The following is a 144179-nucleotide window of genomic DNA, read 5'->3' as shown; positions in this document are numbered from 1 at the left end:
AGGGATGTCATCCAGCAGAGAGTAGGGACAGAGATGCTCAGGATTAATGATTCCTAATATCGACATTGGCTTGGTAGTTATCTACCTCATGCTTTTAGAATTTGTACTCTTGATTATCTTTAGTCGAATGCGGATTCTTCGTAGAGTAGCATTTGTGTTAGTGCCTATTTACCTGTTGTGCTTGGTACTGAGGTGCCTATATCTGCAGATGTTTATGTTGATAATAAAATCCCAAGAGCAATAGAAACTGAGTTTGAGTCCTTAATTATGTCAAATTGTGGAAGATACTCTCTGATAATTGTGTTTGCTCCATCCACGCTATTGGGCAAGTAAAAAGGTTCAGTCGACCTGAGTGGGTTCTTGTAGATTAATGGAAAACAAGAAATTGGGCCGGAGCACCTGAAACTATCAGAATGCGAGACCTATTGCATTGCAAATGCTTGTTTTTAGTAGCATGTGGGCCTAGGGCCCACAACACTTCAGCAACCAACACACAGACACACACTAGCACCATATAGACAGATATTATATCAGCGTACAATGACACACATACACGCCAGGGCAGCTGCCCGGTGGTCTGCAGAGGGAGGCTGAGACAGGGATATACACGGGAAGCAGACACCACACTCGAACACCACACACACACAGGCACCGCACGTAGAGACACACACACACAGGCACCGCACAGAGACACACACACACACACACACAGGCACTGCACAGAGACACACACACACAGGCACTGCACAGAGACACACACATACACACACAGGCACTGCACAGAGACACACACACACACACACACACAGGCACTGCACAGAGACACACACATTGATAACATCAACATGAGGCAGTGGAATACATGCATGGCAGCAGTGTTTAATTTATAAACAAATAAGCGCCGGGGCTGTCGCCAGGAGGCCCCTGCAGCTTGCACCGCACCTTGCCCCGCCATCCTGCCTGTGATGAGTGCCTAGAGACCAGACAATTGCCCGAGCGCGCTATTATACGCTTAGCTCAATAACTGGATTTTGCACAACATCACGTCTCCTTAATATAAATTACGTATATGCCTAGCTTAAACCTGAATAAACAGCCTGCATGTGCACTAGCAGTACACCTATGATGTAACTGTGTGTGTGTGTGTGTGGGGGGGGGATCCAAAGAGCGCCCAGAAGGCTGCCTGGAACCCCTGAACCGCAGGCCCGCCGCCTCATTTTCCGACACACCGCGCCGCCTGTCTCCAGAGTTATTTCTGGGGCTGTCTCCCCCCAGCATCAGGTTTTGATTTCCCGCCTCCGCTTGTGACCCGTCGGCTCTGGCAGGTGTTAGTGGCTTGCGGTGGATTTAGGGTCAGTTTGTGTTATTTCAGGGAGCCAGCGGCTTCCGTGCGCTACACTAACAGGGGCAAGCGACCCTCGCAAACTTTAGAAGGCCAACTCTTTCCAGCCAGAGAGAAATAAAAGGGGGTCTTGCAGGAGAACGCGAACCCCCCGGGTCTCCCATTAGGGGCATATTTCTTTTATGGCCGGAGAGGGGGCCGCATTCCTTTTATCCCTCACAGACCGGGGCCGCCTGGTTACGACCTGCGAAGCGCTGCGTTGTGGGTGTCGTGAGCTCCACGGTGGGGCCTCGTCCGCAGTCTAGACACGCAGCGGGGCTTCGAGGCCCCGGCACGTCCCTCCCTAGGAAAAGGACTCATTTCCGCATCATCTGTATTCTGCGAGTGCCCCTCGGATACGGGGCAGGAAAGGCAGGAGCCGATGACTTCAGAGGCAGTAGCGCTTTGGGGGCAGAAACCCAGACATGCAGGCTGGGGTCAGGTGTGGGTGAGTGCCACTCATTCCTACATTGCCTCAGCGCTGGGGCGGTCCTGTCGGCTACAGGGAGGTTCTCCCCGATTCTGGGTACACGGGTGGAGGAGGCCTGTGGTCTTGTCTTTATTACACTTCTTAGCAGGGCACAAGCCCTAAAACACAGAAGTGAGGGGGGGGGGGGGGGGTCTAACAAAGTTAAGCAGCATAGCGCGTGACATCACATTGAGTAACATCATGACGTGTGAAATCGCACATGGCATCACAGGAAGTGGCATCACGACCCATGACCTCACAGGAAGTAACATCACAAAATGTGACACTACATTTTAAGACCTCACACATATGTTTAGCAGGTCTATCCTGAGTACATTTGAGCACATTACAATATTTAACAAATACGATTTTGCGTCAGGATTCCTCCCAAAAAGTGACGTAACTACAATGCAAAATTTGGGCCTTAACTCATACATTTATTTTTTTAGGTCTCGCCTGACCCAGCGCATGCGCTGGTCTGGCGAGACGTTTTGTGAGGGCTCCAAAAATGCTACCATGGCCAGCCTAGAGCTACGGTGCATGTGCGCGGGCGCGTTTAGGAGCAGAGGCTGGCAAACCTCGTCATGCTCATTAAGCGCCCGCGATCACTTTCACTTTCGCCCGCGATCACTTTCGCGGCGCCCCTTTGATGTTCTCGTTCAAAGAACATCAAACATCAAAGAACATGTTGTGTTAATGCTTTGCTGCGCCCATTTGACTTACAACGTGCTTTCTCTTTGCACTCTTTGCACAAACTCGATGTTTGTGTTCCTTTATTTTGAGATGCTTTTAGTATTACTGTTTTGTGACTTAAAGAACATTAAGGAAATGTTACTGTAAAACTGGACAACGTTCACAGTGTTTATTTTTGATCGCAGCGGCTGCTTCATGTCCGTTGCACCATTCAGGGAGTCCTTTCGTTGGCGCTTTCATGAGGACATGATGAGGAAGCTGGAAACTTTTGGCACATTCTCTTTAAAAGCACAGCATGTTGGCGACTGGTTAATCGATTAGACCTATGTAGCGCTTTAGATCTTAAAGCGCTATGGTGGGTGCAGCAGTTACAACTCATGAAATATGGGGTGCAACTCACAAGGAGGGGGCAGGTTTGAGTGTGCATTGGCTGCAATCGAACTCAAGATGATGGTCTGTGTGTATCCATTATGAGCACTCAGTCTTCGTTAAGTGATCTTGTTTGTTTTGTTGTTGTGTTAATGCTTTGCTGCGCCCGTTTGACTTACAACGTGCTTTCTCTTTCTCCAAACTCGATGTTTGTGTTCCTTTATTTTGAGATGCTTCAAGTATTACTGTCACACACAACTGCACACACAACCACACACACAACCACAACCACACACACAACCACACACACAACCACGCACAGACAACCACACACACACAACCACACAACCACACACAACCACACAACCCCACACATAACCGCAACAAAAACCACACACAACCACACCCAACCACACACACAACCACACACACACACCACCACAACCACACACACAGCCACAACTACACACACAACCACACACACAACCACAACCATACACACAACCACACACACAACCACACACACAACCGCAACCACACACACACACAACCACACACAACCACACACACACACACAGAACCACACAACCACACATACAACCACACACAACCACACACACAAAACCACAACCACACACACAACCACACCCACAACCACACCCACAACCACACACCCACAACCACACCCACAGCCAGACCCACAACCACACGACACACACAACTACACACACACAATCACACCCAACCGCACACACACAACCATGCACACAACCAAACACACAACACACACACAACCACAACCACACACAACCACACACACAACCACACACACAACCCCACACACAACCACACACACAACCACCCCCCCTCCACACACACACACACACAAACACAACCACACACAACCACAACCACACACACAACCACCCACACACACAACCACAACCACAACCACACACAACCATAACCACACACACACAACCACACACACACACACAACCACACACAATCACACACACAACCACACACACAACCATACATACACCACACACACAACCACACACACACAACCACAAACACCCACACACATCACACACACAACCACACACACCACACACACAACCACACACACAACCACACACACACACACAACCACACACACAACCACAACCACACATACAACCACACACACACAACCACACACACACAACCACACACACACAACCACTCACACCCACACAACCACACATACACACACAACCACACACACACACACACACAACCACACACACACACAACCACACACAACCACACACCCAACCACACCCAACCACACATCCACACACACACCCACAACCACACACACAACACACACAACCACAACCACACACAACCACACACACACAACCACACACACAACCACACACACAACCACACCAAGCATTGGCATAGCCAATAGGTCTCGCCTTTGGGACCTTATAAGTCTTTAGCCATGCAACAGTTGATTTTGTTGCACCAAGGATATTGTGCTGCATAACTAAATACTTAGAAGGTCCCAAAAGTGAGACCTATTGGCTATGCCAATGCTTGTTTAAACCTGCACAAAGAAATTGACAACAAGGAGAAATGTGGAAGTAAATCTGCTCTGCTCAATTGGTTGCAAAGTCTGAATTTTGAAATATCTTATGGAGTTAAGGCACCTGCTGCAGAGATATTTGTGTGTCCAGTAAATCTCAAGGAATACTAATAATTGTAAGCTATCTCTGGAGGTGAATGCACTTGCTGGAGAGATCTGTGTTTTGTCTAGTCTCAGTCTTGAATCGGAGGGTTAAATATGTCTCCTGCAAAGCACATTATGGAACGCAAGAAGAGAGATTTTTATTTTATGTAGATGGATAAGTGGGTTACTGCTTTTAGCACAGAGATTCTTTTATTACTTGCAGTTAATAAATCGTAATCCTTCTAATATAGCTCAGTGAGCTATGAAGGACATGTGGCTCCAACAAGGTGTAGCCCTCACTGACTAATGAAACACATCCTATATATTGATGTGCACCCACATGATTTATTGTCAATGTATAATGTGTAGGTGTGATGTAAAGTGCTTTGACGCCTTGCATTGGGATGAGTATTGCTATAGCGCTATAAAATAAATAAGAATAAATAGTGGTGTTTAAATTGATATTTGTGAAAATACTGGGACAGACCAACACACCTGACATTCTTACAGTGCGTGCACTTACATACAGGGGCTGAACATAGTCACAAGCACGCCCCTCTTAACTACCCGTGAAGTGACGCGCTGTGAGCCTTTGGTTCCCCTCCATTGAATCTAGGTGTGAGACTCCCAATAGCTCCCAGCAACAAAAGGAGGGCTGATGGCCGTTTAACTTTAGCCTTTGCTTTGGGCCCAGCTGGAATCTGAGCCCCCTCCAACCTGTACGTTGCTGTTCAGAACGGGGCAGACAATGTGCAGGCGTTGCTGAGTGTGTCCCGGTGTCAGAAAATTACACGAGGACAAGTTTAGCATATTTCTTTGGGGCCCATCTTCTTGGCAGGGTAGACGACGTCCACCCTGTGAAAAGAGTGGGTAGACGTTGTCTACCCGCGTGTACCATCGGCTTGTGCCTTGCTTCTTAGTCTGAAGTCTGATGGTGTCCTGGCTGCGGATGTGCCGAGCGCCATCAGAGATGGTGAGCTCGTTTGCAATATAGGCGGGAGTGCTGGTCCTGATAGCTTTGCAAATCATGCATCCGATTTTAAACAGGGTGCGGGCCGGCGGAGGGAGCCAGTAGAGGTCTAGCAGGCTCGGGCAATGTGATCATAGTTCTTCAAGCCTTGGGAGCCTTTAAGGGGTGCAGTGAGGAGTCTGGGGGGTCATGGAGCAGGGCGTTACCACCACCCAGATGCCAAAGTACAAGGAATTGAACAGCAGTTCTGAAGTCACTTTCTAGTAGAAACTGTTTGACTTTCTACTGAAGAGAGAGCTGGTACCAGAACGGCTTTGTTTTTGGCGATGTGTCAGTTGATGGTGAGATTGGTGTTTATGGTGAATACAGGTGACTTGGCATTCGGGGATGGTTTGGGGTTTGTGCCATTGAGCCAGGTCTGCATAGCTTCTTGCTTGATTACTAGGTGCTGTGGCATGACATTGTGTGGTGTGCTGCTTTCTGCTGATGTGGACTTTTATATGGCATTGTTTGGTGTGACAGGGGAAGATGTAGAGAGGTGTGGTGTGCTATGGTGTGAGTCAGTGAGTGGGGGTGTAAGTGGTATGGTGAGATGTGGTGCAATCTGTTGTGTAGGATGTTGCATGCTATGGTGTGTTGTATTGTGTAGTGCTCTATGCAGGTGTATTGTGTTTTAAGGCTTGGTGTTTTCTGGTGAGGCACGGAATGGTGTATTTTGTGGCGTGGCACAGTGTTTCATTGCATGATGTGTGGCATGGTGTGGGATTGTGTAAATTTGGTGTTACTAATGTGTGTTGTGGTTTGCTGATACGTTGCGCAGTGTGGCTTGATGTGGTATGGGGGCTGCCCTGTGAAGTATAGCTGTGTTGCTATATGATGTAGCAAAGTTTGCTGTGTTATAGCGAGGTGCGTGACAGTGTGCTGTCAAATTGCTTGAAGTGGTGTTGTGTGGAGAAGCCTTGTATGGTGAGGAAAAAGGGTTGCGAGGCGTGGAGAGGCAAGGTGTGGTGTAGTAGGACGGTGGGTATGTGCTGCAGTGTGTCTATGTTAATGTTTGAATATTACTTTGTGACTCCCTTAGGTCAAAGCCCTGAGAGGGCACATGGGGCTCTGTTTTCATATAATTCATGATATTCCAAGTCCAGGCCCTCCCCATCACAGTACTTAAATTCACCCAGATCCCTGGTGAGCACCCCAAATTCTGTCAGGCGCGGCTTGTTTCTCTAAGTAGGCGCTGGAGTGAATCCTAGGAGTTCTTGTTGCAAACAGAAAAGCGAGGACTATATTTAAACTTCAATAAACTAATCATGAAGAAAGATAAACTCGGAAAATTAGGGAATACATTGATTTATTAATTTGTAAGTGGATGCGGAGAACTTGTCACCCAAAAGGGGACTCACATTTAGAGCAACAGGTGTTATGAGGAAGACAAGGGCTCGGAGTAATGAAGATTACCTGTCGGAGATTGAATCAGAATGAAAGGAACGCAGGGATCGGGTCAGTCAATCACAAGGCTTGGAATGCAGGCACGGATCACCTGTTGTTAATGCTCTAAGCATTGGCGAGATGGCTGAAGAATTTACTATTACACAAGCAGCAAAAACGGGGCTAAGTGGATGTAGCATATATTATCCCAGCACAAAATATGATCACTCCTGGGTTCCCGAGGCGCTCGCCAATTCTGAGGTTTTTCGACTCACTATTTTTCTTAATTTTCACTTCCTTCAATGCATTACGTCACCCCGAGAAACCAGGCCATTCTGTTTCTGTAATGCTGGAAACCACAGACGGAACCTGAGCTCCTGTGGTGCGCCAGAGCCAGGGGTGCAGACTCCCCGCGGTCTCGCTGTAGGGGTCACACATTTATTTTAATGTTGGTGTAATGAAAATTCATCTCACTGCCAGATTTAACCCCTTGTGCTCAGACTCAGGTGGGTCCTGTAGGGCACCTAGGGGGCTTCACCTTAAGAAGTTCCTCTCCTTCTTCCCTTCATGGCGCGTGCCCTCCTGAACCCTCTGCTGTGGTTGGTAAGGCCATGCCATAGGGTGAGGCCAATGGTAACAGACGTCAGCGTTCAGAGTCAGCACCGCTGCTGCCCATCGCCGTCCGCAAGCTGCCTCGGATTACTGCAAAACCTCTCCTGATGAGCTGATGGAAGGAAAGGTCTCACCACCGAGAGTGCCTGGTCCAGGGCTGGCACGCACCGCCGGGCGGAGGGGCGCCAGGCATACTTCTGGGTTGTATTATGTCATTTTCTATTAACAGCAGAACTTGATAGGGGGGTTACACTGCAGTGAGGCAGAGGTGATGTTGTTACATGGTTAGTAGGAATTAAGCCGAGGGCTTGAGTGGGCTCAGTGGCCTGGCACAGCTGGTTACTTTTAGCACAATATGGGATCAGGGAGTTTACAGGAAGACGGAGCTGGTTATTTCTGGGGTTCCTGGGCTCAGGCAAACAGAACAGAGATACAGAGCTTGTCACCATTGGGACGGGCACCAGGGTCTGGCCCAGAGATACAGAGCCAGTCACCACTGGGGCTGGACGGGCGCAGGGGAATGGCACAGAGACTCAGAGCCTGTCACCACTGGGGGCGAGACGGACACAGGGGTCTGGCACAGATATACAGAGCCTGTCACCACTGGGGCTGGACGGGCACAGGGGTCTGGCACTGGGACACAGAGCCTGTCACTTCTGGGGCGGAACAGGCGCAGGGGTCTGGCACAGAGGTACAGAGCCTGTCACTTCTGGGACGGGTGCAGGGGTCTGGCACTGAAACACAGAGCCTGTCACCGCTGGGGCTGGACGGGTGCAGGGGTCTGACACTGGGACACAGAGCCGGTCACTTCTGGGGCTGGACGGGTGCAGGGGTATGACACAGAGATACAGAGCCTGTCACCTCTGGGGCCGGACGGGCGCAGGGGTCTGGAAAGAGATACAGAGCCGGTCACCTCTGGGGCTGGACTGGTGCAGGAGTCTGGCACTGAGACACAGGGCCTGTCACCTCTGGGGCAGAACGGGCGCAGGGGTCTGGCACAGAGACACAGAGCCTGTCAGCTCTGGGGCAGGACGGGTGCAGGGGTCTGGAAAGAGATGCAGAGCCTGTCACCACTGGGGCAGGACAAGTGCAGGGGTCTGGCCTAGAGATACAGAGCCCGTCACCTCTGGGGCTGGACAAGTGCAGGGGTCTGACACAGAGACTGTCACCTCTGGGGTAGGAGGGGTGCAGGGGTCTGGAAAGAGATACAGAGTGGTCACCTCTGGGGCTGGACGGGCACAGGGGTCTGGCACTGGGACACAGAGCCTGTCACCTCTGGGGCGGAACGGGCGCAGGGGTCTGGCACAGAGGCACAGAGCCTGTCACTTCTGGGGCGGGACTGGTGCAGGGGTCTGGCACTGAAACACAAAGCCTGTCACCTCTGGGGCTGGACGGGCGCAGGGGTCTGTCACTGGGTAACAGAGCCTGTCACACTTCTGGGGCTGGATGGGTGCAGGGGTATGACACAGAGATACAGAGCCTGTCACCTCTGGGGCGGGACGGGCGCAGGGGTCTAGAAAGAGATACAGAGCCGGTCACCTCTGGGGCTGGACGGGTGCAGGAGCCTGGCACTGAGACACAGAGCCTGTCACTTCTGGGTCTGAATGGGCACAGGGGTCTGGCACAGAGACACAGAGCCTGTCAGCTCTGGGGCGGGATGGGTGCAGGGGTCTGGAAAGAGATGCAGAGCCAGTCACCACTGGGGCAGAACAAGTGCAGGGGTCTGGCCTAGAGATACAGAGCCTGTCACCTCTGGGGCTGGACAAGTCCAGGGTCTGGCCTAGACATACAGAGCCTGTCACCTCTGGGGCTGGACAAGTGCAGGGTCTGACACTGAGACACAGAGCCTGTCACCACTGGGGCAGGACGGGCGCAAGAGTCTGGCACTGAGACACAGAGCCTGTCACCACTGTGGAAGGACAAGTTCAGGTGTCTGGCTTAGAGATACAGAGTCTATCACCTCTGGGGCTGGACAAGTGCAGGGGTCTGACACAGAGTGTGTCACCTCTGGGGTAGGAGGGGTGCAGGGGTCTGGAAAGGGATACAGAGCCGGTCACCTCTGGGGCTAGACGGGTGCAGGAGTCTGGCACTGAGACACAGAGCCTGTCATCACTGTGGAAGGACAAGTTCAGGTGTCTGGCTTAGAGATACAGAGCCCATCACCTCTGGGGCTGGACAGTGCAGGGGTCTGACACAGAGTGTGTCACCTCTGGGGTAGGAGGGGTGCAGGGGTCTGGAAAGGGATATAGAGCCGGTCACCTCTGGGGCTAGACAGGTGCAGGAGTCTGGCACTGAGACACACAGCCTGTCACCTCTTGGCCGGACGGGTGCAGGAGTCTGGCACTGAGACACAGAGCCTGTCACCTCTGGGGCCGGACGGGCGCAGGGGTCTTGCACTGGGATACAGAGCCTGTCACCTCTGCGGCGGGACGGGCGCAGGGGTCTGGCACAGAAGTACAGAGCCTGTCACTTCTGGGGCAGGACGGGTGCAGGGGTTTGGCACTGAAACACAGAGCCTGTCACCTCTGGGGCTGGACGGGCGCAGGGGTCTGGAACTGGGACACAGAGCCTGTCACTTCTTGGGCTGGATGGGTGAAGGGGTATGACACAGAGATACAGAGCCTGTCACCTCTGGGGTGGGCGCAGGGGTCTGGAAAGAGATACAGAGCCGGTCACCTCTGGGGCTGGACGGGTGCAGGAGACTGGCACTGAGACACAGAGCCTGTCACTTCTGTGGCTGGATGGGTGCAGGGGTCTGGCACAGAGACACAGAGCCTCTCACCTCTGGGGTGGGCCGGGCGCAGGGGTCTGGAACTGGGACACAGAGCCTGTCACGTCTGGGCCGGGACGGGCGCAGGGGTCTGGCACTGGGACACAGAGCCTGTCACCTCTGGGGTAGGAGGGGCGCAGGGGTCTGGAAAGAGATACAGAGCCGGTCACCTCTGGGGCTGGACGGTGCAGGAGTTTGGCACCGAGACACAGAGCCTGTCACTTCTGGGGCTGGATGGGTGCAGGGGTCTGGCACAGAGACACAGAGACTGTCACCTCTGGGGCAGGACGGGCGCAGGAGTCTGGCACTGAGAGACAGGGCCTGTCACCTCTGGGGTGGGACGGGTGCAGGAGTCTGTCACTGAGATACAGAGCCCGTCACCTCTGGGACGGGACGGGCGCAGGGGTCTGGAAAGAGATACAGAGCCGGTCACCTCTGGGGCTGGACGGGTTTAGGAGCCTGGCACTGAGACACAGGGCCTGTCACCTCTGGGGCGGGACGGGTGCAGGGGTCTGGCACAGACATACATAGCCTCTCACCTCTGGAGTGGGGCGGGTGCAGGAGTCTGGCACTGAGACACAGGGCCTGTCACCTCTGGGGCAGGACGGGTGCAGGAGCCTGGCACTGAGACACAGGGCCTGTCACCTCTGGGGCTGGACGGGTGCAGGAGTCTGGCACTGAGACACAGGGCCTGTCACCTCTGGGGCGGGACGGGTGCAGGGGTCTGGCACAAACATACATAGCCTCTCACCTCTGGAGTGGGGCGGGTGCAGGAGTCTGGCACTGAGACACAGGGCCTGTCACCTCTGGGGCAGGACGGGTGCAGGAGCCTGGCACTGAGACACAGGGCCTGTCACCTCTGGGGCTGGACGGGTGCAGGAGCCTGGCACTGAGACACAGGGCCTGTCACCTCTGGGGCTGGACGGGTGTAGGAGCCTGGCACTGAGACACAGGGCCTGTCACCTCTGGGGCGGGATGGGCGCAGGGGTCTGGCACAGACATGCATAGCCTCTCACCTCTGGAGTGGGCCGGGCACAGGGTTCTGGCACTGGGACACAGAGCATGTCCCCACTGGGGCGGGATGTGCTCCCAGGTCTGGCACAGAGGTACAGAGCCTGTCAACTGTGGGGCTGGATGTCCTCAGGGTGTTAGCAAAGAGACCTCTTGTATCCTCCAGACTCAAACAACTTAAGTTTTTATGGGACTTCTGCCTGCACCCGCCCTCTGACCTCATGCACAAATAAATAAAGAAAAGCTTTATCATTGTGACATAAAACAGGAGACAGAAAGTGATCCCTAGTGGCTGACCTGCACAATGTGAAACCAGAAAACCTGGGAGCTCATCTTCCCAGCTTCTAGCAATCCCTGAATCTTGGCTTGACCAAATTGAGTGATCTTGGGATTTTTTTATTTATTTCACAATGCTTCCTTTTATTTTATTTTCACATTTGTGGGCACCATGAAAAATCGGCTCCAGAATGTGCCCTGTACAAAAACCTCTCTTGTCTCGATTTAATAGACTAAAATGATGTTCCAAGTTTTTTTTTTTTTTTTAAAAACCTTTATTCTGTAAGGTCAGTGACACAGCTATTCAGCCGACAACCCGGAGGTACGGCAGCTTTAAAAACACAACACATGCTAGCGTCAACATTCCACTGACAGGAGAATCGAAAGGTTCTGTTTTAAATAAACACAAATCCAAACCTAAACACAAGCAAGGCGATAAGTACTGTAAGCACCAGAAGGGGTTCCCATCAGGGGAAGCGAGCCCCATTTCGTCTAACAGACACAGGTCTATAGTAAGGGAAGGGAGGGGAAGTCAGAGACTCAAGAAGACATACACATATAAGCAAGAAGTTCAAAGCCGGAAAGAAGGCAAAGGGGAGAGCTGCTCCTCGGGCGGGTCCGGGTCTGGGGGCAGGCATATGCCCCCTCTGTACTGGTTCCAGCGCCCCCATACAGAGTGCCATTTCCGAGGGCGCCCTCGGGCACAATACACTGTCTTCTCCCTAAACATGCTCCAATCCATGTTTTCCATCCACGCTGTCAGTGTGGGAGGCCCATTAGAGCCCCACAGACGAGCAATGTCGCGCTTGGCAACCATGTTCCCCAGGGTCCCCCACTGAGTCTGTGCCGCGTCGTGGTCAGTAGGACCCCAAACATTCAGGAGACAACACCGCGCCTCAGGCTGCATGACGATGCCCGTCACCTCCCCCATCACCTCATGGATTTGCCTCCAAAACTCCATAATCGCACCACATTCCCAAATAATATGTAGGAAGGTGCCCACCATCCCACAGCCTCTCTTACATAAGCCCTCCTCGGAGAAACCCATATGGACCAGCCTGGGCCCCGTCACGTAGACCCTATGGAGTATTTTAAGCTGCACCAACCGCAGGCGCGCGGGGATCGCGACCTCTTTGGGAGCAGAAACTGCGTACTGCCAATCCTCATCATCTAATTCAAGGCCATCCCTGGTCCATTGAGCACGCAACCCTAGAAGAAGATCCGCCCGAACATTAATAAGTTTCTTGTAAATGAGCGAGATCGTACTCTCTGGCATATGGCCATCCAGGATCCGGTCCTCTAACGGAGAGGACTCAGGCACCTTCTCCCCTTCTACAAGAACTGACCGCAAGGCGTGGCACACCTGAGCGTATCGGAAGAACTCCGAGCTCCCCAGCTCATATTCCTTCTGCAGCTCCTCGAATGGTTTTACCCTACCCTTAACCAAAAGGTCTCCAACCCTGGATATGCCGATCAGGTCCCATTTCTCAAACCCTTTTGTATGCCAAAGCTTTCCCAGAATATCGGAGTCAAACAGAGGGGTGGCGAGGGTAAGCTTACCCTTCCAGCCCAGTGAATCCGTCGCAACCTTCCATACATGCACGGCCACCCTGGTGGGCCCCGTAAGGGTTAAATCTAACGACTTCGAATACAACGCTCTGGAGTAGTTACCCCCACGTAGCAACCATCGGTCCATGGCGAAGCCAGGGCTCAGCGCCGGACCATATACACCATGGTTAATCGCACTCAACTGGGTGGCCCAATAATAACGTCGGATGTCCGGAAGCGCAATACCCCCGTCGTACCACGGAAGCGTCAACTTAGCAATCGCTATACGCGGACGCCCTTCCCACAATAGCGCGCGCTGGTGGCTTTCAACCTCACGGAAGTAACTGGCCGGGACCCAGTCAAGAGTATTCTGCAGGGCATAGAGGAAACGGGGAAGAGACATCATTTTGAACAGAGCGGCACGGCCAAGGAGGGAAAGCGGCAACCGCCGCCAGCCCGCCACGTCCCGCCGCAAACGCGCCAAGGGAGGGAGCAAGTTCTTCTCGTATCGCAAAATGGGATCGATGGAAATATAGATCCCCAAATACAAAAAGCCCTGCTGGGCTATCCGGAGCGGGCAGTTGCGCGGGACGGGCGGGACATCTCCACACAGGACATACAAGTATGACTTCCCCCAATTAATGACAAGACCAGAGTTCCTACCAAAAGAAGTCAAGACGTCACAAACCACTATCAGAGATTTCTTAGGCGAGGTGAGGTATAGCAGAATATCGTCGGCGTAAAGTGAAATACGGTCTTCATGGTCAGGCGACCAGCGAATCCCACGTATGTCCGGGTGCCATCGTATCCACGCCGCCAGCGGCTCAAGAGCAAGAGCGAACAACAACGGCGACAGGGGACAACCCTGCCGGGTGCCTCTGCCGAGCTCAAACGGTGCCGACGCCCGCCCGTTCACCACGACGCTAGCGAGAGGTCCCTCATAGAGCAACCTCACCCAGCCCACAAATCCAGGCCCAAAGCCGAACTTGGCTAGCACAGCCCACAGGTATGCCCACTCCACCGTATCGAAGGCCATCGTGGCATCGAGGGACGCCACAATAGCCGGCTCTCGCATCGTGCCCGTCCTAGCAATCACGCCATGAAGGCGTCTAAGATTCAGTGCAGTGTTACGGTGCGGGATAAAGCCCGACTGATCCGGGTGGATCAAGTCGCCAAGCACCCGGACCAGGCGGTTAGCAAGGATCTTAGCAAGGATTTTCGGCTCGGCATTGAGAAGTGATATCGGCCGATAGGAGCCACACTTGTCACGGGGCCTACCGTCTTTATGTATTACCACAATCGTCGCCAGCCGTTGATCGAGCGGAAGAAACCCATTCACCCGCGCCTCCACGAACATGGCGCGCAGGTGAGGAGCCAACTTATCCGGATGAAGCTTATACAGCTCAATCGGCAAACCATTTGGGCCCGAAGCCTTACCGGAGCGCAATGCGCGGATAGCACATGCCACTTCGTCGACAGTTATATCTCCATCGAGGTCATCCCTATCAATGGCAGAAAGGCAGGGCAAAGCGATATCCCACAACAGGTCACACGAATCCTCAGTCGGCCTATCCGAGACCGAAGTGTATACCGTACGAAAATGGTCCGAGAAACACTGAACTATACCGTCAGGGTCAGTAACAACCTCTCCCCCATCCGTAGACAACTCCGGCACCACTCGATTGACACGCTCTTTTTTGTCCAGCCACGCCAGCAATTTCCCGGCCTTATCGCCGACATCATACAGTCGACCCTGCTGCTCCCTATGAAGGGTCTTAGCAGCGTTCGTCACCAGATCCCCATACTCCAGTTGCTTCAGGCTCAAATTATGCAGTGTGGCCGGTGCAACATCCTCCTCCAAGGCCACTTCTAAAGCCGCTATCTCGTCTTCCACTTGCGCCACCTCGACGTCTCTCCGCCGCTTGGCGGCCACTACCAAGGAAAGGGCCTCCCCTCTCAATACCGTCTTAAAAGCTTCCCACAAGGACACCTCAGATTCAACTGAACCCTGATTCTCTTGAAAATAGCAGTCAACTGTCTTCAACAACGCACTGCGCAGCTTGGGGTCACGAAAATACCAGGGGTTAATGGGAGCCACCCTGCCCCCGCCACCCGGCCAATATCCAAGCGGGCCCACACCGGTGAATGATCAGAAATGCCCCGAGCCAGGTGCCTAGCCTCAGATACCAAAGAGGCGTGCGCAGCCAGAGTGAGCAAGTAATCAATCCGAGAGAGGCTCCCGTGGGCCCCGGAATGAAAGGTATATTGTCTCTGAGTGGGGTGCCGTAGCCTCCAACAGTCCACCAGACCAAAAGTGTCTATAAAATCGGGAAGCCACTTCTGAGCACCCCCGGTGTCCCTGGGCGGATACCTATCAAGCATTCCAGAACCAACCGCATTGAAGTCTCCTCCCACCACCAGCATCCCTTCGGGGAGTTCCAACAAGGCCTTGCCCAGATCAGCAAACGTGGAGGCCTGCAGGGCAGGAGGGACATAAACAGAAACCAATACCAACGATCTGCCCTCCCACCTCCCCGCCACCGCCACAAAGCGCCCCCTGTCATCAGCAATGGTGGAATCAACCTCGAATGGTAGGGAAGCTCTAACAAGTATGCCCGCACCCCTGGAGCCCGAGGAGAACCCCGAGTGAGCAATGAATTTATAACCCTTTCTGTTAAGTGCATAACACGTATTCCCTATAAGATGGGTCTCCTGCAGGAGGACCACATCTGGCGAGGTCCGTTTCAAGTATTGCAGGACTATCCCCCGTTTAATACGATCCCCTAAGCCATTAACATTCCAGCTGATTATGCTTAAGCCCCTATCCCCCATCCCCGAACACAAAGAGACCTCCACCCCCCCCCGGAGAACCACGATCGGACCATTGCTACGCCTTGCAAGAAAAAAAACCACCCCCAACAACAACCCCAACATCCCAAATCCCCCCCCCCTCCCTGCACCCCTGTGTCAGCTTACAAAGCCCCCCCATCTTGCAGTGTGCCTGTCGCCCTATCTAAAACAAATCTACAAAAAGTACCCCAAGGGAGGAAAGAGCTCCTATCTTCCCCCCGCCGCCCTCCCATTACTGCAGGAAGGTGCGAGTCACTGTCCGGGGCTGAGTCAATACGTGCCAACACCGGAGGTATCACTTCTGTCCATCACGGTCGCCTTCCGCTCCATCCACACTGTCCCGGCCGGGCTGTCGCCGAGGGAGCGCATCCAACCAGTCCCCTGCCATGTCCAGTGATTCGAAGAAGAAAGTCCAGTCCTCATACACCACACGTAACCTGGCGGGGAAAAGCATGGCATACTTCAGGTCCATATCCCTGAGCCGCCGCTTCACCCCCAGGAAACTCTGCCTCTGTTTCTGCACCATCTGGGTGAAGTGAGGATAAAAACTCACAGAGGCGTTCTGAAAAGGGACCAGGCCTGTCACCCTCGATGCTTGCAGGATAGCGTCTCGATACCGAAAATTAAAGATCCGGGCCACAATCGGTCTCGGGGGGGCTCCCACCTTGGGCCGTCCTCCAGGCACTCGGTGAGCCCGCTCCACCGCAAAGAACTTGCTGAGGCCCTTAGGCGCAAGATGATTCACCACCAAATCCTCGACGAGTAAATCCACGGAGAGATCCTCTGAAGTTTCCGGGACCCCAATAAGGCGCACATTGTTGCGCCGGGCCCGACCTTCGAAGTCCTCGAGCCGGCGGGCGGAGAGGTCATTCGCGGTTCGTAACTTACGAACCTCAGCCTGAAAGTTCCGAGACATCGTCCGCGAGACCAGTAGTCTTGAGGTCCAGGGACTTGACCCGCTCATTGGTTTTGCCCAGGTCCGCGCGAATCAAGTTGACATCAATCAAAATCATGTCCACCTTGTGCGCCAGGGTCTTGAACTGTCGCCCAATCGAAGTTTGCATCCCATCTATCGCCCCTTTGATATCCTGCAGAGATAACTCCGAGGCTGGGGATGAGTCGGCCTTCTGCGCTTCCAGCGACTGTCCCGATCCACCAGGCGACCCCTTCTGCTGGGCATAACGATCCATATTGTTAGATTGGGTATAGCCTCCCCGCCGGGTAGTCTTAGACTTCGATCTGTCTGCCTCCGATTTGGTCGACATCCCGAACAGCAGGACGGTCAGTTGCCAAAGGACGTCCCTCACTCAGCTAGAGGAAACAGGGTCAAATAGGACTACAACAGTCAGTCAGGACCGGGTGGAGGACCTTCAGACAAAGGAGGATCTGCGTGAAGCACTCCCAATCCAGAACAAACAAAGGGCGAGAAAGCGAAAGTGAAAGTGCAGCGGCATCCGTCCGTCAGTTCACACCTCCCAGGGCCGCTGTTGTTCAATTAGTGGCCGGGCATCCTGCCAACGCAAGCCCCTGGCATCCTTCGGAGGTAGGCCGCAATCTTCCGCCATGCACAACTTCGGTCCCCGGTGGGCGATCTTCGCCCGGACAACGTCAATCGCCCCAGCTGTGACTCATCTGCAGGATTCCGTGCATGAAAATCAGGATTTAGGACAGGATAAGTGCAGGAGTGCGCGAGGGTAGCGGGAGCTCAGGGCTCACGCGGCCATCTTGGTCAAGCGCTAGGCTCCTCCCTCGATGTTCCAAGTTTGATCAAATCTCGCCCACATGCAGTGTTCGCATGACAAGTGCTTTGTCTCTTAATGCACTAACGGGATTCTTCAGAGGGTGGTGTGGGGCATGGATGTTTCTAAGTTCAGGTCTAAAAACTATCACTCTTAATAAATGCATTCGATGCAGTGATATAAGCTGATTTACGAAGGTGGAACATATTAAAGAAATTCACCTTCTTTTTCATTTTGAGGAGACTTTACCATATTTCCATGGCTCGGCTTGTGCACGGTCTCTTAGAGCCATAACAAACGCTCAGGCCCGGCTCTGCTTCCTGTTCGCTCGCCCACTTCTAACAGACACTACATCATTTCCCCAGTCAGGCGAAGTTCATTTTTAGCTGAATTTGCATCGAATGAAAAGTGCCCAATTAAATGTATGCAATTTAATCACATCAAACTAATGGGTAATTATTGCCTCCTAAATAGGCAAATTGCAGGGCTATATATTTAATTAATACGTCAATACTTCACTCTGTAGCGGGGTCAAGTCTTGCATACAATAAAACTGGCGAGTGACTATGCCTTCTGTGCGGTCATAGTTTCATGGTTCCATACACCCGTTCACAAATGTGTAACGAAGCATTGCTATCCTGCAGTGCCATCAGGTGGCCATACACAGAACTACAACTATTGATGTACAGCCTCTTGTCCCTTTCTTTTCATGGTCTGGATTGATAGCACAGCTGTGACCAGACAAATATATGAGCATCACTAGAGAGGGGCTTTGGATCCGCCCACATGTTGGGAGCCCGACGCAAAGGTTTTGATTGGGAAGAAGTTGTGTCCTTCCACAAAAACGGCTTGCCCTCCACCGCAGCTGCGGTCGTTTTGTTTATACATCCGCCCGCCTAAACTGGAACTTTCAGGGGCACACACATGACACTGGACTCTACTATTAAAGTGTCTTAGATACCTAAATAATTTATGTTGCTTTCCTCTAGCAGCAGCACAGATGGGAAGGGGGGGGGGGGGGCAAACATTAACTTACATTAATTTTTAGGTCTGGCTTACAGTGCGACTGTTACCTGACTTTTTTGACCTACAGCAATATTATTCTGCAGTTCTTTACTTCCACACTAATCTATATATATTCCTTTGCTATTTACTTGTAATGCTTCACATGACCAGACAACTGTCCTTTAAACCAGAACTGTTGCCATTGCCAATGCTTGTTAAGGTTTGGCCTATAGACAGTTTTAGATGTTTTGCCAGTCTCATGTTTTCCCAAAAACGTATCTAAAAAAGCTGTTGGGTCTGGCCTTGCCAAGCCTGCATGATTTTTATTTTTAATTTTTTACTACAAAGAAGAAAATATAGTGATTCTGCTTAAACGTGGCGATCATATGTTTGTAACCACATTTTTAAATATAAAATACTTAACTACAGAGCACCACCACGGCTGACCACCGGTTCTGCACCTCAGTCTACTGTATACAAAAATATATGAGTCCTGTGCACAATTCTTCCAAAAGTCCGCCGCAGAAGGACTTTACTGATTTACAGATATAAAGACTTTTTTAACGAAAGAGGAAGGTGCACCAGTAAGAAGTCCAAAGCAATATGGAAAGTCCTTATTGTGTTTCTTTAATTCTTGTATATTTTCTTAAAAACAGACATCAGCCAACGCGTTTCGTTCTATAAGACAAGAACTTCTTCAGGGCTAAATGACGTATGAAAATCGGGTTTGGCGTAGTGGGCAAAAGAACGATGGATTTAACCCAGATCTCTTGACTGGGGGAGAATGTCTGCATTGCCAGCATTCCGTCCATCATTTGTTTGTTGTAACGCTTTTCGCCCTAAGTGGGATGGGTATTCCCAGACGTGGGACCCGTGCTCACTACGCCACTGGAGTCAAGCTATCCTGGCTGATGACGGCTGATAGCCAGAAACCGGTCTTAGGATGCTTGATTCCGGTCCAGGGAAGACATGGCTTGGCAGTTCGGGCTGGACTGTTCCCATGAGGCACAGGGTCAAGACTGATTTGCATATGGCCATGTCTAAACTGGGGTGGCGTAGTGGGCAAAAGAACGATGGATTTAACCCAGATCTCTTGACTGGGGGAGAATGTCTGCATTGCCAGCATTCCGTCCATCATTTGTTTGTTGTAACGCTTTTCGCCCTAAGTGGGATGGGTATTCCCAGACGTGGGACCCGTGCTCACTACGCCACTGGAGTCAAGCTATCCTGGCTGATGACGGCTGATAGCCAGAAACCGGTCTTAGGATGCTTGATTCCGGTCCAGGGAAGACATGGCTTGGCAGTTCGGGCTGGACTGTTCCCATGAGGCACAGGGTCAAGACTGATTTGCATATGGCCATGTCTAAACTGGGGTGGCGTAGTGGGCAAAAGAACGATGGATTTAACCCAGATCTCTTGACTGGGGGAGAATGTCTGCATTGCCAGCATTCCGTCCATCATTTGTTTGTTGTAACGCTTTTCGCCCTAAGTGGGATGGGTATTCCCAGACGTGGGACCCGTGCTCACTACGCCACTGGAGTCAAGCTATCCTGGCTGATGACGGCTGATAGCCAGAAACCGGTCTTAGGATGCTTGATTCCGGTCCAGGGAAGACATGGCTTGGCAGTTCGGGCTGGACTGTTCCCATGAGGCACAGGGTCAAGACTGATTTGCATATGGCCATGTCTAAACTGGGGTGGCGTAGTGGGCAAAAGAACGATGGATTTAACCCAGATCTCTTGACTGGGGGGGAATGTCTGCATTGCCAGCATTCCGTCCATCATTTGTTTGTTGTAACGCTTTTCGCCCTAAGTGGGATGGGTATTCCCAGACGTGGGACCCGTGCTCACTACGCCACTGGAGTCAAGCTATCCTGGCTGATGACGGCTGATAGCCAGAAACTGGTCTTAGGATGCTTGATTCCGGTCCAGGGAAGACATGGCTTGGCAGTTTGGGCTGGACTGTTCCCATGAGGCACAGGGTCAAGACTGATTTGCATATGGCCATGTCTAAACTGGGGTGGCGTAGTGGGCAAAAGAACGATGGATTTAACCCAGATCTCTTGACTGGGGGAGAATGTCTGCATTGCCAGCATTCCGTCCATCATTTGTTTGTTGTAACGCTCTTTGTTTTCAAGGCATCTGCTTGGTTCTCTCCGTAGGTTACGGAGGATCCCAAAAGCACTTCTCTCACTGCTTGCATTTTTCACTTTTGTGAAATAACCATATGCGTTTAACCATGTAAAGACAGAGATACTTGTTATTTTACCAAAAGTATATGAGGTTTCTGTTTTATTAATAGGGAGTCGGACGGAACGGGAAGTTGTGGAGGTTTTTGTTCAACTACTTGGAATTTTGCGTAGTAGTACTCTGCCAATTACGCCCACCCTTACACCTTACCAATCCAACACTGGCTGTGACCAGTCACCTGGCTTGCCACGGTGTGCACGTGGTGTCGTGTAGTTTCCACCAATCAGTAGGAACTGTGCTTTTGTAACAACATAAGCTTAGGAGGGTGTCAGTCTGATTCCATGCACCCCGAAGAATACGTTACCCCTTGTACCGGCTAGCTCGCAGTGCCACTGCCAGCCCCCCTAAACTCCAACAGGGAGCGGACAGTTCTGGCAACCACTGAAAATGACAACTCTGGTCCCTCAGGAGCCGTGGTGACAGATGTCAAATTTTTGCACAGTCACTTGTGCTTTCTTTTGGTCAGAAAAATATACAAAGACTACATAGAGGGGGCGTTTTCAATATTCATTGAACCAGAGTGATTCTTGTTTTGGTCATGAACTGGACACCCCTCACGGAGATGTCAGTCAAAGTTCAGGCGAAAGCTTCAGCATGCTAGGACCCCTTGGATCAGCAGAAGTGTTTCCTCTGATTATGTTAGGAAACCAAAGGCTATATATAGAAGATGGCATCCTAGCCTCGAGTTGAGATTGTAATCGGGCAACTATTGTTTGTGTCCTACAGATAGCTGTGTCGCCATATGGATGTAATAATATAACACATTTGTATTATGCATGGGAAAGGCCTTATCTCAAATGCCAAGGCAGTGTGATAGGCTTCTCACGAAGTGTTCCGAGTCAGCAAGGTCAGTGTTTCTGCAAAACCAATCCAAGCATTACGAAAGCACAATGTGTGTCAAACGTTAATGTGGTAAAGAAAAGGCAACATTGGGAAAAAGATTTGTGTGCATGCAAGAATGGTACTCTTTCCTACTGGGCCTAACTCGGGTACATGACAATGGTGCTGCCCGAGCTCAGCTAGGGTTGCGACATGGTCAGCGTTTTACTGGCACTACCGGTAATATCATGCTCAATGGATAGGCTCACTTTGGGCCTACCCCGCTTCTACTGTGCCCCAATGGCACATCCTCTGCGTCCTGGTAGTGTGGGAACCAGCCTGTGGGAGGTACAGCAGCCTCTGTGCCACCTACCTCCTGGCTTCTTTTACACTGCCAGTGTTTAATGTTTTTTTGTACTGCCGCTGCTGCCAGGTGCAGTTGGCAGTCGTAGATGATAATTTTGTTTTAGTCCCCACAACACCCTGCTTTAAGTTGGATGCAAAAGTGAGAGAGGTTTGGGAGACCTAAAACGGGCGTGGTGAAGAAGTGTCTTTAGGAAGAGGTGTGGCCTTTGTGACTGAGGGCGCAGCCTCATACACGCCAAATAAAGTCCTGCGCTTCACAAGTTTATAAATAGAGTCATAATGGACAAAGCATAATCAAAATGTAGTATTTTATTTAACAGTTTACATTATCCTGGAGTAAAATACTTAAAAACAAGATCAATCTAAAAGTGATGATGTCTGTTTGAATGGCGTAATACGTTAGGCTCTGGGAAACCAATGGTGAACAGCAGTATCGACTTTGACTTTATCCATGTGTCACAATGAGGACTTCTGGTGACACTGCTTTGCAGTGCTGGTGTGTGATGGGCCGACGGGAACTATCACTGCTCAGCCCTGGCAGGTTCTGGCCCACACAGATTACTGCGACTGCCTCTCCACATCTTTTCTTTGTCGCGCTGCTCCCTCCGCTTACACCCCCATCCCATCCATCACACAACTGCTCCTGTTTGCTGTGGAGGTGACAAGTGGGGTTCAATTTGCTTCCGTCTTGCCTGTGCCTCTTCTCTTCTGCACATCTCCGCAGCCTGTGCATAGGTTCCCTCACGCCTCCTTAGATAGTGCGACCATCATGGTGTGTCAGCAGCCACTGAGTGTGTGTTTTTCAGGCCATCCTTGCCTGCTGGCCCTGTGTTCTGCTGCCATCTCTTTCCATTCATCCCTCCTCTGACTCTCTAAAGAGGAGTTCTTACCCTTGAACATAAGTAGTTTGTTCAGCAGAAAGTCCTACTTTTTGTAGTGACCTCCCCAATCAGGCGAGACTTTTGACACCCTGCCCCCGGCCTTTCAGTTGCTTGGATCCTGCCAGAGGCAAGACCCCAGTATAGATGCTGAAAGGCCATAGACGTGAGATTTAATGGGTTTCGGGCTAAAAGCCCTGGTGCACAACTCTCTCTAAACACCAATAAGACGGTTGGACGTGTCCACGAATGAGATTGTTTCACGAAGTGAGGCTCAAGCCCACTGCGCGGGACTGTTCTCTAATACATCAGGCTTGTCGTCGATCAAGAGTCTCTGCTGCAGGTGAGAGACTCACACCCAAGGATGCAGACTCAACTTCTAGAAATGATCTTGTAGTGAGTGATGTGTGCTCAATGAAAGTGAGACTGACATGTTACATGTGTCATTTTCTTCGGATTGCTTCTTGGACCTCTCTGCTGCTTTTGACACTGTAGATCACTCCATTCTCATTCTTTCTTTACCTGACTTAGTGTTTTCATGTTTTGTACTAAATTTGTTTTGATTTCATCTTTACAGTCATTGTTTCTTAGTCTCTTGGTTAGGCACTGTATGGTATTACTTTTCTGCTCATTACCGGATACCCGTACCTGTCTGTTCTGTGTCCTTTACTTGTATCTCTCTATGCATTACTTTTCTCTTCTTTCAATATCAAGTTGTATTTCTGTCTTAAGGATTTGCAGGTCTATTTTCATTCTCTGCCTTTTCTTCTCCATCTTAAGGATTTGCAGGTCTATTTTCATTCTCTGCCTTTTCTTCTCCATCTTAAGGATTTGCAGGTCTATTTTCATTCTCTGCATTTTCTTCTCATATGTAAGACGCTATATCTGCTTGTTTACATGCTGTAGAGAACTTCAATTCGGTGTATTTTTCTAAACTTGACCCCGAAAAAGCAGAGATTCTCTTTTCCCCCTACTTCCTGATACTTTTCAGTTCCTCCTCCCATCTATTCGCCTTGGGTGATTAGTTTCACGCTAGCATGACCTGCAGGTATTGGATAGTCTCACAAGATACTAACAGGAGACTGGTTTCATTAAAAAATGTCTCTCAGGGAGATTGTTTCCACACATACAAGTCTCTCGCATGCAGAATTGTGCAAAACTGCCTAATGTGAAATGTCAAGCAATTTTAAGGAATTTTGAGTATTGCAAAATGTGTGACTTTTTGTGAATTTTTCCACGAAGTTAAACTTTCTCCTGGCCTAGTCGTTGCCGTCTGTGTGAAGGACGCATCATTAGATCATTTCTTGTCTTATCTTCCATTAAAATACTGCTTCCTCAAACCTTCCCAGATATTTGCTTGACCCTTTTTCGACGAAGAAAACTCATATCTGTTCTCATTTAAACTCTTGTCTCTCCTAACTTTGCCCATCTTTCCTGACCGTCCCATTCTACTCCATCCATTCAGATTAGTTATTTTGTATTCTGTTGAAATGCTTTCACTCTCTTGCTCCTCCTAATCTGTTTTTTTCTAGTTTCACTGCTCGTTCCCTTTGTTCTGCTTCTTTTTCTTTTATCAGTTCCGCGACACCCTTGTTCTCCTTCTTCCTTGGGGTGTTTTGATCCCCTGGTTCGCAGGGCAGCAGACATAGCCTCTGTGTTCAGCAGAATATCTGAATTTTGCAAACAATGCAGATACTTCCTCAAAACCCAAGTTTGATCAGGGCTGGTGCCACATGACGGTTTCACCATTGGCAAGGGTAGAGTGATTCTTATTTATGTATTTATTATACGAACAAATGCAACAGGCAAAATAAATGACAAAGAGAAAACATTATGGAAATAAAGGCATGGCCCAGCAGCCCTGGCACTGAAGTGCACTCTTTTTTAGGTGGATAAGCACATGTGAATGGGGAAAAAGGAATGCACTCGCAGTGCAAGACTGGAAAAGGATGAAGTGGGCTGACACATTCCCCTACGTCGTATGCGGTGGTTGGTGGAATTAATATGTGAATGACACTTGAGCAGATCAATGGATGAAGAGAGCTGGCCGAAAGCCCCTGTAAGAATATGGTGTATATGTCTGTATTTAGGTCTGGATTAGAGACAGTTTTAGCATTCTTAACGAGCTTCATATAGCAAAACACATAAATAACAAAATACATTTATACATACATACATTAGATGTACTTTCAGTCATCCTCAGTCTTCATCCATTGGTCTGTTTAACTGTCATTCACATTTGCTTCCATGGAATACAGCATACAGAATGTGGCAATGGGCCAGCCCACTTTTGCTCTGTGTGTGAAGACATTCGCCTAATCACATGTGCACATCCACCTAACAACTAGAACACGTCACTGCCAGGGCAAGTGAGACAGTACTTTAAGATACGATAATTTATTTTCATTATTTATACTTTAAAGTCATCTTTGCATATTTACATTTTTTTATTATGGTAATTCAAAGCCTAGCAAAAGTTTATTGCACCAATAAACATTTTCCTGCAATGTGCATTGAAACAAAAATGTGTTTCAATAACAGCTGTAAGAACAGCTGCCTTCTAGAAAGACCTGTACTGTTCTATCAAAATTGTTTGCAGTGGTTGTTTTTTATATTTAAAAATGTTTTTTTAACGAAAGAGGAAGGTGCACCAGTAAGAAGTCCAAAGCAATATGGAAAGTCCTTATTGTGTTTCTTTAATTCTTGTATATTTTCTTAAAAACAGACATCAGCCAACGCGTTTCGTTCTATAAGACAAGAACTTCTTCAGGGCTAAATGACGTATGAAAATCACTTGAGAGGTATAGTAAAGGATACCAATATGTCCTTTAAGTCGTGACGCCAAGTGGCAGGAGTCTGAATGTTAAATAGACATTTCAGAGCGCTTTTCCGTATATGAAAAGCAGCCAAAAGCGTAACGCGATAGACCAGCACACCTGTAAGTTAGCTAACTTACAGGTGTGCTGGTCTATCGCTGCTCACTACGCCACTGGAGTCAAGCTATCCTGGCTGATGACGGCTGATAGCCAGAAACCGGTCCTAGGATGCTTGATTCCGGTCCAGGGAAGACATGGCTTGGCAGTTCGGGCTGGACTGTTCCCATGAGGCACAGGGTCAAGACTGATTTGCATATGGCCATGTCCAAACTGGGGTGGTGTAGTGGGCAAAAGAACGATGGATTTAACCCAGATCTCTTGACTGGGGGAGAATGTCTGCATTGTCAGCATTCCGTCCATCAATTGTTTGTTGTAACGCTTTTCGCCCTAAGTGGGATGGGTATTCCCAGACGTGGGACCCGTGCTCACTACGCCACTGGAGTCAAGCTATCCTGGCTGATGACGGCTGATAGCCAGAAACCGGTCCTAGGATGCTTGATTCCGGTCCAGGGAAGACATGGCTTGGCAGTTCGGGCTGGACTGTTCCCATGAGGCACAGGGTCAAGACTGATTTGCATATGGCCATGTCCAAACTGGGGTGGTGTAGTGGGCAAAAGAACGATGGATTTAACCCAGATCTCTTGACTGGGGGAGAATGTCTGCATTGTCAGCATTCCGTCCATCAATTGTTTGTTGTAACGCTTTTCGCCCTAAGTGGGATGGGTATTCCCAGACGTGGGACCCGTGCTCACTACGCCACTGGAGTCAAGCTATCCTGGCTGATGACGGCTGATAGCCAGAAACCGGTCCTAGGATGCTTGATTCCGGTCCAGGGAAGACATGGCTTGGCAGTTCGGGCTGGACTGTTCCCATGAGGCACAGGGTCAAGACTGATTTGCATATGGCCATGTCCAAACTGGGGTGGTGTAGTGGGCAAAAGAACGATGGATTTAACCCAGATCTCTTGACTGGGGGAGAATGTCTGCATTGTCAGCATTCCGTCCATCAATTGTTTGTTGAAAACAAAGAGCACATCTTGCTGAACGATTCGGTGGTGGTCCCATCCCCTTAGGGCCATCCCATGCACAGTTATGGGCAAAAATACAATCCCAACCAAAGGCCCTGCAAAGCATTATGGGACAAGATTAGCAGTGGGCAGTGAATATTATAGTATCCAATATCAAAATAATTCTACAAAGAGCTGCATTTCAACTAGTCGTTACTAGGTGTCCCTCACGAGTCAAATGCAAAAGCATTGAAATTATTACATCAAGCTGCAGTTCCACTAGTCGTTACTAGGTGTCTCTCATGAGTCAAATGCAATGAGGGACACCTAGCAATGACTAGTTGAACTGCAGATTGATGTATTAATTTCAATGCTTTTGAATTTGACTCGTGAGGAACACCTAGTAACGACTAATTGAACTGCAGCTCTTTGTAGAATTATTTTGATATTGGATACTATAATATTCACTGCCCACTGCTAATCTCGTCCCATAATGCTTTGCAGGGCCTTTGGTTGGGATTGTATTTTTGCCCATAACTGTGCTTGGGGTGATCCTAAGAGGATGGGACCACCACTGAATCATTCAGCATGATATGCTCTTTGTGTTCAATGCATCTGCTTGGTCCTCCCCCAAGGTTAGGGGGGACCCTAAAATCAACACCTCTCTCATTGCCTATTATTATTCATTTTCAAAGTTCACTTTTGTTAATTGGTTATATGCTTTTTAGCATGTAACATTGTTTTATCAAAGCATTTGTGGGTACAGTTTAGTAGCTGACTCTGCTACTTGGAGTAACAGAGTTTTAATTCCAATGCATAGTTAACAAATCCCGCAAAGGAGAGAAGTTCATTGCCCACCCCTAGTAAGGTGGGCAATGGGCCGGTATCGGAGCTGCAGCTGTGGGCCACATTTTAGCCAACATGGTGGCTGATTTGGGCTGTGGGGGCCCTAGCATCCTTTACGAAGGCAGATGGGCCTCTATTACTTCCCTTTTAAAAACGGGCAGAGGTGTCATTCCCAGTCTTTCACTGGGCCGACCATTAATGTATGCAGATAGGGCAGGGGCCCTTAGCGGAAGAGACCTCACTTATATTCAAGTGTGGCTCACCGTTGGGAACTAATCCGCGCACATAAAGTCCTCCCAATATTTGCATGTTTTTTTTTATCTCCATGAAGTTAAGAAAAAATGCCTTTTACAGACCTCCCTTCCCCCTTCTCTTCATAATACTTAAAACACTGAAGCAGTGTTATATGAAAAGGTGCAATCCGCAAATGTGGGCCACTTTTATTTTAGGGTGCCTGGACCTATTTTTCATCAAACTCCAACCCTGGTCACTGAGTAGGCCCGCCTGTGCCCCAGCGCCCAGGGCCAGGCACACCGGTAATCTTCGAAAACTTGAGTTTCACTTTAGTTTAAATTCATTGTTTAGGAGACTGGCTTAGTATATAGTGCACACTTATGTAAGTGTAGCACCCTGCACAAATCCAGACAACCCTCATGGTGATTTTAGTGGTCTTAGACAACCTTAGAAAGCTCTCTAAGTGGTAGCTTGGAAGAGCAGCCTACAGGCTTAATCCAGAAGGAGTGTAAAGCAGCTTGTTTTACCAGCACTTAATCTTATAGTATAGGTTAAGTGAAAAAGAACCACACAGTGTAGTTATAAAATATGTATTTATTATAAACACTCACTAACACATTGCAATATCTTCTACCTGGAGATATAAAGAAAATACTCACAATACTTTGATAATAGAACACGTAAGTAGCACAAATACACAATGATCTCCAGAGGTAGACCAAACATACTGAAATATTGGAATGCAAATCATGACCCAAGTCGAGACTGGACCCAGAAGACATAGAAGAGTCGGGTACCTAAGGAACCACCCATAGTAAGTGCCCAGGAACCCCACGGAGGCCGTGTGCAGAGTGGGAACACAACTGCGGGCTCACTACAAGTCAAAGGGTAAGTCGCTGTTACAGTTTTAAAGAAAGAGGACCCTTTCCAGCAGACCCTGAAGACACCCAGTGGAAGTAGGAAGGTTGGAGAGTCACCCTGCCGTGAACACCTAAGGAACTAGGATTCCTACACCACGGAAGCCGGGTGCATAGGTGCGAAGTGACGTCAGAAACTGCCTTAGACCACAATGGATGACTTCAATGAAGAGCCGCTGGTGAAGAAGGTGAGTCCGGTGGAACTCAAAGGTGGATTTAAGATTAGAGGTACCTGCAAGGAGAGGGGACAGAGTCTATGCCACTCAGAAGCGACTAGGAGGCACGGAAGACGAACGCCCATCGATGTCAGAGATGCAGGAGAGTTGACGGTGCCCTTGAAGTTGCAGCTGTGCAGACCAGGCGATGCTGTGGAAGACCAGGAGCCATTTATGAGCTGTTCCATGTTGGATGTCAAGAGACAGGGGGTCAGTGTCTGTTAGGAACACCAACAAGCCTTGGCAACGGCAACCAATGTAGCATGCGAAAAAGCTGCAGTGTCAGGACCAGCAAGGTCCAAGTGACTCACCACGAGTAGGTAAGTCAGTACAGGCCCGAGAAAGCATGGGAGCCCAATGGAGCCAAAGAAGACCCTCAAAAGGACCCACAGGCCAAAGGCAAAGGACTCACAAGAGGACCTCGAGCAGCTCACAAAAGGATAAAGGCCCACGGTGCAAAGGATGTGGTGCAGGTGAAGATCTTGGCTGCAGGAAATGCTTGAGACTGGAGCTTCTTGGAGCCCGAAGATCTCTGGTGAAGACAATCAACAAGCCTTGGCAACTGCAAGTCGATGTAGCGCACATGAGTACTGCTCCAGCAGTTTCAACGAGGGATACTGGCATCACACTTGCTGTAAAGATAGTGCAGGCCTGGAGGGAGTTACAGAACCACCACCTGTGTTTCTGAACCTTTCTGAGTCCGTACGAGCTCAGGAACAGCAGGACAGTCAGCTATGTTACGGTGCCTGCAGATGCAGGGAAGTGATTCCTTCACTTCAAGGGAGATTGCTTCGGGTGGCTTGGGTAGCCACAGGCCTATAGAAGAATCTGTATGGAGCACAGGCACAGACGATGTAGAAGACTGGCAGTACGACAAACCCAGGAGTAGCAGGAGTATTCACAGTTGCAATCTCGGTTTCCAAAGTGAAGTCCAAAGTGCCCAGACGGTTGAAGTTGAAGTGGTTTCCGATCTGAATCTTGTCCCATGACAAATCTGAGAACCAAGCACAGGTAAGCCATTAAGTAACCTAAGGAAAGTGTTGGAACGATTCAGGTGTCCTTCCCACTGGAGGGGCTGGACAGTGGAGAGGAAACTTCCATGTCTTTTGTCCAGTTTGGTGCCAAGCGGGAGCCAATGGCTCCCTGAACTGGTTTCAATTGGAATATGGAAGGAGGGCACCACATGTGCCCTTCAAAGCACTTTAGTGGTGCTGGCAAGTGCCCCTACCCTGTCCCAATACACTAAGTTTTGTCTGGGAGGTAGTCACACCTCCCTGTGACAGGAAACCTATTGTCCTGCCTTCCTCTGCTCGAGCTCGGCTCAGCAGCAGGAGGGCAGAATCGTGTCTCTGGTCGACAGTAGCCAAAGTTTGCTGTCCGGGTCTAAAAGACTGGTACCAGGACAAAGAGGGCCTCCCGGAGGAGCTTTACAGTGCATGGAATCATACCCCCAGGACTGTTTACAGTGTTGAGGTATGATTCCAACATATCTTATACCAAACATGAAGGGGTTTGTTACAGCCAGTTTAGAGTAAGCCATTGCGTAATGACGCATGACCACTCTATGCATCGTCATGGCTGATGCACTTACTGTAGGAGGCTGGCTCTGTATATACTAAACCAAAGTAAGGTATAGTGTGCACAGAGTCCAGTGGAACCCCAAAGGTAGGCAGAGGTAAAAGTAGATAGCACCTTACTCTCTATTTGTGGTAGTGTGGGCGAGCAGAAAGGCTTTATCAGAGGGCAGTGTTAAGACATTATTGTACACACTCAGGCGAGACATGATGTCACACACTTGAAGACTGAACTCAGACCAATTTGTTTGTATAAAAATATGATTAAGTTATATTTATTTTCTAAAACCAAGCAAGCCTGGCACAGGTAAGTATAAATGGTACTTTTCAAGGCAGGTTGAACAATACAAGAAAGCTGAATGAAAATGACTTTGTTGCAGGTTTGTAAATACTTTAAATACAGTTGAAATTACTGTTGGATAACTTTTGATTACTTTGCAGATTACTTTTAGATTACTCAGTGTGATATGACTGGATACCACACAGGGACACTTCCTAGAGAAAAGGTAAGTAAATCAGTTTTTGTATAGTTGCATTTTTTTTTTTAGAGTTTCTTACAAACCAACTCCTTACTTAAAAATTTTCAAAGAAGAGTAGTCAATGCTATCCTATGGGAGGAAATGAAGTTATCGGTTTATAGGTAAGTACTTGGTTGTGGGAGTTGGGTTTCTGGGGTTAGAACCAGGGTTTCCCCAGGGTTGAGGATGCACTCTTGTTACACCCTCAGGTGCGCTAGGCCAGCCGGGTGCAGAGTGCTGAGGCCCATTATTATCCAATGGGGGATAGGAGCCTCCGGTTGGTGGCTGCTCACGGGAAGGCCCCATGGTTGTGGGAGCAAAGCTCCTGGTGTTAGGCTCAGGGCAAAGGGGAATCTGATTTTGCACACGAGGTACGCCCTCAGCAGCACAGGGGCGGCCTAGTGCAGGGTGTCGATTTGGCATCGGGTGCCCTGTTGATTTTAATGGGGAGTCTCCGGTTTCAACAAACACTGCACGCTCGGGGACAAAGATCTTCTGGAGGTGACCACCGGTTTAAGAAGTAAGTTGGGATGCCTGGTGATGCTGGGACATTGTCGGTTGGGCCACCTAAGGCCGTGGTACGTTGGGTGCAGGGGTGTCTTTAGGCATCGGGTTTTTCTTACCGGCTCTGGTCGCGGTCAGGGGATCCTCCAGAAAGGGCTGCAGGCGTCGTTTGGAGATTCGAGGCAGGTCAGAGATCACCAGTTCTCAGGTCAGGTTCACCGGGGAGACCTTCACGTGGTGTTGGGCCACTCAAACTCGGCCCGTGGGCATTGGATGCAGAGTGGTGCAGACTCGCGGATTTGGACATAGCCAGAGTCTGTGGGTGAGCAAATCCAGTGCTCACAGGAGACAAAGTCTTGGTTTGGGAAGGCAGGGCAAGTCCTCTGGAGTCTTGGGGGCTGCTGGCTTCAGAACACGCCGGGATTTTGCTGGAGCAGGTTCGAGGTGGGGACATGGCGGTAGGCTCTGAGGGTAAGTCAGTGGGCGTCCTCCTTTTCTCAGTTCAGCAAGGCTTCTTCGGTCCTCCTTCTTCTTGTCTGAGGAGGCAAGGTTCAGGGTTGCCCCTAAATACTAGATTTAGGGACGTTACAGGTAGGTACAGATCGGGACCAATGGGTCCCTTTCTTGGGGTGGGTACACCCCTATTATGCCACTCTCCACTGGGAGGGGGTCCTAAACCTCACTCTGGTTGGCTGGGTCCCCATCTGCAAGATGGCGGAGACTGAGAGCTTCCCTCACCTGAGGGGTGGGGTTGGCAAAGGTGGGCACACCTCTCCTCCTAACTTTGCTTTACCGCCAATTCTCCCACCCAAAGTGGGGGTCAAAACCGGTGGGGGCCAGTTGCCTTTGAAGCTTCCCCTTCGTGGACCCTGCCAATCCTGGGGGAGGAGGCTTGGCACCTCGTCCCAGGATGTGCATTGTTTCATGACCCCGAGAGTGGCAGCCTCTCGACCCAGGAATTCAGAAACATGTCTGGTGGTGGCAGCTGACGAGCAGCCACTCAGCCAGGACACTAGACTTAGGTTGTTTTTCAGGGGGTATCTCTAAGATGCTCTCTGAGTGCATTTTTCATTAAATCCCACACTGGAATCAAGGTGCTGAGAAGTTTGATACTAAACTTACCAGTTTTCAGTAAAGCCATTATGGTGCTGTGGAGTTCGTAATGACAAACTCCCAGCACCATATACTCTTTGTGGCATTATTGCACTTACACTGTCTAAGAATTGACTTGGACACTGCAGGGGTACCCAGCTAGATGGGTGGCTTCTTATAGTTACCCCCACTTTTTGCTGATGTTTCACTGTTTTCAACTTAGATTGACTGGGACTCCAGTCTAGCTGCTTTCTCATCTAAATTGATTGCATGTACTTTAGGTACACTCCAGATTGGATTCTGGGGTACCGTTATCAGTCCCTAGTATATGGTACACTATGTACCCAGGACATAGGTACCCCAGAGGCCTCCCAGGGGATGCAGCATCTATTATGCCACCCCTGGGAGACCATTCAAAATGACACCACAGGTCTGCTACATATATGCTTAAGTGCATTATAACCTCGCGGTAAATGCTAACTTTAAAACAGCTGCATGGAAACATGTCGTATTTGGTGTCAAACACCTAGGAATCATACCTCCCCGCTAGTAACTGGCGGGGGAGGTATGATTCACCCCTTCTAGAGAGGCAAATGTGACATACCGGGCTGCCTGGTACCAGCTTTCGCTACCTGGGCATCACAAAATGGATGCTGCCAGCCACAGACACGAGTCTGCCCTCCTGCTGCTGAGCCAAGCTCGAGCAGGGGGAAGGCTTGACAATAGGTTTCCTGTCACAGGAAGGTGTGACCACCTCCCAAACAGGATTCAGTGTATTGGGGCTGGGTGGGTGCAATCTGAGAGTGCTTTGATGTCTGCACTGGGGGCACATTTGGTGTCCTGTGCATAGTCCAGCTCAAACCGTTTGCAGGAGCCATTTGCTCCTTCTCTGGCATGAAACTGGACAAAGGACATGGGTGTAGCCACCCCTCTGTCCTGACCCTCCCATAGGTGGGTCCCCAGAGTTTGTCCCATCCCTTCCTTGGGTATAAAGTAGGAACCCCTGACTACAGGACTTTAGATTTTACCTGGACTAACCTCTGCTACAGAAACCAAGTACTTAGACGATCTGCACGACGCTGGATCACTTAAGAATGTCCCTTTGAGTAAAGGAGTTACTCCCCAGCAAGGCAGGCACCTAAAATGCAGCTGACCGGTTTGCATCTCCCGAGCACCTGAGGACTCTGAAGATTTCTGCAACACAGGAGATGGGTTCCCGAGGTCTCTGAGGTTGGTCTGTGCTCTCAGCAATTTTGAGGCCCGTATCCCTTGTGGGGACCGTGCAACCCGAATCCCTGTGCACCGTGTTCTTTTGCAGCAGCATATGCTTTTTCGCAATCCCTGAGGCTTTGCTTCGGGCTACTTGTAGTCCTGACCCCGAGCAGTAATTCTACTGAGGATTTCCGGCCTACACTCCACTAGTGTTCCGTGGGCAGGTATTTTGTGATTCAGCTCAAGGTCCCTTCGTGATCCCTGGTCTGTTGGCCTGTGGATCCCTGTGAAGGTAATTTTGACTTTCCGTGGGCTTTCCTGGTTGCTCCAGATGTGTCCTGACTCTCCATAGCTTGTAGAGTCCCCAGGACCTTGCTGGTCTTCACCGAAGCCTTTCCTCTGCCCGCGTGGGTTGCAGTTGCCAAGGCTTGTTGGTGTTCAATCCGGACACTGACCACATAGCACTCGTCATCCCTCGTGGGACAGCTCACCTCTGGACTTTGGTCGTCGTCGACATCGCCTGGTCCCCGTGGCTGCAGAATCAAGCTTCACCTCTTTTCACCTGAAACATCCAACATCGGTGGGCATTCGTCTATCGTGCCCCTGGTCACTGTGAAGTGACCCAGACTGTGTTCCCTCTGCTTTCAGGTTCTTCTCATCTCCGATCCAGGCTTGGATCACACCGGACACTTTTCATCTTCACGGCAGCAGCACTTTTCCGCATCCAGCCACCAAAAACTACGAAGGTTTCCGACATCACTTGACCCCCTATGCACCCGGCTTCTCTGGGATAGGTAACACAGGTATCCCGGTACTCTCAAGGGTGCTGGCCTTAGAACCTTCTATGTTTAACTGTGTTTGCTTAAAGTCCTCTCCGAAGTGTCCCTAATCTTTAAAATTCCAACCGTGACTTTTCCCATAGAGTTGTACAGGGCTTGCGCCTGTGTTCCCACACTGCACCAGTCCTCCGTGGGTCCCCTGTGTCACTACCTTGGGTGGTTCCTTGGGGTCCCAGCGATTCTACATGCTCTAGGCACTGTGTCTAGCCAAGTCGTGGTTGTTATACCACTTTCTTAGTATATGGTTTGGTCTCTCCCTGCAGCCCACTGTGTATTGTGCTATTTACTGTCGTTCTAGTGATTTAATATTGTGTGCTTTGTTCTCTAATCTCATAAAGAGGATAGTATAGTGTGTTGAGTATTAAATACATATTGTTAGAGTCGGGGATCTCTGGTTGGCGCAAGGTTGCCCTTGTGTCAAGCAGGAACCCTCTCCTCCACGTCAGGGCGCAGGATAACCCCTCGCGAATGACCCTTGCTCACCCTCTAGGTGCGTGGCGTGAGCAGCCAAGGCGATTCCTCAGGCGTTGTTGGTTAAGCACTTACAATCATACACACAGTAAATACATCAATCCCCCCAGACACGGACACCAGACTTGAATATATATAAAAATACGATTCTTTATGTAAAAATAGGTATATATCTCAGCAGACTTATCACAAGACCAATAACGTTTTCGCTATGCCACCAGGTTGTAAAGCGGGCAAATGTTCGTTGTTCGTAGCTTCAAATGGATACTTTGTAGTCTCTTGTAAATGTTACTTGTGGTTCCAGTACTCACAGAGATCGGCTCCTGCGAACGGGGAAATAAGGCGTTGCGGGCCCCGAGCCCGATACTGGAACTTCTTTCGTGATGTGGAGAGTCGGCACAGGTCGGTGCGACTCTCAGCTTGGGAAGTGTTCTTGTGTCCTCAATCAGCAGGTGTGGGCACGTAGGCAGGCGCGGCCAGCGACCCTTTAGCACGGCGGTGCCGGAGGGTCTCCACAGCGGGGGCGGCGCGGCCTGAGATGTCCGGGGATAGCGAAGCGGGGTCGCAGGGCACGGTCAGTGCAGCTGGATGACCCGGCGTAGATCACAGTCGTCGGACGGTTTCCGGCGGGAGGGGTGATAGCGCGGTCAGCGCGCTCCAGTAGCAGGCGGTGACAGGGATGCAGGCGGCCTGGCCCGGGGACAGAGAGCGGCTCTGGACGGAGCGGGGCTCTCACGGGTTTGAGGCAGGCAAGCTTCTGAGTGTCACGGCCCTAGGAGGGGCGATGAGGGGCGCAGTCTCTTTCCAGCGGGATGCACACACGGCTCGAATTGGAGGACGAGCAAAAGCACAGAGAACCCACTGGTCCTGGGGTTCAGTTCAGGGGGCAAGCTCAGATCAAGCCCTTGGAGAATGTTCAAGCACAAAGTAGCAAAGTCTTTTCAGTAAGTCTCTTCCTCTCCTTTCTCAGCAAGGCAAGCAGCAGGCCAGCTCCTCCAGCGTCTTCTTCTCCTTCTAGTCGGGCAGAGGTTCTTTGTGGTAAACAGGATTCTGATTTCTTAGGAGCCAGGCTCCTACTTTTATACCATGATTCTTTTGTTCTTTAGCGCCAGGGGGCCTGGGCCTGGCTCAGTCCAGTTCTGGAGCACTTTGTTATGGTGACTCTGCTCTTTCCTTTCAGCAGCAGGGCAGAGACATCAGCCGCCCCACAGGGGGTGGCGCCGGCTTTGTGGTGGCAGAGCACAGGTCTATTCAAGAGTCAAGGTGTACTCCTCCCACCCATCCAGGTGTCACCTCTCTACCCACCACCTGGCAGCCAACCTGTCTCTGGGGATTCCCCAACCCTGCTCCTTACTGTTGCCAGGCAGAACACATACACACAGCAGAGGCGGACGGAGATGGTCAGGTCAGTAAATACTAACTTTCTAAAAGTAGTATTTACAAACCCAGGATATTAAAATAAACTTGACTACAAGAAGTATTTTATTATTCTGAGTTCAGGCATACTAAACTTGACACTTCTACCATGCTCTCTGAGTCCACTGGGGTCACAGCGTTGGCGTGATCCCGGCAGCCCATTCTGGCCTATGGAGAGCAGGTAGCCTTCAATAGTGAAGAACGGAAATGGCTGTAATTCACTACTAAGACATGCCACACACATCAGGGCATGTCCTACCTTATGCCTACAATGCACCCTGCCCTTGGGCCTACCAGAGGGGTGGCTAATATGTAGGTAAGGGAAGGTTTAGGGACTGGCAAGTGGGGGCACTTGCGCAGTCAGTGCGACGGTCCCGGACCGCGCACAGGGTCTGCGGTGGCAGACCCTAGATACATTTTACAAGGCCGCTTTCTGTGGGTGGCGCAACCAGCGCTGCAAGCCCACCAGCAGCATTGGCATTCACAAGCCCTGGCACCCCGGGTGCACTTTACTGGGGACTGACAGTGAATCCAATAAACCAATCATGAACATCAATTACAGGTACACTTTACTTAGGGAGCACTTGCACTGCGGCACGGATTAGCCGTGGCGCAGTGCCCTGAGCGGACAACACCAGCAAAACAATCGAGGCACACCATCAAAAAGTGGAAGGGAAACTCACGCCAAGGTGCCAGGTCTAACACATATATTTTTATATATTCCTTGTGTGGTCTCCTTTCATTTAGCCACTCAAGAGATTATAGACTGGTAAAACAAGCTGCTTTACATTCCTTCAAGACTTAGCCTGAAGGCTGCTCTCCATAGCTACCACTAGGATAGCTTTCAATAAAGGTTGTCCTTAACCTAATCATCAATAAGGGTTGTTTGGACTAGTACAAGGTGCCCACTAGAACTAGTGGACAGCATATACCAGGCCAACTTCTCACACATGGCACACAGGGATGTGTGCCGTGTTGACTCTTCACTTTGTTTTGCATCAAAACACGCAGCCTGCAAGGGCAGTGTGTGTGTGTAAAGGTACAGGGCCTCTAAGGGTGGCACAATAAGTGATGCAGCCCTTAGAGGCCTTTCCTGGTCACCGTGCCCTTGGTACCTATGGTACCTTTTAAAAGGGATTTACATGTGGCCAGAGAGGTGCCAATTGGGTTTTGCAACAGTACAATTTATGGAAAGAACATAGGCCCAGGGTACCTGGTTGGCAGGAAACCAGGACACACTCAGTCAAATTACATCAACAGTTTGGCAAAAAGTGGGGGCAACCATGCAAAAAGGGGAACTTTCCTACACAACACTCCACTTCCCCAACGAAAGAGGATGAGACTAACCTTTCCCTAGAGTGTCTTCATTGTCTAAGTAGAAGAACCTGGAAAGTCCATCTGCATTGACATTGGCACTGACAGGTCTGTGTTCCACGGTAAAGTCCATTCCCTGTAGGGAGATGGACCACCTCAACAGTTTAGGATTTCCACCATTTATTTGCATTAGACATTCGAGAGGTATGTGGTCAGTTTCAACTGTGAAGTGAGTACCAAATAAATATGGTCTCAGCTTCTTCAGAGACCAAACCACAGCAAAGGGCTTCCTCTCAATGGCAACCCAACACTGCTCTCTGGGGAGTAACCTCCTACTTATGAAAGCAACAGGCTAAACTTGGCCTTCATCACTGGTCTGGGATAGGACCGCTCCTATCCCTAGCTCAGAGGCATCAGTCTGCACAATGAACTGCTTGGCATAGTCTGGAGGTTTGAGAATTGGTGCTGATCACATTGCCTCTTTCAGGGTGCCAAAAGCTTTTTGAGAGCTAACTGGCCAGTTTATCTTTTTGGGCATTTTCTTGGAGGTAAGTTTTTTTAGGGGTGTCACAATAGACCCCTAACCCTTCACAAACCTCCTGTAGTACCCAGTCAAGCCAAGGAATGCCCTGACTTGGGTCTGAGTTGTTGGGGCTTCCCAGTCCCGGATAGCCTAGATCTTGGGTTGTAAGGGTTGTATCTGGCCTCCACCTACAAGGTGGCCCAAGTATACAACTGTTCCCTGCCCTATCTGGCATTTGGATGCCTTGATAGTTAGGCCTGCAGTTTTCAGGGCTTTTAAAACCTTCCCAAGGTGGATCAGGTGATCCTGCCAGGTGGAGCTAAAGACAGCAATATCATCTAGATAAGCTGCAGTAAAGGATTCCAGCCCAGCCAGGACATGGTTCACCAACCTCTGGAAGGTGGCAGGGGCATTCTTTAACCCAAAGGGCATTACAGTAAACTGATAATGCCCATCAGGGGTGGAGAATGCTGTCTTTTCTTTTGCTCCTGGGGCCATGCCAATCTGCCAGTACCCAGCAGTTAAGTCAAAGGTACTGATGAATTGGGCAGCCCCTAATTTATCTATCAGCTCATCTGCTCTTGGGATAGGGTGAGCATCTGCCTTGGTGACAGTCCACACAGAACCTCATCTCTCTGTTTTCACCCTGTTGATGAGGTTTGGGGACCAGAACCACTGGGCTGGCCCAGGGGCTCTCAGAGGGTTCAATAACCCCCAACTCCAGCATCTTGCTGATTTCAGCTCTGATGCTCTCCTTAACTTGATCAGACTGTCGATAGATAACTGTCCCCAGTGTCCACATCATGGGTACACCAGTTTCTCTGACCAGGGGTTAAGGAAAGGATCTTAGCATACTGTTGCAAGAATTCCTTGCACTCAGCCTGCTGCTGGGCAGTAAGGGTGTCTAAATAGACAACTCCTTCCACTGACCCATCTTGGGGGCTGTAGGAGAGGAGGTCAGGGAAAGGTTCACTCTCTGCCTCCTGATCCTCATCAGTCACCATCAGCAAGGTGATGTCATCCCCGTCATGGAAAAGTTTAATGCAAAAATAACAATTGATGGACAGAATGCACAACAATGTCGTACATTCACCCCAGTACAGAGATCTGGGCCTTAATGGATTGTTTTTTTGCTCACCATGCCATTCCAGTTTGAACCCTGCCATATGCAAATCAGTCTTGACCCTGCGCTCAATGGGAACAGTCCAGCCTGAACTGCCAGGCCAGGTCCTCCCTAGACTGGAATCAAGCATCCTAGGAACGGTTTCGGGCTTTCAGCCCTCATCAGCCAGGATAGCTTGACTTCAGTGGCATGGAGAGAACGGGACCCACATCTGGGCATACCCGTCCCACTCGGGGTGACAAATGCAAAAACAACAATTGATGGACAGAATGCAGAACAATGTTGTACATTCACCCCAGTACAAAGATCTGGGCCTTAATCCATCATTTTTTTGCTCACCATGCCATTCCAGTTTGGACCCAGCCATATGCAAATCAGTCTTGACCCTGCGCCGAATGGGAACAGTCCAGCACGAACTGCCAGGCCAGGTCCACCCTGGACTGGAAACAAGCATTCTAGGGCCGGTTTCATGCTTTCAGCCCTCATCAGCCAGGATAGCTTGACTCCGGTGGCATGGAGAGCACGGGACCCACGTCTGGGCATACCCGTCCCACTCGGGGTGACAAATGCAAAAACATTTAAGGCAGTTCACATGGATCACCTTTTTAGGGGTCCTGCTTGTGCCCAGGTCTATGAAGTAGGTGACCTAACTTTTCATTTCTAAGAGGAGATAAGGGCCACTCCATTTGTCTTGGAGAGCCCTTGGTGCCACAGGCTCCAAAACCCACACCTTTCGCCCTGGTTGAAATTCTACCAGTGCAGCTTTTTGGTCATACCAGTGCTTCTGGAGCTCTTGGCTGGCCTCAAGGTTCTTGGAAGCTTTTTCAATGTACTCTGCCATTCTGGACCTTAGGCCAAGCACATAGTCCACAAGATATGTATGGGTTCTTGGAGAGGCACAACAGAGTGGCCCTGTAGGAACCTGGGGTCACCAGGCCCTATAGGCGGTAGCGTGGCGCGAGCCGGTCGGGCAACCAGAGGGCTATGTGTTAAGCAACCATACATCACACGCTTCTCATGGACTAGAGTCACACACAATAAGGGACGCCACACCGTTTAAATTATGCAAATACTTCAAGTTTATCCAAGTATAGCTGGTCAGATGCAGTTCAGGAAATAACAAGGTAATACATGAATCATAATACCATTGTGACATTACATTCGACACTCTGGGTGATATCTATGCAGTGCCTAACCTCATTCATGTACCCACGCCCGCTGGTTAAATGCAGGAGATTCTAGCGCGGTGTGCGCTTATGTAAAGTCTTTTCCCTGAACCGGCCGTCTAACACAGCGTAATACGTGTAAGGGGGAACATTGGGTTCATCAACATGGCGCCTGTAGAACTGAGCGCTCCTCGTGATCAATGGCCCCTAGTACTGTGAAGCAAGGCATATAAACATAGCGCTTCGCGCAATCAGTTGCATGTGGATACGTTTGCGTAGAACATTTAATACATCACGTGACTCGTAATCAGTCGCATGTCATTACCTTTGAGCAGAGCATATAACACAGTGCGCTACTCGCATTCCTGGGCATGTAACTACTTTCGAGCAGAACATGTAACACAGTGCGCTACTCGCATTCCTGGGCATGTAACTACTTTCGAGCAGAGCATATAACACAATGCGCTACTCTCATTCCTTGGCATGTAATTACTTTCGAGCAGAACATGTAACACAGTGCGCTACTCGCATTCCTTGGCATGTAATTACTTTCGAGCAGAGCATATAACACAATGCGCTACTCGCATTCCTTGGCATATAGTTACTTTCGAGCAGAGCATATAACACAGTGCGCTACTCGCATTCCTTGGCATGTAATTACTTTCGAGCAGAACATGTAACACAGTGCGCTACTCGCATTCCTTGGCATGTGATTTCTTTCGAGCAGAGCATATAACACATGGGGTTACTCGCCGTCCCGGTCTCTCCGGCTGAGGAAGCAGAGTCGGTGGCGTGAAGCGCCACACGAGAGTAATGTCAGTCAGTACTTTGAACGGCTTCCAGCGGGGAAGATTACTGGACTTGAGGAGCGAGTCCCTATGCTCCGGTGCAGTTCACAGAGCACCGCGCTCAGTAACACAGGAGGGGGGACACGGACAGGATCCCTCGGCGGGGTCTCTCCGTCGCGCAGGCAGGGGAGGGGATTCCCACGGAGGGGACAACCCGGGCCAAGTGCGGTGTGGTTTCCAGACCAGCAGGGGGCGCACCAGGGGGATCTCGGCCTCCGGGCTTACCTCCGTCTCGGCGTCAGCAGGCGTCCGTCCTCACGACGTTGGGGGAACTCGGCCCCGACCTTGCGCTTCTCCTCACACGGCTGCGACGGCAGCGACGGGGCCCCGGACTTCGCCTGGGCCTCGCGACACAGCAGGGCACTCCTCCAGGCCTCCAAGCCGCGGCGGTGAGCGCGCTGGCTTCGTCGTCGCAGGGGGGGGGGCTCAAATTAAGGATGGGGATATGGTGCTCAGCGGAGCACGCTGCCGGGGGTCCCAGACCAGGGCAGGGAGCGCGGGGGTCACAGCGCTAGTACCTGGTCGATCCCCGGTGACTTGGCAATCGGCTTAGTATTTTGTTCACTAGGGTAGCTTGGACACGCAGTCTCAGCTCTGGCATTCAAGGCTTACAGCTCGCTCTTGTCATGCAGTCTCAGTTCTTAAAGTTAGGTTTCAGTTCTCAGTTGACAGATGAAGTCTTTTGGCGCAGATGTATCTGGCGCCCTTAAGGGGTTCTGTTACAGGGGTAGGGATGGAGAGGGCGACTAGGTCCTTCCTAGTCAGGCTGGCAGAGAGTCTCTGGGTCCTCCTACTACTGGGCAAGATCAGTGGGATTCACAGGGCACCTCACTCACTTAAGAGGCAGTACCTAAATCCTGTCACTCTCAGAGGCATAAGTCCCTGGCTAGGCCCTACCGCCTACACTCCTGGTGGATTCTTCAAGCTCTGCTTCACCCCAATGGCCAACTCCCCACAAAAGCTTCCCTCCCACTCTTAAGTAGCCCTAGGTCAGGTGACCTCTAGCCAAGGCGGCAAAAGTAAAACCCCACCTCCCTTCTAGAAGGTTCCAGCTTCTTCCAGGAGCTTCCCCACTCTAACTATGGGACAAAAAGGCGGGCTGGTATCGCAACATTGTTGTGGGTCCCAGCCAGCTCCTGGCAGCTAGGGTGCTACTATGAAAAACGACCACCCTGCAGTAGCAGGGGTCTGCGGCAGCCATCTTGGGAGAAGTAAGCACCTGCACCTTAACACTACAAAAACGAAAAAAATGAGGGAAAAAGGGCCAAGTCCAACATAACCCCCTTCCAGCCAAAAGCCAGGGCAGACCGATCAATGCCTTGATGGTCTTCCCTGCTTGGGGCGAGAAAAGGTGGACGTAGGCCCGCAACGACAGGAGCACCCGCAGGTTCTCCTCCGCTCTGGAACCCAATGGTTCCCTAACAAACCTCCCTGGACCAACGAAACCACCCCACTGGGGCTCCCTAGCTAGTCGTGGCCAGGACCGGCCCCTGGGCCGTCCAGATGTCTCTGGCCCGGGTGATCTCGCGGAGTGGGGGGCAGTAGCCCCAGGCCTGTAGTGCCTGTTGACCACTCCGGTCCTCCTCCTTGCAGTCCTAAACTGCCTCTGGTCCTTCCTCCTGGGGTTCACACCCTTAGGCTGACCAGCCTTCAGGGGCGAGGCTCTCCTCCCCCTAACTCTCCTTCTGGGGTTCCTCACCCTACCCTGCGAGGCACCCTCAGACCACCACTTCCTCCTCAGTCTAGGGCCTTGACCCTTCAACTGATTTCTCAACCTAGGGTCTAAACCCTTAGGCTGAGTCGGTGCCCGAGGCGAGACCTTCCTCCCTCTGCACCCCCTCCCAGAGTTCCGCACCCTCCCACCGGGAAAGGTACCCCTGGAAGTCAATCCTGGGGGGACACTGCTGATAGATGTCCCACCCGCCAGGTCAGGCAACCCCTGAGCCTGGCACCCCAGCACAGGATCTAAACCCTGAAACTGGGCCAACCCCAGAACCTCAGGCGCGCTGGTTACAGTCGCCCTGGGTCCTCCTGACACTAGGGGCTCCCCTGCACTGGATGGCACATCGGGACAGCCTAGGCTCCCAACCTGGGGCTCCCTTGCGGAACTCTCCAGGCCCTGAGACTTCAGTTGGGGCACCTCGGGACACCTCCCCGTCTCACGCCTTCCTACAGATAGGTCGTGAGGCCCTACAACCCTCTCTCCCTGGGACCTAGCTGGGCTATCTGCCACTTCTCCCACCTCGCTGGGTTGGGAGATCCCTGCACCACCCCCTTCAGGTTCACACCCCAATGCCTCCTCAGACACCCTGGGGATGTCATCCTGGGGTAAATAAACTTCTAGCTCCTGTGGAGCTTCCGGTATGCTGCCACCAGTGTCCTCACTGGACACACTCATCTGGAGGGCACGCAGCTCCAACTCCTTCATCCGAAGCTCGTGCGCCATCCTCCTCTCCTCCATTGCCCATTTCTTATTCTCTCTTTCTTGTTCCAATCTGGCCCTTTCCCTTTCTTTCTCCTGCTCTAATTTGGCCAGCTCCCATTTTAATTGCCTCTCTTCCCTCCTGTCCTCGTACTCTTGTGGAGACGCGCTCCTCCTGGACCCTGTCCTACTACTGGCCCCAGAACGTCTTCCTGGGGGCACATTCTCAGACATGTCTACATTCAAGATGTCTAGGACTTCCTGGGCGCTCTCCCCCTGAGGTGCCTCTGGCGCTTCCTGTCCCTCATCCCCTCTCCCGTCTGGGTGGGCTTCTACCCATGCCCTAATGGCGGTACGGAGTTCCGGCCCTTTGGCCCTCCGCATCCCAGGCACCCCCAACTCCTGCGCGAACTCCCTTAGTTGCTTCGCTGTGTACCCCTCGAGGTCAGCTAACCGGGATTCCATTCCGGCAGATGGGGACCTAGACACTAAGGAGAAAATTCCTAGGGTGTAGGCAACAGTCAATAGCTAACCAGGCTTCTTGCACTCTCTACCTGGACAGTGGAACTAAAGATCCAGCAACAATGGCTTCTGAGCTGTGGAACAAAAAAAATGTAGGATAGGCGTTTAATTGCGGCGCCCTTCGCCTCACGGAAGGGTGCTGTATGGTCACAAGTCCCAAGGATACCACCGCTGGCCAACAATGTAGGAACCTGGGGTCACCAGGCCCTATAGGCGGTAGCGTGGCGCGAGCCGGTCGGGCAACCAGAGGGCTATGTGTTAAGCAACCATACACCACACGCTTCTCATGGACTAGAGTCACACACAATAAGGGACGCCACACCGTTTAAATTATGCAAATACTTCAAGTTTATCCAAGTATAGCTGGTCAGATGCAGTTCAGGAAATAACAAGGTAATACATGAATCATAATACCATTGTGACATTACATTCGACACTCTGGGTGATATCTATGCAGTGCCTAACCTCATTCATGTACCCACGCCCGCTGGTTAAATGCAGGAGATTCTAGCGCGGTGCGCGCTTATGTAAAGTCTTTTCCCTGAACCGGCCGTCTAACACAGCGTAATACTTGTAAGGGGGAACATTGGGTTCATCAACATGGCGCCTGTAGAACTGAGCGCTCCTCGTGATCAATGGCCCCTAGTACTGTGAAGCAAGGCACATAAAACACAGCGCTACGCGCAATCAGTTACATGTGGAAACGTTTGCGTAGAACATTTAATACATCACGTGACTCGTAATCAGTCGCATGTCATTACCTTTGAGCAGAGCATATAACACAGTGCGCTACTCGCATTCCTGGGCATGTAACTACTTTCGAGCAGAGCATATAACACAATGCGCTACTCTCATTCCTTGGCATGTAATTACTTTCGAGCAGAACATGTAACACAGTGCGCTACTCGCATTCCTTGGCATGTAATTACTTTCGAGCAGAGCATATAACACAATGCGCTACTCGCATTCCTTGGCATATAGTTACTTTCGAGCAGAGCATATAACACAGTGCGCTACTCGCATTCCTTGGCATGAAATTACTTTCGAGCAGAACATGTAACACAGTGCGCTACTCGCATTCCTTGGCATGTGATTTCTTTCGAGCAGTGCATATAACACATGGGGTTACTCGCCGTCCCGGTCTCTCCGGCTGAGGAAGCAGAGTCGGTGGCGTGAAGCGCCACACGAGAGTAATGTCAGTCAGTACTTTGAACGGCTTCCAGCGGGGAAGATTACTGGACTTGAGGAGCGAGTCCCTATGCTCCGGTGCAGTTCACAGAGCACCGCACTCAGTAACACAGGAGGGGGGACACGGACAGGATCCCTCGGCGGGGTCTCTCCGTCGCGCAGGCAGGGGAGGGGATTCCCACGGAGGGGACAACCCGGGCCAAGTGCGGTGTGGTTTCCAGACCAGCAGGGGGCGCACCAGGGGGGATCTCGGCCTCCGGGCTTACCTCCGTCTCGGCGTCAGCAGGCGTCCGTCCTCACGACGTTGGGGGAACTCGGCCCCGACCTTGCGCTTCTCCTCACACGGCTGCGACGGCAGCGACGGGGCCCCGGACTTCGCCTGGGCCTCGCGACACAGCAGGGCACTCCTCCAGGCCTCCAGGCCGCGGCGGTGAGCGCGCTGGCTTCGTCGTCGCGGGGGGGCTCAAATTAAGGATGGGGATATGGTGCTCAGCGGAGCACGCTGCCGGGGGTCCCAGACCAGGGCAGGGAGCGCGGGGGTCACAGCGCTAGTACCTGGTCGATCCCCGGTGACTTGGCAATCGGCTTAGTATTTTGTTCACTAGGGTAGCTTGGACACGCAGTCTCAGCTCTGGCATTCAAGGCTTACAGCTCGCTCTTGTCATGCAGTCTCAGTTCTTAAAGTTAGGTTTCAGTTCTCAGTTGACAGATGAAGTCTTTTGGCGCAGATGTATCTGGCGCCCTTAAGGGGTTCTGTTACAGGGGTAGGGATGGAGAGGGCGACTAGGTCCTTCCTAGTCAGGCTGGCAGAGAGTCTCTGGGTCCTCCTACTACTGGGCAAGATCAGTGGGATTCACAGGGCACCTCACTCACTTAAGAGGCAGTACCTAAATCCTGTCACTCTCAGAGGCATAAGTCCCTGGCTAGGCCCTACCGCCTACACTCCTGGTGGATTCTTCCAGCTCTGCTTCACCCCAATGGCCAACTCCCCACAAAAGCTTCCCTCCCACTCTTAAGTAGCCCTAGGTCAGGTGACCTCTAGCCAAGGCGGCAAAAGTAAAACCCCACCTCCCTTCTAGAAGGTTCCAGCTTCTTCCAGGAGCTTCCCCACTCTAACTATGGGACAAAAAGGCGGGCTGGTATCGCAACATTGTTGTGGGTCCCAGCCAGCTCCTGGCAGCTAGGGTGCTACTATGAAAAACGACCACCCTGCAGTAGCAGGGGTCTGCGGCAGCCATCTTGGGAGAAGTAAGCACCTGCACCTTAACACTACAAAAACGAAAAAAATGAGGGAAAAAGGGCCAAGTCCAACAGGCCCCCTAACAGGATGGCCAAACAGAAGATAAAAGGGGGAAAACCCTACTCCCTTCGGAGGCACCTCTCTGTAAGCGGAAAGCAGGCATGGTAAGAGGACATCCCATCTCCTTTTGAGTTTCTCAGGGAGCCCCATAATCATACCTTTCAATGTCTTGTTGAATCTCTCAACAAGACCATTGGTTTGTGTGTGATAGGGTGTAGTAAACTTATACTGCACCCCACACTCTTTCCACATATGTTTTAGGTATACAGACATGAAGTTTGATTCGCTGTCTGAAACCACCTCCTTAGGAAACCCTACCCCGGTGAAGACACCAATGAGGGCCTTGGCTTCTGTAGTAGTCCTAAGGGGAATTGCCTCAGGATACCTGTGGCATGATCCACTACCACCAGTATGAATTTGTTTTCTGAGGCTGTGGGAGGTTCAAGTGAACCCACTATGTCCTCGCCTACCCTTTCAAATAGAACCCCAACCACTGGTAGTGCAATTAAGGGGTCCTTTGGGTATCCACCTGTTTTGCCACTGGCTTGACAGGTGACACAGGGGCTGACAAACTCCTTTACCTTCTGAGAAAGATGGGGTCAGGATAAGTGGCTGACTAGCCTTTCCCAAGTTTTGGTTTGGCCCAGATGCCCAGCTAGGGGGATATCATGAGCCAAGGTGAGTAAGAACTCCCTGTACATTTGAGGCACTACCACTCTCCCAGTGGCTCCAGGTTGGGGGTCTCTGGCCTCAGTGTACAGTAGTCCCTCCTCCCAATAGGCTCTGTGGGTACCACTGACATCTTCATTAACCTGTGCAGCAGCTTGCTGCCTCAGGCTTTCAAGAGTTGGACAGTCCTGCTGTCCAAGGCAAAGCTCTGCCCTAGAGGGTCTCCCTGGGCCCAAGAGTTCAACCTGGTAAGGGTCAAGCTCCATGGGCTCAGTTCCCTCTGGGGTGTCCAAGTCCTCTCCCGGAAGAGAGGGGTCCTGATCCTTTTGCAGAACAGAAGCTGGTTTCCCAGTCTTCTTACCTTTCCTCTTGGAAGGTTGGGCCATTCTTTCAGGCTCCAACACTTCCTTCCTTTTCATCTTGCTTTCGGCTCTGTGCTCTAGTCTTGAAACACAATCTCAGGGATGTCCAGCATTGCTGCATGGGTTTTCAATTCTACCTCAGCCCATGCTGAGGTTTCCAGGTCATTGCCAAGCAGACATGCAGCTGGAAGCTTTGGAGAGACCACTACCTGTTTCAGGCCAGTAACCCCCCCAGTCTAATATCACCATAGCTATGGCATGGTAAGTAGTAATACTGTCAACGTTGGTGACTGGGTACCTTTTCCCAATCAGGTATTGCCCTGGGGAAACCAGTGTGTCTCTCACCATAGTGACACTGGCACCTGTAACCCTCAGGGCTTCTACTCTAGTCCTATTGATCCAAGGGTATTACAAACACTTCTTTAGGTTGGGTGGCCACATAGCTAAAGTGGCAAACTCAACTTTACCCTCAGTGACTAGAACTGCTTCAGTGTGCAACCCGATATGCTCTGGGCACACTGTTGATCCCATCTGGAGACTGGCTACACCAGTAGTAACTGGAGAAGGACTAGGGGGCTTCTTGCTAGGACAAGTAGCATCTCCAGTTATGTGTCCCTAGTTCTTACAGTTGAAACACCAGGCCTTCAGAGGATCAAAGTTCATCCCTTTGTACCTACCATTGGACTGTGAAGAACTTTGGGACCCACCCCCTGAGCAGGTTTTTGGGGCCCTTGTGAAGACTCTGGCTTTTTGCCTTTGGGGTTCTCACACCCTTTCCCCTGGGGAGATTTGGTAACCCCTTTCTATTGGCCACCCCAGGACTATTTTTGTTACCATAGTCTGGATCCAGTGGTCTGCCTTCTTTCCCAAATATTGGGGAGAAATTAGACCTAGGTCTACCAAATGTTGATGTAACTTTTCATTAGTGTAATTACTCAAAATATGTTTCTTCAGAATAAAGATTGTAAAGTCATTTGAAATCATGCACATTGTGTCCAGTTAACCATCCATCTAGTGTCTTAACTGAGTAGTCAACAAAGTCAATCCAGGATTGGTTTTGGGTTTTGTGAGCCCCCCTGAATCTAATTCTGTATTCTCCAGTTGTGAGTCAAATCCCTCAATCAGAGTTCTCTTCATGGAGTCATCAGACCCAGCATCTGCCCCTTTAAGGGTCAGGAGTCTGTCTCTGCAATTACCAGGGAACAGTTTCCAAAGGACTGCCCCCCCCCCCCCAATGTGACTTCTTCACTTTCCTCATTTCACAAGCCCTCTCAAAGGCTGTGAATCACTTTGTGAAGTCATCACCTTCCTCAAATTTGTGGGCAATCCCTTTGGGGGTTTTAGGATCATACGATTGATCTCTGTCCTAGTTCATTAAGTTGCTGTCACCATTGATGGGTGCTAGGCGTATCTCTGCTCTTTCTTTTTCTAGAGTCTGGTCTCTAGGTCTAATCTTTTAGTCAACCTCACTAAGAGGCTGGTCTCCTCATTGAGGCAGTCCTCAATGGTCTCAGAAGCACCTGGCCCACCTGTGCGGGATCCAGGTACTGAGAGTTGTATTCTTGGAGTCAGAGCCACTGGGGTCCTTCTCTTCCTAAGAAGTTGGGGTGGAAGGTATCTTCATCCCCTCCATCTTCTTCCCCCTCTTAGAGGTCTTCACCTTGCTCAGAGGGGTGGTCCTTAGCATACCCTGCCAACAGCTCCTGGAGCTTTTGTTTGGAGGGATGCGACCAAGTTTACATAGCGACCTTAACTCCCTGAATTCTAAGTGGAGGTAAGGGGTGAGGTCGAGCTCCTCAACCAGATTCTCTATGTCATTGTTGATATTTGCACTAATAGCAGGGTTTATGTTAAAAGACGTTCTAAAAAAAGTTTCTAGCCCTCTTATCCCTAACTACAGTGAGCTTTTATTTTTCTAAAATGCTAAAGGGACTTAATCAAGACCCTACCAAGACTTTTAGTAATTTTGAAAAATTTGTCAATTCAAAAAATTCTGAATTCTAAGGACAATTTAAGAGTTCTGTTGCGTGATTAGGTGTTGACCAAGTCAGTCCAACAAATACAAAGTTGTAGACCCCACAGCTGATCCACCAATGAAGGAAGCTGGCTCTGTATATACTGTAGTAAAATGAGGTGTAGTGTGCAGAGTCCAGTGGAACCCCAAAGGTCGGCTCTATTTGTAGTAGTGTGGGCGAGCATTAAGGCTGTATCAGAGGGGTGTTAAGCATTTGTTGTACACACTCAGGCAAAAAATGATGTCACACACTCAAAAACTGAACTCAGACCAATTTGTTTGTATAAAAATAGCATGTAGTTATATTTATTTTCTAGAGCCAAGCAAGCCTGGCACTGGTAAGTGTAAATGGTACTTTTTAAGGCCGGTTGAACAATACAAGAAAGCTGAATGAAAATGACTTTGTTACAGGTTTGTAAATACTTTGAATACAGTTGAAATCACGGTTAGATTACTTTTTCTACTCAGTGTGATATGCATAGATACCACACTGGGACACTTCCTAGAGAAAAGGTAAGTAAATCAGTTTTTGTATATTTGCAGTTTCTTAGAGTTTCTTACAAACCAACTCCACACATCAATTTTCAAAGAAAAGCAGTTATTGCAGTCCTATGGGAGGAAATTAATTTATCGGTTCACAGGTAAGTACTTTGTTGTGGGAGTTGGGTTTCTTGGGTTATAACCAGGGTTCCCCCAGGGTCGAGGATGCACTCTCAAAGCACCCCCAGCGGCACTAGGGCGGCCGGGTGCAGAGTGCTGAGGCCCAATGTTAACCAATGGGGTATAGGGGAGCTCCCGTTGGTGGCTACTCATGAGCAGGCCACAAGGTTGTGGGAGCAAAGCTCCTGGTGTTAGGCTCAGGGCAAGGGGGGGGGGGCAATTTAGCACACAAGGTGCACCCACAGTGGCACAAGGGCGGCTGGGTGCAGGCAGTGGCGTAGCTAGGCAGTTTGCCGCCTGAGGTGGTACCAGCCTTTGCCGCCCTGCGGCTGCCGCATTGAAGAGTGCGGGGATGCTGGGGAAGATTTCTACTTTTGCCACCCCCACAGAAAATGCATGTAAGGGGGGCCGCCCCCAAAACTCATGCCACCCGGGGCGCACCGACCCCCGCCACCCCCTTTGATACGCCACTGGGTGAGCAGGTTGCTAGTTTGGCGTTGGGTGCCCTGTTGATTTCAAAGGGGATTCTTCGGTTTCAACAAACACTGCACGCTCGGTGACAAAGATCTTCTGGAGGTGACCACCAGTTGGAGAGGTAAGTTGGGATTCCTGGGGATGCTGGGACACCGTCGGTTGGGCCACCTAAGGCCGTGGGACGTCGGGTGCAGGGGTGTATTTAGGAATCGGGTTTTTCTTGCAGGCTCTGGTCATGGCCAGGGGAGCCACCAGAAAGGAGCAGCAGGCATCGTTTGGAGATTCGAGGCAGGTCAGAGATCACCAGATCTTAGCTTAGGTTTGCAGGGGAGACCTCCTCATGATGTTGGGCCACTCAAACTCGGGCTGTGGGTGTCGGGTGCAGAGTGGGTCAGACTCACAGATTTGGCCAGAGACAGTGGGTGAGCAAATCCTGTGCTCACGGGAGACAAAGTCTTAGTTTGGAAAGGGAGGGCAGGTCCTCTGGTGTCTTGGGAGCTGCTGGCTGCAGAAAACACCGGGATTTCGATGGAGCAGGTTCGAGGTGGGAACAGGCCAGTAGGCCTGGGGCCAAGTCAAAGGGCATCCTCCTCTTCTTAGTTCAGCACAGCTTCTTCGGTCCTTCTTCTTCTCTCGTCTTGTCTGAGGAAGCAAGGTTCGGGGTTGCCCCAAAATACTAAATTTAGGGGTGTTACAGTTAGGTACAGGTCAGAACCAATGGGTACCTTTCTTGGGGTGGGTACACCCCCTATTAAGGCACCCTCCAGTGGAAGGAGGCAGAGGCTTCACTCTGGTTGGCTGGGTCCACCAAGATGGTGGGGACTGAGAATTGTGCTTCTCCTCGCCTCCCCCACCTGAGGGGTGGAGTTGGCAGAGGTGGGCACACCTCTCCTCCTAACTTGGTTTTCCCGCCGATTCTACCGCCCAAAGTGGGGGTCAGAACCAGTGGGGGCCAGTGCCTGGGAGCAGAAAATGGCTGGAGTAGCTCACAAAGACGGCAAGCCTTTGAAGCTTCCCCTTCGTGAACCCTGCCCATCCTGGGGGAGGAGGCTTGGCACCTCGTCCCAGGAGAGCTGCAGGCTCTTAACGCAGGGGTCCAGAAACATGTCTGGTAGTGGCAGCTGGTGAGCAGCCACTCAGCTAGGACACTAGATTTAGGTCATTTTTCAGGGGATCTCTAAGATGCCCTTGGTGCATTTTTCATTAAATCCCACACTGGCATCAATGTGGGTTTGATGTGCTGAGAAGTTTGATACCAAACTTCCCAGTATTCAGTGAAGCCATTATGGAGCTGTGGAGTTTGTAATGACCAACTCCCAGACCATATACTCTTTATGGCATTACTGCACTTACAATGTCTAAATGGACTTATACACTGTAGGGGTACAGGGCTCATGCACCTGTACCGTCACCACTGGTATAGTGCACCCATCTAGAGGGGGGTTGACCTACAACATAGGCAGTGGGTTGAAGGCATGGCACACAGGGATGTGTGTCATGTCGACTCATCACTTTGTTCTGCACCGAAACATGCAGCCTCCAAGGGGGTGGGGGTGGGGGTGGGGGTGGCGGTGGGGGTGGGGTTGTGGTGTGGTGTGGTGTGGTGTGGTGTGGTGTGGTGTGGTGTGGTGTGGTGTGGCGCGCGCGTGCGTGTGTGTGTGTGTGTGTGTGTGTGTAAAATGGTACAGGATCTCTAAGGGTGGCACGAAATGTGCTGCAGCCCTTAGAGGCCTTCCCTGTCCACAGTGCCCTTGGTACCCATGGCACCTTTTAAACGGGAGTTACATGTGGCCAGAGAGTTGCCAATTGGGTTTTGCACCAGTACAATTTAGGAAAATAACATAGGCCCTGGGTACCTGGTTGGCAGGAACCCAGGACACATTCAGTCAAAGTGCATCAACAGTTTGGCAAAAAGTGGGTGAAACCATGCACAAAAGGGGCACTTTCCTACACTTACAATCTGGGAGAATGGACTCCGTGGATTGTAGGGGTGTCCTGCTCATGCAGGGGCACCCTCACACTTATAACCGAGCACCCTGCCTTCAGGATTGAAAGGCCTGGCTTAGTGGTGACATAGGTTTTAAATGCAGTGACCCCAGATGTAAGGAAACTTATATATCTGTTGTAAGTGGTGCTAGCACCAGCTTACGCGGGCTGCAACGGCGGGCCCGTAGTCACAGTTTGAGTGGTCTCCCATGGGTGGCATAATACATGCTTCAGACCATGGGGGACCCCTGTTATACCTATGCCCTGGGTACGTTAGTACTTATCAGGGTACACCAGTAGCCAATCTGGGGGTACCCAAGTACTCACCATAACCAATTTAGGGAGGAAGCACAGAGACGGGGGTCCTGGTTACCAGGACCCCATTCAGACTAGTCAGAAAACAGAATGAAACCAGCAAAAGTGGGGGTAACCGTGAAAGCAGATCCTACTTCTCTACACATCCCATCTGCAAAAACTTCCCTAATTGTGACAATAATCGATTTTCCAATCGAAACACCTGCGTGTGTTATCTATACGGCGCAGTTTTCCTTGCGGACCTACTTTAGCCAGAATTTGGTGTTATGTTATCGTATCCATTTTCCTCATTTGTTTACTAGTATACACATGCAATTTCCTGCAAAGTCATCTATGCCAATGGTCGAGTGCTGTCATTTCCTGTGAGATCATTGATATGCAAATGAGCTCTCACACCTGAGAACTTTGAAGACCCGAGGGCTTTGCCCCTTGCTTGGAAATCCATCAAGGAACTGAAGTATTTCATGAGCCGGGTCCAATGGCTGACTAGGAAATGTAATTAAGACCGCATGGTAAGATGCACCATGAACCCAAATTCCACAAACGTTGCAAAGAGAGAGACGCTGAACCGCTGGAGAAAGTCCGGTGTGCATTTGAGGGGTAAATATATTTGCATTTACCACTTTCGAATTTGCTTTTAAAGCAGGAAGCAGGGCTGGAGGGGGCGGCGTTGCGAGACAACATACAGCTCGCGGTGACCTTGAACCGCCTTACGCAATCTGAAAGGAAACCGGGAGGGCTGGAAAAACCCACACGAAGGGGGGGGGGCGGGCTGTGGGGCAGTGGTGGGAACCCGCCCCTTTTGGTGTTCCCCTTCTCCTGAGCTTTCACCCACTTTCGGTTTTCCCGAGTTTCGTTTTCTTCCTCTCGTGGCGGATTCCCGCCCCGTTCCCGCTCCGCTTTGAGTTTCGTTTCTTCTTCTTCACTCGTCTCTGTTGTCACTGGGGTGAGGGGGCGCTGTGGGGTGGGTGGGGGGAGCGCCGGACGGCGCGAGACTGAACATCACTTTTTATTAATTGGAAGATTTACTCCTGAGACTGCTCACGCGCCAGAGTAGTGTGTGAGACAGTGAGTGACAACGAGTGAGACCCCATTCAAGGGGCGTCGACTCACCAGCAGTGATGACAATGAGTGAGACTCCAGTACAGTGTGTGAGGCAAATGATGATGAGTGAGACCTCAATGCAGTGTGTGAGGCCAGTGATGATGAGTGAGACTCCAATGCAGTGTGTGAGGCCAGTGATTATGGGTAAGACTCCACAGCAGTGTGTGAGGGCAGTGATGATGAGTGAGACTCCAATGCAGTGTGTGAGGCCACTGATGACCAGTGAGACCTCACTGCAGTGTGAGAAGCCAGTGGCGACCCACATTCTGTACTCTCTACCTCATGCACTGAATACACACAGCCTGCACTCGCTGTACCTCATGTAATGACCCCCGCCCCCACCCACCCCCCCCCCCCCCCCCGTCTGTACTCTGTACCTCATGTACTCTCCCCCTCCCCGGACCTCAGATGGTTAATATTCAGGCTACACGTGCCCGGAGTGCTGTCCTGACATGTGATTTCCTGCGGCGCTGCCCCATCGGGGATTTTTAGAGATCCCCCCGTCGGAGAGGGCGGGGTGACGCCAGGGTGTGCTTCTTGTATCGAGGATGGATATAGCAGGGCTGGGGTGATAGCGTGCATCAGTACTCTGGTTCTGGGACCCGGGCAGCGCCTGGCATCGGAACGGCTGCAGCCCCTTCAGGCGCACTGGGCCGTGCCTGGCATCAGACTCAGCACCACTGCCCCCCTCTGCCGGCCGCTGCACGACGTCATCACCGCGGGATGAAGCGCAACGCCAGGGTGTCACTGGCCGTCATCGTCAGCGCTGGGGTGCTGTTGCTCCTCTTGGCGCTAGTCTTTGTCATGTACTGGGGTATCACCCATGAGTGCAGCGCCACCCCGGCAGGCGCAGGCGGGGGAAACCAGAGCCTGGAGCAGCGACTGCGCCAGGAGCTGCAATCTAGCGCTGCGAACCTGGAGCGCGCCCACCAGGAGCTGGGCGCCTTCCGCAACCAGACGGTACGTGCCCCACCATATACTTGTATCGATTTGCGCCACCATCATGGCCACGCCCCCAACGGACCCCATCTCCTAATGTAATGACATGTAATGTCAGCAAGAAACCTCAGGCGGTTGACGCGCCTGTAGCTGAGATCTGTGAGCACCTGCAGATAGCAGGTCGGACATCCACAGGGTCGCTCTGAAGACACGCTAAGCCCTGGGGGGTGGGGGCACAGCCTGAAAGTCCCTGGACAAAGGCCCGGAGCGCTGTCTGCATTGTCACCTTATAAATGGTTAGTTAAAGATATATTTTGATCTGAAAAATGAAAAAAAATATGCTAAAACAAATTACAAAAAAATCATTCATTAGTATTAGCTATCAATACGAATTAATAAACAAAAATATACCGATTTTCAAATAAATAAGTGTTATAGTAGATAAAACGAAATAAGATAAAAGAGAACAATTAATGGAAAAGGGAAAGAAAAAGGAATGAGAGGGGAGGAAAAATAAAAATAAGAACGTGAAAGAAATTAGCAAATAGAGAAAAGGAAGTAAGGATGATTAGCTAAATGAAACAGAGTATGTAACGTGCAAATTTCCTAACACCACATGAGATACAACCATCCGTCTGGTGGCTAACATTGGCCTGCTCCTATATCGATACCACAATATGAACTAGGAACATAGAACCAAGGTGCACCGATGTGAAACAGGGAGGAATAACATCTACACTCACTCACTCCCTCAGATGTTAGCAGCCTCATCTACATCACCCATTTGTACTTGTCGATCAGAAGCCAATCAATGCAGTGGGCACCACCTCTTACCTCCATCGTAAAGTGACCCGAACCTGCAGGTGACACCACCCTCTCTGTTGCAGGTGCATTAGCCCTCCGAGCTACCTTGCTCATACTCGAGCCTCTGTCCTGCAAGCTAAGCACTGGTTTCTGTGGCACACTGTATGACCCCAAGAGCACTCCTATGTAGATTAAACCTGTAGCCTATAGATTTCCAGAGCTATCCTATTAAGATTAAACCTGTAACCTATAGATTGACAGAGCGATAGGTTGGCAGGGCTTTCCCATTGATATTAAACCTGTAGCCTATAGGTTACCAGGGCTGTCCTATTGATATTAAACCCGTAGCCTATAGGTTACCAGGGTCGTCCTATTGATATTAAACCTGTAGCCTATATGTTGTCAGGGTTATCTGATTGATGTTAAACCTGTAACCTACAGGTTACCAGATCTGTTCTATTGAAATTAAACCCGCAGCTTAAAGGTTGCCAGGGCTATTCTATTGATGTTAAACCTGTAACCTGCAGGTTGCTAGAGCTATCCTATTGACATTAAACCTGTAGCCTACAGGTTACCAAAGCTATCCTATTTATATTAAACCTATAGGTTTTCACAGCTATCCTATTGATATTGAACCTGTAACCTCTAGGTTGGCAGTGTTATCCTATTGATATTAAACATGTAGCCTATAGGTTGCCAGGGGTGTCCTATTGATGTTAAAACTGTAACCTACAGGTTACCAAAGCTGTTCTATTGATAATAAACCTGTAGCCTATAGGTTGCCAGGGCTATTCTGGTTAAATTAAGCCTGTAGCCGTAGCCTATAGGTTGCTGGTGATCTGGCTCAGGCGCACCATAAACTACTGATCGGCCATGTTTGCTGCTCCCGTGCACACAGGTAGTCACACACAGATGCCGCGTGCCTGCTCATGTCCCCCTCTCACCCCTTCTGCTTTAGGACATCCTGAAAGAGACCCTCGCGAGGCGGCAGCAGGAAGTCCTCGGTCTTCAGCAGAACGTTTTCAACCTGAGCAGCGAGAACCAGAGGCTGCAAGGTGAGTGGAAAAAACACAGTATACACGAATCACTCGTGCAGTACAGAACACAAACTGACGCCTCGCCCGGTGCTCAGCTAAAATATGTTTCAAGATGAAATGTGTGTTATTAAAATTAGATGAAAGGTTGAGTTATCTCTCCTGTGTTGAAACTACACGACCTGCGGGTCACAAACTCGTCCAATCTCTTCAGTTTACGGAGTGCAGTTGAGACCTGTTTTAAGACTCTGCGTCTATGTCTGTGCTTGGGGCGCCCTCCAGTGGCACAGTGTGTTCTCTGCAGCTAACGCTTCTTGTAGGTAGTTTTCATTAGGTCTGCTGTTACAAGACACTTTGATTTTACTAAAATCACACGGGTAATATACGTATGGGGGCCTTCAGCCGGCTCTCTTCATCCATTGGTCTGTAGTTGCGTCATTCACACATGTTCTACCTCCAGCTAGAGCGCACAGCATGGGGCTTACAGGTCAACCCCTTCAGTCCCGGGCCATCCTCACTGTGAGTGACGCAGTCTGCCCGTCACCAGGAACGCACACAATGTACCCCCCCCCCCCTTCAGGGCACTGCCTTCTTTTAAAGACTAAAACAAATGTTGCGTCCAGTCATTTTTTTTTAAATTTCATGACGACCAAGAAATTCCCCAACAACAACATTATACAAAACCACACAACAGCCTCTGTAAAGCCGAAAGGCTGGCAGCCGAAGCCAGGCCTACTGTGGTTGTAAATGTCCATCTCAGCTGAGACTCACTGTAGATGGAAGAGGGATGAGGAAAGGCTCATGGTTTTAATGATGCATGACCCCAAGACCAATGGTTTACGCACATCCAAGTGCTACTTAGGTAGCCAAAAAACATATTGTGAGGATACATTTTCAATATCTATTTAGTGATTCAGAATTGGGAATTTTGATTGGCCAATGGCATTCAAAGGCGTATATAACGATTTCCATTCTTGCATTGTGATTGCATTTCTATAGTGCTTCGTGTCCCTAACGAGGCGCTGGAGGGGATGGATAGCACGCTGCACCGTGGGGTGTTGCTCACAATCTTTGGATTTGCCTCTGGTTTGTGAGAGATCCTGGGTGCGCCTACCCGCTTTGGTAGGTGTATCACAACAAACTGTAGGCTTCTGGGTAAGCACATAACTCTTGTTGGAAGTTTCACACCCTGTAAACAGATTAAAATGGCTCCTGTTATCTATATGTTACAAGTTAAACTGCAGCAGGAAATCTACTTCTGTCCTAGAAATCTTGGAATCCTCACTTGATCTTCTAAAAGTCAAAAATGTGCTCCTGAGATACAAGTACTTCTGCGGGTACACATTTCTGACCGGTTATACACTACCTTTATGAAACGGCTCACGAGTACTTGAAACTCTCGCACTTATTTGATAGGCAAGTGAAATAAATTGCCCAGGATCAAACAACTTGTTTGAATGTGAATTCTAGACTTAGAAAAAGGGCCTTCTGCTCCCATGGCTATGACACTGGCCAGTCGATCACAACACTTACACGTCTTTGCTTCTCACCCTGATACCCTTCAGATGTTCTAGTGTCTTGTTCTGGACATTTCATTAGGACTCTGTTTATCGCAGCAGAGTTGCGTCAAGGTCTGCGATAACTCCAGCACATTGGAGGCCAGGCCACTGTCCATAAGACCCAATACTTCTGGCATTCCAGTCCAAACACATTCAAACTAAACATGGAGTCTGATGAATTACATTTTCAGGTTTTGTGGAATCCTACAAAACCTAAGGATCCAACTGCTTAGGCAAACCTTCAGATCATATGAACACCCACCTGAGACTGACCCCCCTCCAGAAAAAAAACAATGAAACCAGATCAAACTGCTGACCAGTGGCTGGGCTGGTTCCTGAGCCCCTGAGCTCTTGGTAACCAATCAAAAGGAGGAATCCACTTGTCTGATCAACTGGGGACCTCTCACCCAACCCTCTAGACTTACTCGAGGGTTGGGTGACTATCCCATCGAACACAAAGGCGCTCATCGGTGGAACCTCCTTTTTCCACAGACAACAACATGATGAAATCCCTGATGCTAAGGACCCCTGAGACCCTCTGGGGTTCAAGAAGGAGCAAGGGCCTGACTCTTTGCCAGCAGAGGATGAAGGGTTGGCCTTACTGAGAGCTAGAACTGATCTAGAACAGACCTTCTGCCCAAGGACAGAAGATACGGTAGATGACGCAGGGAACACCCTCCCAAGAACAGACCTAAGCCTTCCTCGTGAAGCTGGTAGACACCGTCACACGAGCACCCATCACTTTCTGTGATTTGTCTCACTGCACCCATAGGCCCAGCGTCCTGATCACAGATGACAAAGAAACACTTCCCACTCAGGCCACACCACCAACTCGCACCCTTCCCACCACACACAAGCCACTGAATAGGGTACTGCCTATGTGCCAAGGCGCTTTGGTGCCTCATCAGGGGTATGAAGCGCTATATAAATGATAATGTCACCATCCACTGACAGAAGATCTGTAGAGCCAGAGGGGACAAGTAGAGCCTAGTGCTGAGGCTGAGAGGCACCGCAGCGCTTTGAGGCGGCTGAGAGGCACCGCAGCGCTTTGAGGCGGCTGGGAGGCACCGCAGCGCTTTGAGGCGGCTGGGAGGCACCGCAGCGCTTTGAGGCGGCTGAGAGGCACCGCAGCGCTTTGAGGCGGCTGAGAGGCACCGCAGCGCTTTGAGGCGGCTGAGAGGCACCGCAGCGCTTTGAGGCGGCTGGGAGGCACCGCAGCGCTTTGAGGTGGCTGGGAGGCAACATGTCCGCATTCTACAGAACTCCTAACGAAACAAAATCCATCCAAAGTCATAAAATGGCTAATAATGAAGCCTGGGTGTAAGAAACAGGCTCTATATATACTGCACCAAAGTGAGGTACAGTGTGTATAGAGTCCAAGGGTCCCCCGAGGTTTGACAGAGGTTAAAGTCAGATAGAACCTTACTCTCTAATAGTGGTAGCTTGGTCGAGCAGTAAGGCAGTATCAGAGAACAGTGTAAAGCATTTGATGTACCCACTCAGTCAGCAAATGAATTCACAAACTCAAGAACTGAACTCTCGGCCAATTGTTTTTGTATAAAAATATACTATTGTTTATTTTTAGAACCAAGCAAGCCTGGCACAGGTAAGCTTTACATACTTTTCAGTAATAAGTTAATGGATATAGAACAGTTTGAAAATGCAATAGGAATTATACTTTGTTTGATTGACAGGGGAGCAGTAGTATGCAACACTTAGCACATACAGTACATTGGAATGAATAGGCTTTTTCAGTAATTTGCAGGTAAGTTACTTTTTACGCTACTTTTCTAACTCAGTGCTGGATACCTAGATTCAGCACTGGGACATTTCCTAGAAACAGGTAAGTAATTAGGTTTTGGTTATTCGCATGGTTTTTAAAGAATATTTTCAGTTTTCAAAATTCCACACTTGGAAACTTTTTGGAGCAGTACATTGAAATGAATGGGCTTCTACAGTAAATTGCAGGTAAGTTACTTTTCACATTTCTTTTCTAACTCAGCGCTTGATACCTAGATTCAGCACTGGGATATTTCCTAGAAACAGGTAAGTAAACACGTTTTGGTTATTTGTGCGATTTTTAAAGAATATTTTTAGGTTTCAAAACTCCACACTTAGAAACTTTTTGGAGAAAAAGTGTCAATGTTATCCTATGGAAGGAAAACAGGTTAACGGTTCACAGGTAAGTAAACAACTGTGGGAGTTAAGGTTCTGGGGTTAGACTCGGGGGTCTCCCAGGGTCAGTGATGCACTATTGTTGCACCCTCAGCGGCACTAGGGTGGCCGGGTGCAGAGTGTTAAGGCCCAATGTTATTCAATTGGGGATAGGGGGCCTCCGGTTGGTGGCTGCTGGCAAGCAGACCACTGGGTTGCGGGAGCAAAGCACCTAGGGTTAAGCTCAGAGTAAGTTGAGGACCAGAGCAGCACCAAAGGTGCACCCTCAGCGGCACTAGGGCGGCCGGGTGCCGGGTGCTGTTTTGTGGTCAGGTGCCCTGTTATTTTCAATGGAGAAGCTCCGGGACAAAGAAACACTGCAGGCTCGGGGACAAGGATCTTCTGGGTGTGACCACCACTTTGAGGGGTAAGTTGGGATGTTGTGGGTTGGTTAGGCACCGTTGGTTGGTGCCCACAAGGCCGTGTGGTGCAGGGGTGCCTTTTGACATCGGATTTTCTTACCGGCTCTAGTCGCGGTAGGGGAGGTCCTCTGGATTGAGGCTGCAGGCGTCATCTGGATGCTTGAGGCAGGTCAGGGGTCGCCGGATCTCGGGTCAGAATCGCCAGGGGGACCTCCTCGTGGTGTTTTTCCACTCGAGCTCGGGCCGGGTTCAGGGGGTGCAGAGTAGGCTGGATTTGCGGTCTCTGGCGGGCACCAGAAGCTGTAGTTTAAACATGCCCGGTGTTCATGGGAGAAACAGTCTGGGAAGTGAAGGCAGACAGGTCCTTCAGGGTTTGTGAGGTTGCTGGCTGCTGGACATGCCGGGATTTTGCAGGAGCAGGTTCGAGGGGAGACAGGCCTGTAGGGCTGGGGCCAAGTCAGTGGGTGTCGTCCTCTTGTTAGCTCTGCACGGCTCTTCGTAATTTTTCTTCTTTTCTTCTTGTAGGTAGGCTGGACCTGAGGAAGGAAGGTTCAGGGTGCCCCCTAAATACTAAATTTAGGGGCGTTACAGGTAGGTAAAGGACAGGGACCAATGGGTCCCTTCCCTGGGGTGGGTACACCCCCTATTCTGCCACTCTCCAGTGGGAGGGGGGCAGGAGCCTGTCCCTGGTTGGCTGAGTCCCCCCATCCTCAAGATGGCGGGGACTCGAGGTTGTGCTTCACCTTGCACCCCCCACCTGAGGTGTGGAGTTGGCAGAGGTGGGCACACCTCTTTTCCTCACTTGTTTTTTCCCGCCGGTTCTCCCGCCCAAGGTGGGGGGTAGACCAGTGGTGACCAGTTGCTGAAAGCAGCAAATGTTCTGGAGAGGCTCACAAAGGCGGCAGGCCTTTGAAGTCTCTCCTTCGTGAACCCTGCCCATCCTGGGGGAGGAGGCTTGGCATCTCGTCCCAGGATGTGCATTGTTTCAGGCCCCCGAGAGCAGCGAGCTCTCAACCAAGGGGTCCAGAAACATGTCTGGTGGTGGCAGCCTAAGCAGCCACTCAGTCAGGTCCCTAGTAGTTGGTCGAATTTCAGGGGGAATCTCCAAGATGCCCTCTGTTGTGCATTTTACGTTAAATCCCACACTGGCATCAGTGTGGGTTTAATGTGCTTTGAAGTTTGATACCAAACTTCCCAGGCTTCAGTGTAGCCATTATGGTGCTGTGGAGTTCGTAATGACAAACTCCCAGCACCATATACTCTTAATGGCAGCACTGCACTTACAGTGCCCAGGAATGGAGTTGGGCACTGTAGGGGCACAGGGCCTATGCACCTGTACCCTCACCACTGGCATAGGGCACCCAGCTAGAGGGGTGACTAATGTATGCCAGGGCAGTGGTTTGTGGGCATGGCACACAGGGATGTGTGCCATGTCGACTCTTCACTTTGTTCTGCACCAAGTCACTCAGTCTGCAAACGCAGTGTGTGAGTGTTAGGGTACAGGGCATCTGAGGGTTGCACAATAAGTGCGGCAACCCTTAGAGGCCTTCTCTGGTCACAGTGCCCTGGGTACCTGTGGTACCATTTACCAGGGGCTGACATGTGGCCAGAGATGCCAATTGGGTTTGTGTAGGAAGGTGGATATCTGACTATGGTTACCCCCAACTTTTTGCCTAGTGTCTAGCTGGTTTTTCGACTTAGTTGGCCTGAGATCCTGCCATTCAGGGTCTCAGGCTGTCTGCTCTCTCCTTAAAATGGACTCCATGTACCCTAGGTACATACACAATTGGTAAGGATCACCTTATTGGACCCTGTACAGTGTACCCTAGGTACCCAGGGCATAGGTGTACCCTAGGCCTCCCAGGGGCTGCAGCATGTATTATGCCACCCCTGGTCTGGCCTTCCAATCAGACACAACTGGCTGATCACTCAGCTGGGGCAAGGTCGTGTAATCACCCCTTGCTTAGATATAGTATATCTATATCTACCTTATATATAGACACATGTGTACCTATCAGCCACTCCTATGGCAGGCCTTAACAATCCTGGAGGCAGAGTGCTTGGTAACATGTGAGATGGTGCTCTAGCATGAGCTGAGCCTGTCTGCAGCTTTCGGAACCATGTCCTTATAGCTGTTCTATGATATAGCCTACCATATACTCTTAAAGTGCCTTATAATCTTAAACGGTTATGGTAACTATGGTTTGGCTTTATCAAAACATGTCGTGTAAGGTGTCTAACACTTTGGAATAATATCCCCATACCATTTCTGGTGATGAGGATATTATTCCTCCCTTCTAGAGAGAGAGAGACATGTTAAAATCCTACTTTGCTGTTTAACTCTAACCAAAGCCTCAGCATCACAAAATGGATGCTGCTGCCACAGACACGAGTCTGACCTCCTGCTGCTGGGAGTGATCCCGGCAAGGGAGGCTTGGACAATAGGTTTCCTGCTTGGGGAGGTGCTAGCACCTCCCCAGACAGACTTTAGTGTATTGGGGCAGGGAGGGCTGAAAGGAATGAGACATGCCTGGGGCACACAAGGTGTCCCATGCATAGTCCAGTTCAAACCGGTGCTGGGGCACTCCAGCCCCAGTCCTGGCGCGAAACTGGACAAAGGGAAGGGGGTGTAACCACCCCCCTCCCAGGTCCCACCCATAAGGCGTGACCTAGCAGGTAACCCAGCCCCCCGCATTTGGATAAGAGTGGTAGCTGGGCCCCAGGAGATTAGATTATCCTGAACCTGCAACTTGAACAGAAACTCTGGACCTTCGACATTCGACGAAAGAAGAAGACTGAAGAATCTCCCTTGTGGCCAAGGAGTGGCTACCCTGTGCAAACAGGCACCATCAAGAGACTACCCTTTGCTTTGTCCACGTTCTACGAGGAACCGACTGCAGAGCCAGACCAGAGCCTTGACTTCCAGACTTCTCCGACCCTGATCCACATCCACAACCGAGCTGAGATCCGTGGAGGCGACGAGAGACGTGGGACCGGCTACCTGGGAAAAGTGGCTAGTATCTTCCAGCGCAGCTTCTGAGGCACCCTCGAAGTTGTGCACCGGGGATTGAGAAGCCCCAACCCCAAGCACCATCTGCACCGAAGATCAGCCCCCCACACTCCACGAGTCCTGCGTGGGGCCCTTCTGCATTTTCCTGCTTGCTGCGTCTGTCCGGTTGCTTGCCCGTTGGCTAGTGGCCTTTGTGACGACGCTCCCTGAAATCTTCACTGCTGGTTTGGCTCCTCCAGACTGGCTCCCGCTTCCCTGCAAAAGAGAAGCACCCCAGACCTTCCTGGTCTGCACCAGAAGCAAGTCCTCCGTTCTTCGTGGGTTCCGCTTGCCAAGGCTTGGGGAGTCCTAGTTCGACTTCGATGCCGCCGACAGCAAGAGCCTTCGTGGGACAGCTCGCCTCCTGGTCCTGGTCGTCCTCGACGCTTCCTGGTCCTCGTGGCTGCAGCGACAAGCTTCACCTTCACCTGCAATCTTCACGACATTGCCTGGTTCCTTCCTGGTTCCACGTGGTCACTGGCTAGTGACCTTGACTCTGTCCCTTCTGCTTGCAGGTATCCTCTCTTCTTGATCCCAGCCTTGGGATCCACCGGACACTCTTCACTGACTGCCTGTCAGCAACTTTCCTTCAGGCATCCATAGAAGTCCACGACGAAACCCGACGCAAGTTCACGCCTATGCACCCGCAGTCCGTGGGCTAGGTAACTTGGGTACTTCGGTGCTCACAAGGCTAGTGACTATCCTAGGGTCTAGTTTCCGAGTCTCGACTCTCTAGCTGCTTCAGAAGTGTCCTTAAACTGTTAATTTCTAACTGCTAGTAATTCTATTGACTTTTACGCATTACGCGTGAGTGTTTCCACTCTGCACCTGAATCCCGTGGGCCTCCCACTTCCTAACTGTTGCTAGTGTAGTGTAGCCCCAGCGATTCCCTAGGCCTATCCTATTTCCGTGACAGTGGTCCTTATACCACTTCTTTAGTATATGGTTTGCGTGGCCCCTAGGGCCTAACTGTATTACTTACCTGTGTGACTTAATGTATGCTTAAATAAGACTGTGTTGTACTTACCTCTAATCTCATAAAGAGTGCTGAGGGTTTGACTAGAATAAATACACTTTATTTTATATATATATATCTGTTGTGGTGTCCTTTCATTTGGTATTCAAGGGATTATATATGGTATCACAGCTGGCTTCACATGCCATTCAGAGTTTAGCCTAAGACTGCTCTTGTCCATGCTACCACTAGGATAGCTGGTCTATAAGGTTGACTTTACAACCAATCACCATAAGGGTTGTTTGGACTGATATAAGGTGTACACTAGAACGAGTGACATCATACATCAGGCCAACTTCTCACAGTTTGTTTTTGGGGAAAGAACACAGGCCCTGGGAACCTGATTGGCAGGGACCCACGGCACACCAAGCAAAAGTGCATCAGTAGTCTGGCAAAAGGTGGGGGGTTTACTGCAACAGAAACCCACTTTCCTACACCGGGCGGGTAACTATGCTCCGCAAGCGTAGTTTACGTAGTTTTGCCTACTACGCGTTCCGTTGCGAATGCGGAGTTTAGGCAAAACTACGACTCCGTGGCGGAGTGTAGTTAGACGGCCCCTCCACCCTCCCAAAGTAATTATAAAGTAACGAAAAAGCCACTTACCTGCCTTGGCTGCCTCCTCCTCGCCATGACCGTTCTCCTTCCTTCTCCTCGCGGTCCGTCTTTGATAACCCCTATGTTGTCCGTCTTGCAAGTGCGCATGCGCAAGACGTACAACATAGGGGTTATCTTTAGAAGAAGGACGGCAGGGATGAGAAGGAGAGCGGACATGGCGAGGAGGAGGCAGCCACGGCAGGTAAGTGCCTTTTTTATTACTTTATAATTACTGTGGGAGGGGGTAGGGCGCATAGCGGAGCGAAGTTCCACGGAGTTGTTTACCAACTCCATGGAACTACACGTAGAGGCACTACGCCTGCTCCGCCCACCCTTACTAATAATCTACAAATTAGCAAGAAACATCGGATTTAAACTGCAAGAGACAAGTTAAATACGGGGCGAGGCTTATTAGCCGATGGCGACGTACATGTGAGCTCGAAGCTCTGCGCCGGCCTGCCTAGTTATCCTACCTAATTGCTGTTGCCCCGGCTCCGGGGGGGCAAACTGGACCCCGCCATTGCTGTCCAGCAGCTGGGACTGTGGCCCGGGAGTCCTGGGTGCCCGTGGCGCCGCGGGAGCCTGATTGAGTAGGGAGCGGGGCTTCGGCTCCGAGAAGACAAGATGGCGGCGTGAGGAATTTTGGAGCTCCCGATGTCTGCGGACGTGGCCTGCCCGCTCCCTGTGATTCTCTGACTTGCTCCGCAGACTGAGTGTGGGCTCTGACATACTGCCCTAGCTCAGTGGGGGCCATTGAGGCGAGAGCTGGGAAAGTGCTCTCCTGGAGTGGAGCCTCGCACGCTCTAGCGGAGCCCTCTCACGCTTGTCTGGAGACTACGGGACCTGCACTGCGGGTAAGGCGGCGCTATACTGGTGTGGGCTACGGAGGGGCCCCCTCCATGAGGCACGGACCAGGCCTGGCTCGCCATTGCCTGAACTACAGCATGCAGGGCCTTGGCCATTTCTCAGGCGAGTAGTGGGTGGTGATTCCCCACCGCTGCGCACTGGAACTTAACAGACCCTGTTCGGATCACTGGATAGGGGAGATCCCTGCTGCGGGCGGTGACTGGAGGCAGAGCTGCTCTGCGTGGGTGGCAGTACGGAGGCATAACCGGTGGGAGTGCTGTTGCATGCACCAGGGGACTGGAAGACGTAGCTGGAGGAGCCCCCCTGCGCGCCAGCACCCTCTCTTACTGCTTGGGTCTGTGAGGTGTGGGGCCCGGGCAGTCATCCTTGGGGTGCCTGTTTCTGCAATGCCACGAGCTAGAGGTGAGGGCGGCTACTATCTGATCGTCACAGCGGGGGCTCAGCTGTGGGGCCTTGATCCTACTAGAGGGGTGGTCGACCCCGATGATGCCGGTGCTGCTGCACGCTGTATTCCCTGTCTGAGGAGTGGAGGGACCCATGATATCGGAGCGCGCCATACCCCTGACTGTGCTGTTAATGGTGGTGGGTGGACACTGGTGGTTGGAGTTTTCCGGGCCATTACTAGAAACCGGCGGAGGCTGGGCCTGCATAGTCTGGTTGCACTACTAGGTGGACCCATTGTCTCCATCTGGCCCGGTGACAGCACTGGTGAACACTGTTGGCAAACCGCGCTTGGTGGCTGGTAATACCCTCGCATGACCATGGCGAAGCCCAAAGACAAACAATTGATGGCTACCCCGGATCACGATGATCTGGCCCAGCAATGCGGGCGACCTGACTCACCTGAGCCGTCAGCTGATACCGGAGTACAACAACAGGTGGCTCAGATTTTGCAGGCCATAACCGACACTAAAGAGACACTGCATCAGGACATTGCTAATGTGGCAGTGGGGCTGGGACTTCTATGAGCAGAACATACCAAATTTGCCGAACTAGTGAAGCAGACAGAATCATCCCTGGCGGACTTGGCACCGGCGCAGCAGACCCCTTCTGACCAACTAAGGGACATCTCCCACAGAGTGCAGTCAGTGGAGAAGAGAGCCAAAAATGCTGAAGGGCGTAATCGGAGGAATAATATAAGAGTGCGGGGTCTTCCGGAGGCTCCAGTAGGGTTGACCCAGTACTATATCCTGGAGAGAGCCCACCGAGTCCCAGTCCGACCTCTGGCCCCTGGAAGGCCTTCTCGCCCCATTGTAGCCAGACTCCTTCACTACAAAGACAGGGATCTCCTGCTGCAGATGGCGCGCACATCTGGGCCCTACACAATGGACAACAGCAGGGTGTCCATCTTCCCAGACAAAGCGCTGGAGGTCCAACGACGTCTCTCATCCTTTCTGGCTGTTAAGAAGGCTTTGCGAGACGAAGGGCTCCTTGATGTTTCCGGCTCGACTTCGGATTATCCTGGAGGGCAAGATGCATTTTTGCAAGGATCCCAAGGAGGCGTGGGACTGGATTGAACCCTATAAAACTGACCAAAAGCCGGCAGAGCGGAGCCATACGCCTCCTCTTGGGGAACAGCTCCCACAATGGAATTGGAGATCAAGGCGTCGACGCACCACCCTGCGGACACCTAGTGCCTTCCAGACGGAAAAGGAGAGAACCGACGCGCTACGAGCGATGTCAGAACTGTTGCAAGGTCATAAAATGCCGTTGGGGGAAAGACATCTGATGCCTCGGACTCGGACAGGTCTCAAGATGGCAGTGTTAAGCTGCCACATGTTATTCCCGGCACCGCAGATGAAATTCTTTGATTGGTCTGCTACCTTTTCTTTGCTCACCCTCACTCTTTCTCTTCCCGCCTATCTGTGGGCTCTCCTTTATTCCCGGGCTACCCGGCTCTCCTTTGTTTGCTTTTGTTGCGTTGCTGAGATGATGGGATGGTGGGGGAGGGGTCTCTAAATCAGTAAGTCATTATAGGGCGCCCCCCGGGGCGCGGGGCAATGTGCGCTAATTGAGGCATGGGCGCTGAGTTGGTTATTGTTTACGTCGCAAGGCGACACTGCTCTGCAGCTGCCTCTCCCCTTGTTCCTCTGTAGCCACTAGAGGACATTGCGTTTAAGTGGAGTTTGGATGGGGACTAGCGTTTTAGTACCTGTTCTGGGGTGGGAGAGTCTTTTTTTTCTGTTTTGTACTGGGATATTCATGGGGTCTAGGCGTATCACCTCGAACGAATTGCTAGAGCGCTGTGTGGGGTTGTGTCATGGGTTTGTTACTTGAACTAAAATGCATATCCTGGAATGTCAGAGGCGCGCGTGCAATGGTGCGTCGTCACAAAATACTTGCATACTTGAGGCGTAGGGGGGTTCAAATCCCTTTCCTTCAGAAAACGCACATCGCAAACCAAGCGGGCCTCGCCCTGCAACGCAGATGGCGAAGTCAGATCTTCTGTACGATTTACTCAGCCTTTGCGCGGGGGTGTGTTAATTTGGGTCAGGGCGGGGGTTCCTTTTCCGCCCGCACAACAGCTAATAGACCCAGAGGGGAGATATGTGATGGTTGCGGGATGGTTAAATGGCAGAGACGCAGTGCTGGGTAACATCTATGCCCCAAATACAGAGCAGCCGGCCTTTTTCACACAGCTGTCAGCGAGGCTGGCTTCACATTTGACAGGGTCAGTGATTATGGGCGGGGATTTTAACTCTATTACTGATATACTACTGGATCGGTCCCACCCACCTCTCCCTGATGCACCAATTCACAAGATTTCTAGGGCTAGAAGGGAGTGGCAGCATAGATGGAGACTTGTTGACACATGGAGAGCACATCACCCGGATACTCGTGATTATTCATTTTTTTCGGCATTACATGATCTCCATGTTCGTCTAGACGCGGTACTCTGTTCCCCAGATATTCATGCAGAGGTCAAACATAGAGAATACCTCACCAGGACACTTTCAGATCATAACCCGCTTTTACTGCAGGCACGCTGGGCTCAGGCGTGCTCTATAATCCCGACATGGCTCCAAATGTGGATTATTATAAATCCAGAATTATTAGAGGATCAGGTCTTTCGTGAGGTGGTGGGTACTGGAATCACTCAATACTTTCTAGAGAACACTGGCACGGCATCATCGTCTGCTGTAGAATGGGATGCCTTTAAAACTGTGATACGAGGTCACTGCATCACCAACATGATGGGGGTGCGTAGGGTGCTATTGCAAGATATAGAAACTGCGGACAAACGTCTGCGCGCAGTGGAGCAAGAACGACCGGGGCAGCCTGATCGACAGCAAGAGCTAGTGGAGACGAGAGAGGCAGTCGCTGCGCAGGTCGAGAGGCTACTCTGTTTTGATTATAAAAAATATCTAGCGTGCGCTCATGCAGAACAAGACAAATCCAGAACATTACTGGCTTAGTTAGCTAACCCAGCTCGACGGGGGACGGTCATGTTAGAATTATCTAGTCTAACTGGTGCGGTCTGTTATACCCAGCAAGGGATTAATGATCAGTTCTTTGCCTATCATACAGATCTTTATCAGAGCAAGGTGGCACTGAATAATGGGGCCCTTAGAGAGTTTATAGCCGCAGCAGATATTCCTACATTATTAAGGGAGCAAGCGGAACTGTTGGGTTGGAATAATACCATTGGGGAGATACGAGGGGCGATCAAGCACATGGCGTGGAAAAAGACTCCTGGGCCGGATGGCTTGCCAATTGAGTTTTATCTTACATACACAGATCTCCTGGCTCCTAAATTAGTGACACTTTATAATGAAGTGAAGCGAGTGGGAGAGCGGCCTGCCACTACTCGCGAAGCGATTATTATTCCATTGCTGAAACCAGGGAAATCGCCCTCAGATAGGACGGCCTATCGCCCGCTGTCTATGCTCACCACCAATTACAAGGTTTTAAGTCGGATCTTGGCAACTCGATTACTCCCACACATGGTCCACTTAATACACAGGGACCATGCAGGATTTATTCCGACCAGGAATACAGCCATAAACATAAGACGCCTACATCGTATCCTAGATGCTGACACCTACCCGAAAGAATCCGCTGCTATCCTGGCGGAAGACATAGATAAGGCTTTCGACAGTTTGGAATGGCCTTATCTGTTTCAATTTATGCGAAATTTTGGCTTGGGGGATGCTTTTGTGGCGTGGATGGCTCTATTGTACAATCAGTCTACCGCTAGGGTTAAAACTGGGGGATTGATTCCCGACGCTTGTGCAGTGAGCCACTGGATGAGGCAGGGCTGTCCTCTCTCCCCTCTATTATTTGCCCTGGCCATGGAGACGCTTGCGGCTCAGGCCAGAATGGGACTACGGTACCCTGGGCTTCGCGCGCACGGTCAGTCTCACTATATCGCACTTTACGCTGATGACCTCCTCATGTTTCCAGCTAATACCGCAGATGCCCTCATTGGAGCAAATAGTCTACTACATGACCTTGGCACCGTTGCTGGACTGAAAGTGAATTGGGCGATGTCTTGCCTGTTTCCCACCGCTCCGCTAGTTGATGGCCCGCCAGTTACGCACAGAGTGCAATGGGAACGCCAATGCATGACGTACCTGGGGACCCGAATATATCATACCCAAACTGATTTATTGGAGGGTAATGTGGGTAGGGCCATCAGAGGCCTTAGGAGTAATTTTGAGTTTTGGGGAACGCTCCCTCTTTTAGTGGCCTGCCGAGTGGCCCTCCTTAAGATGGTGACCCTCCCCAGGCTGTTGTATTATTTAAGGACCTTTCCTGTTTGGATACCAGCGTCAATTTTTAAGCAACTTCAATCACTAATTATGGGGTTTCTCTGGGCCGCGGGCAGGCGGAGGGTGGCGCTGAAAGTACTAATGAGAACAAAATCAGAGGGTGGACTGGTGGTTCCTGATTTTGGGACATATGATTTGGCGGCCCAGTTGCAGTGGCTCACTCAGGCAGTAGCATCGGAATTCTGAGGACAGGGTGGTCATGAAGAAGAGCCGGCTTCCGGGCAGACACTCTCCCGAATTATTACGGCTTAAGTCACTTACTCACGAATTGCGGACGTTTCGGCTGTGTTGGAACAGGAGTCAGAGAAGAGCGCAGATCGCGCATCCCTATGCCCCGGAGATTCCCCTGACCATGTGTACCGCTCTACCGCATGGGGTAACTAGGCTGCTCTGACTGACTGGGCGGAGAAAGGTCTGATTACATTAGGGGACCTGTATGAAGATAACATCTTGCTTCCCTTTGGTGCATTGCAGGAACGGTACGATCTGTCTCGCGGGGATTTCTTGCTTCACTCTGCGATTACTGCGGCCATCCAAAAGCATTGGAGAGGGGGACTGAGTGAACCACAAACATCAATGGCTTACCAGTACGTGTTATTGGCAGCAGGAACCTTTAAAGCAGTCACCTGCCTGTATCGGCGTATGATACATGAGCCGCTGCCTCCATTACTGTCACTACGGCAAAAATGGGAGGGGGACTTGGGCGAAGAGATTCCCGAGAAAACATGGGCTGAGCTGATCGAACGGGTGAAGTACTAGAAATGCACGCTTCGAGCTGGTGCATTTCTATATATTACATAGGGTGTACCTTACCCCAGCAAAAATGTATAAATATTTCGATACCAATTCGGCAATGTGCCCGTGATGCAATACAGTGGGTGCAGATTTTTGTCACATGATGTGGGGTTGCCCCCAGCTTGGGACCTATTGTGAAGAGGTGGTTACAATATTGCAGGAAATCACGGGTAGGGATGTAGAGCCCATCATAGGCCTTTGCCTGCTGCACTGGTTCCCCCATACGTCCAAGAACAAGATTACTAGTACGTTTTTGGACTTGGGCCTTCTTTTGGCGAAAAGAGATATTACAGCCCACTGGAAATCCAAGCAGGGCTCAGGCATTCAGAGATGGCAAACGGATCTCCTTAAATGGGCAGAGTGCGAGGGAGCCGTTGGATCACAACAAGCCAAGCGGACAAATAGCGAAAAAGCGCAAGAGGCAGCAAGGGTTTGGGAAAACTTAGTAGTCTTGCTCAAAATCCCAGACACTGCTCCGGATTTGGACTTTGTCACTGCTGACCCGGCTGCTCAGACCGGATAGCTTTATATTCTGTGATTGGATGTCTGTATCCCTGGCCTCTCTGACTGCACTAGCCTCCGACGCTGAGAGAATATATTGTTGATTGATGTAATATAGCATCATTGTCCCTACTCGCGATGCCCCGTTGGTATAATCATTGCTTATGTGGGATACGCCAGGGAGGGGGCGGGATAAGAGGGAGGGGAGGGAGTTCGCCTAGTAGCGGCAAGGTCGCGGCAGGTGGGGGTATTTTTTTTTTTTTTAATTCCCCTTTTTTTTTTTTACATTATCCACAATGCTAATTGGTTGCTGCTAATATATGTGTTTTCTAAGTGCCCGTTGACATTGCTGCTGAGGTAATGCAGGGTAATACTCGATGCATATGGATCAATTTCTTGTCACCTGTGCGTGGGTACGACTATGTAGTGACCTCATTGTGTGCCCTAATGCTTGCCAATATATCCTGATAATGAACATATCGGTTTGTTTTTGGAAACAATAAAAACATATTGAAAAAAAAAGAGACAAGTTAGATAATAGTTTGTGCAACACAAGTGCCTAACATTAACATTAATATATTAATGATATAATAACTTTTCTTATGCTCTTTCTTTATATTTCTATCCTAGATGACCTGCTGAGCTGGAGAGAGAACCTCTCATCCACCACAGAGGAGCTTCGTGAAGCAAAGAGTGTTCAGGAGGAGCTGCAGAGGCAGAAGTAGGTGGAAGGGTGGCAGCGGGCAGGGGTGCACTGGGGAATGGGGGGGCGGGGTCCCCTGCATGTGATGTGAGAGACCCCAGAGAAGCATGTACAGGGAGCCAGAGATCTCAATTTTTTCATGTTTGATGTCTGTAGCTCACCAGGACCTTTGTTATCATTGCATTCTGGGTCTGCAGTTTGCTCCTTTCTTATTGTAAATCCTGGACTACAAGTACCAGAATGCAAAGGAAAAAAAAGGAGAGTGGATGTGTTCACCTGTCATGAGACAAAGTGGGTGATGTCTCAACGCCTGCCGTGGTCTCCTGCCTGCTTGGAGTGCTACCCAGCCGCCGCTGGACCGCCCGGATCACCCCTCCTGCCTCCCACGCCTGCCGCTGTCTCCTGCTGCCTGGCAGAGCGACCCAGCCGCCGCTGGGCCGCCCGGATCTCCCCTCCTGCTGCCACGCTTGCACCCTGGTAGAGCCCGCCATCCATAGTTCCCGCCGCTGCCTCCCTGCGGCCCCGCCCACCACCAGCCCATTCGCCGCCCCGCTCCCGCCACCCAGCTGACCCGCCCTCCCAGGCTCCTTACTTATGACGCCCCCAGAGCGACCGCGCAGCGGACGCGCGCAGCGGGAGCGCCGACTGAGCGCCAAAGGTGCGCCAAAGGTAAGCCCGTCTGCGCCCGTCCGCGCCTGGACCGCGCCCAGCGCCAGACCCCCTGGCCCCCGCAGAGGCCTTTCTGCCCGCCGGACCTACGACGCCTCCAAAATCAACGCACACAACTCCGTTCGGATGCCCGGCAGCTACCGAGCAACACCAAGACGGAACAACGGACCCTTCTGCTGCCACTCCTGCAACTTCTCCTGCATCAGGACCTGCACTACACCCGCCAAGCCGAGCACCAACAGCAACCACCTGAAGTGCATTCTACTCAACACCCGCTCAGTCCACAGACACGCCATCCAACTCTGGAACCTGATCGACACAACATCCCCGGACGTCGCCTTCCTCACGGAGACCTGGATGAACGCCTCATCAGCTCCCGACATCGCCATCGCCATCCCGGACGGATACAAGATCACCCGGAGGGACCGCGTCAACCAGACCGGAGGAGGCATCGCCATCGTCCACATGAACACCCTCCGCATCACGACCAACACCGACGACACCCTCAAAACCGCCGAACACATGCACTTCCAGATCCACACCGACCCCAAGACCACCCTCAGAGGCACCCTCATCTACAGACCCCCAGGGACATGCACACAATTCAGCGAAGACATCGCCGACTTCATCAGCCCGCACGCCCTCCCCTCCGCCGACTACATCCTCCTCGGGGACCTCAACTTCCACCTGGAGAACAACAACGACCGCAACACCACCACCCTGCTGGACAACCTCGCCAACCTTGGTCTCAAGCAGCTGGTGACCACCCCCATCCACTACGCCGGACACACACTCGACCCCGTCTTCTCCTCCAGCAAGGACATCGCCTTCAGCCACGCCACCAGACTCCACTGGACGGACCACAGCTGCGTCCACTTCAGCTTCAGAAAGAACACGACCCACCACCACCAGTAACAGGTTGCACGCAGAAGCTGGAACAAGATCACAGCCGACCAGCTTACCGCATCCCTTAGCCAGGACCCCCCCGCCAGCTCAGCGAACCCCAGCCAGGCTGCCAACAACCTCACGAAGTGGATCAGCAACTGCGTAAATTATCTTGCACCGCTGAGGACCCCGCCCAGCAGACCCAGCAGTAAGAAAGCACCATGGTTCACAGACGAACTCAAGAGCTCAAAGAAGAACTGCCGAGCCCTCGAGAGAACATGGCGCAAAGACCCTACACCAGACAACATGACCACCCTCAAGCTCGCCACTCGAAAACACCACCAACTGATCCACGCCACCAAGAAAACCGCATTCAAGGAACGACTGGACAACAACGCACACAACAGCAAGGAACTCTTCAAGATCGTCAAAGAGCTCTCCAACCCCAACGCCGGAATCAACGACATCACCCCATCACAAGACCTCTGCAACTCCCTCGCCTCCTACTTTCACAACAAGATCGCAGACATACACAACAGCCTCAGCGCACAGCCGATGCACCCCACGACCGCACCGGCACCCCCCACCTCCACCCTCCGCACCTGGACCCCGATCAACACCGAAGAAACCCAACGCACGATGAACTCCATACACTCCGGATCGCCAACCGACCCCTGCCCACACCACGTCTTCAACAAGGCCGACTCCGTCATCGCACCCTACCTACGGGACATCATCAACGCCTCCTTCGACACCGCCACCTTCCCGGAGAGCTGGAAGCACGCCGAACTCAGCGCGCTACTGTAGAAACCATCAGCGGACCCCACCGAACTCAAAAACTACCGCCCCATCTCGCTCCTCCCGTTCCCGGCCAAAGTCATTGAGAAGACAGTCAACAAGCAGCTTGCCGCCTTCCTCGAGACCAACGGATCCCTCGACCTCTCGCAGTCTGGCTTCCGGGCCAACCACAGCACAGAGACCGCCCTCATCGCAGCCACCGACGACATCCGAGCCCTGCTCGACAACGGGGAGACTGCAGCCCTCATCTTCCTGGACCTCTCCGCGGCATTCGACACTGTCTGCCACCGCACCCTTGTGCAGCGCCTCAGCAACGTCGGAGTCCAAGAGAAGGCACTCGAATGGATCATCTCCTTCCTCGCCGGAAGGACACAGAGAGTCCGCCTCCCCCGTTCAAATCAGAAGCCACCGAAGTCATCTGCGGCGTTCCTCACCGCTCCTCGCTCAGCCCCACCCTCTTCAATGTCTATGAGCCCCCTCGCGGCCATCGCACGCCAGCACAACCTCAACATCCTCTCCTACGCCGATGACACCCAGCTGATCCTCTCCCTCACCAACGACCCCGCCACCGCCAGAGCCAACCTACACGAAGGGATGAAAGACGTAGCCGAGTGGATGAAGATCAGCCGCCTGAAACTGAACTCAGACAAGACGGAGGTCCTGATCCTAGGCTCGTCGCCCTCCACCTGGGACGACTCCTGGTGGCCTCCCGCCCTGGGCAGCGCACCCATACCAACAGACCACGCACGCAACCTGGGCTTCATCCTGGACTCCTCCCTCTCCATGACCAGACAAGTCAACACCGTCTCCTCCTCGTGCTTCAACATCCTGCGCATGCTACGCAAGATCTTCCGGTGGATCCCCACCGAGACCAGGAAGACGGTCACCCAGGCCCTCGTCACCAGCCGACTGGACTACGGCAACGCCCTCTACGCCGGTACCACGACCAAACTCCAGAAGAGACTCCAGCGGATCCAGAACGCCTCAGCAAGACTCATCCTCAACATCCCCCGGCACAGCCACATCTCAGGACCCCTGAGAGACCTGCACTGGCTCCCGGTCAACAAGAGAATCACGTTCCGACTCCTAACCCACGCACACGAAGCCCTCCACAACCAAGGCCCAAGATACCTCAACAACCGCCTCAGCTTCTACACTCCTACACGCCAGCTCCATTCGACCAACCACGCCCTCGCCGCCGTCCCCCGCATCCGAAGGGCAACCGCAGGAGGAAGGTCCTTCTCCTACCTGGCCGCCAAGATGTGGAACTCCCTCCCGACCCACCTCCCCCGGACTCAAGAGCACCTCGCCTTCAGGAAACAGCTCAAGACCTGGCTGTTCGAGCAGTAACAGTCCCCCCCCCCCTCCCCAAGCGCCTTGAGACCCCCCCCGGTGAGTAGCGCGCTATATAAATGCTCAGATTGATTGATTGAAGAGACGCGGAGGCTTACGTCGATGAAGACTTTGACAGTCTCAGCCTGGCGTCCGGTGTGCAGCCCACTTTGGCCTCAGTGGATATATTGTTATTTGTGAAACACGTGTGATATCACAAATGAGGGGTATAAATTGGTCACTCACCTTTCAGTGGTCTCTCCATACAACATGCTCCAGGGACACAGGTTTGACGATGATTGCACGATCCCACTTACACTAGCGATAGCCAACAAGCAACCTACACACAGCAGATGTACGCAAGATAGTTGCCACATTTTCAAAATAATAACAAGGACCCACTGGCAATAAAGTGGGCGTCCAGCAAAGGGACACAAATAGTTGCCTTTACCCAGGCCTGCATCTCTATCGATCACCAGCAAGACGCATTCCAGAAGGTTCCTTTCTTTGATGTTTTGAAAAAGCAACAATCACACCAGCTTGCCATGGTGAGGTGTGTTGGCCCTGCCAATACTAGTCACTTTACAAACTTTAACGACATCTGCCTAAGCCAGAAAAAATTCTCTTTGTATCTATGCATGCTGCGGCTCTGAAGGATAGCACCCCTATCGAGGCTCATTAACCATGCATGTCCTAGGTTTCTGGGAATGGGAACCCCATTCACCAAATCCTTTCTGTGGAAGACGCTGGACCAGGATGCTGTCACGGAATCCTTTCTGTTGAAGACGCTAGACCAGGATGCTCTCACCGAATCCTTTCTGTTGAAGACGCTAGACCAGGATGCTGTCACCGAATCCTTTCTGTTGAAGACGCTGGACCAGGATGATGTCATGGAATCCTTTCTGTTGAAGACGCTAGACCAGGATGCTGTCACGGAATCCTTTCTGTTGAAGACGCTGGACCAGGATGCGGTCACGAAATCCTTTCTGTTGAAGAGGCTAGACCAGGATGCTGTCACTGAATCCTTTCTGTTGAAGACGCTGGACCAGGACGCTGTCACGGAATCCTTTCTGTTGAAGACGCTAGACCAGGATGCTGTCACGGAATCCTTTCTGTTGAAGATGCTAGACTAAGATGCTGTCACTGAATCCTTTTTGTTGAAGACGCTGGACCAGGATGCTGTCACGGAATCCTTTCTGTTGAAGACGCTGGACCAGGATGTGGTCACCGAATCCTTTCTGTTGAAGACGCTAGACCAGGATGCTGTCACGGAATACTTTCTGTTGAAGACGCTAGACCAGGATGCTGTCACAGAATCCTTTCTGTTGAAGACGCTACACCAGGATGCTGTCACGGAATCCTTTCTGTTGAAGACGCTGGGCCAGGATGCTGTCACCGACTCCTTTCTGTTGAAGACGCTGGACCAGGATGCTGTCACCGAATCCTTTCTGTTGAAGACGCTAGACCAGGATGCTGTCACGGAATCCTTTCTGTTGAAGCCGCTAGACCAGGATGCTGTCACCGAATCCTTTCTGTTGAAGACGCTAGACCAGGATGCGGTCACGAAATCCTCTCTGTTGAAGACGCTAGACCAGGATGCTGTCACAGAATCCTTTCTGTTGAAGACGCTAGACCAGGATGCTGTCACTGAATCCTTTTTGTTGAAGACGCTAGACCAGGATGCTGTCACCGAATCCTTTCTGTTGAAGATGCTGGCCAAGATGCTGTCACGGAATCCTTTCTGTTGAAGATGCTAGACCAGGATGCTGTCACGGAATCCTTTCTGTTGAAGACGCTGGGCCAGGATGCTGTCACCGACTCCTTTCTGTTGAAGACGCTGGACCAGGATGCTGTCACTGAATCCTTTCTGTTGAAGACGCTAGACCAGGATGCTGTCACGGAATCCTTTCTGTTGAAGACGCTAGACCAGGATGCTGTCACGGAATCCTTTCTGTTGAAGACGCTAGACCAGGATGCTGTCACCGAATCCTTTCTGTTGAAGACGCTAGACCAGGATGCGGTCACGAAATCCTTTCTGTTGAAGACGCTAGACCAGGATGCTGTCACAGAATCCTTTCTGTTGAAGACGCTAGACCAGGATGCTGTCACTGAATCCTTTCTGTTGAAGACGCTAGACCAGGATGCTGTCACTGAATCCTTTCTGTTGAAGATGCTGGCCAAGATGCTGTCACGGAATCCTTTCTGTTGAAGACGCTAGACCCGGATGCTGTCACGGAATCCTTTCTGTTGAAGTTGCTAGACCAGGATGCTGTCACGGAATCCTTTCTGTTGAAGACGCTGGGCCAGGATGCTGTCACCGACTCCTTTCTGTTGAAGACGCTGGACCAGGATGCTGTCACCGAATCCTTTCTGTTGAAGACGCTAGACCAGGATGCTGTCACAGAATCCTTTCTGTTGAAGACGCTGGACCAGGATGCTGTCACCGAATCCTTTCTGTTGAAGACGCTAGACCAGGATGCCGTCACCGAATCCTTTCTGTTGAAGACGCTAGACCAGGATGCTGTCACCGAATCCTTTCTGTTGAAGACGCTGGACCAGGATGCTGTCACCGAATCCTTTCTGTTGAAGATGCTAGACCAGGATGCTGTCACGGAATCCTTTCTGTTGAAGACGCTAGACCCGGATGCTGTCACGGAATCCTTTCTGTTAAAGACGCTAGACCAGGATGCTGTCACCGAATCCTTTCTGTTGAAGACGCTGGACCAGGATGCTGTCACCGAATCCTTTCTCTTGAAGACGCTGGGCCAGGATGCTGTCACCGAATCCTTTCTGTTGAAGACGCTGGACCAGGATGCTGTCACCGAATCCTTTCTGTTGAAGACGCTGGGCCAGGATGCTGTTGTCCGTCACAGTAGCAGACCAGATATACACATTCAGCGACAATCCAGGCAGCTGCCTAATTCTTTAAGAGAGAATTCAAACATCTGGCTTGGAGTCCCACCGACCATGAATAGTAGTATCCGTGGAGTAAACCTCTGCGGATATCGAGCCGGAGGGAGAAGGACAAACCTGCAACCAGACGACAGTCGCTAGTTACCAGATTCAATTCCTAATTCCATTCACCATAAAATCTATCCGTTAGACCCCTTTAATCTTGGTAAATAAATGTTTCCATCTAGACGAGGCTTTAATAGCTCCAGAGTCTAATCTTCTATAAATGTATGAGGGTTGGTGTATGTTCTATGTAAGAACGCTGAGGGCAAAAAATTGTGGAGCCAAATTATTGAGACCTTACTCTCAAGGTCCAGAATCTTGTGATGGTAAGTACATATAGATAAGCAGAGATTTACTCTTCCTACCTCCATTTCGCCATAGCTTATATACATAGTCAAGGTACACGTATGTGAAGTAAAGCACTGTAAATGTGTAGGTACCCTTGTATACTTGCCCTCACAGTAGTTTGGTTAAACTACTAGCCTTGTAGTCCTAATTTCATAGGGCGTGGATTGACTCCATTTCTGTTTTTCCACAGCAATGAATATCAGGTGAGAGTGCAGCAGATGGAGTCGCGGTTACACAATGGAAGTGGTCGACCAAAAAGTGCGCGCCTCTTTGGCATGGAAACGGTGACGGTTCTCCTATCGCTAATCTTTTGGGTGTATTAATCAAGGATAGAGTAAAGTGTAAGTAAAATCCATCCAATCAGATGGCAGTAGGTTTTGACTCACAATCTTCAGTCTTATAACATAAATTGTCAAGTTATGTCAATGTGAAGTTAAGAATAGTACAATTTTCGTTACCTATATATATTTTCCTTTACCATATTCCGGCTGTCGACATTTTGGCATACTGAAATTCCAGTCTTGACATTCTGGTAGTCAACTGCCTGAACAGCCTTGTAGTATCTAGCAAGTAGGGTGTACAATAAAACAGTTACTACTCCTTTGGTTAGGTGTGAGTATAGGAGCCAGACAAGTTAAGAGTAGGGACAACTCTACCAGGGCCCATATTATGTATAGCAATAAGAAGCCTGCAAAAGCACTGCTCAAACATTTTCCCTTTCCTCATCAACCTGAATTACATCTATTGCAAAAATACACCCCCCATACATTTGTCTAGGTAAAACTGTCCTAAAATATGTGGGGAGTGAGTTTGGCTGGATTCAGAAATGATTTGCATGTTAAAATGCCTGTAGGGTGGTATGAATGCCGGGTCGAGATGATGGGAGTGTACAATTTGAAAAGATAGGTCTGGAAAAGAATTGGTACATTCTACGGAGTCTATTCGGGGAATATTCATATACATTTAGCACATATAGAAAGGACTGTGCCCTCTTTGCACTTTTAATAATAGGGGGTTGAATGTTTTGGGGCCAGTTCACAAAGGCGTGCACGAGTAAGAAAAAGAGTGGTATTTCCTGCACTCATAAATGCTTTTGTGAATCGAACCCCATAGGTTTCACACTAAGCCCGAGTTAATACAACTGGGGATATTATACCAAAGGACAGTCTAGTAGCACAGCAGAGCCTCTTAGTAAAAAACATTATTATTTTTTTTTTTTTATTTTGTCCTGCAGGGCCGCCGTGAGGAGACGGGGTACGGTGCGAGAAGCTGGAGTTCAGAATGCCCAAGAAACTTCTGAAGAGCCCTGTAACTCCAGAGTGTTTTCCATGTTTCACCAATGGGAGGAGAACAATGCTGATGATGTCACCGAGGACATCACTGCCACGCGCTCCGGGCACCACTCCGATGCCAGCCTACCTTTTAGGATTATTTATGACACTCTGGCACAAAGGAGGACCGCAAAAGATGGGATTCCGTGGTTTTAGGGGGAACAGCAGTGGCGGATTGAATGACGGGCGAGGAGAAACAGTCATTTTTTCACATGGCTTGCACTTATTTTAAAACAATCAGATTATTATTTCACATTTACATGTGCACTGTCCCATTCAGTTATTCATTTTTATCTTGGGTGATTATTTGTATATCCATTGCCTTATATTTCATTCACTACTTTAAGGTCAGTTGATATATCAAATTTTTCTGCAGAAGCGGTTCGTAACTCAGTTTTCTTTCGTGGTGGTGTTTTCTTTGAATCCATTTCCTCCTATTGAATTGTCATTCTGTTTTTTTTTTGTTGCACTAAAATGTGTCAAACTGTTGCAGATGGGTTATTTCCTCTCGCTGTAGGCATTGTCATTATTACAAGTACTTTCACTTGAATGTTATGCCGTCCTCGTCGCCAAATGTACTACTCCTGTTCATGTTTAACAGCTAAATGTATGTCTCTCATGCTGTACCAAGAAACACGTGGGCCCATGTGCCTTTGGACACTCTTCGTAGAGACAACCAATCCCACACCTGACACAGGTTCTGCTAACACACTTCTGAATCTGGGAGATGATCACACCACAGGTCTGTCTTCCTGAAGCAAGATCTGTAGACGTTGTGTTCACCACCTCATGCACTCTCTTCAGCCTTCAGGTGGACCTGGTCCTGCGGGTACCAGTCAAAGACCATTTTGAGACCGGTCACCACTGAGCCTGCTAGTTATAGCCTCATCTCGGCCAGTTTTGTTTCATGAAAAAAAAATATATACGTGAGGAACAAAGGCGGGTCCTTTAGAGGTAGGGTACAGGTGAGGCTAGCTATAACAGGTCCAAGGTGCTGTACGCGGGTAAATAAAAGGTTAATGATGGACGCGTATGTGCATAGGCATGTGCAGACCAGAGCTCCGGTGTATGTGTGACGTGAACTTCTGGTAGCTCGTAAACACATGCTGATTGATGTCACTGGTTTTTACTTTTTATTTTAGATAACACTCAACATTCAATTCGAGTACAGAGTTTAGGCTATTTATTTTGCTTTTCTTTCCTGAAATTAACTATTTCCAATAAATTTATTTTGATTTTCAATAACTCATCTATGGAGTTTTCATTATAGTTTAAAATAATCGCTGCATTGTCCGATATGCACTTGGATGGTTTGTTACCATAAGTATGCAAAGGAAAGGTTGTTGTTGATTTAATCACTTGAGTTTGTTGTGCTATGTTGTGTGTTCATGAGCTTGTTGTGCTATGTTGCGTGTTGGTGGGTTTCTTGTGTTATGTTAGGTGTTGGTGAGTTTCTTGTGCTATGTTGTGTGTTGGAGAGTTTGTTTTGCTATGTTGCGTGTTGGTGAGTTTGTTTTGCTATGTTGCGTGCTGGTGGGTTTGTTTTGCTATGTTGCGTGCTGGTGGGTTTGTTGTGCTATGTTGCGTGTTGGTGAGTTTGTGTTGCTTGTTGGTGAGTTTGTTGTGCTATGTTACTTGTTGGTGAGTTTGTTTTGCTATGTTGTGCGTTGTGAGTTTCTTGTGCTATGATGCGTGTTGGTGAGTTTGTTTTGCTATGTTGCATGCTGGTGGGTTTTGTTGTGCTATGTTGCGTGTTGGTGAGTTTGTGTTGCTTGTTGGTGAGTTTGTTGTGCTATGTTGCGTGTTGGTGAGTTTCTTGTGCTATGTTGCGTGTTGGTGAGTTTGTTTTGCTATTTTGCGTGTTGGTGAGTTTCTTGTGCTATGTTGTGTGTTGGTGAGTTTGTTTTGCTATGTTGCGTGTTGGTGAGTTTGTTTTGCTATGTTGCGTGCTGGTGGGTTTGTTGTGCTATGTTGTGTGTTGGTGAGTTTGTGTTGCTTGTTGGTGAGTTTCTTGTGCTATGTTGTGTGTTGGTGAGTTTGTTTTGCTATGTTGCGTGCTGGTGGGTTTGTTGTGCTATGTTGTGTGTTGGTGAGTTTGTGTTGCTTGTTGGTGAGTTTGTTGTGCTATGTTGCGTGTTGGTGAGTTTCTTGTGCTCTTTTGCGTGTTGGTGAGTTTCTTGTGCTATGTTGCGTGTTGGAGAGTTTCTTGTGCTATGTTGCGTGTTGGTGTGTTTCTTGTGCTAGGTTAGTGGTTCATATACCGTTTTCTGAGAGTGAGGTGGGAGGCAGGAGAGCTAGAGAAGAGGAGCAGGAGGGAGAGGAGGAGGGCGCAGGACCCTGGGAATGAGGCGGGCTCTTTGTGGCTGGAGTGGCCTCCCTCCAGAACACTGCATCCCCTGGATAGACCAGCAGTGCCCTGTGAGTGTCCGGCCTCGCCCTCCGACTGGACATGTAGGAAGGGAGGACGCAGACGAAGTGTGAGGGAAGCGAGCTCCAAGTGCAGGAGGGGCGCAAATGAAGCAGAACTCAGGGGTTAAGGGGCAGGCATCAGACTTAGTTCTGGACTATGGACAGATTTAGTTAATTTAACAGACTCACTTAATGGAGAAAAATAAATCAAATATAAAAAATACTTGCAGAGGCTTTCTTGCAGCCGCCTTCGTCCATTGGTCCACTGAACTGTCTTTCACATTATGCTGTACATTCTGACACCCAATAACATCAAGTGACAGGGAGGGCGGGACCACAGCCCTCCCAGCAAATGCAGATGACGCGTAGGAAGCAACCTCCAGAGGGGCTGGAGAAGGCCAAGGCTACAGCAGGCCAAACGTCACCCAAGCCAGCTCCAAATCCACATCCGGGTCATTTCTAATCAGTTTCATATTTTTATCATAGCAGGAAGCCCAACTTTCAGTGGGTTCTAGGGAGCCCTTTTGCAAGGACCCTGCAGTAGGCAAGGGACACTGGGAAGCCATGATGAGGACATTGGCTGAGGGCTGCCTCTCCCCAATCACTTCTCACAAAGGACAAAACCAAGCTCTTTTCTTCTGAGCACACATGCCAACCGTGGACCAGCACGCCTCCATGCAGGGCACTTTGGGGACACCTGGGTCTCACCCCTGTAGAGAGGTGCTGATCCTTCCCGTGGTACAGCAGACGTATATGTTTCGTCCCGCCTTGGTTCCTACATGATCGCCCTTCTTCTGAGCAGCATCTCCCTCATGCAAGGACATCTCCAATGTCCCTCCTCAGCAGTCGGTCAGTTCCTTCCTTTGAAGCAGAGTCCCGCGAGTCCTGCCGGACAGGTTCAAGTGAAGTCCCCAGGTTTCTGTTCCTGACCCTGGCAAGGGGAGATGTCAGAATGTCCTTCAACTCGCAGCTTAGAGGGTTTTTCATCACCATCCGTGGACAGACCCTGGACACTGATGGAAAAAAACTTGGCACCGCGACTGGAAGTGCCCGTCCCCTCTTTATGCCAAAGTTGCCGCCAGCAGTTGTGTATTCGCAGTACGTTTCGATCTCAAAAGTTTGTAATTACGCAAGAGGTGTAATGGCATAATTTCTGGAATTTTGTGTAACAAGCGTATCGTAAATACCCAAAACTAAGTGAATTATACCTGCTTAGTTTCATAAAAATTCCAGGCCTTTTAAGTTCTGCAGGGCCTACCATGCCTTTCTTACTTATGAGGTTGCTTGCTGAGGTTAGCCAGACGGATGCTTACGAACTGCGTTTTTAAGGGACCGGTACTGCCAGGTACCCTGCCGCCATTTGCATTCATGGTCACAATTCCTATGTGTGTTTTTTAAATCACAAAAGCTGCTGGCTGCAACAGAGGAAGTGTCCTGCTAAACTCAGCTCCAGAAAGATTTTTTTTTTTTTTAAATAAATGCTACTAAGGCAGAATGTGAACACCTATAGTGAAGTGGCCCTAAACCAGAAGAGAACCAGCCCCAAAGTGTTTAATGCGGCCGGGCCACCCCCGGCACGCACTCAAAAACCATCAATCCGAACGTTCAAGACCAACAAGGGCCAGTGGAGGGACTCTACCACACTACAGTGGTGAGCACAGCCACTCACTACTCATACTGTGAGCAGCAGCGCGCACGACAGAGGGTACTACGGGCCTAGGAATAGTGCACCCCCACCCTGCTCGAAGCAGAGAACGGTGTAGTGTCTTGGTATTATAGTGAGCAACACCCCTGTGGCGCCAAACGGACTCTGTAGTCTAGTGACATAAGTGATTGGGTGTGGTTAATAAAATTCATGATGCAGTACGTTTCAGTGAGTGGTTGCACTCCGGAGAATAAAGATGGGTAATACCGAGCTCCGTGTGTGGCGTGGTTCATTTACACAGTACCAGGCTGGGAAGACGATACAGCCGGCGACCAAGCCCATGACCCGGAAGCAGTTCTTTCCCCAGTTGGTGGAAGCCACAATCTAAGACATTGTTGGCAACAGAAAATGTGGAGGCCCCAAGCTCTGTGGGAGCTCCAGCCCCCTTATAATGGCACTCTCTCCATGTTGGGGAGTTTGTTTCTAAGGGAAATCCTGAGTGGAGAGCAAAGCTTTCCCAACTCCTCTGGCCACCTCAAGTGGCATCAAAGGTTTGGAAGGCTGAAGAGCGCCTGTGCAGGGACTGAGGGGTCACCACGTCCAGGCCCAGACATGGTGGATGTGGGGTGGGGGGCTTGGGTCGTCCTTTGCACATTTGCGGTTATCCCCCTAAAAGAGGCATTTTTAATGTCCTGGAAGATTCTAAGCGCAGTTCAAGGCAGGGGGTTGGGACAACACTCTGATAAACACCAGGTTTGTCAGAAGCTCTTCCACCCGAGTTCACCAGCTTCCCCCTCCCTGGACTGTGAACCATGTGATTTTGGACAAGGCGGCCTGTTTTTGGCAGCTTCTACGCCTCCTCAGGAAGCCAGAAGCAGAAGTGGACGGGTTTGCATCCGAGAGAGGGGTGGACATAGCAATTATGCTACAATTGGAAGCACAGCCGTCAGAGTCGACCAACCTTATATCTCTGGCGGTTCCAGGGTGGAGCTCACCTTCATTTAGTGTGAACGGAGAAGGACAGGCGGTTGAGGTGGCCGGTCAGCCAGGGCTCCGCCACCCTCAGCCATGAACCCTTCCAACGTCAAGAGCGCTCTACGGCTGCTGGGCCTGTCCATCGTGCTTCTGCTCCTGGCCACAGCCGTGGTGGTCTCGGTGGCCGTGGTGGTGTGGAACTCAGACGCGGCATGGCAATGGCGACAGTGCCAGGCGCGTGCCAAGAATGAGACGGGCAGGCTGGTGGAGCTGGAAAAGGACGCAAGGACCCTACGGATGAGGCTGGAGGAAAGTGCGAGGAAGGAGACTCACCTGCTATCTCAGCTCGACCAGGCCAACCAGGGCCTGAGGCAACTCAACGGCACGCTGGGCGTCTGCCAAAACCAGGCGGTAAGGCTTCTTACACATTATTTTCTAGTCAGTTACCAAAAACATCAATGAAATGGCTAGAAATGTATATGCATTTGATGCACTCCATGATTAAGACTTCTGCGCTCTCCAAGCCTGAAAACTGCATCTAACTGAGGAGCAGCAAAAAAGGCAAAAAACGTCTCTGATTGTTGAACATTGTTGAGAGATATTAGTCTTGGCAGACAAAGAGATGCTTGACTTTACACTGGTGAAGAAAATATGAATTTTGATGCTTTTGATTGTAATGTTTTGACGCTAAAATGAGACTGACACATTATTGACCACAGAGCTAATCAATAGTAGTGATTATTGGGTAAAGGACGAATGGAAAGTGACAATATTTAGAATTTATGTCTTGGATCTTGGTTAATAATGCCAAGAACACTTGAGTCTGCACTGCTGGCAAGCAGCCTCTCCTCTGCCTGCCTCTCTTCCCTTCTCCGCCCCTGGTCTCCATTCCCCTCTTCTCCTTTACTCTCCCTCCATCCCGCCCCTCTCTGAATCTATAAACAATCAATCTGCTCAATAAATAGGAATTTGAATAACAAAACTAAATCCAGTGGATAAAAGGATCTGCTCAGCGGATATGAAACTTCTTCGGCTCTGAGCGTCGATTCACAATTCGCTTTTTGCAGCCAATAGAAACCCTTCATTCAGCCAGCCATCCTTCTGCGAGGGGTTCTCGGGCTGTTTTGGGGGTGCACTCTGGGGGGGGGGGGGTTTGATCTGCTGTCCTTCCATGCATCACCAACCAGCCCCCTTCTCACCCATCAAACACCCAGGTCTTTCACCCACACATTATCCACTGAGGCGGGCAGAGTCACTGAACATACAAACACACACATTCACACTGCTGGCGTCACACCTTCACAAGCCACAATAGACTCCAGCCTGGGAAGAAACCCTCACACCTGCTTGGAAAGACTATTGAAAGCGCTGCGAAGCTACACCAGTGGCAGACTAAGCGCTATGCCCATGGCATTAACATCACATGACAGAGCAAAGACACTGAGAAAGGAAAGCCGGGACTGGAATCATGTTTGAAGGGAACACGACAGCGTGGGGTCTCTTATGGGGTTTAATCCTTCAAAGGGGGGGGGGGGGCAGCAGGGGAGGGGGTTCTGCATGTTTATGGGGGAGGCAGCAGGTAAGATTATAAGGCTGGGGGTCTTCAACAGACACTACATTTCTGTTCTGCCCACGTAAGTGAAGGGAGGGCTGGTTTTCACCAGACCTGAACTCTGACTGACTCTATACCAGCCCTGCTGCCCTTTCTGACACTAAAGTGATAGCTCCAACCCACCACAGCCGCCTTTTCCAGTTCTACCGCCTACGGATTATTGCTATCAGGTATCTTAATCTAATTGGATCAAACCAAGACTACAATACCCAGAATGCATTAGGTAGCCACATGAAAGTCCAGGTGTTTGAGGTGAAAGAGAGTGAGGTGTGTGACCAATATGAGACACAAGCTTGTCCTAAGTTCTCGAAATGCCCCTATAGCAGTTCACCTCCGTCATGGTTGGACATTAGGACTAGCTGTGACTCCTTGTCAAAGGGACACACATGTTCCTGGTCTGGGATTCCTTTTACAAATCATTGTTTGAAGGATGGTCAGTCTGAATTGTTCACTTGGACTGCACCAAGACTACAATTCCCAAAATGCACTGTGTTAATTTCATACCCAGGACTGGCAACAAAGTGCCCCAAGAACATGGAGCCACCAGGGAACCTTAGCTACAACTAAAATGTTTAAAATCTCTCTCGTCAGCACTGGTTTTTATCTAATTATAGACACTGAAAACACCCTCGTTTCCCCAACAAGCCAGTTGTCTCCTCCTCGCGGGTCGGCGCTGTGGTTCAGTGCCCCTGGCCAGAAACTATATATTTAGCCAGAGAACAAACCTGTATAATTTGAGCTGGGCAGGTAATAAGCAAGGGTGGACTTTCTGGTTTCTACACCAGTGATTACTGTCGGATTTCTTTTCCAGGAACAGAATATATATTCAAAGAGGGGGCTCTCTATGGTGGGGGCAATAGCCTTGTCCCCGTGTCTACCGGTTAGTGGAACTGCCGTAGGTTGAGTGGTTGCTGTAGAGATTTGTGTTTAAATTGTGGGCCAGGGTTCGAATTCCAGACGACTTTCTTTGACCAAATGAGTACTAGGGAGTTGATTAATATACAGGATAAAGTGCCCTGTGCCACACATTATTAGGGTATTTGCAGTCACTGGGGAGTTCCATGACCATATAGAAGAGCAAGGCCGAAGCCCTGTTCTTTTATGAGGCCATGGAAGTGTGAGGGGACTTGCAATGAGGGCCGGACTGGCCGTAGCAGGCACCGGGCGTTTCCCTGGTGGACAGCCAGGGTGGGGGCCAGTTTTGGACACATGGGGGGCCGTTTTTGTTACCAGAGGCCAGTTTTGCAATATTAGCTCCTTGTAAGAAAAGCACCTACAATGTGTAACATGCGCACCCCCTACTCTTCCATCCCCACCCCCGCGGCAGGCCAGACTCAATTGGCAGGGCCGGTTTGCATTCCCAGTCCGGCACTGCTTGCAATAACCTTTTAATGTATGGCAGAGGGTATTTTATTCCTTATAATACATAGTCATTCCAGTACCATTCCCAGAAACCTCTTAAATCCTTAGTGTCTTGCTGGTGGTACATGTTCACTTGCAGACACAAAGAATGCAAGTAGAATCTGTACCACAAAATTAAACATACTCAAAGGATGTCAGCAATTTTGACCAAAAGACATTAGGATCAGTTTCTTGTATGTTGGGATTTTGAAGAAAATGTGGTGTTGAAACATGCAGAGATTCTATCTTTCCTGCAATAACCTGTCGCTTGGAATTAAAAGAAAGACTTGTCATAACTATGTCCTTTCTGCTGAACACAGATGTAATGATGCTCCATGACCTGCCGTTCCCATTGGCTGCTGGCTTTGGCAGCAGGCATTGTGGTGTCAAACTTACCTGTAATAACTTATTACTATTAAGTGGCTACATCATTGATTGCAGGCGTCTAGACGAGCTACAAGCTGCATGTAATAAGGAAATTAAACAGTCATTTATACAGGGATAGGAAGCTCCCTTGTATTACGAATCCCCTCATTTAGTGCCGAAAGTGAACTCAGTAAGTGATTTAGGGTAAAAAGGTCAATATTATATTAGCACCTTTAGCCCACTCGGGATTGGAAACGATCCAGACTTTAACAGCAGTGAACGCCCTCTGCAAAGGGAAAAGAGGCGTGACTGAAGGTGAGTAGTATACACTGATACCTTTCGTCACCATTCTTTTTTTGACAGGTGGGAACGCCCCCCCCGGAAGTGACGTAGGAGCCGGAAGTCCCGCCCCCGGAAGTCCCGCCCTCGGAAGTCCCGCCCCCGGAAGTCCCGCCCCCGGAAGTTCCAGGCCCCGGAAGTTTGGGCCCCGGAAGTTTGGGCCCCGGAAGTTTGGGCCCTGGAAGTTCAGGCCCCGGAAGTTCGGGCCCCGGAAGTGCAGCCCCTGAAGTGGAGCAGGTGTAGTCTGTGTGCGCCCCCTACCTGTGAAATGGCAGCGGTGTAGGTGTGTCATAGGCGTAGAATGGGGTCAGGGGGGTGGCTGGGGGCTAGCTGAAAGCCACCCATCAGGGCCTACAAGGGGTGTTTAGGGTTATGGGTTGGTTGAGCAGAGACTTACTTGTGTGCGCCAAGTTGGTTGGGCAATCAGGGGCATGTCCGGGCATGTTCAGCGGGTGGTTGCAGCTGTAGGTTGGTGTTGCTTGAGCAGTGGCAATGTTCATTTGTGGAATGGGAGTCCTAGAGTGGTGCTGGGTCTTTTTTTTTTTGGGGGGGGGGGGTAGACCAAGCCCCCAAGGAGGCATGCCTAATGCATAAGGGTTCCTAATTGGCAGACCAGGGCGTAGCCACAGACAGCCAAGGGCTGGATTTCCAATGTCCCCACAGGAGGCGGGAAGCTAGACTGCCAGTTTCCTGATTCAGTAATTTTGCCGCCTAATTTAAAAAAGTCTGATGTAAAATGCCAGTAGTTATGAAAAAAAATGTAATAATAAATAAATAAATAAAAAAATAAATAAAAACCAGCCAAGGGCGGGAATGCCAATGTCCCCACAGGAGGCGGGAAGCTAGACGGCTACTTTATAGGTACAGTAACTTTGCCGCCTAATTTTAAAAAGTCTCTGATGTAAAATGACAGTAGTTATGAATAAATAAAAAATAAATAAAAATCAGCCAAGAGCGGGAATTCCAAAGTCCCCACAGGAGGCGGGAAGCTAGACTGCGAGTTTGCTGGTGCTGTAATTTTACCGCCTATTTTTAAAAAAAGTCTCTGATGTAAAATGACAGTAATTATGAAAATAAATAAATAAATAAATAAATGTTAAGTCAAGCCATGGACCTGGTATGTGTGATGTCGCAACCCTAGACTGTGAGTTTGCTGATGCAACAGTATGCACCACATAGTTTTAAAGTCTCTGATGTAAAATGATACTAGTTATGAAATAAATATATAAATAAGACATGTTTATACAACTGCGGCTTCTCTCTACGTGGGAGTGGGGTGTCAGGGCTGATAAACATGGCAATCTTGTAAAGCATGCGTCTGGGTTTGGTAACATGACCATGCATCGTTTTGGAACGGTGAAGGGTGCTGTCACAGCCCGGATAGGGTTGGATGGAGCAAGTTCCACATAAGAGGCGGCAAACCAACCAGTCACGGTGATATAACAGGGTAAACAAATGCTGCTGCACCCCAGAAAGAGCGGGATGAAACACTGCTCCACAAGAGGAGGCAAACTAAAATGTAAGTTTGCTGATGTAACATTTTCAGCGCCTACCATGTGTAAGCCACCCCAATAGGGCCTAGTAGGGGTTGTTTAGGGTTATGGGATGCGTAAGCAGAGACTTATCTGTGTGCGCTATGTTGGTTGGGGCAAGCCGGGACATGTCTGGTCATGTTCAGGGGTAGTTGCCGCTGTAGGTTGGTTTTGCTTCAGCAGTGACAAGATGCATCTGTGGAATGGGAGCCCTTGAGTAGTGCGGGGGTCTTTTTGGAGGTAGACCAGGCCCCCTAGGAGGCGTGCCTAATGCATATGGAGTTCCTAAGTGGTAGACCGTGGTGCAGGGCCTAGCCACAGTCAGGCAGAGGCGGGAAGCCCAATGCCCCCACAAGAGCGGAAGCTAGACTGTAAGTTTGTTGGCGCAACAATTTTACCGCCTAATTTTAAAAGTGACACTAGTTATGAATAAATAAATAAATAAATAAATAAATCAATGTTAAGTCACCGAGGCTTGAAGGGGTTGATAAGTATGACAATTTTGTAAAACATAAGTTGTTGGTGCAACAATTTTCACTGCCTAATTTTAAAAGTCTTTGCTGTAAAGTGACACTAGTTATGAAAAGTGAATAAAATAAAATAAACAGATGCTATGAAACTATGACTTCTTTCTATGTGGGGGTGAGGTGTCGAGGTTGATAAGTATGACAATTTTGTAAAACATAAGTTGTTGGTGCAACATTTTTTACCGTCTAATTTTAAAAGTCTTTGCTGTAAAGTGACACTAGTTATGAAAAGTGAATACAATTAAATAAACAGATGTTATGAAACTATGGCTTCTTTCTACGTGGGAGTGTGGTTAGCAAGTTTGCTGATGTAACAATTTCACCGCTTAGTTTAAAAAAACGCCTTAAAAGAGTGCTAAGACACAAAGAGGCTTCGACGTGGGGAACGAGGTGTCAGGGACTGATAAACATGGGAGTCTTGTAAAAAGTGGCGCCGAGGGCCTTGTAATATGCACAGTCGTGATGTTCTTAGACAGGGAGAGGTCGGTGAAAGTACGACATTTTTCAAAGCGCGCTTTTACACCTTGGGAGTGTGCAGAGAAAAAATTGAAATAGGGACGTAACTACACTTGCACTCTAAAATTTGTTGGAGCACCTAATTGTATCTTTGCGGGTAAACAGACTTTGGCAGAAGACTACAGAGTTAACATGGCGCAGAGGGGAAACAGCCACGCTGAAGAAACAAACTCTATACTTAATGTAAGTAGCTATGGATTTTGTTTTTATTTTATAAGGCAGTTCTGGTATTTGTTAAAAACTTTAGAAAAGGAATAACTGTAAAATAAGCATGCATATAGTTATTATTGTAGTACTATGTCATAGAGACCTAACAGCTTTAAGAGGATAAAAATTACAAAATAAAACAATGCCTTTCATACACATACCTTAAGTGTTGGTGGTCTTCAGGATATGTAGGAGATGGCAGGGCCGCCCCAAATCCGGCATCTGCTGCATTACAAGGGGCCAGTTGTGGTAGGTGCACTGGCTGCTGCTCTGCGCACTTGTTCTACCCCAGATACTACCTTTTATTGACTGCTTGCCTTCCCCTGCTGCATCTTCTGGGAGCACACTCCTCAGTATACTGATACACAATCTTTACTTAACACAGCTAGCATTCCAGTACTTGTAGTGCTGGCTATTCTCAGTCTTATACTGTTGTGGGGCAGTGCAGTAATGTTATTGGGAAATCGACAATGACAATACTTCCTATCAACATTCTATGCATTTTCGCATCCATTTGGAAAGACTATTGATGTTTTTAGGGTGAGTGTGCCATGATGCTGTTAGTCTAGTCCATTTGTATTACAGCAGCCAGGATACAAAGTGCACATCAGAGGGCTTAGACAACACCATTGCATTTAACAATTACAGACGTGGCATTACATTCCTCAGCACACTGCCATGGTATCCCCTTGGCACCGCTGATAGTCTCCTCGTGATTGTCTTCTGTTCAGTCGATTGCTGTATTGACAACACTGTTTTATTGTAGTTTTACTGCTTCGATTCCTTGGCTCGTGGATACACAGGTTTTCCTCTCTTGGTCTCAGTTGCAAAAATTGTCCTCTGTAGACCATTCTTCGCAGAGGTTAATTTGTAAAACAAATAAGTGCTGGGGTTCTTGTCAGGAGGCAGCTTGCAGCAGCCCATTTCTCCTGTTAGCACCGCCTAAAACAGAACCAACTACCAACCACGAAAGTGGGGAGAGGATGTGAATTAAGGGCCAGAGTTGCTGACTTCAGCGCTGGTGAACCAGGTTTGATCCACGGCATCGGCTCAACATCCTGGGATTCTTGGCAAATCCCTTAAGCTCCCTGCGCATAAATGAATGTGTCCTTAACTGGTGCTCATGAAAAGCACTGGTGTTGATGATTAAGCGCCGGCTGAGCACTGGCTCAAATTAAGCACTGATTCTTCTGCTTCTTTGTGCTAGAGCTAAAACATACATGAACCTGTCAATCTGCTATTCCTAAATGAAAGTGCCTTGAAGTACATGTGCTGAGGCATGAGGACAGAGCCATACTCCCCATACATAGAGTATACTCCTTGTGTTGTGCATTCCCAAAGGTGCAATCCAGTGTTGAAAGAAAAACACAAAGTTCTTTTTGTCCACACCTATGTCACTCACAATTACCAACAACGGGTGCCCCGGGCGTTGCAACTAGGAGTGCAGCAGGTGCTAGAGCACCCCCAGATCTGGAAGGAGTTAAGAAAGGTGATGGAAAACAGTGAAGCCTTTCAATCTGTGAAATTTTCAAACAGCATTAGCAGTGTGCTCAAACACAGTGAAAGATCAACGAAATTAAGGAGAGCCCACAGAAAGAAGGTATGCCACTCTTGTAAGTGGGTGGGATCAGATTACAAGAATGAGGCACATGAAAGGCACCAATGTAACTAATAGCTCCTTTTTAAAGTTTGCCAACATCGCAAACAAGAATTATTTGAGTCTTTTAATTGGGGAATGTGGAGACAGGCATGTGTTAAAGTAGGGTGGGAAAACAAACCAATCCTCAAATTATTTTAGCCTTGCATGTATGCATGGCTAAAACCACTCTGATTTATTAATGGTCTCTTCTAAGTAACTCATTTCTTTAATAATTTTTTAAAAATAAATTGACACAATGTATTAACATGTTCATAATATTGCACCATAATGCAAACCGAACCACATTTTCACTAAAAAAGGTCTCAGAATATCATTCACCCGCTTCCTTCCCTTCAGCTACCCACTTAAAACTTTTTGTCATGCTCATTTGATACACTTGCTTGTTCAGTAACAGCATGATGCTCTTAGAATACCTACAGTTTTAGCGTGCTGAAGCCCCTGGCCAGCATCCTGAATCAGAAATTTGTTCTAGCATCACTGATGGCTTTTCAGATCTCATGTGACATCGTTTACCAGATGACCCCTTTCATGCTCCCTGGGAAGCAGATCCTACGTTGGTTCAAGCCGTAGAGCACATCTGCGGATGAGTCTAGACCTTCCATATTCTAGATGACAGAAGATTTTTGTTTTCCAAATCCTCGTGCAATTAAGTGTCTCAGAGCAAGGTAGATATCCCTCCATCACCATAACTACCTTTAAAATCTACATACTTAGTGTGTCAAAATAAAACTTTTTGTGGTGTATTGAGAAGAAGAAGAAAATGGACTTGGATGTCCAGAACGGAAGAAAGTAAACCTGATACTGTGTTAGTAGCAACCTTGCAAATAGGAAAGAACTCTTTGTTATGTTATGGTAGGTGTTTTTATTTAGCCACCCTACACTCTTTACATTGTCTTTTAACACCCTTAAGTGTTATAGCAGTTTGCTCCAACAGAAGGTTCATTTATTGGGGAAATCAGACTTGTGTATTCCTGACTTGTTGTCAGTGTGTTTGTGGTGGCTTTGCTCAATTTGCACTGTGGTGGTGTGTCTCTGTCCTTGAGCCTCGAGTTTATTGTTTGTCCATTTGTGGATGTAAACAAGCAGATGCCTCTGGGTGAGAGCTGCGTGGTTTGCCTTATATTTTTATGTTATACCACGGCTCTGTTTGGCCCTGCAGTTTGAGGTTTTGCTGGAAGAGTTTTGCCATAATAGATAGATGGTTTATACTAGATGTTTAACACCCTAATTTTCTGTGTAAGACTTGTGTCTTGCAGTAACTTGTGTAAAGAAGCAGGTTGGTATGGTTTACACTGATGTGGTGTTGCAGTGGGTGGTGTAGGGTGGTGTGGAGAGTCAAGTGTGGTTTTAGCTATTGTACTACATTGGGTTGTATAGTAATTACATTGCAATTTAGTGTGTTACGGTGAGGTATGGTGTTATGTGGCATTTGGTGATGTGGTACACAGACCTTTAAGGTGAGACGTAATGATATGGTACGCCAAAGTCTGAGAAAGTGTGGTATTGTGTGTGTTGAGAGTGGTGTGGTACTGAGAGATGTGGTGTTGAAAATTGATGATGTGACATGATGGAATATGTTAGTGTACGATATAATGTGCTGTAGTGAGGTAGACTGAAGTGGAGTGGTGCAATATGAGATTGTCATGTGTGGTATGTTGGTGTGTTCGGTGTTGTGGTGTAGTGATATGTACTAAGTGAACTTTGTTGTTGTATAGTTCTGCTGTGCTGTGATGTGCAATGTAATTGCTCTTATAGGGATAGTTGCGGTATTGAATGGCATGTATACTGCATGGTGTGGTGTAGTCTGATGTGGAACCATAAGGAACTATTGGAGGGGTTGATGGATGGATGGGGTGCAATATGATTGCATGTGATGTGGCTTGGTATGAAGTGTGGGATGTTGTAACCTGGTATAAGTATACTTCTATCCGGTGGTGCAATGTGTAGGATGTTGCGTTTTGGTGTGGTGTAGATTGGTGTGGTGTACATTAGTGCGGTGTTAGATTTTGTGGTGCTATGTGGCATATGTGGTATGATGAACAGGGAGGTGTGTTGCGGTACAGTAGGGTGTGTTGTGTTGTATACCATAGAATGTATGGTCCTGTGTGGAGTTATTAATGATTAAGTCAAGGAGGGTGCTGTGAGGTGCGGCAGTGTGACGGGGAGAGTTTTGCCATAATAGATAGAAATAGATAGATGGTTTATACTAGATGTTGAACACCCTCATTTTCTGTGTCAGACTTGTGTCTTGCTGTAACTTGTGTAAAGAAGCAGGTTGGTATGGTTTAGACTGATGTGGTGTTGCAGTGGGTGGTGTAGGGTGGTGTGGGGAGGCAAGTGTGGTTTTGGCTATTGTACTACATTGGGTTGTATAGTAATTACATTGCAATTTAGTGTGGCAAGGTGAGGTATGTTGTTATGTGGATTATATATTTGGAAGGGGTGACACACCAATCGTAAATGTAATTATATAATTAATTAACTCTTTTTTCAGTATAACGTGGTCTTGTACTCAGACTGCTATGTTTTCCGGGATCCTTAAGTAAGTTAAAGGTTTTTCTTTTGTTGTTCTGCTATATGATAACAGCATTCACCACGGCACACTCCAACACACCTCCAGACTATTCAATATCAACCCGCATCACTGCCTCCCACAAAACATCACCACCCCAACCAATTCCATACCATACTACATCATCACTACACCTGGCACACAATATAATCAGTAAGCTTAACACCACACTATAATGTGTACAGCACAATGCAACTCACATCATAAAACGTTAGTCCAGATCAACTCACACCTTACCGGATAGCACCCATTTGCTGGGGAACAAGGGTGAAATCCTAAATGAGACCACCACCCATCATCTCACACAACAACTCTACACTGCAGCCACTCACTACAACCATATACCCGTCACGTTGCCGCACCTCACAGCACCCTCGTTGACTTCATACCTCCACACAGGACCATATATTCTATGGTATACAACACAACACACCCTACTGTACCACAACACACATCCCTGTTCACCATACCACATATGCCACATAGCAACACAAAATCTAACACCACACTAATGTAGACCACACCAATCTACACCACACCAAAACGCAACATCCTACACATTGCACCACCGGCTTCAAGTATACTTATACCAGATTGCAACATCTCACACTTTATACCAAGCCACATCACATGCTATCACATTGCACCCCACTCATCCATCAACCCCTCCCATAGTTCCCGATGGTTCCACATCAGACTACACCACACCATGAAGTATACATGCCATTCAATACCGCAACTATCCATATAAGAGCAATTGCCTGCAACATCACAGCACAGCAGGACTATACAACAACAAAGTTCACTTAGTACATCACACCACAGCGCACCACCGAACACACCAACATACCACACAAGACAATCTCATATTGCACAACTCCACTTCAGTCTATCTCACTACAGCACATTATATCATACACCTACATATTCTATCATGTCACATCATCAGTTTTCAACACCACATCTCTCAGTACCACAGCACTCTCAACACACACAATACCACACCATGCCACACTTTCTCAGACTTTGGCACACCATATCATTACGTCTCACCTTAAAGGTCTGTGTACCACATCACCAAATGCCACATAACAACATACCTCACCTTACCACACTAAATTGCAATGTAATTACTATACAACCCAATGTAGTACAATGGCCAAAACCACACTTGCCTCCCCACACCACCCTACACCACCCACTGCAACACCACATCAGTCTAAACCATACCAACCTGCTTCTTTACACAAGTTACAGCAAGACACAAGTCTGACACAGAAAATGAGGGTGTTCAACATCTAGTATAAACCATCTATCTATTATGGCAAAACTCTCCCCGTCACACTGCTGCACCTCACAGCACCCTCCTTGACTTAATAACTCCACACAGGACCAAACATTCTATGGTATACAACACAACACACCCTTCTGTACCGCAACACACCTCCCTGTTCACCATACCACATATGCCACATAGCACCACAAAATCTAACACCGCACTAATGTGCACCACACCAATCTACACCACACCAAAACGCAACATCCTACACATTGCACCACCGGATAGAAGTATACTTATACCAGGTTACGACATCCCACACTTCATACCAAGCCACATCACATGCAATCATATTGCACCCCATCCATCCATCAACCCCTCCAATAGTTCCTTATGGTTCCACATCAGACTACACCACACCATGCAGTATACATGCCATTCAATACCGCAACTATCCCTATAAGAGCAATTACATTGCACATCACAGCACAGCAGAACTATACAACAACAAAGTTCACATAGTACATATCACTACACCACAACACCGAACACACCAACATACCACACATGACAATCTCATATTGCACCACTCCACTTCAGTCTACCTCACTACAGCACATTATATCGTACACTAACATATTCCATCATGTCACATCATCAATTTTCAACACCACATCTCTCGGTACCACACCACTCTCAACACACACAATACCACACTTTCTCAGACTTTGGCGTACCATATCATTACGTCTCACCTTAAAGGTCTGTGTACCACATCACCAAATGCCACATAACACCATACCTCACCTTAACACACTAAATTGCAATGTAATTACTATACAACCCAATGTAGTACAATAGCTAAAACCACACTTGACTCTCCACACCACCCTACACCACCCACTGCAACACCACATCAGTGTAAACCATACCAACCTGCTTCTTTACACAAGTTACAGCAAGACACAAGTCTTACACAGAAAATGAGGGTGTTAAACATCTAGTATAAACCATCTATCTATTATGGCAAAACTCTTCCAGCAAAACCTCACACTGCAGGGCCAAACAGAGCCGTGGTATAACATAAAAATATAAGGCAAACCACGCAGCTCTCACCCAGAGGCATCTGCTTGTTTACATCCACAAATGGACAAACAATAAACTCGAGGCTCAAGGACAGATACACAACACCACAGTGCAAATTGAGCAAAGCCACCACAAACACACAGACAACAAGTCTGGAATACACAAGTCTGATTTCCCCAATAAATGAACCTTCGGTTGGAGCAAACTGCTATAACACTTAAGGGTGTTAAAAGACCATGTAAATAGTGCAGGGTGGCTAAATAAAAACACCTACCATAACATAACAAAGAGTTCTTTCCTATTTGCACGGATGCTACTAACACAGTATCAGGTTTAAATTCTTCCGTTCTGGACATCCAAGTCCATTTTCTTCTTCAGCTCAATACACCACAAAAAGTTTTATTTTGACACACTAAGTATTTAGATTTTAAAGGTAGTTATGGTGATGGAGGGATATCTACCTTGCTCTGAGACACTTAATTGCACGAGGATTTGGAAAACAAAAATCTACTGTCATCTAGAATATGGAAGGTCTAGACTCATCCGCAGAAGTGCTCTACGGCATGAACCAACGTAGGATCTGCTTCCCAGGGAGCATGAAAGGGGTCATCTGGTAAACGATGTCACATGAGATCTGAAAAGCCATCAGTGATGCTAGAACAAATTTCTGATTCAGGATGCTGGCCAGGGGCTTCAGCACGCTAAAACTGTAGGTATTCTAAGAGCATCATGCTGTTACTGAACAAGCAAGTGTATCAAATGAGCATGACAAAAAGTTTTAAGTGGGTAGCTGAAGGGAAGGAAGCGGGTGAATGATATTCTGAGACCTTTTTTAGTGAAAATGTGGTTCGGTTGGCATTATGGTGCAATATTATGAACATGTTAATACATTGTGTCAATTTATTTTAAAAAAATTATTAAAGAAATGAGTTACTTAGAAGAGACCATTAATAAATCAGAGTGGTTTTAGCCATGCATACATGCAAGGCTAAAATAATTTGAGGATTGGTTTGTTTTCCCACCCTACTTTAAAACATGCCTGTCTCCACATTCCCCAATTAAAAGACTCAAATAATTCTTGTTTGCGATGTTGGCAAACTTTAAAAAGGAGCTATTAGTTACATTGGTGCCTTTCATGTGCCTCATTCTTGTAATCTGATCCCACCCACTTACAAGAGTGGCATACCTTCTTTATGTGAGCTCTCCTTAATTTCGTTGATCTTTCACTGTGTTTGAGCACACTGCTAATGCTGTTTGAAAATTTCACAGATTGAAAGGCTTCACTGTTTTCCATCACCTTTCTCAACTCCTTCCAGATCTGGGGGTGCTCTAGCACCTGCTGCACCCCTAGTTGCAACGCCCGGGGCACCCGTTGTTGGTAATTGTGAGTGACATAGGTGTGGACAAAAAGAACTTTGTGTTTTTCTTTCAACACTGGATGGCACTTTTGGGAATGCACAACACAAGGAGTATACTCTGTGTATGGGGAGTATGGCTCTGTCCTCATGCCTCAGCACATGTACTTCAAGGCACTTTCATTTAGGAATAGCAGATTGACAGGTTCATGTATGTTTTTGCTCTAGCACAAAGAAGCAGAAGAATCAGTGCTTAATTTGAGCCAGTGCTCAGCCGGCGCTTAATCATCAACACCAGTGCTTTTCATGAGCACCAGTTAACCTCTTCTGTGCCCATGACGAGATAGTCTCGTCATGGAGCACGGTCGCGCTGTGCCCATGACGAGACTATCTCGTCATGAAACCCGCCCACTAATGTAACGCCCGGCACAGGAGGGGGAAAGGGCGTGGCACAGAAGGGGTTAAGGACACATTCATTTATGCGCAGGGAGCTTAAGGGATTTGCCAAGAATCCCAGGATGTTGAGCCGATGCCGTGGATCAAACCTGGTTCACCAGCGCTGAAGTCAGCAACTCTGGCCCTTAATTCACATCCTCTCCCCACTTTCGTGGTTGGTAGTTGGTTCTGTTTTAGGCGGTGCTAACAGGAGAAATGGGCTGCTGCAAGCTGCCTCCTGACAAGAACCCCAGCACTTATTTGTTTTACAAATTAACCTCTGCGAAGAATGGTCTACAGAGGACAATTTTTGCAACTGAGACCAAGAGAGGAAAACCTGTGTATCCACGAGCCAAGGAATCGAAGCAGTAAAACTACAATAAAACAGTGTTGTCAATACAGCAATCGACTGAACAGAAGACAATCACGAGGAGACTATCAGCGGTGCCAAGGGGATACCATGGCAGTGTGCTGAGGAATGTAATGCCACGTCTGTAATTGTTAAATGCAATGGTGTTGTCTAAGCCCTCTGATGTGCACTTTGTATCCTGGCTGCTGTAATACAAATGGACTAGACTAACAGCATCATGGCACACTCACCCTAAAAACATCAATAGTCTTTCCAAATGGATGCGAAAATGCATAGAATGTTGATAGGAAGTATTGTCATTGTCGATTTCCCAATAACATTACTGCACTGCCCCACAACAGTATAAGACTGAGAATAGCCAGCACTACAAGTACTGGAATGCTAGCTGTGTTAAGTAAAGATTGTGTATCAGTGTGCTGAGGAGTGTGCTCCCAGAAGATGCAGCAGGGGAAGGCAAGCAGTCAATAAAAGGTAGTATCTGGGGTAGAACAAGTGCGCAGAGCAGCAGCCAGTGCACCTACCACAACTGGCCCCTTGTAATGCTGCAGATGCCGGATTTGGGGCGGCCCTGCCATCTCCTACATATCCTGAAGACCACCAACACTTAAGGTATGTGTATGAAAGGCATTGTTTTATTTTGTAATTTTTATCCTCTTAAAGCTGTTAGGTCTCTATGACATAGTACTACAATAATAACTATATGCATGCTTATTTTACAGTTATTCCTTTTCTAAAGTTTTTAACAAATTCCAGAACTGCCTTATAAAATACAAACAAAATCCATAGCTACTTACATTAAGTACAGAGTTTGTTTCTTCAGCGTGGCTGTTTCCCCTCTGCGCCATGTTAACTCTGTAGTCTTCTGCCAAAGTCTGTTTACCCGCAAAGATACAATTAGGTGCTCCAACAAATTTTAGAGTGCAAGTGTAGTTAAGTCCCTATTTCAATTTTTTCTCTGCACACTCCCAAGGTGTAAAAGTGCGCCTTAAAAAATGTCATGCTTTCACCGACCTACCCCTGTCTAAGAACATCATGACTGTGCATATTTCCAGACCCTCTGCGCCACTTTTTCAAGACTCCCATGCTTATCAGTACATGCTACCTCTCCCCCCACGTAGAAGCCTCGTCGTGTCCTAGATAGGCGGGAAACTCATGGAAAAAGAGTTTACGTGTTGCATTTCAATGGTCTTCTCTGCACACTCCAAAGGTGTAAAATGCGCGCCTTACAAATGTCATACTTTTACCGACCTCTCACGCACTGTCCCATCTAGGAACATCACGACTGTGCATATTACAAGGCCCTCGGCGCCACTTTTTACAAGACTCCCATGTTTATCAGTCCCTGACACCTCGTTCCCCACGTCGAAGCCTCTTTGTGTCTTAGCACTCTTTTAAGGCGGTTTTTTATACTAAGCGGTGAAATTGTTACATCAGCAAACTTGCTAACCACACTCCCACGTAGAAAGAAGCCATAGTTTCATAACATCTGTTTATTTAATTGTATTCACTTTTCATAACTAGTGTCACTTTACAGCAAAGACTTTTAAAATAAGACGGTAAAAATGTTGCACCAACAACTTATGTTTTACAAAATTGTCATACTTATCAACCCCGACACCTCACCCCCACATAGAAAGAAGTCATAGTTTCATAGCATCTGTTTATTTTATTTTATTTACTTTTCATAACTAGTGTCACTTTACAGCAAAGACTTTTAAAATTAGGCAGTGAAAAATGTTGCACCAACAACTTATGTTTTACAAAATTGTCATACTTATCAACCCCTTCAAGCCACGGTGACTTAACATTTATTTATTTATTTATTCATAACTAGTGTCACTTTTAAAATTAGGCGGTAAAATTGTTGCGCCAACAAACTTACAGTCTAGCTTCCGCCTCTTGTGGGGGCATTGGACTTCCTGCCTCTGCCTGACTGTGGCTAGGCCCTGCACCACAGTCTACCACTTAGGAACTCCATATGCATTAGGCACGCCTCCTAGGGGGCCTGGTCTACCTCCAAAAAGACCCCCGCACTACTCAAGGGCTCCCATTCCACAGATGCATCTTGTCACTGCTGAAGCAAAACCAACCTACAGCGGCAACTACCCCTGAACATGACCAGACATGTCCCGGCTTGCCCCAACCAACATGGCGCACACAGGTAAGTCTCTGCTTACGCATCCCATAACCCTAAACAACCCCTACTATGCCCTATTGGGGTGGCTTACACATGGTAGGCGCTGAAAATGTTACATCAGCAAACTTACATTTTAGTGTGCCTCCTCTTGTGGAGCAGTGTTTCATCCCGCTCTTTCTGGGGTGCAGCAGCATTTGTTTACCCTGTTATATCACCGTGACTGGTTGGTTTGCCGCCTCTTATGTGGAACTTGCTCCATCCAACCCTATCCGGGCTGTGACAGCACCCTTCACCGTTCCAAAACGATGCATGGTCATGTTACCAAACCCAGACGCATGCTTTACAAGATTGCCATGTTTATCAGCCCTGACACCCCACTCCCACGTAGAGAGAAGCCGCAGTTGTATAAACAGGTCTTATTTATATATTTATTTCATAACTAGTATCATTTTACATCAGAGACTTTAAAACTATGTGGTGCATACTGTTGCATCAGCAAACTCACGGTCTAGGGTTGCGACATCACACATACCAGGTCCATGGCTTGACTTAACATTTATTTATTTTTATTTATTTATTTATTTTCATAATTACTGTCATTTTACATCAGAGACTTTTTTAAAAATAGGCGGTAAAATTACAGCACCAGCAAACTCGCAGTCTAGCTTCCCGCCTCTTGTGGGGACTTTGGAATTCCCGCCCTTGGCTGATTTTTATTTATTTATTTATTCATAACTACTGTCATTTTACATCAGAGACTTTTTAAAATTAGGCGGCAAAGTTACTGTACCTATAAAGTAGCCGTCTAGCTTCCCGCCTCCTGTAGGGGCATTGGCATTCCCGCCCTTGGCTGGTTTTTATTTTTTTTTTTTTTTATTTATTTATTATTACATTTTTTTTCATAACTACTGGCATTTTACATCAGACTTTTTTAAATTAGGCGGCAAAAATTACTGAATCAGGAAACTGGCAGTCTAGCTTCCTGCCTCCTGTGGGGACATTGGAAATCCAGTGCTTGGCTGGCTGTGGCTACGCCCTGGTCTGCCAATTAGGAACCCTTATGCATTAGGCACGCCTCCTTGGGGGCTTGGTCTACCCCCCCCACCCCCCCAAAAAAAAGAGCCAGCACCACTCTAGGACTCCCATTCCACAAATGAACATTGCCACTGCTCAAGCAACACCAACCTACAGCCGCAACCACCCGCTGAACATGCCCGGACATGCCCCTGATTGCCCAACCAACATGGCGCACACAAGTAAGTCTCTGCTCAACCAACCCATAACCCTAAACACCCCTTGTAGGCCCTGATGGGTGGCTTTCAGATAGCCCCCAGCCACCCCCCTGACCCCATTCTACGCCTATGACACACCTACACCGCTGCCATTTCACAGGTAGGGGGCGCACACAGACTACACCTGCTCCACTTCAGGGGCTGCACTTCCGGGGCCCGAACTTCCGGGGCCCGAACTCCCGGGGCCCAAACTTCCGGGGCCCGGAACTTCCGGGGGCGGGACTTCTGGGGGCGGGTCTTCCGGGGGCGGGTCTTCCGGGGGCGGGACTTTCGGCTCCTACGTCACTTTCGGGGGGCGTTCCCACCTGTCAAAAAATGAATGGTGACGAAAGGTATCACGGTATACTACTAAGGTTTCCAGATCTCAAATGCGATGAGCCGATTGGCACATTTGTCGCTCGAACCAACCAAGGTGGTTCTTGCTCCTGAGATCTGCTGCCCCTCAACCCTTGCAAGTTTCCCAGGTCCATGTGGGATGTATGACGTTACAACGCATGCTGTTACAACGCATGCTGTTACAACGAAAGTTTTACAACGCGAGTGCATTGACAACGCAGGACATTACAACGCAAGTCTTTACATCGACTTGCACTAGATGGCGTGCTAACATTAAAAAAGTGTAATTTACTATTCCAACTCCAGTCCACGTAACAGTAGGGAAGGTGTTGGGATAGTAAACTACACTATTTTTAATGTTAGAACGCCATCTAGTGCAAGTCGATGTAAAGACTTGCGTTGTAATGTCCTGCGTTGTCAATGCACTCGCGTTGTAACAGTTTTGTTGTAATGGTAGTGCGTTGTAAAAGTTGCGTTCTAAAGGTTGTTCACCGTCCATGTGTGATGCGCTGCTCCAGGCCAGCTTTTTTCTTTGCATGCTGGGTCTTCTAGTTGTTTATTCCATGAGGACTACAAGTCCCAGGGTTCAAAGAACAAGCCTGGACTGGAGCAGCACATCATGCATGGGCCTGGGAAACTTGTCAGCTATGTCCCCTGCCCCCAAGTGCCTACTGCCCCAGACAGCTCATCAGTGTGCCACCACCAAGCCGCCCACAATCCCGGCCATGCCCCCCTGCCTCGGCGTCAGTGCCTTGCGCCGGCCACGCTCTGGCCTCAAGAAGCCACACACCACGGTCCTCCTACCGAGTAATTGTTGTTTTTCAGACACGGCTTCCGGTCGCCCGCTGAGGGAGCCTGAGATTGTGACCGGAAGGACTGCGTCTGCTTCCTCTCGGGTCCGACTGTGACCAGCGATAGTAGTCAGAGGTGGATGACAGAGAGGAGATGGGGCAGAGTCAGTCACACGTCAGGGGCCAGTACGTGCCTCTGTGAAGGCCTTGGATTCTGAATAGCCTGAATTGGGCTGTGACAAAAAATAGGACCGAGCACCAGATTCCAAGTGCCCCCTTAGCCAATCAGCAAGCTCATATACAAATCCAGCCACTTGTAAACATGTAGCGATATGCTTTATAGGTGTTTAGCAAAGTACTAAAGACTTGGTGGATTTGACCTTGCTGCAGGCAATGTGGGTGGTAATATCACTGAAATCAACAGTAAAAAGCATTGGCAAAGCCAACAGTTCTCCCCGTTAGGACCTATGGAATTGGCCAATGGTTCTAGCCAGGCCACATAAAATCCATGATGCTGAGCAGTATGACTTTAAAAACAAAAACAAAAAAACAGTCTACAATGTGACTTCCCCATCATCTTGTAGGTGCACTCAGGCAGCTTGGGCGTGCCTACTAAATGGTGTGAACCTTTTTTCCATTTTGTTTGTTGATCCGAGTTGGATTGGTAAACAGAAACAAAAAAATAAAAGCAGGGCGGAAGGTAGAAGCCACACACAGGGTGGCAGCAATGCGGAGGCAGGGAGTGGGGGGACAAGCAACACAGAGGCAGGCAGGGAGGGGGTTCTACCAGCAAAATAGATGTGCCCGCTTTCTGCGCCAGTGCAGCTTTTAAGCAGTGCTGTCCTGGGTGTAGCCAACAAAAGGGTAAAACAGCAGTGGTGAGGGGCTAGAAGTTGTTTTTAACCTTTCAACAGACCTGTACGCAGGTGACTAGAAACGCTAGCACTTCTGAGCTGGTCCCAGCCTTAAGGCGCTTACATCTCACCTGGAAGTGGCCGGTCATGAACTGGTTGCGGGATGGGTGCGGATCAACTGCACGTGGAAGCTGCTCATCCAGGCTTCCTCGGTGGAGAGGTTGTCCAGGTGAGTCGTGAAGACCCATGTCGTACCAGGCCAAGTCGTGCGGATGGGGGAAGCAATATGGTAGGGAATTAAGTAACATGGAGGTTGAGCGGGTAGGGCCTGAAGCACAACTGAGAGAGGGCAGGGGTGAGGCAACATGGGGGGGGGTGGTAAAGTTACACGGAGAACGAACCAAAATGGTGGGTGAGGGCGAAGCAACACAGAGCACAAGTACACAAGGGAGACTGCTGGAAAAGACACCCACTGTAGTTGAGTGCTTAGACAAGAAGCAAAACATAGCCCTGATTAAGGGTACAGTAGCAGGACACAAGTACTTGGTCCATGCTCCGAGGGAGGGACAAACACAAGCCCATACATCCTAACAAATATTAAGCAAGCAAATGAGAGGGACAGTGGAGACAACAAATGGTAAGCAACAGGCAGGCTCTAAGCCCCTTGTAAATAAACAAAATGTCTTGCAAGAAACAGAGCATGCACTGTATCAGGGAAGACTTAACTACCGGACAAGCAGACCATGAAACAAGCCCACAACCAGCCCAAACAAATCCCACACATGGACCTGTTAGACCAGCTCTTAGGACACCGCCTGATCTACTTATGGGCCGGTCTGACTTGTATTTTTAAGTCCAGTAGAGGTCGGTAAGCCAAGGAATACATGGAAAGGGCGAAGCCAGAGCCGAGCCAGTAGTTCCCTGACGAGCGTGAAGAGGGGCATCAGTCTCCCATATCTAAAAGAACTTTGTTAGAGATGAGCCGGATAGGCCCCTGAAGATTTGAATAATTGAGGGCCCCCTTTGCTGAAGGAACCACAGGGGAATGGGAAGCACCCCTGCTTTTAACTCTTCCTACTGCTTCCTTTCTTTTCAACTCTCCCTTGCTTTCCTTCAATTTCCCTTCCTGCAACTCTCTCTTATCCTCTACTTCTGTCCTTTGTCTTGGTTTCTCCACCCTGCTCTGTGCTTCCCGGTTCAACGGGAATGCCTCCAGCCAGCCTCCCTTGCATATTTGGTTGCTGAGTATCTCCTTTTAAGCCGCACCTGCATTTTTCTGTTGCACTTTCTTCTCCTAGCCGCCTTGGGGGCAAGAGAGGAGGGGCTGGTGAGTGCCAGGTGAGCTCTATGCAGTTTATTGTGGAAACATTAATAACCACTGGAGTGGCCAGCCACCCCAGCCAATCCCTCTGCTGATGCACCTGGGGGGTATGGAGCCTGACGTGATATCGCACAAGAGGGATGAAGGTGATGCTGAAGCTACAGCATCTTGGCTTGGCTCTCTTTTGGCTCGAGAGTGCCAGATGATCTCATGCCATGCCAGAGCCGGGCATCTGGCTCAAGCCAGGATCAAGTCTTCAGTGGCTTCCCCACCTCTAACATGAAGCCCAAGATAGGACACGGGAACGTTGCACCCAAGAACAGTAGAAACCTCAAGGGCAGAAGGGAAGTCCAACTCAGGGTGGCATGTTCCCATTAGCCGTAGCTTGTAGATCAGGAACAGCTCTCCCGATGTGAAACAGATGCTCAGAATGCACTGCACTATAAAGGCAGACACCCAATCACCTAGGCAGTTCAGGAGGGCGCAAGAGCCGTTGCCTCGACTCAACCCCAATGCCTTGGATGACACAGGTTAGTCGGATAGTTTTAATACCCCGAGCCACATTATAGGGAGGAGTCTCATCTTACAACCAGTCTAACCACACTTACTAGAGCCAGGTGTAGGTTGACTACCTATACAGATCCTCCGTTGAGTAAACCACAATCGTAGAGCTAAGTCCATGAGAGCGTAAAACTCCAAAAGGTTAGGCAACTGGTGATCTCTGTGCTCCACAAGAACCCTATAACATAACACGTCTCATGCTTATCCATAGCGTGACGGACGAGAGCACATCTAGACGGATACAGCTCTACAACAAGGACTCACAGATACTACTTGTTGGGGGAATCTGAGGCGTAACATGAGGGTGAGAAATGTGAAACTCGGCCTACGTGGAATTCCACAAGACATGGGCTATACAAATTTTTCTGAAAATGTGTAGATCTGCCACAAAGAGTCTATAGACCGTGACTCTCCTAGTTAATGGGAGCTTTCAAAGCATCACTTGGGTCCTGCTCACACCTCACCTTGTAGGACCTCCAATCCTAAAATCTCCATCCATCTTGTCTCTCAATAGGATGTGCTACGGAGGAACCTAACCGCCCTGGAAAATGCCACGGCTGCCGCACTGACGGAATACACTGACGCGGAAACAAGAAATGAGGTCTTACAAGGTGAGTAAAACCAACTTTCCATGAGTGTGGAGCAGACCTTGTGGGAGAGAAGGGTACAACCAGTGTCCTCACGGTCTTGAGTACGGGTGGGTACTGGTGTCACTCAAATCCTTTACTGGTTTTGAATCAATCACACCCAACAAACAATCCTGCAGTGGTTCCCCTCACTAGTGTCTGTGTCGCTGGCGCCCTATCCTGCGTGCGCCCTTCTGGTGCTTGCTGCTTTAGGTCTTACCTACAGACAGCATTTAGAAGCTTACGAAAGACATCTTGTTGGCCAGTCCTGAAAAGTATGGTGCCTTAGAGCCCGCCCATTACAATTGGTTGGCTTCATTGTCACTCTCTTGTGTTTGCTTCTTACTCTACAGCTGGCCATCCTCTTCCTGTGTTTGTCCCTCCCCTGGAGCTGTGCTTCATAACCATCCTTTTGATTGGCTGACTTGTTTTCTTCTACTTCTCACACTTGGGACTACTTTATTCTCTATCTTTATGCACTCCAAGAGAGTGCATTTGTTTTCTTGCTCTCTCTCGTGTGCTGCTAACTCCCAAATACCGACACCCCATTTTCTGTCACCTGTTGCTCTCTCCTCCCTCCACTTGCTCTGTCTCATGAGCTGTTTTTTGTTCCACACCTGCCCCCCTTATCCCATGTGCTCCGTGTTTCTCCCCACTTCCTCCCTCTGTGCATTGCTTCTGCCTCCATAGCTATAATAAAAAAATACAAGCATTGGCATAGCCAATAGGTCTTGCCTTTGGGACCCTATAAGTGTTTAGCCATGCAACAGTTGCATAACTAAACACTTATAAGGTCCCAAAAGCTAGACCTATTGGCTCTGCCAATGCTTGTTTTAACTGCTGCAATCTATTGAAGCCTCACGGAGAACATCAAAGCGGCCGCGCAGCCGCGAAAGTGATCGCGATCGTGATCAAACATCAAAGCGGTCGTGGGGCCGCGAAAGTGAAAGTAATAGCGGTAAAGCACGATGCGCACGCCCGCGCAAATGCACTGTAGGTCTAGGCTGGCCTGGTAGCACTTTTTGGAGCCCTCACAAAATGTCTTGCCAGACCAGTGCATGCGCTGGGTCAGGCGAGACCTAAAAAACACTATTCTAAGCCCACAACCCCCAGCCTCAAGATTGTTGCTTCCCTCGCCTGCTCCGCGACTTCCAAACCCCTCACGGTCCTTAAAAGCAATTATATTAATCTCCTTGGAGGGCCCAGCAGCATTTTGATGTTGTGCTGATCCAGTTTTAAAGAAGTGTTTTTGAGTAGGTGAAAAATATTTTTTATACCTCTACAATTGGCGTCGATCATCTTGGTTTAGTAAATAAAAAAATAATAAAGAAAACAGCGCCGGCATCATTCAGTAGAAGTGCGGCCGCCTCCAGCGCCACGGCACATATGCGGCTCATGCATGAACCACGGCATCAGATCTTTTTTCTATTCTTTTTTTTCCAATGCAGCACAGCATTGGCATAAAGCACTGGAAAAGACAATAAGTCAAAAAGGTGAGACCTATCAGGTTTACCAATGCTTGTTTTTCTCTGGGAGCATTTGCCACAAGGCTCTGCGTCAGGTCACCGGAAAGGATGTCATCATAGAAGAAGCTTATTAAGACCCGGGAAATGTCATTTATGCCACCATAAACTTGGACGCTTCTGCACTTCTTGTTACGATTGTTAAGTGTAATGCCTGAGATTACGCCATTACGCCATGTCATGTAATTGAGAGTTTGATCAGGTAAAAATCCTACATCAGGAACGTGGGAAGAACAGGAAAGAACTACACACACGCAGCTACTGCTGGCATTACACACGATCTTGCGGTTTCATTTAGCATTTTAAAATGTCTTTGCACCGAAAAGGGTCTCGAGGACATATTTCGTACAAAAAATGAGTGCAAAAGCCAAAACCAGCATCTCCTTTCATAAAGCACAATTGTGTGTAATTTTTAGAGCTTTTTATACAATATACACAAAAATTACACCTAGGCCTCTTATTTTTAAAATTCTACTTCAGCCGTGGAAACCATGATTGTTGTGCGTTGTAATCAGCAGTTTCATTCTAGCGAGTGTGTCTCATGCAGGGGGGGTTCGGTCTTAACTTTACTGACGCTGCAGATGAGGAAGTAACAGCGGGACAGTGCTCCGTCGTGGTAGGTGCTGCTGCTGGAGTCATAGTGTGTTAATAGCGTAGGTAGGTTGCGGTGTGGGCTCCTACACATCTGTTACTCATCCAATGCTGATTCACTAACAAACTGCAGATCATACTTACTCAGTCCATGAACATTACGCCTGTGGCTGTGTTCACATTGCATTTTCTTGACCGCTCATTGGCTGCTAGCCATCCGAACGCTACTCGCCCAAGGGGTCGCGGTGTGGTAGCATTTTCCTGTTTGATATTGAGATAGAGTCCGGGCAGATTTAACACTAGACTTAGCTTTCGCTGTCCTACTATGGTTTACCTACTGTCAGCCTCATGCATCAAGCCAAAATCCAGTCGGAAAAATACCGATTCGCTAATAGCTCCCGGTATTGAGTTAAAAATACCCAATCCCAATGCATCAACCCAAAAGCAAAAATCGCTATTTAAGGAATCCTTAAATAGCGATTCCTTAAATAGCGATAGCATTTAAGGAATCCCAAATTGAGATTCCTTAATTTAAGGAATCTCAATTTGGCATTCCAATGCATGAAAGTTAAAAAATTAGCGAATTCGCTAATAGGGGGAGCAAATTACCATGAAGATGAACTGCATGGTAATTTGCTAAAAGTTTGAAAAATGCACTTTTGTGCATTTTTCAAAGTTTCATGTTGCGCACACACATGCCCTTAGAGCATGTGTGTGTGCAACATATGTGCACATATCAATTTCAGGGGTGCAATAGGGTGTCATTTTGACACCCTTGCACCCTTGAAATTGCATGAGCAATTTGCGAGAACCTACTGGTACTCGCTATTTGCTCATGCAATCTCCAATTCATTCCTATGGGCCTGGAGGCCCATAGGAATGATTGGGATGGCATTCCTTAATTACTACTCGCAATTTGCTAGTAGCAATTAAGGAAAGTTAAGGAATCGCTATTTGAATAGCGATTCCTACATGCATAGCCTTTTGCTATTCCTTATTAGCGATTCCTTATTTTTCGTTAATAAGGAATCGCAAATGGCATTGTTGATGCATGTGCCCCTGTATTGGTTAAACTGTGCTCGCGTACAGTGGTGTAGTAGTATGTATTATGTGCAGTGCTTGTGTAGTGTAAATTGGGTTGGGCAGTGCTTCCACAATCTGCTCCTCGCTATAAACACCGCATATGCCATGGTCGCAGTGCAGATGTGATCCAGAGAAGTGTTTCCGCAGACCCCTGCATTACATTTAAATACTGCGTCGTGTGATTTACCTCGACAAGTGTACACCTCTTACTCTAGTTCCTTCTTTCTGTTCCCACCCACAGCTGACCTGGACAGGTGGAAGGCGCAGGCGGCTGAACTGACTGTGGAACTGGAGGGGGCGAGGTGGGACTACTACAACCTGACGCAGGGCCAGCAAGGCTTGGAGGGTCAACTGGGCGAGTGCCGGGGCCGAAACGGGCAACTTCAGGGTGCAATGTAAGAATGCAACCTTTACTTACTACTAATACTGCTTCACTACTACTGTGCCTCTGCTACAATTACTACTATCTTTACTACCACTGCTACTACTTTCACTCCTACAACAACATGACCCAGAGCCAGCAGGGCATGGTGGCCCAATTGGGCGAGTGTCGGGGCCGAAACAGACAACATCAGGATCTAATGTAAGAATGCAACCTTTACTTACTACTACTACTGCTTCCACTACTACTGTGCCTCTGCTACAATTACTACTATCTTTACTACCACTGCTACTACTATCACTCCTACAACAACATGACCCAGAGCCAGCAGGGCATGGTGGCCCAATTGGGCGAGTGTCGGGGCCGAAACAGACAACATCAGGATCTAATGTAAGAATGCAACCTTTACTTACTACTACTACTGCTTCCACTACTACTGCGCCTCTGCTACAACAATTACTCTCTTTGCTACCACTGCTACTACTCCTATAAGAATGTGACCCAGAGCCAGCAGGGTGAGGTGGGACAACAGGGCAAGTTCCGGGCCCGAAAAAGACAACTTCAGGAAGTAACTTGAAAATGAGATCTTTATTTACTTCTACTACGGCTGCTGCTACAGTTTCTTCTTCTTCTGGTGCTAGTACTGATATCGGTCTACTACCACTTACACTACCAACGGCACTTCTACAACGTGACTCGGAGCCAGCAGGGCCTGAAAGGCCAACTGGACGAGCGGCGGGCCGAAACGGACAACTTCAGGATGTAATGCGAGTATGCCCTCTTTATTTACTACTACTACTGCTTCCACTACTACTGCTCCTTCTGCTGCTACTTTTACTATATCTAGTACCACTGCTCCTACTTCAGCATCTCTAAATCATGATCATGACTCAGAGCTGGCAGCGCATGGAGGATAAACTGGACAAGTGCTGAGGCCGAAACAGACAACTTCAGGATGTATTGCGAGTATGCCCTCTTAATTTACTACTGCTACTGCTTCTACCACTACTGCTCCTGTGACAACTACTGCTATCTCTAGTACCACTGCTTCTACTATCAGCACTTCTACAACATGACTCATGGTCGGCAAGGATTTGGAGGATAAACTGGACGAGCGCTGGGGCCGAAACTGACAACTTAAGGATGTAATGTGAGTATGCACTCTTTATTTACTACTACTACTGCTTCCACTACTACTGCTCCTTCTGCTGCTACTATTACTACATCTAGTACCACTGCTTCTACTATCAGCACTTCTACAACGTAACTCAGAGTCGGCAGGGATTTGGACAAGCGCCGGGCCGAGACAGACAACATAAAGATGTAATGTGAGTATGCCATCTTTATTTACTACTACTACTGCTCCTCCGCTACGACTACTACTATCTCTAGTAGCACTGCTTCTACTATCAGCAATACTATAATGTGACCGCGGACCAGCAGGGTTTGGAGGGCTTACCAGATATGTGCCAGGGCCAAAACGGACAACTTCAGGATGTAATCGAAGACCGTGAATTTTAGTTACTACTACTTATTCATCTACTACTAGAGCTAGTACTGTCACCACTACTACACTGTAACCCAGAGCTGGCAAGCTTGGCGAGCCAACCAGGCGAGTGCCGTGGCGGGAAGGTCTAGATTCTGGATGTAATGTGGGACTGCAACCTTTATTTACTACTACTACTGCTACCACTAATATTAAAAGTAATACTATAACATCTACTGCTGCTTCTGCTACTACTACTACTATCTCCACTACCAGTGCTAGTACTAACACTACGGCTACTAGTGCTCTGGAGCCTCTAACTACTTCGATTAACATTACTGCAACCACTACTCCTGCTTCTTCTACCACAACTAGCAGTATTGCTACTACTATCACTATTGCTACTACCTCTACTATCGATTCTACCTCTAATCCTGCTATTACCACTACTAGCCGTAATACAACTATTATCACTATCGCTGCTACTACTACTCCCATCAATTCTACTACTAGTTTTGTTTCTACCACCACTACTGTAGCACTACGTCTACTACTGTCACTACTCCTCCTGCTGCTGTCCATCACTGTTACTACTACTGCCACTTTCCCCTGTACTAACCGCTACTGATAGCACTGTGGCTCTGCCAATTCTTATCAGTAGCATTAATACTACTTATTACTACTATCAGTACTTCTCCCTACTACTGCATTAAAGTATTAGCTCTACTTCTAACACAAATGTCTGAAGTACTAACAGTTCTACTAACTGAACTAGTAGCACTGCTAAAAGTAGTGCTACTACATGGGTCTTTCTAGTACTAGTGACATAAGTGCATGCTGGTCACGTGGTTTGATGAACAAGGGGCTTTACTGCGGTGATGCTTCGTAGGGGAGAGTTGGGCCTGCTGAGCGCGGCTCTGAGTGGTTGGTAGTTGTTTACTTCCCTGGAGTTGTGCCCTGGAAGGAGCCGTCTCTTTAAATTCTGAAAACTCGAGTCGGCGTATTTTGTTGAAACAGCGGCGCCCAGCGGCTGTGTTTGGAACTGAAGCCGCTCTACACGGGCAGGAAGACTGTTCAGGCTGGGCCCACGCCGGGCCCTAGTCTATGAAAAGTTGACTATGGTCAACAGGCGCAAAACTCTTGGGAAGAGACGGATTTGTGCGGGTGGTCTGGACACCGGAATAGAAGAATATAAAAAACAGAGGCAGAAGGCAGGGATGCTGGACATGAAGGGAGCAGGTGAGACATGAGGTGGCATCAAGACCAGGCAGCATTGTTGTTCATGAGATAGAGACAGGAATTGTAGGGGGTGGAAGAAAGAGGCGTGAGGTGGGGAAACCTCTATTACAATGCAGGCATTACAACGTAGAGCCTTTACTACGCAAGTCATTACAACGACTTGCTTTTAAGGAATGCAGTGTTGGACTGGTGTTGGATTTTATGTCCAACACTTCCCTACTGATACACCGACTGGGGTTGGAATAGTAATTTAAACTATTCCATAGTCCAGTGCTTCCCTAAAGCAAGTCGGTGTAGTGACTTGCGTTGTAATGGAACTTGTGGTAACGACACAGTCGTGGTATTGACTGTGTTGTTAAGCCGTGCGTGGTTTTGGCCTGCGTGGTAACAGATGCTATTCGTGAGGTGGAAACAAGACCAGGCAACCTCGGTGTTTATGAGATAGAGAGACAGGAAGTGTAGGGGGTGGAAGAAAGAGGTGTGAGGTGGAAACAAGACCAGGCAACCTCGGTGTTTATGAGATAGAGAGACAGGAAGTGTAGGGGTGGAAGAAAGAGGCGTGAGGTGGAATAAAGACCAGGCAGCCTCGGTATTCATAAGATAATGAGGCAGGGAGTGTAGGGGGTGGAAGAAAGAGACATGAGGTGGAATCAAGACCAGGCAGCCTCACTGTTCATGGGATAAAAGACAGGAGCAATAGAGAGGCATGAGGTGGAAACACGAGTGTACAGTCATGGCATTCGGCAGTGCAGATGTCAGGAGCTCCTAAGAGATACGTTGGGCTCAATTACTTTGTTTAAACAAATTATGCAGAGGAAGACATTCTATCCCGAATGTCGGCATACATTTTTTATCATTACAACCAGACAACAAGCGATTCAAAACCTTCGCTCTACCGTCACGCAAGTTGCACATTTCAGGAACTAGTTGGCCATCGCCCAGAATAGTACAGGATGTTGTAGCGCCTCATCTCATGGCTTCTCGGCACGGTTTCATGTTTCGGTGGGTGTACGTATAGCAGTGCCTGCTCATTACAAGTTGGCACACCAGGTGGGGTTGCTTAGAGGGGGCAGGCCACGTGGCCCCTTCAACCTCATCCATATCAGTGCGATCATGATGTCTTTTGTTCATCCAAAACAACAAACGTGAGAGTCTCTTCAGAAATGTAATTGTCTTTAATCGGATGAATGGCCGAGTTGGCCCCATCATAATATTATAATATGACCATCAAATTACATAAAGAGTTTTGCAGCGCATGCACGGATCTCTAAGGCTTCCTTTCGATCACCCTGCTGGCATCACACCCAGTATGCTGTTCCGTACTGGGCTGTATCAGAAGTTCGTCATCCGGGGTGGCTCCAGCTGAAATGTACTTTTTGGACTCTTTGTGACCAAACTCATGTTTATTCTCCCCAGGACGGAGTACGTGGCAGAGATCGAAAAACTGCACAGGCAGCTAAGCTCAGGCTCTGTGGGCGCTGGCAGGCAGTGCCCCTGGCAGCTGGTGGGGCTGATCGCATCCTCCATTCTCATAGTTAACGTAAGTTTTGAAGCGTAAGAATTGTCACTCGCCAGGAATTTTCAAAGATTCAAAGATCAAGGGTCTGTGCTTTGTCCTATAGCATAAAACTAGAGACTTTCACCTTTGCCTAACTCACTGCATGACATATGCCTAAAGTAGTGTTAATTCACTAAAACGGAATATTGTCGCTATCTAATTCGTACAGCACATGTGTAGGAGAGTAGGATCTGCACTTATGTTGCCCCCACTTTTTAGGTCGAGGACCGTCCGGTCTGCCGAAGGCAGAACCGGAAGTCGGAGATTTAATGTTTTGGAGAAGAGGGGCTTGCACCCGCCCCTCTTCTCCCCTCTTCTCCATTGGCTGGCCTCTTGAATGCTGGCCAGCCATTGGAGAAGAGCTTCGTCACTCCGAACAGGCCCCGTCCTTTTCGGATCCGGGGGCGTGTTTTTTGCTACTTTTCTGATTATCTCCTCCAGCCAATGGCAAGAGGAGAGAACAGAAAAACACGCCCCCGAATCCGGAAACGCCGCTGCCTTTCTCCGAGGCATTTCTGCTTCGCCTCGGAGAAAGGCGGTGGTGTCTTCCGGTGCCCTCGGCTTGTTCCTCTTTACTTGCGTGTGGTCACTCTTTAGCACAGCTCGTGTCAACAGGCTGCCATGTCCGCACTAATTGTTTCCATATTTCAGACCAAACGATGATTGATCTCTGTTTATATTGTAGCCGTCACAAGCATCCTTTCACGCGCACTCAGGTCAGATGTCACGGTGCAGGACTGGAGAGGAAACACGTTGGATTGTGTCACAACGTGGCTCGTGGTGTTCCTGTCTTTTGTTGTATTGTGCTATGTTACATTTGTGTAAAGTGGAACTGATCCATACGTGGCCTCCTGCCGCTTAGAGGCTAAAAGTCAGTCATAACAAAGTGTCCTTCTATGCACGTCATGCTCCCATACCACTGTAACCCGGTCTTCAAAATGGCGGTGATGAGAGAGATGGCAAGGCCAGGGCCTCACCAAGGGTAAGGTGTGCGCGCTCCACTCCTGCTCTGCTCACTCTCTTACAGCGTCCACCACCTCCTTGGACTCCGGCGCCGCTTTGCTTGCAAGCGCATTATTTGGCTTTGTGCACAAGACATGAGCTCTGATTAAAGACATACAGAGGAAGCTTGGGTGCGATGGTGCAAGTGAAGCTGCACAAGGAGAGCACGTGCAGGGAATCAGTGAGATACCTCAGCGAAATAAAGCATCTCTTGGGGAGATCTATGTGTAACTGAAGGTCACAGGTCAGAGTCCCAGTGCATACACTCAAACTTTCATCCTTCTAGGGTCGATTAAACGAGTACCATCCAAGCAGGTAATAATTGACACCTGCTATCAGCAAAAAGAGACCGAAGCATGCGCAGGAATTAGCTACATAAGTGTAGCAGCTGTTAATCACAGTGCTCCACAAACAGAGACTTCGCGGCGCTGTAGAAAAACGCAGGGATGGGGACTGCTCAGCCCAAGGTCACAGTGGTATTCGAGGCTCTCCTAATTAGCAGCTCCGTGTAGCTGCCCCTGGCTGCTCTCGGTAAAGACGGACAGGTCAAAGCCGTGAGCCTGCATCTCTGGCAGCCAAGCGCTGGCACGGCGGGGGCCTGTGCGCAGGGCAGATAAGGGATTCCTTGGCTCTGAAGATGCTCTGGGAGGCAGAGATGCCCCTCACAGCAGCTCCCGTGTCTTGTAGGAGCTCACCTCGGTTTATCTCTCATCCGCAGAAGGCAGCCCGCGGAGCAGCCGGCGCGGGTCTTCTGTGCGTAAACAACGCATCCCCTGCTCATCTTAGGGCAGGGGACAGTCAGTCATAACCACTTTAATCGATTAATTAAAATCATAAAAGTACATCACAATAATTCATACACATAAAAACATTACAAAATACAGTATAAAATAGATCACATAGGGGTCGACCAAGCCAATAAATGTGCCCCTAACAACAGTATACAAACTGAGCATCAAGTTTTTTCCTTATCCTTACCGCAGTTACCAAAAAGTTAGCAATATTAAAAATTATCCATGGGGAGTCAAGTAATTGAAGGTACATCAGTGCTGGTTTTACTTGGTAAAAACCTCTCCCTTGTAACAAAGGTAAAATATACTTTGTTCTAATTACTGTATGATGGTTACAGAATAGGATAAAGTGCGCAGTGTCTTGAATTGAACTGTCGTCGCAATTACACAAAGCGGCATCTTCTGGTTTGCACCAACCTTGAAAGCTACCTAAATTAAAATGTATTAGGTTAAAACGGAATCTTGTCAGCAACCAGCGGTGAAAATGATTCGAGACTATCTTGAGATAAGGCTCAGTCTGGGGGAAAGTTATTAATAAAAAATGGGCCCTTACTGATACTTTATTGAGTTCCTCCCCCTCCCGCTCTAAAGACCTTAGAATCAAGAATTGGGCTTTAATCTGCTTAACATCCCCCTTAACAATTGTTTCTGGGTTGTCATAGAGCTCAGGGCGCCCTAAATTGTAAAATGTTTTCTTAATATACAGGAGCCACGGAATATCTAGAGCTCTATCTAGACCCATACAGTCTTTTAAAATCAGTCGATTCAGAGAGAGTTCAGGGTTCAGCCATATTTTCAACCAGAATACCAGAGGGGCCAGACTAATACGGTCAGAAACATAGTCCATTCCCAATTCTTAATGTATTGAAAAGGTCGGGGAGGACTGGGGGACGGAGAGGATAGAGCAAAAAAATGTATTTTCTACGGTTTGTACGCCCTCTGCTTTTTTGTACCCCCAGATGGCAGCTCCGTAGGTCGCTAAGGCCAGACATTTCGCCCTGTAGATGGCAAGAACTGCCTCACATGGTTTGCCACCCAACCGTCGAGCAAAACTTAATATAGCTGAGGAGGCTCTACCTACGCTATTCTTCTTAGCTAAAAGCTGAGGGGTCCATGAGCACCTATCATCAAACAGGACCCCCAGGTATGTAAATACCTTTACCTTTGTAACCTCAACTCCATTGCAATAAAAGATTTTTCCTCTGTTTTTACACATACCCAGGGACATAACATGTGACTTAGTGCTATTTACCACTAAATCCAAAGAGTTCATGAACTCCCCAAAGGAGTTCAGTAGTCGCTGCAAACCCAGAGGGGTACGGGCCAATAACACGGAATCATCCGCGTACAGGAGAACAGGTAGACCACTGTTCCCTATACGCGGAGTGTCCAGGCAGGCCTTACCTAGGGTAATATCTAATCTATTGATATATAAAGTGAAGAGTATGGGGGCAAGAATGCAACCCTGGCGAACCCCTCTAGATGATTTAAAGTGTTGTGTGCATTTCCCCTCATGAGACACCCTTATAGCAGCATGTAAGTCTTGGTGCAAATTCGCAAGAAAAAGGACTAAGCAGGGATCAATCCCCATTTCCAATAGGATCGTCCACAGCTTTGATCTGTTAACCAGATCAAAAGCTGTGGACAGATCCATAAATGCCAAATATATGGGACCTTTAATTGATTTAGTGTACTTGTTGATTAGCATGTACAAATTAAGACATTGGTCCATGGTGCCTCTACCAGATCTAAAACCATATTGGGCCTCTGATAAAATCCCCCTCTCCGATACCCAGTCTGAAATTTTGTGCAAAATCACTTTGCCCAGGATTTTCACCGCTGAGTCAATTAGCGAGATGGGCCGGTAACATCTCGGGTCCCCCCTCTCTCCCTTCTTAAAAACCGGTATAATGATCGATTTGGACCAGGACTCCGGGAACCCATTCACCACACTAGCATTAAAAACGTTGGTTAAGATGATACTCCAGAGCTCGGTGTCACCTTTGTAAAGATCCAAAGGGACACCGTCTGGTCCTGGGGCTTTATTTGAGGCCGAATCTTTTATAGCCTTACAAACTTCATGTTTATCAAAGGTTAGGTGGTTAATGGTGGACGGTGTTTCAGAGGCCTCAGGGTTGACCAAGGTTATATTACTAGCATAAATTTGTTCAAAGTGCGCCAGCCACTCCTCCTCTGGGATATTTATATCCAATGGGGCATTTTCTTCTCCTGTTAGGAGTGAGCTATTCACAATGTTCCAAAACTTGGCACTATCCTTGAGGACCTCTACCGAGATTAGGGCTTCCCAGGCCTCTTTCTTAAGTTCGTTTTTACGCCTCTGGGTAGTTAGTTTATAATTTTACCTTAGGTTAGAGATTAGGGCCTTATCCCGATGTTGTTTTTTCAACGTAATTAATAAGGTTTGATGGGCCCTAGAACAGCTGGAATCAAACCACTTTTTCCCCTGTGATGGGCGCGGTTTGCTGGTAATAGTAAGGTCAGAAGCAACCTGAGAACAGATGGAGTCATAAGCAGAGATAATTTCTCCCCCCATAGAGGAGGGGTCCAGACACTTCCCAAACGCAAGACTGTTGTTTACCAGTACATTTTCCATAAAATCCTCTGGGACTACTTTGGCCCATTTTAATTTCCTTCCATGATCACAGGAAACTAACGTAACAAGTGGAGGTGGGCCAGGGTTACATCCTTGGGACAAAAACCCTTATCTAAAACTAGAATTACAGGGTTATGATCACTAAATGGGGACCGGAAAACAAAATCCCTAAAGACCCACCTTAAAAGAGCTGGAGATAAGAAAATATAAATCGATAATTGATTCACTTTCCCCCGCTTCAAACGTCGCAACCCGTTGACTCTTGGATAAAAGACAGGGCTCATACAGATCCGCTGATTGAAGAAGCTCTTCGAGGGCTTCACCCTTAATAGAGTGTTCAAAGTGAGGGGATACAGCGTGCGGGGGGCCATGTAAATCAACAATCATACAGTTATCCACACAAAGATGAATATTAAAATCACCCATAAAAACAATTTGTACCAAAGTGGTCTGACGTGTCCTATAAGATTCCAGGAAATGTAATAAAAAACTAAGATTCGCGTTCACAGGAGCACAATCCTCAGCATTATAAAAGGTAATAAACAACATTTTGGGTTGCGACTCTAATGTACATTCCAATATTTGACAGTTAAGGGAGTTCGTGTCTAGCTGGATGATCTTGGCCTTTAATTTTATGGAGCAAAGGAATAGCAGGCCACCCTTAGCTCTTCCTGCGGGCGATGAAAATGCAGGGAGAAAAAAAGATTTAAAACCATCGAGCCACAGGATATTTTCCCTAGCCCACGTCTCTTGTAGGGCTATAATGTCAAAAGAAGAAACAAATTTTAACCAATTTGCATCTTCTTGTTTAGACCGTAGGCCAGCTATGTTCCAACTCATTATTTTCACAAAGACACCAGAATCCTCAAAGTTAGTAGAGTCACCACCGGTGTTACTAAGTATGGGAACTGTGGAGGCTAGTCAGTCATTGACATCTAGTTGTGACAAGGGTAAAAACCTGTTAGATAAAGCGATGGTGTTAATGGGACTAGCTATCCTGTTGTTGCTGGGGTGACCCTGGAAAGGGGCTTTGATAAAGCGCCAAGGCTCGGGATCAGCACTAGGAACTGCACAACGGGGCACAACCAAAGGACGCACCGTTCGTGTTGGGGGACGGTGTCTCCCTCGGATCGAAGAAGAAGTAAGGGACTGTACCAAGTATGGACTATATGAGTACCTGGTGATGCCATTTGGGCTTTGTAATGCTCCAGCAGCATTCCAATTTTTCATAAATGAGGTACTCCGAGATATGCTTGATGACTATGCGATTGCTTACATTGACGATCTGTTGATCTTTTCGTCCTCTATGTCAGACCACGTTCTCCACGTGCGAAAGGTGTTGGAACGCCTTCGCGATAATCAGTTATACTGTAAATTGGAAAAATGCACCTTTCACACACAGGAGGTGCCGTTCTTAGGATTTGTTGTCTCCCCATGGGGCCTAGCTATGGACCCCGGTAAGGTCGCGGCGGTTCTCTCTTGGCCTGCACCCGGTTCAGTTAAAGAACTACAAAGCTTTCTGGGCTTTGCCAATTTCTATAGACGTTTTATACGAGACTTTTCGGAATTGGCAAGCCCCCTCACCGCTCTGTTGAAAAAAGGTGTTTTGTTCACCTGGTCTAGGGAAGCAGAGGATGCTTTTCAACGGCTACGACTGGCTTTCACGAGAGCTCCCGTCCTAAGGCATCCGGATCCGGCCTTGCCCTTTGTGGTAGAAGTGGATGCCTCCCAGGTGGCAGTGGGAGGTGTCCTTAGTCAGAAGGACCCTGTTTTAGGGCACTGCCACCCGGTAGCCTATTTCTCGCACAAATGCACACCTGCAGATTACAATTACGCAGTGGGGGAGAAGGAGCTCCTAGCGATAAAGAAGGCTTTTGAGGAATGGAGACAGTATCTTTTGGGTGCACGTTTCCCAACTACCGTGTACACAGACCATCGCAATCTCCAATACCTCAAATCCGCCAAGGCATTGTCAATGAGACAATTACGTTGGTCTCAATTCTTTGGGGAATATGACTTTACGATTCACTATAGGCCTGGAAGGAGGAATGGTAAAGGTGATGCCTTATCTCGCTTAGGTTTCACACAACCCGATGAACCTATAGAAACACCAAACATCATTCCCACAGACGCTATCTTAGGTGGGGTGTTCACGGAAGACGAGTTCTGCAAAAGGATTCGGCTAGCTCAAGCCTCAGACAAAATGAGGACGGTGGTAGGCACCCACGAGACGGTGACGAACGATGGGTATGTCTGCATTCAAGGCGGGGTGGTGTTACCTACACATGAGTTACAAGAACAAGTCTTGAAATGGTATCATACCCATCCTTTAGCGGGTCATCCAGGCATAAAGAAAACCATCCAGACGATACGTGAACGGTTTTGGTGGCCTAACATGTCAAAGGACATTGAAACTTATGTCAGGGTTTGTTCTACATGTGCCCAAACTAAAGTGTCCCACCAAAATCCTGTGGGTGTCCTCCTGCCATTGGTCTCCCCGCCAGGTCCCTGGCATACGGTATCCCTCGATTTCATAGTGGAGTTGCCCATTACTAAGAGAAGGAACAATACTGTCTTAGTAGTGGTGGATCTCTTCACGAAAACAGCTCACTTTGTCCCTCTAGAGGGTTTACCCACCGCCAGGGAATTAGCTTCAGTATTTTTGCATCACGTGGTGCGTCTGCATGGGTTCCCTTCTGTTCTGATTTCTGATAGGGGGGCCCAGTTTGTGTCCAGGTTCTGGAGGGGCTTATGTTCCTTGCTTCACATAGATGTCAGGTTATCTTCTAGCCATCACCCTCAGTCAGACGGGCAAACTGAGAGAGTTAACCAGTGTTTCGAGCAGTATATCAGAAACCAGGTACAACAATAGCCCACATTCCTCCATCAAGCACTCACCTTTCTTTTGTTCTGCGGGGTTTCATCCCAAGTTATTACCCTCCGGGTGTTCCCCAGACAGTCCTATTCCAGCAGCGGATCATTTGGTGCACAAACTTGTAAATCTGCACAAAGTAACTGTAGAGGCTCTTGACATGGCGAAAGTGCGTTACAAGGAGGGGGCGGATTTACATAGGAGATTAGAACCCATCTATACATCGGGGGATAAGGTGTGGCTTTCCACCAAACATTTGATGCTCAGTGGTTCACGCAAGTTCAATCCCAAATTTATAGGCCCCTACAGAGTCTTGAAGGTAATCAACCCAGTGGCATTGAAGTTAGACCTGCCTGCCTCCTTTAGGATTCACCCTGTTTTCCACGTCTCCTTAATTAAACCAGTTGAGTCGGGCACTTCGGTACCGAGACGGCCTGCGCCCCTTACCATTCAGGGGAGCGAGGAATATGAAGTGGAAACCATTGTGGATTCTCGTATGGTGGGGAAAACCCTCCAATACCTGTTGCACTGGAAGGGTTATGGAGTGGAGGAGCGTACATGGGAGCCGGCTAGCGCGGTGCACGCTCCTCGTCTGACTCGCCTTTTCCATCAGCGATATCCGGATAAACCCAAACTGTCGGGGGGACATTGTGGGGGGAGTGTGCTGTCATGCCCCGCGGTCCGCGACTCCCGACGCGGTAGTATTTAAGGATCTCGAGGCAAGGAAACGCGCTTAGCGTTCTTGTCTCGAGATTCATACGTGTCCCAACGCTCAGCTGCCTGACTTCCGGTCGTGGTATTTCCTGGTTCCGGCCTCGCTCGGTAGAACGAAGCCGGCTTGCTATCCCTCGCCTCATTCAGCGTTCCTCGTGGCGTTTTGATTCCTGCCTGTCTCCTGACCAGCACTAGCGTGGCGGACCGTGCCCTTCTTCCCTTGGGACGCCAGAGAGTTACTCCGGTAACCCGGTCTCGTCCATGCCACAATGCCCCTTTATGTTTGCCAGATTCAATAGCGGAGCGGCGGCAGTGTAATGCACTGTTTGCGCTTGTACTAAGGGCGGTCCCCTGAACCTTCCACATTTGGCCAGGGAGCCTATCTCCGCTCGTCCTAGCAGGCATTTTCCCTATTCCAACCTCTCCTTAAATTTCCTTTGTTATTCCCTACCTACGCTACGCACTTCTTAGTCTGGCTCAGCTCCTTCCATCTGTCACATACCCTCATGGTGTTCCATAGAGTATCCCATCTAGTGAGGTGTTTCCAGACCTTTTCTTCTCCATTTGTTTCCTGTCACTTCCTGGGGTTTGCGTGAATCACTGTGCGTTGCTGATCTACACGTCAGAAACACGGTAAAGGCGCACTGCGCTACATCTTCCTTTGATCAAGAGCTCAATAAGTGTTTAGGTTTTCTCTGACATGTTGTGTTATGTATTTCTGTAGACACTACCTTCCACAGTGTGCATCAGACCGATTAGAGGCCAGGGAGTTGGTAGTTCCTCCACACCATCACAAGGGGGTAAGCAGACTGCAGAGATAGGGGAGAAGGTTGAAGAGAGTTTATTGTTCCATTCTAACAGTGTACTCTTCTTCGTATAGGCCTTACAGTGAAGTATTGACGCCTTCTCGTTACACGAGTAGAAAACACAACACATGGGTAGGTGAGGGCAAAGGCGGAGTTGTATTACAAGAGGGGGGTAGTTTGTATGTGACATTGTTGACACAGTATTTGTTTTACAGGGTGTATGCCAGGCGTAGATTCCTTATCACCAGAACCAGATGCGGGTGACCCTTTGAAGTGCAACCCTCCTCTCCTTGTTTTGTTTCCCTGTTTTCCCTGGTGAGTCTCCTGAGTCTCTAGAGTCTGATAGAGTCGGGAGACCACTGGGGAAGGCTGAGGAATACGCTTCAGGTCCCTGACGCTCCTGCGGAACAGCAGATAACCTTTACAGAGGCAGTGGATAGAAAAGGCTTAAAGGGACAGCCCTAATGTTGGAATCCCTAACCCAATCAGAGGCATCCCATAACAAACGGGGGGCTACATAAGGATTATTAAAATTTACCACCACACAGTCTCCCTTAAATTTTTTCTTGGTTTCACCTATCCATCCAACCCGCCTGGCTGTCAAAATATAGGGCGATATATTGGCATCACCCGAGCAGTTCTGGTCGCAACAATTTCTGGTATCTGCCAGTAGTTCCTCGGGTGTTTCACTTTTCCCTTGCAAAAGTGGAGGCACATTTACCAAGATGACCACCAATGGGACAGCCTCAGGGGGAAGATTAATATAAGGGTGAACTGGGGTATTGCTTGAAATGTACTCACTAGCAACATTAGCCTGGGATGTTAGTTGGGGCAATGAGCTAGTATCCCTATTTGAATGCCCCTCTTGAGCTCTAGACACTGGAGCTGTAATAGTGGGACTTGGGTTTGACGACGGGTCACCACTCTGTAACCTGGGGGATATACCCGATGACCCACTAGTGGGGCCAGATGATGTTAAATGGGTCGAGCTGGGGGAAGTGCTCTTTTGTAATAATTCAGATGCCTTGTTAATAGCTATAAGTGTAGAGTCAATTCGAGCACATTTCTCTAATAAACTGGCCACACACATATTCAGCGTATCAACTATGTCCTTAGCAATGCTAGTAAGGGACACCTCAAGTCTACTAGTAAAAATATTTTCCACCAAGTCCCGGACAGAAGAGTGGAGGGAATCAATGTTCACTTGGGTAGGGTCCGATGCATTGCGGCTGGGTATAATGTCCCGCTTATTTTTATTTCTTTTGCCCATTATCCTTGTGCCTTTTAATTGGGGTTTGAGTTGTCTGTTAGTAGCAGGGGGCTGACAGATGATGGGTTTAGGCGAGATTATCGGGGGGTCAGGGGCCGATATGGTTCCAGCATCATTTTGATGATCTTGAGTCAAAGGTGGGGGGCCAATAATAACGACAGGTTCTAATGGAACTGGAGTGGCCTCCGATGGCTGTATGAGGCCAGGGTCATGAGCTTCGTTGACATTGAGGCCCAATTCTCTCTCGGCCTGAGCAATTTCCGATGTTAACACCCCCACAGCAGAGGTTAAATATGAAATGATGCTTCCCGATTTCCTAGGGACTTTAGCTTTGGCCCCCCCCTGAGCCTGAGTGATATGTAATTTCCGCTTACCCATAGTTGCGTCTTGATGGTGGGCTGGAAAGAGGGTGGGCCCGGCCTGGCCTCCTCTGGCCCCGGACGGCCACAGACGGCCCGCCCTTTGCCCGGGTTTCACCCGGCGCCCGCCCGCGCGCCTCCCGCAAAGCGGGATGCGCGAGCTCCTTTGTAGGTCCGGTGCAGGGAGGAGGGAGGGGCCACAGGTCACTACACTGCCCCTCTACCTCCTGGGGCTTGAAGTCCGCTATTTCCACAATCCTCCGGTGATCTTGAATGCACACCCCGCCTGAATCACCAGCGACGCGCGTCCCGCGAAGCGGGATGCGCGAGCTCCTTTGTAGGTCCGGTGCAGGGAGGAGGGAGGGGCCACAGGTCACTACACTGTCCCTCTACCTCCTGGGGCTTGAAGTCCGCTATTTCCACAATCCTCTGGTGATCTTGAATGCACACCCCGCCTGAATCACCAGCGACGCGCGTCCCGCGAAGCGGGATGCGCGAGCTCCTTTGTAGGTCCGGTGCAGGGAGGAGGGAGGGGCCACAGGTCACTACACTGCCCCTCTACCTCCTGGGGCTTGAAGTCCGCTATTTCCACAATCCTCCGGTGATCTTGAATGCACACCCCGCCTGAATCACCAGCGACGCGCGTCCCGCGAAGCGGGATGCGCAAGCTCCTTTGTAGGTCCGGTGCAGGGAGGAGGGAGGGGCCACAGGTCACTACACTGCCCCTCTACCTCCAGGGGCTTGAAGTCCGCTATTTCCACAATCCTCCGGTGATCTTGAATGCACACCCCGCCTGAATCACCGGCGACGCGCGTCCCCAGGGGACAGAATAATAGCAAAGAGAAGCCGGCACGGGACAGCATCAGATTGTATCAGTATTATGAGTGTCCCAGGTGCTGAGTGTGGCATCGGAGATCTGATGTACAACAATTCATTACCCGCTAGCCCAGTGTGATCCTGGGTCCCCTATCTGCAAAAACGGGACAGCTGAGTAAAAGGCTGAGCACTGTACAAAGCTCGATGTGAAACAGATGGGCATTTACAGGCCATGTTCCGAACGATAAGAGTTCTTGGCCTGTGCTAAGAAAGGTCAGAACTCACCCCTGTCACCGGAAGACAAACTGCCCAGATGGTCTGCGCAATTCGGAGAGCGAGAGAGAGAGTTTTGTTCAAATACGGATGAACACTTACTAGATACACAGGCCAGTATTTTCACACACCGATGTGGTTTGCAGTCTCGCTAATAAACATTTACTAATGTTGTATGTGTCATGTGCAGTACCTACATACTGATGCAAATACACAGTATGTTCACTACTCTCTCCTTATGCCATCTTTGTACGCAATTATTCTCTGGTGTTCCAAGCTCGCATTTTTTAAAAGCGCCCTGAAACTCACTGGGATTTAGTAGAGCTACAATAAAAGCTATAAAACTGAGCAGTTAAGAAGGCTCCTCCTACCTCTTATCGTTGCAGCAAAACATGATTTTAGCGCTATAAGCACTACAAGAACAGCTTGTAATAAGAGGAATGAAAACATCACAGCAACAAAAGGCTGCACACGTGTGTGTGTCATGGGGCGGTTTTCTTCAAGGGCGCATGACTATGCGAAGGCCCAGATTAAACGAGTGCTGACCTATCAATGTATTGTCCTGTATCATCTATAGCACCTCATTCAGTGTATGTTGGCGCTTCTACTGAACATATGGTGCAACCACTAGAGCCACTCGGCCTGGGCAGTCTATGACCGTCTTCAATGACTTTCAGCTCTGCAATCAGTACTCGCGCTGCTGTCTACTCCGTCCCTTGTGCCTGGCCGGGGCCTTTCATTATGCAGCTCTGTGGTGTCGAAGACTCAGTCAAAATATGCATCACGCATAACTCTAAAAAGCATTTGCAATGCAATAGGTCTCGCATTTACACAAGTTTCAGCTAGTGGCATTGTAAATGACAATACCTTTTATGTATGTTTTGTTATTTAAAACAAAAATAGAAGGCATTGTCATTTACAATGCCAAGAGCTCAAGCCTGCGTAAATCCGAGACCTATTGCATCGCAAATGCTTGTTTTCTGATGTTTACACTGGTTTCCGGCTATAGTCTGGCTGGGTCCCTGCTAATCAGGGCCCCAGTCTCTCTGTTCTCTCTAAAACAACTTGGAGTGCATACTAGATACACTAGTGATTGGATACTGTGGTACCTTATGAGCCCCTAGTATATGGTACCTTAGGTACCTAGAGCATAGGCACTTCACAGGCCTACCAGGGGCTGCAGCATGTATTATGCCACCCCTGGGAAGCAGACTCAATCTGACACCACAGGCCTGCTACTGCAGCCTGGGTGAGGTAGTGTTAGCACTCCTCACAGAGATATAGGTTCCTATATCTCACCATACACACACATATAAACCTATCAGTCACCCCTAAGGCAGGCCCTATCAATCCTGAGGGCAGGGTGCTTGGTTTACAATGTGAGGGGGTGCCTCTGCCTGAGCAGGGCTTCTCTGCAGCTGGCAGAGTCTATTCATTGTGGCTGTTTGTGGATGCGGTTAAACAATATACTCTTTTTTTTTATAACCAAGTTTTTATTGATTTTAAAAACACTTACAAACAGTTCAGCATAATCCCCCCCCCCCCCCCGGCTGCCCCAGCGCGGACCCCTGCAGGGAATACTGCCACAGGAAACTAGAAACATCGCTAGTTTCCCCCCACTGCGCCCAACCATTTGCCCCACACCCTTCGGTACTTCTTGGGGCACCAACGCACCAGGTATAAAGCCCTCTCTTGTGTCACGCACCAGTCCACTCCTTTACGCCACTTACCCAGAGCTGGTGGATCGGGACAAATCCATGCTGCCGCTATATCGCGCTTGGCAACTACCATTGCTGTGTTAACAAGGATCTTGTCGCTCCGGGACTCATCCAGCCCGTCTGTTATCCCCAGTAAGGAGTGCCGTGGGTCATGAGGCACTGCCCACCCCAGAATCTCCGTAGTCAGGGCCAGACTGGCCGTAGCGGGCACCGGGCATTCCCCCGGTGCGCCGCACGGGTGGGGGACGGTTTTGGGCCCCTGCGGGCCAGTTTTGTTACAGGGCCGTTAAATCGGCCCTGTAACAAAATCGGCCGAAAACCGGCCCTGGCAAAGAGCTCGGCAGCAAACCGCCCCCCCCTGCCCCCCGCCGGGGGGTGGTGGCCGGCCAAGCACTTTGCCAGGGCCGGTTGTGGTTCCCAGTCCGGTCCTGTCCGTAGTTCCCCCTCAATGGCTTTCCAGAAAGCTGCCAACCAGGGACAGGTCCAAACCACGTGAAAAACATCCGCTGGGGCCCGGCCACACCTAGCGCAGAACGCATCAGAGCGAAGGCCCACACGATGAAGGCGTACAGGAGTGAGGTAAGCGATGTGCACGTAGTATAATTGGATAAGTCTAAGTTTGGCGGAGGTTGTGATTGTTTTAGGCAACATGAGCGCATCACGCCAATCCACCTCCTCCAATGGCCCCGCCCACTCTACCCATTGGTCTTTCAATCTGTCCAACGAGGTGGGAGTGTTGTTGATCAGAGTACGGTATATCCGGGAGATACCTCCCTTACCCAAGTCCCCAGTAGCGTCTGGGCCTCCGTGGGGCTGTATTCGGGGAGCAGAGTATCGTCTACGATGTGTACGTGAAGGGCGTGTCGTAGTTGCAAATACTTGTAAAACTGGGAGGGATGCAGGGAATAACGATGGCGCATATCTTGGAATGAAAGCATGTGGCCCCTCACCCATACATCCCTAAGCTGCGATATGCCTATGAGGTCCCAGGCTTTGAACCCCCGCAAGCCACTCACCTCCCGTAGCCAAGCCCCCTGCCAGAGAGGGGTGCACTGGGTCAATTTGCCGGTCCAGCCGGTGTGGCGCAGCGAAACCCGCCAAGCCAGGAATACCGAGCGTGTCGCCTCAGGCAGCTGAAGCGGTACAGGTCCCCCATACAACATGGCCTGTACTTTAGAACGCCCCAGTTCGCACAGCTCCAGCCGGTAGGCCGGGTCGGACCATCCCCCGTTGAACCAATCGTGGACCACCAACAAACGTGTGGCTACAATGTAGAGGTACAGATGAGTCATGGCCATGCCTCCATCAAAGGAAGGGATCCGACATGTGGAAAGAGCCAAACGCGACCTTCCTCCACCCCATAAATATTTTGTAATGAGCCCGTCCAACTCCTCAAACCAGGGTCTGGGAAAGCTAAACCATATACTCTTAAGTCCATTATAACCGCCCGGTAAATGCTAACTTTGGAATGACTGATTCAAAACATGTCGTGTTTGGTGTCAAACAACTTGAAATCATACCCCCATACCAGTAACTGGTGTGGGAGTATGATCCCACCCTTCTAGAGGGGACAACATGTACCTACTGTGGTAACACAGTAGAAATCTGAAAGAGCCTTGGCATCACAAAATGGATGCCATCAGCACAGTCACTGGGCTTCCCTCCTGCTGCTGACTGAAACTCGCAGTGGAGGAGGCCCAACAATAGGCATCCTGTCACAGGGAGGTGTCACCACCAGACAGGATTTAGTGTATTGGGGCTGGGTGGGTGCACTCCTACAATGCTTTGAAGTCCTGCACTGGGGGAGCAGTAGGCTCCTCTGTGCATATGCCAGCTCAAACCTGTTCAGGGGCTACCTGTCCCTGCTTTGGCACGAAACTGGACAAAGGCAAGTGGGTGTAACCATCCCCTACCCTGACCCTCCCAGAGGAGTGGTCCTAGAGCTAGTCCCTCCCCTATCTTCAGTATAAGAAAGGAAACCTTGCCATTGCAAAGTAGATAACCCTGGACAACGCTCTACAAAGAAGAATCCTGGCCCTTCGACGTTCCACTACCTTTGGAAGACAGAAGAATCTCCCTTGGAGTCAAGGAGTGACTCCCCTGCTAGGCAGGCACCAAAAACTTGAATCAACGGTCGCAAACTTTCCCGCTCCCGCCGGAGTCCGAAGTCCCTGCAGCCCCAGAAGTGGATTTTCTGATTTTTTGACAGCCATTGTGGGTCCCCAGCAGAGCTGAAGCGAGTGGACCCCACGAGTGACGAGACACAGCAATACCCGGGTACCAAGCACTTTTGTCAAGTGCAACCCCTTCACGATGTTCTACGAACTTGTGCTCTGGACCACTTGTGGCCCAAGCCTCTAGCAGCTTGTGCAGCGAAAATCAGAGGCCTACTCTGTCCTGAGTGACCGTGGGCTCCTGTGAAGCATTTCCTCAAGTGGTGTCTTTGCGATCCCTTGCCCATTGGCTTGTGGGTCTCCCGAAGACTTTCTTATCAACTCAAAGGGCTCCCCTGGTTGCTCCAGGCTTGCCCTCACTCACCCTCGCTGGGTGAGTCCCTCAGACCTTGCTGGTCTGCACCATTGACTAAATTCACTTTCCACAAGACTTGCTGTTGCCAAGGCTTGTTGGCTCCAATCCGGTTGCCGACACCGCAGTCAGCTGCAGACGTTGTGGGACACTCTGAATCCAGCTGCTGGTCATCATCGATCTCTCCTGGACCTCGTGAGCAAAGAGTCACAACACCCTTGATCACCTGAAATCACCCGACTTCCGTGGGCATCCATCTTCCTGGCCCCGGGTCACTGGCAAGTGACTGTGAACACTGTCCCTTCAATTTTCAGGTCCTCTTCATCTTCAATCCAGCCTTGGATTCCACCGGACACTTCTTCAGTCGCCGCAAGCAGCAAATCTTCTTTGGCTTCCATAGAAAACAGCGACGCGACCCAACACCAAATGACACCTATGCACCCGGCTTCCCTGGGTGAGGTAACTCGTGCACTCCAGTGCCCTAGTGTGTGTTGGCCCTCGAATTACTTACCTTGTAAGTGGCTTGCTTGTAGACTTCCTCGAAGTACCCTAAAACTTTAAAAATAAAACCGCAACTTACTCCATTGTAATCAATAGGGAACCCGCAGCTGTGTTCTCACACTGCATGCATCTCCCGTGGGTCTGTTACTTACCTGCTTTTACTGCATTAGTGAAGCCCCAGCGATTCTACAGGCCCTAGGCCTTGTCATTCTGCAAGTCGACTTTCCTAAACCTCTTTTTTAGTATATGGTCTGGTACGCCCCTAGGGCCCCAGCCATATTTGTGCTTAACTTATTGTGAAACGTTGATATTTGAATGTGTTCCTGGCTTCTAATCTCATAAAGAGATTAGTAGAGTGTGTCTAGAAATAAATACATATATATTTGATATATATACACCTGTGTGGTGTCCTTTCATTTGGTAATTCAAGAGATTATAAGGTAAAACAAGCTGCTTTACATTCCTCTGAGACTTAGCCTGAAGGCTGCTCTCCACAGCTACCACTAGGATAGCGTTCTTTAAAAGGTTGTCTTAAACCTATCTACCATCAGAGTCGAATTGGGCTGGTGCAAGGTGGCCACTATAACTAGTGACCAGCATATGCCAGGCCAACTTCTCACAACAACAATAATATACAAAAAATGGATTTCTGCATCACAAAAGTCTTCAAAATGTTATGCACTAATGACAAAGTTGAAAAGTGTCATATTCCTTGGATTTGTACTATTTTTATATGTATAGTAATATTACTGAATAACACTTTTGCTCAAACATTTTTATAATATTTTCCCTTTAAAAGCTTTTGTGTATTCTTAAATTTTTCGCAGTCATATGTAGGCCCGGGTGAAAAATGTCATTCCACTCGCAGAATTAGTGGAATTTGGAGACTCCACATTACTCTTGTAAAGTGGAGTTCCATCCACATTCCGTCATTCGCCGCGTGTAGGAATATTTTTCCTGCGAGGCTCCAGAAATGTGAGCTGGCGAGCTAGATCTGGCATCCCCTAGCACGATTTTCATCGCAAGGAGGACTTCCGATGAGATTTTCTAACACGGGTGGTCGCGAGTGGTCATGGTCAGAGGGGCTGATCCCGAAGTAGATTTTTTAAATGAGCTGCTGCAAAATCAGCTCGAATGGCCAAGCGCTATTGTGCACCGCAGCGTGGAACGCGCTACCAGTGGTTAATCACAATGCAAGCAGTAAGAAGTGCATATTTCTGCCTTTTGGCAGAACTCCAAGTAATCTTGTGAAGTTTTTATGTAACTCTGTGGAATTGTGCAGGGTGAAATTAGGAGAGTTCCACCCACCCCTATTCATATGCACCATAAAGTAGTGGAAGAATGATTGGTGAAAAAATATTTTTGCTGAGTTGTTCATGTGTGTGAGAGATTATGATTTAGAATTCACACTTAGTGGAAAGAATTTCATTGCATAATTGAGTAACACAAACTTGAGCCAGAACTTGGACAACACAAAAGTGATACATGGAATTTGTTGGAACAATTAATTATAATTGTTAGTAACTGGCTTTGGACACATTCCATTCTATAATTTTTTACACATCCAAGGACAGACAGGGACCAATTATATAAAAATCAATCTTGCCTTTCACCCAAAAAGGGCTGCATCTTGAACTCCCTACTTCCATGTGTGCCCTACAAACCATAGAAATTTACTAGCAGCAAAATCCATTTACGTCTCACCTACAGAACAGCCTTTAGCTGTTCGCTTGTGAAAGATCTCTTCTGGCGATGCCAAAAACTTACAGTGGGCTGAGAGCCAACACACAGCTTACTGCTCCTTAATTGAGGGCTTTTCTTCATCTTCCGGTGTTTGTCCTTCTACCACAGCGTAGCTTCTTTACCATCCTTTTGATTGGATGACATGTATCCTTCCACTGCTCACTTTCAGGGATCTACTTTTTTCCTTTTTTGTCAGCACTCCATAAGAGAGCCCATATGTCTAGCTCTCCTCCTCATGTGCTGCTTCCCCCATCTCCATCAAACACCCCCCTATCGCTCGCTGTTGCTCACTCTAGTTCTGCTGCGATTTCACCTGCTCTGTGCTCACTCTACGCGGCCCTTTGGGCCAGACACCATTAATGCAGCATGAGTGCTCTAAATGGGCTGAGCATCCACCATTTTGTGTTTTAAAAGTTTCTGCATGGCACCCTTCCGCGAACATTATCTGACATATATGCACTGTAGACAAAAGCCAGATTGCGGCTGTCTGCCTCCCCCGATCACCTTGAAAACTCACTGATATTTTTAACACTCTGTGCTTTTGGTTGGTGTGTGAGAGCACTGTTTGGGGAAACAGGAATGGAGAAGTGCAGGGTGGAGATGCTAGTGGGAATAGTTGGGTGGGGAAGAGGGTGAAGAGAGACAAGTTTCCCCATAGGGTGCTAAAACATAAATGAAAAGTCGACAGAGGGGGGATGCAATCAGGGACAGTGGACTAATGCGATTTTGCGGCCCCCAGCGTTTTTCGCATTAATATAGAGTTGCTGCATTTGCCACATAAACCATCATCTGCAGCATAATATGCAGATTTGAACAAAAAGATTCTAGCTCAAATGGTGGAAAAGTTACAAAAACCGCAACAAAATGTGTTGCTGCTCAGTGGAAGGCTCTTTGCAAAGGTTGACTGGTCACCTTTCTGTTGCTTATGGCTATATTTGGGTGTTAAGCTGCTACTAATGAGGTGTAGCTAATACCCAGACAGTGTTAACAAGTTTCAAAATGAGAAATTAATCAAGTAATACTATCACAAATTGTGCTGCATTACACCACATATTTTCCTTTTCTTGCCACATAAATTACTCAACCCTGCTGCATAATTCCAGTGGTCCTGGATATAATTCATCCAATCAAAACACAGTGAGATCAAAATACTCCATAGGCTGAAAAAACATAAGAGCATGGAGGAAAGCCGTCGAGTAAGGAGGAGGGAACTAAGATAGACAAGGAAGTCATCCAATCATGAACAAGGGTTTGACCCAAAGCCCACTCTTTGTACTGCACTGTACCCAATATCTATTTGACAACAGTCAGCTAAAGCTGTCTCTATGCAAGACCTAAACATGACAACAGTGAAAGAGCCTATCCAACATGAAACAGCAACGATAATGACATTTGTATCTTTTTTTTGTAGGAAGTGTTTATTACCTCTTAAATCAGCAAATACCTGATGGAGCAAAAGGCAAAACAGAGAAGAAAGTGTCCTTCAACTGCAAATTACTGAAGCTGAATGTTCGCAAACCTATGTCCTGTACCGCGGAAATTTTGGTTGTTTTATTATTTTTTAGCTATTTATTATTTGCACCTGTTTTATAAAGCACAAACTTATGCTTTAAAGTGTAAAGACTTCAGAGTGCGGTGCCAGTATGATACAGATGAATAAATAAGTGCAATTCTAAGGGGAAACTATCTCTTTCAATAAATATATGTGTTTGATATAAACAAGATATATATAGCTGTTCGTGTGTAATACATTGCTTGAAAATTAGAAATATTTGTATCATGGCGATGTACAACTAAACTAGAAAGTGGGGGGCACAAATCTTTTCCGTCAAAACGCCTTTACTAGCAAAGGCAAATAACCAAAAATAAGAATAAGCATTAGCCATAAAGGAATTAAAAAGGCGAGGCAAGGTCACATTATCATGTTTGCAAATGCCACAAAACATTGGCTCCTAAAGGACTCCTCCTTTGGACTCCAACATGGCGCGTCTCTCCACCCCAGCCCCCCCAGTGGCACTAACACCCCCATTAGACCCAGAGCTTAGGGTGCAAGCTACAGGCTCCCTGTGTTTACAAGTCAGGTATCCCAACTCAAAATGGCCACTTGCCTGGAACATCCGGGTTATTTCTTCACCAGTAACCTCGCTTTCAGGGAAGCCACAGAACTGAAGGAGGCCAGGGAGAGCACTGGAGAAGAAATTCACAATATGACAGGTCAGAGGGAGACAATCACGAGAAACTGATGTACAAGAAGACCCTACCCGTCATGGTGCAAACGACAGTAAACCGCCATGGAGCACACGTCCCATGGATCGGCGGCTGGGATACAGGAAATCACTTTACACGTCATTTTAGACAGTTTGGGGTATTTTACTGATTGCAATGTTCACCCATCAAACGTCTGCTCAAAATACTGTCAATAGGATTTTTTCACTCAAATTTGGAGCCTCACTGAACTTGCACCCTAGGCAGCGGCCTACCTTCCGTGTCACCTAAACTGGGCGCCCCCTTGAGCTGGCCGCAGCTCCACGCAGTTTAGTGATGTATGGCTGGACGGCAGGGGGAGGCAGGAAGGAAGGTTACAGGTGCCCCAGTGGGTGCCAGAGGGTAGCAGCGGCTTCAAGGTAGTCACAATGGGAAGAACATATTAATATATATAGAGTCACTTCTGATAATATCCTTAGTAGCTTCTACAACATCAACTGACTTAATTCCACCTACAGGGGTCGCCCCACCTGGTCTTTAATGCAGCTGCATATCCCTATGCTTTGAGGCAGGCCAACCGCAAAACGTGCAAAAAAAAAATCAAGAAGTGATATGTACTAATCCGCAGCTATCATAATGTGCCCTTAGCATCAGTTTCCATAATTTGCTCTCAGCCTCGGCCAGCATCATGTGCCCTCAGCATCATGTGCCCTCAGCATCAGCCAGAGTGATATACTCAATGGCGGCTGGTAGGGAACGTAGAGGGGGAAAACAGGGGAGGGTTAGAAAATGAAAAAGAAAGAAAACGTGCCTGCTGGCCGACCTCTGCCACATCTCCTCCGTAGCAGGAAGCCCCCAGGCTCCCTGACTCTCCCAGCCAATCACGGCGCTGCCTTACAGCAGCATTGTGATTGGTTCGAGCACCATGGTTGGGTGCTCAGTGAGGGACCGGGAGACTTGGCGTGCGCTCCACCTAGGCTGTGCAATACAGCCGGTGGAGAACATGCAAAGTGCGCATGGCTGCTTGGCCAGCTCAAGACGGCCGGCCAAATTGTCAAGCGAACTTTAGAGTGTGCGCAACACTCCTTCCCCTGGCTCCTGCTCAAGCCAGCCCATCCCCGCCCCTCCCCGCACCTAAGCAGGAACGGAAGAATTTAATTCATAATAAAATGTTGTTATTATTTTATTTTTCTTCTACACTGCTATTAAAGCAGTGAGGCGATGCTCCTCCACCTTAGCGGAGGAGCCACCATTGAATATACTCCAACATCAGCCAGCATAAAGTACTCTGAATACAAGCTAGCAAAACGTGCTCTCGGCATTGGGCAGCAAAATGTACTCTAAGCACGAGCTAGCAAAACGTGCTCTCAGCATCAACCAGCATAAAGTGCTCTAAGCACGAGCTAGCAAAATGTGCTCTTAGCATCAAGTTCCATAATGTGCTCTCGGCATCAGCTAGCGTAATATACACTCAGATTCGCCCAGCATAATGTCCTCTGAATATGAGCTAGCAAAATGTGCTCTCAGGATTGGCCAGCATAATGTATTCTAAGCACCAGCTAGCAAAATGAGCTCTTAGCACACAGAACAAAACATACTGTTAAAATCCTCTAGAAAAATGTGCTCTAAGCACTGACCGGAAAAATGTACTCTTAGTAACTGCCAAAAATAAGCGTGGGCGGAACCCGTGGTGTTACAAAGAAACGAAACGAAATTCCATGGTGTTCTGCCAGTGGGCAGAAATATGCATGTTGCACTTCAATTTAGCCCTAGTAGGACGAGCAGCCTTGAAAAATCAGCATGAATGGCACAATGCGGTGCACAAGAGTGTGCGCCCATTCAAGTTGATTTTGCTGCCGTTCGAGTAAAAAAATCTACTCGAGCTGTACCAAATCTACTCTAGAAGCAGGCTTATCACTGTGATCGATTGCTAGGGTGCGAGGGGACACCAAATCATGTTTGTGCTCGTTCTTGCGGGAAAAACTTCTGCCACGTGGCAACTGGCGAAATTTGGCCAGAACTCTGCATTACGAGAGTAACATGGAGTCGCCAAATTCCACCAGTTCTGCAGACGGAATGAAACATTCCACCCACCTCTAAACAAAATATTTTCTTAGAATCTGTTAGCAAAATGTGCTCTAAGCATTGGCAGGAAAAATGTACTCTTAGTAACTGCAAAGAAAAATAAGGACGGGTGAAACACGCGGAATTCCACAGAGTTACATAAAAACTATGCGATATTCCATAGAGTTCCACCAATGAGCAGAATTATGCATGTTGCGCTGCAATTTAGCCCCAGTAGCATGAGCAGCCTTGAAAAATCTGCACGAATGGCACAATGCGGTGCGCAAGAGTGTGCGCCCATTCGAGTTGATTTTGCTGCCGCTCGAGTACAAAATCTACTCGAGCTGCACCAAATCTACTCGAGAAGCAGCCCTTTCACTGCGATCGCTCGCTAGGGTGCGAGGGGACAACAAATCATGTTTGTGCTCGCATTTCTGGAGCATTATGGGAAAAACGCCTGCCACGTGGCAATTGGCCAGAACTCTGCATTACGAGAGTAACACAGAGTCGCCAAATACCACCAGTTCGGCAGACGGAATGAAACATTCCACCCACCCCTAAACAAAATGTTTTCTTAGAATTTGTTAGCAAAATGTACTCTAAATATCAACCAGAATAATGTGCTCTAAGCATCAACCAGCAAAATACCCTCTAAGAACTAGACTTCAAAATGTACTTAGTTCGACCTACCTAACACACTATAATCACATACCAAAGGTGCACACCTCGCGTCCAAACTATTTTCACTCCGCTCTCCCTCAAACTCGACTCTAACCAAATAAATGGGAATCCTTACTCTCTGACTCAAACTGTCTCCAGGAGGAGACGCTAAACGGGCCGTCCATATGGGAGAACCTTACTTCTATCAAAATTATGCGGTCACTAGCGCAATGTCAATACTAGATTGCGTATGTGGCCCACTGGACTCCTCCTAAACTATATAAACTCGGTCTTCGATCTAATGACACCTGCTGGAGCTGCAAGAAAGACGCAGGTGACCTGAGGGGCATGTTTTTAGAATGTACTTTCACTAAGAAACTCTGGTTGGATATTAGCAATACCCTGGTTCTTTCAGGACCAGTGATCCACTCTCTGCCTGATATTTTGACATTTGGATATTAGCAATACCATCTCACAATTTCTTCACATAAATTGGACCTCCTTTACATTAGGGATCCCCACCCCCCGGCATAAAATATGTGCTGAACAAAGGAAGCCAACTTTTATGGGACATCCTGGTCCGAATCAGCCTCAAAGCCATCCTCTCCGAGTGGGAGGTATTACCCAAACTCTCCTCCCTTACCTGGCGGGAATGGGTTCAGTTCAACCGAGGGGCAATTAACTCCTAAACAAATACTTACGGTCACCATCAATGAAAAGTGCTAAAATGTGGCTCAAATTAGATCGTTTTATTTCAAACATGTCCCTAAACTAGTAGTAGAAGTAGTTGCCACTCTAATCCCTCCTTCCGTTCCCTTAACCCCACCCCCTCCATTCCCTACAAGACTGCTCCACTGCAAACACCTCCCCACGCTAACTTTAGCCTATGCCTCGTCTTCTTCTCTCATCGCTGTCTCTCTCGCTCTCCACCCATCATGCTACCAACCAGGGTACCCCACTCACCTCCTTCACTAAACGGCTCCACTCTCTCACCATGCAAGCAACCGATGATTCTACTACATTATCCGACACATATGCTATTACACCTGTCCTCCAGTGTTATACGAGGCTCGTTCGTCATGTATTATACTGTTGTATGCATACGACATGTTGGAGCCCCACCATGGACTGCTTTTTCGATAAGTTCTCAGCTGTTCTTTCCTGCTCCTACAAAATCCTAATAAAAAGTTCTTGGAAAGAAAACATTTACTTAGTTTGCTCCAGCAAAATGTGCTCCCAGCACCAGTTAGAAAAATGGATTCTAATTATTAAAGTTTGTTGAGAAAAAGGGGACCCCTACATAAACAATGAGTTTGCTATACGCAGGGATAGACACATGTTTAGATAAAGAACAATAGCAAACTACTAATTAAAACCATCCAAAATGAGCCAGGCGCAACTCTGCAAAACAGGACAGAAAATTCAACATAACTCAATGTTACTTGATAAGCAATATATAATTATTTATTGTTTTTTTATACAAAAATAGGAATGGACCATCAATAGGAATAAACCATGAATAGAGAAAAACGGTGATGTAAATATCCTATTCAGAAAGCACAAAATGTAGATCTGGTATAAATTAATTTCCAGAAAACAAATGTCACACGGTCAAAATAATGGTTGATGGAAACATAGCGGCAGATGGAGACATTATTAAAGAACATAATGTCCTCTTAGCCGACTGAAACGCTCTGTTGGAACGCGCTAGCAAAACACGCTCTTAACATCAGCCGGCATAACGTGTTCTAAGCACTAGGGAGTAAAGGGGCCGTTAGAACCAGGCGGCAACATTTGCTTTTAGAGCCCACTAGTAAAATATGCTCCAAGGAGCTCCAACCAGAGATATGATATTGGCGCCAATTCAAACATGTGCTATTGACACTCCAGATAACAATGTCCACCCTTTTGTCTATTTCCTCAGTTTCCATCTAGGATTAGGGGGTACCCTCCCACCTTCTTTAATCTCTATCCAGGTCCAGATGGGAGTCACGGTAGCCATTTCCTATAACACTGGAAGATTCAGGAGTCCAGAATAGCCGCGCCGAGCGGGCCCGGAAGAGTGACGCCTGGTCATTACCACCAGGAAGTATTTAATGGGCGGGTCTAAGATCTTCCTGAATCAATCCTGCCTTGTTTTCAAAGAATCCAACTTGTGTGTCTCCACTCCCTTCCCGCTACCGCCACAATAGGTGGCGACGAAGGAAAAGTTTTTCATTTCACTAGCCTGGGAGGGGCAGGGTGCCTGGGAGTGCATTAGCAAAGCGTGAGAGCCACAGTGACTTTGCAACACAACATGCAGATGCAATAACTTCTGAAGAGGCGAACAGTAAAAACACCATGGTTAAAACATGACTTTATTCACCAGGTCTGTACTTGAAACACTAATTGATGGAACCCAATTTACTAAAGAGTCCCAAGGTGTGTAACCTCCTGTCTCCGCCATGCTTCCGGTGCCGGCCCATGCTCGTAGTCGTCTCTGCCGCGTCCCTGCACTCACCTGCTGTCTCTATGTGAGCAGGGCTCATCAAATCATGGGTCGGTCTAGTCCCTGTCGTAGGAGCCGCTCCCCTGAAGCCAGACTCCAGAACCATCGGTAAGTCACTCATGCACCCCTACCATGCTCCGCGACAGACCTGGGAAAGCGTTTGACTACGCCAGGGTAAATGGAGTAATTATGGTGATTTTGCGTTACTCTTTTGACACAAAATTACCAAAAATTACACAATTATGGCTGTTCCTGTAATTAAGAGTAATTTGCCACATAAATCATACCACAGGAGCACAAGAACA

The 144179-nt window shown here is 49.0% G+C and overlaps 2 protein-coding genes across 4 annotated transcripts; both read left to right on the top strand.

Annotated features, from left to right (window-relative positions):
* The first annotated feature begins 54609 nt into the window (after positions 1-54609).
* Positions 54610-83628, top strand: LOC146772249 (uncharacterized). Its single transcript, XM_085637574.1, has 5 exons — positions 54610-55820; positions 57562-57658; positions 73996-74086; positions 81246-81396; positions 82290-83628. The coding sequence occupies exons 1-4, from the start codon at positions 55584-55586 to the stop codon at positions 81376-81378; spliced, it is 558 nt and encodes a 185-aa protein (XP_085493700.1). The 5' UTR covers positions 54610-55583; the 3' UTR covers positions 81379-81396; positions 82290-83628.
* A 3718-nt stretch (positions 83629-87346) lies between these two features.
* On the top strand, positions 87347-138173 carry CCDC194 (coiled-coil domain containing 194). 3 transcript variants are annotated; one of them, XM_085639956.1, is made up of 5 exons: positions 87354-87826; positions 110479-110575; positions 114029-114182; positions 118311-118434; positions 137869-138173. In XM_085639956.1, the coding sequence occupies exons 1-5, from the start codon at positions 87509-87511 to the stop codon at positions 137887-137889; spliced, it is 714 nt and encodes a 237-aa protein (XP_085496082.1). In that variant the 5' UTR covers positions 87354-87508; the 3' UTR covers positions 137890-138173. The 3 variants fall into 3 exon arrangements, with proteins under 3 accessions (XP_085496084.1, XP_085496082.1, XP_085496083.1); XM_085639958.1 differs by lacking the exon at positions 118311-118434 and having other exon boundaries at positions 87347-87826; XM_085639957.1 differs by lacking the exon at positions 137869-138173 and having other exon boundaries at positions 87369-87826; positions 118311-118452.
* The last annotated feature ends 6006 nt before the right edge of the window (positions 138174-144179 follow it).

The sequence above is a fragment of the Triturus cristatus genome, chromosome 12 (genome assembly GCF_964204655.1).
Source record: "Triturus cristatus chromosome 12, aTriCri1.1, whole genome shotgun sequence".
NCBI lineage: Eukaryota > Metazoa > Chordata > Amphibia > Caudata > Salamandridae > Triturus > Triturus cristatus.
Note: the sequence above shows the minus strand (reverse complement) of the source record. Positions and strands in the feature narration are given on the sequence as shown.

Coding starts and splice junctions, on each gene's coding strand:
- LOC146772249 (XM_085637574.1), top strand. CDS start 55,584: ATGAAGCGCAACGCCAGGGTGTCACTGGCCGTCATCGTCAGCGCTGGG. Junction 55,821..57,561: donor GCGCCTTCCGCAACCAGACG/GTACGTGCCCCA, acceptor CTTCTGCTTTAG/GACATCCTGAAAGAGACCCT. Junction 57,659..73,995: donor CGAGAACCAGAGGCTGCAAG/GTGAGTGGAAAA, acceptor TTTCTATCCTAG/ATGACCTGCTGAGCTGGAGA.
- CCDC194 (XM_085639956.1), top strand. CDS start 87,509: ATGAACCCTTCCAACGTCAAGAGCGCTCTACGGCTGCTGGGCCTGTCC. Junction 110,576..114,028: donor AAGAAATGAGGTCTTACAAG/GTGAGTAAAACC, acceptor TCCCACCCACAG/CTGACCTGGACAGGTGGAAG. Junction 114,183..118,310: donor GGGCAACTTCAGGGTGCAAT/GTAAGAATGCAA, acceptor TATTCTCCCCAG/GACGGAGTACGTGGCAGAGA.